The sequence below is a fragment of the Mixophyes fleayi genome, chromosome 7 (genome assembly GCF_038048845.1).
Source record: "Mixophyes fleayi isolate aMixFle1 chromosome 7, aMixFle1.hap1, whole genome shotgun sequence".
Lineage (NCBI taxonomy): Eukaryota > Metazoa > Chordata > Amphibia > Anura > Limnodynastidae > Mixophyes > Mixophyes fleayi.
This window is the reverse complement of record NC_134408.1, coordinates 41,404,552-41,530,894: the sequence shown is the minus strand read 5'-3', so window position 1 is coordinate 41,530,894 and position 126,343 is coordinate 41,404,552. Positions and strand designations below refer to the sequence as shown.

General features: G+C 40.8%; 1 protein-coding gene across 2 annotated transcripts; it reads right to left on the bottom strand.

The window, feature by feature from the left end:
- Positions 1 to 22,024: 22,024 nt before the first annotated feature.
- SYT17 (synaptotagmin 17) lies at positions 22,025 to 123,191 on the bottom strand. Of its 2 annotated transcripts, none has more exons than XM_075179745.1 (8): positions 122,821 to 123,191; positions 106,877 to 106,894; positions 101,008 to 101,156; positions 99,290 to 99,438; positions 97,252 to 97,871; positions 57,496 to 57,616; positions 55,246 to 55,401; positions 22,025 to 23,189 (listed from the first exon to the last, which is right to left on the bottom strand). In XM_075179745.1, the coding sequence occupies exons 1-8, from the start codon at positions 122,833 to 122,835 to the stop codon at positions 22,993 to 22,995; spliced, it is 1,425 nt and encodes a 474-aa protein (XP_075035846.1). In that variant the 5' UTR covers positions 122,836 to 123,191; the 3' UTR covers positions 22,025 to 22,992. The 2 variants fall into 2 exon arrangements, with proteins under 2 accessions (XP_075035846.1, XP_075035848.1); XM_075179747.1 differs by lacking the exon at positions 122,821 to 123,191 and adding an exon at positions 117,835 to 117,907.
- Positions 123,192 to 126,343: the final 3,152 nt, after the last annotated feature.

Sequence of the window (126,343 nt, the reverse complement as noted above, 5' to 3'; positions counted from 1 at the left end):
TGTGACTCCTACTATTCTGTTTGCCGCTTGCAACTATTTTGGATTGTACCTGGCCACTCTGCATTTTGTATTCAGTCACCTTTTATAATCTTATATTCGCTCTGAGTTGATTTAGGGTTCTAGTCTTCAGTATAGCCTGTGAATGCATCAGTTTATAAATATAAACCTGGGGCAACTGAGTACCCGTGTACATATCTAACTAAAAACAAAAAACAAATTGTAATATTGGGCCAGCAAAAGGTACATATTTGTTGGGTAAATAAAGAGATCAACAGTTTCTTAAATACATTCAGTTCAGCAGTGTTCATGAAGGAAGAACATTTCTGGGAAATATGTTGTGTACTATGCATAACCTTAGATATTACTCATTTAGCTTAGGAGGAAGTGACAATAGGTCTAAACAAGATTAAGATAAATAAATTACTTTGTCCAGGTGGTACATCTCCAAGAGTTCTAAAACAATTCAGTTTGGTAATAAATATTATTTAATGTATTTGTGGATTCCTTCATATTGAGGTCAGTACCACATGACTGGCATAAAGCAGATGTGCTAACAGCAAAAAAAGGGGTCAAAATCAGAGCCAAGGAATTATACACCAGTCAACATGACGTTGGTTGTGGGCAATATATTTGAAGGAAGTCTAAGGGATGCAGAAATAATTAGTAGATGATAGACACAGAATAATGTAAATAGGGAATAATAAAGAATATTTCATAACAAACCAATCAGTTTTTATGAGGAGGTAAGTTGCAAACTGGATATAGGTAGTGCAGGTGATTGATATAATGACATAGACAAATGGGGTAGTGGGGTAATGGGATGAACTATGGGGTCTTAATTTGGCTCTGATAGGCAAGATACTGGTATACCCAGGCGTGTCAAATTTTAGCCCAGGGGCAAGACTCGACTCAGCAGCTATTAGGAACATTTTAAAAACAAAATGCAGGTGGCCCAGTGACCCAACCCAAGGTAGCCCACTTTGGAGCCTAGCTTGTCCCTGGGTATACCCCTTCCCCCAACCCTGTTATCTTTCCATCATGTAACTATAATTATAGTACTTACCATATACATGCCCCCAACACAAACTTTTAATTTCCCACTTTGAAAAACATTATGACACATACATACATATAGCTTGAAAAAAAAGAAAGAAAAAGGGAACACAGGATTATGTTGCAATTTTATTATATAATCACTTGCTCACGTCAGGTAGTTAATAATATTCCCTGGCTGGATCCAACCCTCATTCTGGTTTAGCCAAATGAGTATGCAACGTCCCAAGTCACCCCCTACGCGTTTATCACTCAATAACTTCATTAAGGGACTTGCATCCATTCGGTCCGTGTGCCCATTTTATAAGAGCCCGGACCAAAAAAAGCTATACAGAGCACACTCTTATGCAAGAAGCATATACAATGCATATAACTTATAAAAGTCCATATGTCAGAATATGTTTCTAAACAAAATCAACATAATAAGAACAATAATTAGATAATTTAAACATATATAAAACTGATTTTTCTTATGCTTGATCTTGTAGTGGTCGTCCTAGTTTCCAAACATACTAAATTAATTTAAACCACAAAGCTTTCTTGATACTATTCTGTAATCCAAACAGTGCAAGGACCCAATTCTCAGTTTGTTTAAACTATTACCCCTTATTTACATATAGAGTCCTCTCTAATTACCCATAATCAAAATAAAAGTTACTAACTCAGAGATATAACTAATTCCCATAAATTATAAACTGGGTAGTATAAACTTCAACCTATTTACCAAATAATCCCTTGAATGCATTGTGAGGCAGTAAAGGACAAAATGTTATATTTTAAATATATGAGTTAGTTAAAAAGTCGATGCTAAAGTTCGCAAGAGAAACTGGGGAAGATATCACTCATGGAAAAAAGTGGTTTATAAGAAACATTTAAATAATAGAGAAAAGGGTGTTAAAGTTCCTCAGACTCAAGAGATCTATTCCTCCAAACGTATTAAGACCCTTTTTTCACCAACTACCAGTGAGATATCAAAAAGCTTTTTAGGGAGATATCTCACTCAGGTACAGTCCAAAAGGGGACCAATAGTAGTAGAAACAGTGATAAAAAGGCATCACTGTTAGGTCACCAAATGGTGGTAAACTGAAGAACCAAGAGGAAAAAGAGATGCAAGAAAATCAGATTGTTATGTACTTGCCCTTAGTTTTGCCGTGATTCACGGCCCTCAAGATGACCGTGATTGCATCATGAAGTTTCCATCTTGGATCTCTGTTATGAACTTGCCCTTACAATAGCCCTTATCCAAGATGGCCGGGACTGTCTCGTGAAGATTCCATCTTGGATCCCATTTAATGTTTGGGCCTAAAAAAAGGCACTTCCTGTTATGAAGCCTTTGCACGAGTATTGTGTTTGTATCTGAACCAGATGCTTCCGCAGAACCTTGCCTCCTTGTGATTTGGACTACAAGTACTTGATACTTCCACCAGACCTTTATACTCTTGTTACTTTGGACTTTATTTGTTGGACACTGGAGATTTATTTGTATACCAAAATAAATCCTTTTGAATTCAGAAATACCTGGCTATTGGGTTCGTTTGTGATACCAGAAGTGTGACAGGATACTCGTGCCCAATATGACGGAGCCCGCCGGGTCAGAACCATCTGCTTTACAGCGACTTTCGGATCTGAGTTTCCACATGCATTCTGCTTCAAGACAACTACAGGAATTTCATGCAAAATTTCAAGAACTGGAGACCCAGTGTACAAATAATTTTCAACAGCAAAATCAACACGTAACGGAGTTGCAAATAAATGTTCATGAACTCAAAGATCAAATAGCGCTACAAAATGGAGTTATTACAGAACTACAGGTGCGGCTTCAAGAAGTTAATGCTGTAGCACCTTCAGCTGCAGTACATCAGCCCACACTCCCACTACCTCCGGCCCAATTCTCAGGTGATCGTAAAAAATACAGAGGTTTTATTAATCAATGTAATATGCATTTTGATTTACATCCTACTTATTTTTTGACTGATGTACAGAAAGTACGTTGTATTCTTTTATTGTTGAAAGATGATGCCTTGGCATGGGATTCTCCTTTGATAGAAGCAAAAAGTCCCATATTACAAAATCTTTCTAATTTTATGGATGCAATGAACCAGATATTTGATGATCCAAATCGAAGTGCTACTGCTGAGTCAGTTTTATTAAAAATGCGTCAGGGAAGACGTTCAGTGGCTGAATACACCTCTGATTTCCGAAGATGGGTTTTGGACACTGATTGGAATTCGGCAGCCAAGCTGTCTGTTTATCGAAAGGGGTTATCTGAGTTCATTAAAGATGAATTATCTAGAGCTGATGCACCCACTGAATTTGAAGCCTTTGTTAAACATTGTATTCGTATTGATGCTCGTCAAATGGAGAGGAAACAAGATAGATGGGGTTCCATGTGGACTCGTCCTAATTATCCAGAACCAGCAATATCAAATTACTCTGGAACTCCTGCAACACAACAAATTGAGGAGTCTGAGCCAATGCAAATAGATACCATTCGCAAACAGATTTCTATTGAAAGAAGAGATCAACGACGACAAGAAAATCTCTGTTTGTATTGTGGTAAATCTGGACATTATGTTTCTAATTGTTCTCAACGACCTCGCAAGACAGTTGCTACATTAATGGAACCTAAAGACTCTGACCAGGAATCTATTATTTCATGCTGCTCACATCAACTGAATGCTATTATTCCTCAAATCTCTTCACTGTCTACATTGGAGAGAGAGAACAGAAGAATAAAGAATCATTTTTCAATACCAATACAACTTGAGATAAACTCTCAACTTATTTCAACCATGGCAATGCTGGATTCAGGAGCCAATGGTAATTTCATGGATATAGATTTTGCTAAACAAAACCATATAGTATTTCAAGAAAGAAAGACCCCTGTATTGATGGAGACAGTTGATGGGTCCCCTCTGAATTCTGGTCCCATTACACATGAGACAGAACTTATGTCCTTGATGATAGAACCCAATCATAAGGAGGAACTCACTTTTTTTCTCATCTCTTCTCCAAATTTTCCCATAATTTTGGGTCTCCCTTGGTTCACTAACAATAACCCAGCCATTAACTGGGAGTCTCAAACCCTAACGTTTCAAGATCCTATCGGTATGGTCCCGCTTGCACAGGAGGAGAGTCAGATCTCAGTGTCCCCTTCTTCTGTGGAGGAACAATTGCCTGTTCAATATCAGGATTTTGCAGATATCTGTAACAAACAAAATGCTGACAAATTACCACCCCATCGACCATATGATTGTCCCATTGATCTATTACCTGGGGCTGCTATTCCTTTTGGTCGGATTTATTCATTAGCTGATCCTGAATTAAAGACACTAAAGACTTACCTGGAGGAAAATGAAACTAAAGGTTTTATACGTCCTTCAAAATCTCCAGCAGGGGCTCCTATTTTTTTTGTAAAAAATAAAGATGGATCTTTGCGGCCATGCATTGATTATAGAGAATTAAATAAAGTTACTATAAAGAACAGACATCCACTTCCTCTCATCCCAGAATTATTGGAAAGACTGCAGACAGCAAGTATTTTCACAAAGCTCGATTTAAGAGGAGCGTACAACCTAATACGCATTCGACCAGGTGATGAATGGAAAACGGCTTTTCGAACAAAGTATGGACATTATGAGTACCTCGTGATGCCGTTCGGGTTATGTAATGCCCCTGCTACTTTCCAACATTTTATAAATGATGTCTTTCGAGATTTGCTTGATCTGTTCATTATTGTATATCTTGATGATATCCTTATCTTTTCTAATTCTTTACCAGAACATCAAGAACATGTTGGAATTATTTTACAACGGCTACGTATAAACCAATTATACATCAAGTTGGAGAAATGCGAATTCCATCGTACTCAAATAAAGTTTTTGGGTTACATTATATCCCCTCAAGGATTGTGTATGGATCCCTGTAAAGTGCATGCTGTGGTAGATTGGCCCATACCTAAAAACATCAAAGATGTGCAACGATTTATGGGCTTTGCTAATTTCTATCGACGTTTTATAAAGGACTTTTCTGGAATTGCTGCCCCCATTACTCAGCTCACAAAAAAGGTTTCCTCCTTTCAGTGGTCACCAGCAGCTGATAAAGCTTTTTCCATTTTGAAAACTAAGTTCACGTCAGCTCCTATATTAATTCATCCTGATCCTACACTCCCATTTGTTTTGGAAACTGATGCATCAGATTCAGCTATAGGAGCAGTAATTTCACAAAGAGTAGGAGCAAAAATGTTACTTCACCCCTGTGCTTTTTATTCAAGGCAAATGACTGCTCCTGAAAGAAACTATGATGTGGGAAATAAAGAACTTCTTGCCATTATAGCTGCTTTTTCAGAATGGAGACATCTTTTAGAAGGTGCAAAGCATCAAGTGATAGTCCTCACCGATCACTGGAATTTGGAATTCCTTAAATCAGTAAAAAAATTATCTCCCCGACAAGCTCGATGGGCTCTCTTTTTAAGCCGTTTTGATTACCTAATTTCCTATAGACCTGGATCGAAGAATGGAAAAGCTGATGCCCTCTCAAGAGTTTATGCGGAGAATCCTCAACAGGTAAAGCCTGTTCAAACAATAATTCCTGATTCAAATTTTTTGGGGGTTATTTGTACAACGGAGTTATTAACAGAGATCAAGAATGGATATGATATGGATTCTACCCTCATGAATCCTCCAAAAAATGTTAAATTATCTTATGACAACAGAGTCTGGCATATGGCACATCAACTATACGTTCCAGAAAAAGCACGGTTAAAGTTCATGCAACTATTCCATGACTCTAAATTAGCAGGCCATAAAGGACTTCAGAAAACTCAAGAACTGTTAAGCCGTTCATTCTGGTGGCCCAACTATAAGGAAGATATAGCAAAATATGTATCCTCTTGTACAACGTGTGCCAGATTTAAGACTCCTCGTGCTTCTCCTTTTGGACTACTACAACCTTTGCCAATACCTACACGTCCATGGGATTCCATTTCCATGGATTTTATTGTAGAACTTCCGAGATCTAAGAATATGACCACTATCTTTGTGGTAATTGACAGACTGACAAAGATGGCTCACTTTATACCCTGCCAGGGTACTCCTACATCAAAAGAAACAGCCGACTTACTTATAAAAGAAGTTTTTCGTTTGCATGGCGTTCCTAATGATGTGGTGTCAGACCAAGGCGTTCAATTCACATCACGATTTTGGAAACAGTTTTGCAAATCCCTTGGCATTGTGGTGAACTTGTCCACTGCATTTCATCCACAGTCAAATGGACAAACGGAGCGAACAAACCAAACACTTGAGCAATATCTCAGATGTTATATTTGTCACCTACAGGATGATTGGGTTGATATCCTCCCCATGGCTGAGTTTGCATACAATAATTCTCAACATTCATCTACAAGATTTAGCCCTTTCTATGCTAATCTAGGATATCATCCAAATATTTGTCCCAATCTACCTTGTGACTCTCCAATTCCTGCTGTGGAAGATAGACTGATTATTATGCAAAATAATCTTGAATTACTAAAAGAGACTTTGAAAACTGCTCAAGAAAAATATAAACGTGATGCTGACAGATCACGAAGGGCTGCTCCAACTTTTAGTATTGGTGATGAAGTATGGTTGTCAACTAGACATTTAAGAATGAAGGTACCATCTGCTAAGTTGGGAAGTAAGTTTATTGGTCCATATAAGATCATTGCACAGATTAGTTCAGTGGCTTTTAGATTGGATCTTCCTGATTCCATGAAGGTACATCCTGTTTTTCATGTATCATTACTAAAACCTTCAGTTAAGAATCCATTTCCTGGTCGCTCTTTGCCTCCTCCTGAGCCAATTCAAGTTGATGAGCATGAGGAATTTATTGTCGAAAAGATCCTGGACTCTCGTATGTTTCTAAACCAATTACAGTATCTGCTACGTTGGCAGGGATATGGGCCAGAAGATGACTCTTGGCAATCTGCAAAGGATGTTCATGCCCCACTTTTGGTAAAAGCATTTCATCGACAGCATCCTGGGAAGCCTGGTCCTAAGTCATCCAGAGGACGTCGTTGAGAAGGGGGCATCCTGTTATGTACTTGCCCTTAGTTTTGCCCTCATTCAAGATGGCCGTGATTGCATCATGAAGTTTCCATCTTGGATCTCTGTTATGAACTTGCCCTTACAATAGCCCTTATCCAAGATGGCCGGGACTGTCTCATGAAGATTCCATCTTGGATCCCATTTCCTGTTTGGGCCTAGAAAAGGCACTTCCTGTTATGAAGCCTTTGCACGAGTATTGTGTTTGTATCTGAACCAGATGCTTCCACAGAACCTTGCCTCCTTGTGATTTGGACTACAAGTACTTGATACTTCCACCAGACCTTTATACTCTTGTTACTTTGGACTTTATTTGTTGGACACTGGAGATTTATTTGTATACCAAAATAAATCCCTTTAAATTTAGAAATACCTGGCTATTGGGTTCATTTGTGATACCAGAAGTGTGACACAGATATTAAGAGAAGGATGGTGCTACAAAATTAGATTTAACATTATTTTTAATTATTGAATTTTTTTTTAACTAATGTTTAAATTAGTCTAAAAAGGAAGTGATTTTTATTTCCCCATAATAAAATGGTTTGAGTTGTTTTTGGATACTAATAGATTCAGCAGGAATTTAACATTAAAATACATTGAAAAGAACATAAAATAAGTAAAACAATTATTCAGAATTATGAGAGTATAAATTAAAAGTCTATAAATTGAGGCTTAATTTAAGAATTTAACTAGATACTAGGCCTGTACTGTTATACCATGTACTTTTGTTGTCCCTCTGTACAGCGTTGAAGACCACAGGTGCCGCCATATAAAGGTTATTACTAATAATAATAATAATAATAATAATAATAGGTGAATAGGATAGTGAAGGCAGGAAAACAAGGGGAAGAGAGCTTATATACTAGAGGGGAGGGCCAGACACAAAGGGGTGACACAGAGGGTGTGAGTAGGTGAGAGGGGGGGGGGGCAGTACGGGATGGTTGGTGGCTGGTAGGCTCTGAAGAAGAGATGATTTTTTTAGGGCACATTTGAAGACTAGTGGATAGCTTGATTGGGTTTTGCAGTGAGTTCTAAAGAGATGGATCAGCTCAGGAGAAGTCATGGAGGTGAGATAGCCAGGCATAGGCCAGTGCTGGTTAATGCTTTTGTGGGGTTACCCCACACTATTTGTCTTCCTGCATTAACAGTAATCAGCCTAGATCATAAATATTGGTGCTGGTTATTCTTTGGTGGGGGAGCAGCAATTATCATCAAGATGATAATGATGATTGGTGTATCATCAATGCACCCTTACATGTAAAGGGGTACTGATGTACTAATGATTTGTGGAAAAGCCACGGAGGCCACATATGCTACCCCTTTTAGATTGTCTTACCCCAATTTTTCTCATATTTTCTTAAATTGGAATAATAAAACTTTTTGTCATGGGGTTATAGAGCGATAGTAGCCTGTGGGAGAACAAAGATTTAAATACAAGCCCGATACGAATGGCCTCTCGCACTAAGCCAGGCAGGTCAAATATCCCCAGGCTCCCATCAAAGAAGGAACCAACATTCACAGTGATGAAGCTGAAGATATCTATGAAGAGGTTCGGAAAGGTAACATCCTCTACTATGGCCATTCTTGTTGAAGAAATTCCAACTTACTGTATAGAAAATAATCCTTGAGCTCAGGTCAGAAATTGATGAGGAATCATAGAGAATGGAGTTGTTTATATAGACATGTAATGCGAAATGTGCAATAAAAGTAAAAGCAGCAGATTGCTAATAAATTGAATGACACAACAAGAATGTGTTTATAGGAATCCAATTAGTGTTATAGTGTTCTCATGATAATAATAAGCACACAAACACTGCTAAAAGCATCCTTGTTGATCACTTAACTACTTGTGTGAATTGCATGTACTAGTGAATGATATTTCACTTTGTATCATAGAAATGTGTACATATATTTTGTTTCATTAAAAGTTCTATAAACCTATAAAAGAAGTGGAGCCAATATGAATCAAGTATTTGTACATGTGGACATTAAATATCTCAACAGTGATTCATTTATAGTAGTTGTTTGCTGCCATAAGCTCACTTAACAAAAAATCTGTCTACTTACAGGTAATTTTTGACTAGTATTCTTCAGTATTCTTAGTTTTAGCTTACCCTCTACCATGCGAGTCTTCATTATATTATTATTAATATTTATTTATAAGGCTCTACAAATTATTCAAAGCACCGTACAATGGGGGAGAACAAACAACATCAAGTAATACAAAGAACAAACAGCATGCATAGTACATGCATAGTACAAACCATATGACACGTATATAGTAGAGCTAAACAGATGACAGTAAATTTAGTTCCATTGTACAGGTGGTGGTAGTAGTACAGAGGAGGGAAGGGAAGGGGGCAGACAGGGAGCTTTCTAATGTGATGCAGGCCAGTGCCCAAGAGGAAGGGCAGGGAAGGCAGTGCTGGAGACACTGAAGAAGGTGACTAGGTGACCAGGCATATGGTGCTAAGCATGGGGCAGAAACAAAGGGGTGGTAGAAAGGGGGTGAGTCAGCGAGAGGGGGGCAGTAGGGGATGAGTTAGGCGGAGGGCTGGTTGGCTTTGATGAAGGGATGTTTTCATGGGGCAATTGAAGCCTTGGAAACTGGTGGACAGCCTGATTGAGAGTGGGAGTGAGTTACCAAGGTGATTTGCTGTGTGGCATGAGTGGTCGTATACAAACAATAGTGATAGTATCCACCGAAGCCATTACATCCCTATTATGGTAAAACGATCCTCACAGGTACCCATTGCATCAAATAGAACCAGATTAACTATTAGAACGTGGGATGTAATTATCCTCACTTGACAAAACCTGGTCATCTTCATGGGCAAAGCATTAACAACTGAGAACCAGATGGGGTAGTGGTTTGATCAGGTAAGTAGGTTTATCGTTAGGCCAGATACTTCTAACACAATCTGGAAAACAATATCAATAATGTGACCACTTTTATGTGAAGCAGAGAGAATAACTTGAGTTTATCAATGACCACACGTTGAAATCCTCCGGTAAAAGCCATCCTTGATGCTCCAGGTCTATACCAGCAACACTGTCTGTAGTTTCCTGCAGAAATATCTAGATAGATGGTAAATGAAAAGGATTATGAAACCCAAACCTGTAGCTCTCAGGGCAATAATACCTTAAATGAATTATTCCCACTGAGTGGACCCTGAGTTTAATGGAATTTTTAAAACATCTCCCCTGTCTTAAGCAGTGGATCACAGAGTATTTTGCTTTGACTGTAACCTCCAAAATAGGTGCTGCATTTTAGTAGAGCCAGATCTCCGCAATATATTTTAGATCTGATGACTCAATAAGGTCAGCAATTGCAGCACAAGTCTTGTTTCATTTAGAACTGACATTACAGTCCTTATGTCATGATTTGGCTCCGGCTGCAGTACAGCATCTTCTCGGTGGATGCTGCTTTGCCTTTTCCAGATCCTGCCTGGAAGGAGTTAACTTCTCATCATTGGGCTTGGATCATGATCACCTGTGTCTGGCCTTTATAAGACTGCTTGTCCAACAAACTGGGTCAGTTCATCAATTATCTCTGCTGCAGGTCCCTCCACATAACTTCTGTGATCTGGTCTTGATTCATTTCCTGGTATCTGACTCCTGTTTGTCTCATCGCATTGCACCTTTTCTGTGACACTGGCTTCAGCTTTATTTAACTTTGCTCCTGTTTATCACCTGGTACTGTTGTGGACTTCCCATTTTCTGACCGTGGCTTGCTTGACCTTCCTCCAGTCTGATTCTTCTCTGGATCATACAGTGTGTCTCCTGCTACCATAGTTAAACCTGGTTATCCCAATATACTGTACCTGCAGCTATCCTATTGTGCCTGGTCTCCAGTAACTCCTGCTTCTCAACTAACCCTGGTAATCCTGGTATCCTGTATCTGCAGTTCTCCATTTGTGCCTATTATCCAGTGTCTACTGCGTCTTCAGCTAAACCTGGTAATCCTGGTATACTGTATATGCAGTTCTCCATTGTGCCTTTTATCCAATGTCTACTGCTTCCTCAGCTAAACCTGGTATCCTGTACTTGCAGTTTTCCATTTGTTCCTGTTATTTCTAAGGACTTGTGCAAGCTGTTTTTCCATTGATTGCATATAGTTTATACCTGTGTAACTTGTGTGTAAAATAAAGACACTCTGTTTCATTTATACTACTCTCCATGGTCTTCATACTGGGAATCCTGACACCTTAAAGGGCATACCAGGGGGACCCAAGTTTTATGTATATCCAGTGAGGGATCTCTGGGGACGGGGGTCACATTGTGAGAACCAAGAGATCTGTTCATCTAAAACACTAGACTGTCTGTTGACCACCACTTTTATCTTTTTACTTCTCAGAAATGGGGGCAAGCAGGAGGGCAATGGACTTAGGGGGTACAAGGGATAGGAGGTTTTGGCCTGTTTGTCATTCATGCCAGCCCTGTTTTTTCCAAAATGCCAAAGGATTTAAGTATGGAAGCATGCATGTTTTAAAAAGAACTAATATAGTAGAAAACCTTTGCACCAAGTTATCACTAACCCGAAGATATTATTGTAGTATTAATTAATTTAATAGCTCGTAAAAAGATACTGAACATTTAAACAAATTTTGGGTGATGCACCCACACATCATGGACATGAAACATTGCTAAGCACAAGGAAGAAAGAAATATGTGTTGCTATTGTTGCACTGTGCGATTTCGTTTATGTCTTTATTTGTCAGTCTTAAATACTCTTAAGCCTTACTTGTGGGAGAGGTGTGCAGGGTTGAATTGGCAGGGAAAGAAGAAAAGAGAAGAAAGAAGCCGATAGGAAAGGCAAGTGAAAGAACGGAAGTAAGGGGGAGCAAAGGCAGCATGGTAGAGTGTGAAGGGAGAGCAAAGACAGCATGGCAGAGTGTAAAGGGGGGTCAAAGCAGCATGGCAGGGTGTGAAGGGGGGCCAAAGCAGCATGGCAGAGTGTGAAGGGGGCCAAAGCAGCATGGCACAGGGTGATGAAGGGGGGGCCAAAGCAGCATGACAGAGTGTAAAGGGGAGCCAAAGCAGCATGGCACAGGGTGATGAAGGGGGGGCCAGGAGAAGGGGGAAGCAAAAGCAGCATGGCACAGGGTGATGAAGGGGGGCCAAAGCAGCATGGCACAGGGTGATGAAGGGGGGGCCAAAGCAGCATGACAGAGTGTAAAGGGGGGCCAAAGCAGCATGGCACAGGGTGATGAAGGGGGGGCCAGGAGAAGGGGGAAGCAAAAGCAACATGGCACAGGGTGATGAAGGGGGGCCAGAAGAAGGGGGAAGCCAAAGCAGCATGGCACAGGGTGATGAAGGGGGGGCCAGGAGAAGGGGGAAGAAAAAGCAGCATGGCACAGGGTGATGAAGGGGGGCCAAAGCAGCATGTCACAGGGTGATGAATGGCAGTGACGGTTGAGGGAAACAGGTATATTTATTATACTAATTTATTGCTGGGGTTGTTTGGAGGGAGGTTTATTTATTAAGTGGGAATACTATTATTTTAATGTTGGGCTGGAGAAATGCCCAAGCATTAATTGTGGATCCTATTGATTTAACGCCGGGGAGGGTTGGAATTTTCTAAATGTACCCATTTTGTTTTCCAAATAGGGCCCCTAACATTCCAGAATCCAGACAAGCCGCAACCAAAGAAACCAGCAGCCACAGGTGGTGAAAGTGACAAGAACAGGAAGGAGAGAGCAGGACAGTCTGTCAAATGTTCTGATTCTAGTGGGACAATCCTCATTTTTGATGACTATTCTGCCCAATCTAAGGGGTAGGTCAAGACTGTGTACTCTTTATATACACACTGCATTCTTTATATACTACACTATGGTGCTAGTTGTCCTTCGTGGGCTGACCACTCCCCTTCTAGTGTCTGGTCCTCTATTATGGCTGGCCACACCCCCTCTTGTGGGCCCCTATCATTGAAGTCCACCAGTGGGCCCTTCATGCCCCAGTCCAACACTGGAGGTGTGTGAACATTTCTTAGGAGGCAGAGTGTAGTTAGCAATCCTAGTGGGAATCTGCTGGGGTTCTATGTTTTTAAAAATGCGCTGTACATTACTTTCTTAATGCAAGAAAGAAGAGATTATTTGCTGGACACAGAGCAGAGCTGAATGGTGTCTTTAGGGATGTGTTGGATGGAACCAGAGATCGTTTGTTTTCCACAGTACCTTGTGGTATTCAGTGAACAGGACATGCAGATCTGGAGGATCTTGCAATGTAAACAGAGGTAGAATTTAATCCAGTGTAAAGTGGAGGGCAAATTGTTAATTTTGGAAATATGTGGGCATGAGGCAGTTAGCGTTAAAGGAAAATCCTTGGGTATTTGGGGTGATTTTATATTAAATCGTTTTATAGAAAGGTATAGGAGCATGTAGATAGTAAAGCAGTCATCTTGAGTTGGTGATAATCCCTCTATGACCAGTTTTAAATACCATAACATGCTTTGTCTCTAACATTAGTGTAGGGCAACATGTGACATAGCCCATGAATCCAAAAGATGGGAAAGCCAGCACTCTGAAGTAATAAATATAATCAAAAACTTTTATTTAGACTATAGTAGACTATTATCTCTTTACTATAACTACTGTATGAGGGATATCACTTGTCTTTAAAGGGAAAAATGTACCTTATGTACCTGGACAACATGCCTGCAGTCAACCAAGACAAGGAAAAACTCAACAAAGTAGAGTAATTCTTTACAAATGTGATCAACACCCAATGCTCTTGATTGGGATGGAGAGATTTCACCATTTCTAACATAACAAGAGAGTTGGTTGGGCAGATATACAATCTTTTCTACAACTTCATATACAAATTTATTTTTTTAAAATGCAAAACAGAATGGCTGTTTACAAGACCCATAACTGTAAGCCTATAAGCAAAGTTGGATTTAAGCTCCAAATAGTAATTTCAACATCAGAGCAAAATATCTCCAATGACTATAAAACAAGCTGTCCTAATCAATATTTTGAATTCTTGGTTGTCTATGATCTTCAAGTGATTTTATGTAATCTTAAATGGTCTTACTGAAATGACCACTTTCATTTATGTGGAACTAAATATAGTAAAGTAAAGGGTCCTTACTGATGAATTGTCCAGTCATTACCTAATTAATTTAACAGAACATCCTCCTATCACATCTCAACCTCCGCATCCACCAGTGGATCCTTTTGAAAATGAATTAAGCAATATATACAAATAACACTCTTTTCATGGGACCCACTGGGTCTCATTTATGAAGCATCAAATGGGCGAGACAAAGCCAAAGTTCCTGGGTTCAAAGAGCAAGATGGTTGTGTTTGCTGAGGAGCAAAAGTTTCCCCATCGGTCTTGGAGAGAAAATGAGCAATGGCATTCCTTGCTAAGAATAGAGTAGGCACACCAATGAGCCTAGTTTTGAGGGGGGGGGGGATTAAGTCTAAAAGTAACATTTTATTTTGTGATGTATTTTGTGACCCATGCAGAGTGGTGCATGGTTAGTAATGAAGGCTTTGGAGGGGGTGAGAGGAGAGAATGGGCAGCTTAGTGCATCAAAAGTTTTAGAGTGAAACCCCCCATTGTGATGTGCCCATGCCCCCTTCGTGCCATTGGCATACACCCTATCCAAGGCCACCTACACAAATGTTGGGAGGTATGCAAAGATGCTTGTCTGATCTCTGAGATCAATTACCTTTATTAATTATCACCAAATAAAATTTTTAAAAACTTTAAAAACGTTTAATTTATACATAGGTGTACATGATATAAGGATGTGTTATTATTAAAAATAGCTTGTTCTGGCACAGCCTGGTCATAAATGGAGTTGCACGCGTTGTTGCTATTTCCCTGGCGTCACTTTTATCCTGCTGCAGTGTGCCTTCTATTCCAGATCCGCTGCGGTGTTGGCTAGCTTCCTTACCTGACAGTGGTAGCCTCGGTTTATCTCCAGGACCTTGCGCTGACATCCCTGCAATGATTTTTGACTGTGGTTGAAGTCATGGCCTGTCATCCTGTTGAGGCACAGATACTAATACCTCCTGTTCTTCCTCTGACGGCAACCGTGTTAACCTGTCCTGTGCACTGCTGGGGGACCACAACCCTGAAATGGAGGAGGCTTGCTACGTTGATCTGCTGGGTGCTCCATTTAGCCGCCAATGACCTGCAAGATATCCTCCCTGCATCACTTTGTTTAAGTGAGTCCTGTATAATAATATGCTATCACTGTAGCTGGAATCAGCCTGCTGTATACTGTTTTTAGCTACTTGCACATATCTGAGACATTCCTTTACCTTCTGGGATACAACTCTCTTCCTGCCTGCACTCACCCCTGCCATTCCCTTCCCATTGCTGACTTTACTTACTGGAGAGGCTAACTGCAACTCATCATGGGCCATCTTTACTTATTGCTTGCCAGCATTTACTCCTGGTTATACATTACATGAGGACATCTCCAAGGGATGGAGTGACTAAACACATACACCAATCATGGCAAAAACTCCACTGCTGCTACCTCTGGCAGACTTGATCGGATTGCCCATTCAACTTCATAATCATCCACTGCTGGATAGTTACATCACTCTGCCTCTCAGACCCCTTAGCCTGCAAGTAAACCACTATCTTCTAGTGTACGGATTATTACCTTGCAAAGGGTATTACATGCTATTATCTTCTCTGAGAAGCAAGTAACAGAAGATTAGGGAGGTGCAGGTGGACTTATTCCTGCTATGCCAAGACATGAGAAAATTAGGTAAAGATTTGGTGAAGTGGAGAACCTTATCTCCTCTCTTGATGATAATACTGCAGCCATGAAGCATCAGATGTCAAGCTTGGAGTCACAAATGGCATCCTGCAAACAAAATTTGTCAGACTTTGAGGGCCACCTCCGGTGCAATAGCACCATGTTTGTAGGCCTTCCTGAAAAGGCAGAGGGTGACAACCCGGAATCATTTCTGGAGAATTGGCTGATACAATTATACAATTATATGGTATAGCTTAATTCACTGATCGATTTGCAATTGATGTGGGGTTGCTGAGACACCCCAACACTAAACAATTTTCTTGCTTCTCGACCTCTCACAATGCGTTCTCCAGAATAGATTTAGCACTTATCGCTAGCTTGTTGGTACCTGCTGTGCATGCAATGGAGTATAAACCCCAGGGTTTTCTGACTATTCCCCCCTCCTGTTGCATGTTGACTCTAACATCACCAAGCTTTCTGGAAATTCAACCCATTTTGATTGTCTCTAATGGGGGCAGGTTGTGAGCTGGTTGCACAATGGGAAGGGTTCTTCGCCACAAATGCCCACACTGTGATACCCCCAGTTGCCTTGGACTCTTTCAAAGCCTACCTCCAGTGTACCTTGATTAACAGGGTAGCAGCACTCAAGAATTCTCTAGAACCAAAGAAAATAAATTAGAGTAAAACTGCACGGTTCTGGAGTCTGTCTATCTTATGACTCATTCCAATACTTCACTACTCAATTGGCTTATTTCTCAAAAGGAATGGGCTGACTACCTGCTAGACAAATCCAAGTGTAAATTACTCTTTAGAAAGCATGTTCACTTTGCGGAGGTGGACAGGAATGGCTACCAGTCCAGAAAGCTACTTTCTGGCATACATGGCACATGCCTATGATTGTTGATGACATATGTATTTGGCACTGCTTGATGCCTGACATAACAGAGATTTTTTTACAACTACTATTGTGAGGTGTACATGTCCCAGGTACATTATAGTAAGGGGGACTTCTCCGAATATTTAATTAGAATCTGTCTCTCCAGGCTGTCAGCTAATAGTAGATTGTATTTACAATAGATGAGGTAGATGATGCAATAATGTCCTTCAAGGACCCCCTGTATCCTGATTCGTATAGGCCTATATCTCTCGTCAATGGATCCGAAAATTCTGGCTAAAATATGTCCCTCTGCGTTAACAAAGCAATTATGGAATTGATCCATCCAGTTCAAACAGGATTCATGCCGGGAAAGTCCACCTGAATCTGAGATGCTTATTTACTTCCGTTCAGGTGAATAGTCCAAGTGCCAATGAAGCAGTGATATAGTTTCCTTTCATGCTGCTAAGGCTTTCGATTTGGATGAGTGGTCCTTTTTATGGAAGGTAAACATAAATAGGACCACTCCTGTTAAGTGGCTAGGCTCCTAAACTCATTATTATATTCAATGGGTATGTGTCCCATTCTTTCAAACTAAGTAAGGGCACTAGGCAGGGGTGCCCACTCTCCCCATGTTATTTGCATTGTCCATTGAGCCCCTTGTCTGTGTTAACCACCATACTTCGAGCCCATTGTCTGTGTTAACCACCATACTTCGACAATAAGGAGGCTTAGAACTACTCATAGATAGGATAAGGTAAACTTCTATGCCGATAATATGTTGCTTTTTCTGTCGGATGCAAGAAGCTCCCTGGAAAACTTTCTTCTGGTAGTGAATTAATTTGTTCTCTATTCAGGCTTGAAAATTAACTGGGACAAATGCAGTATCTTTCCACTAGGAATTAACTGCCAAGGAACTCTCCCATAGTCAGCTCCACTACAATGGACCCCTTGTTTTAACTATTTAGGTATATGGATTTCTAATAATGTATTTGAATATATGCCTGAATATTCAACCCCAAACTGATTTTCTAACATCTAAAGTTCATACTTGGCAGATGCTGCCCTTATTGGTATCAAGAAGGATTAACCTTATTAAAATGATCATACAGCCCAAGTTTATTTATGTTTTACAACAGACGCTGGTTTTCCTTCCATTCTCTCTGTGCCGCAGAATTGATCAGTTCCTTACTTCATTACTATGGGGCTGGTAGTGGGAAAAAATGAAATTGAGTGACTTGTATAAATCTAGGAATTCAGGAGGCTTTGCTCTACCAAACCTTCAGCTATACTATTATACCTCCCAATTGTCTCATTTAAAATTTTGGGTTTCAGACCCTATTATCATGATCTCCACTGGGAGCTGCTGAGGCACGCAGGCAGCTATCATGCTCCTCTCCAGTCTTTGTTGTCTGGTATCTGACCCAGTCGTTCAGCCCCTCTGCTTACTCAAGCTGTAAGAATCTGGAATGCTGCTCATGCTATGCTGCATGGTGGAAGGGCATTCTCTCTGGTTGTGGCATGGGATTCAATAATACACACACCCAGACAGACACACAGACTAATGTCAATTTTGAAAGCAGCCAATTAATCTACTAGTATGTTTTTGGAATGTGGGAGGAAACCGGAACACCCGAAGGAAACCAACGCAAACACAGGGAGAACATACAAACTCCACACATATAAGGCCTTATTTGGGAATTGTACAGAGTGAATTTGGCATTAATTACCCTCTTACAGTTGAGAGGAAAGTGGGAGGTGGATTTCGACTCCCTTCAAGATGAGGAATGGGGAGCTGTTCTCAGCAACTCGCATTGATCCTCTGCCTCTTTAAAATTTCAACAAATATATATTCTCCATAGGATATACCTAACCCCCAGTAGATTAGCAAAATCTAGGTATGAACAAACAACCAATTGTACAAAATGCGATTACCAATGTGGAACCTTTAGGCACCTCCTTTGACAATGTCCTAGAGTCAAGCACTTTTAGACTGGATTTATTAAGTGTATAAAAAAAACAGGTGTAACAATACCCATATATTCATTCACATGCCTCTTTGGCTGCATATAGAGGATATGTTAAACAGGGTGATGCAACAATATATAAATAAATATATTTATGTTGGCCAAGGTTTGTATGGCCAGGGTATGGATAGCTACTGCTAGTCCTTATTTGTGTAATTGGATCAAATTAAACAATGAAATGGTGGGACATAAGCAATTTGTTTATACCAGTAGAAAATGTTCTTTAAAGTTTGAATATATTTGGGGTCCATAGCTAGATTTCCCTTACACCCTACCTTCGATGAGAACCCAACCTACTGGATTAGACCCATGGACACCCTTATTCTCCTTACTTTTGTTCTTGCTTGATGTTTGATGTTTCTGAAAGCTGTATAATTTATATTGCTATCTTGTTAATGCTTGATGATGGTGCTCAACAGAATGGTTTAATATCTTTACGTTCGAGTTTTATTTGTTGTCTTTGATGCTTGTTTGTTAGCAGACATTATTTTGACTGCTTGTTTGTTTTATTATTTATTACTGTGTGAAAAACTCAATAAAAACACTTGATTCAAAAAAAATGCTTGTTCTTTATATAAAACATATTTTATATACTAGTGAGGTCGCTGTCTATATTCTTTTTCATTTTAAAGACAGACATAATATGTGAAAAGTTACTAAAAATTATTCATTGATCTTGCTTGGCAAAAACTGTGTGTTTAACAATGAGCAATGAATGAACAATTTAAATTGGCCAGATTTTCACTCAACACGTCACAATTTGTTTGAAGGCAGCCAATTATTCATGAAAATTATAATATTTTGGATTTTAGCATAACAACTACTTAACTGAACATTTATAAAATTTTGGTGTATATTTATGATCATAATACGTATTGTAGTTACTTTTCATTTCACTTGGCAGCAATAAAAAAAAAACACACTGTTTGCTGCTGTTACCATTATTAACTTTTTTCATTTTTCTGTTTTATTTAACATTAAAAAGGGTGTTGTTAGGAAACTGGAGCATTCATCTGCACAACCCGTGCTTATCAAACTGGCCCTGGCCTAAGGGGTACAGAACTTGCCATTGCTCTGCACATTCGGGTGGTTGGTCCTTATCCCATGTACCAACCTCACTGTATACAAAATCTGAGAGTAGAGAAACAGATCTGTGGGTAAATGTATCAAGCTGAGAGTTTTCCGGCGGGTTTGAAAAACCAATCAGATTCTAGCTATCATTTATTTAGTACATTCTACAAAATGATAGCTAGAATCTGATTGGTTGCTATAGGCAACATCACCACTTTTCAAACCCGCCGGAAAACTCTCAACTTGATACATTTACCCCCCCATCCTCTACTGTTCACCCCTACTCTCCTTCTGTTTCCTCCACTAGTCCATTCCAATCACCCCTCCCTCTCCTTTGCACATCGAGGACAGTGCAGAGACCACACAAGATACAAATTAGTCCAAAATTGAAGAATTCCTTGGCTCAGTTGGAAAATCAAGGTCTCTAGAGATTGATTATAGCCTTGAGATTGTCCATGCTTGGCTGCAATCTTCTGCCTGACCTCCTCAGATAATTCTCTGGTTTTATTTATTTTCTCCATGCTCACTGCAGTACACACAGTGACACAAAACAGGAGAATTAGTCATTTTGTCTATTGAAGCTCATGTAATGAGTGATGCTTATATTGCAGGCACCTGCCACTGACTGCAGGTGAGTTCAGTTCCAAAGTGAAGGAGATTCACCTGCTTAAAATCTAATTATTTCTAACTACTCCTATAAGGTACCTATAATTAACTAAGACTAAGCTATGACATTTTTAATCTTTTTGTGTTTTAGCCTACTGTAAACCAAAGAGATATGTATGTGGATACCAAAATATTGAAAAAAGGTGGTAAGCAGAACATGAGTGGGACTGTGCAGTTTGATGCTGAATGCATGTGCGACAGAAATGGGGGATCAGTAGTTTGCTAAGTACAGTGGTCACCTGCGATTATACTTACCTGGGGAGCAGGTAATCTGCCATTTCAAAGAGTGCCAAAGGATGACTGGACTTCTAGTGTATCACATTTTCAAAAAATGTTTATAAATAAGTAATGCACATTGTATTTTGAGCCTTGCCATTTCAATAATACTGTTGACACTTCTTCCCAATCCAGCTGCTCCAAGTGGATGTTAGGATCATAGGCTTCACCAAGGTAAATGTAAGGGATAATTAAAGAGACAGTAACAAGAAAGGATTGCCCATGCTACTAACTATCACTGATTTATTTATGGTCAGCCAGGAGATGGCAGTTTCTAAAGTCCTTAAGACCTGACAAACTCAAAGAATGATTGCTGAAACAGTAGTCAAAATACACCATTGTTTCTATTGGTAAGGAGTCCACATCATACCTCCCAACAATCCAGAATGCGGGCATGATGGTGCTTATGGGCATCCTTTGGACAGATTGGGGTGTGGCCTAAAATGCTGCAGTTTTCCAATAAGGGGGTAAATGTATGAACCTTCGGATTCTTCAACTCCGGCGAGTTCGGCGTCTTCAGCGCTTAAATTTAAAGCGGCGCTGCCTTGTAAAGGGAAGTCTCCCTTTACAAGGCAGCGCCGCTTTAAATTTAAGCCTTTCATTTTCAGATGTTGTGCCCCTGCTCTGGAGCTATCTGCACATTGGTGAAAGTGAGCAGAGGAAGACCCTGCTATATGTAAGTGCCGGGACCGAGGAAAGCAACACAAACTAAATGAATATAGTGAGACGATAGAGCCCATTTCTTCTGGACAAATGGCACATTCTAGTTCCTGTCACCATTGTGCATTGATCACGCCATTGACCCCTTACCTTGCTGTACTTTAATAGTGTTTTTAAGAAGATGGTGGGGAGAGTACCACAAGAGCTGCCCAGGATGCACTCAATTGTGCAGTTTTTTCAGAAGAAACATGTTCCATGTATCTAAAACACTAGACTCCAGTCCTGACTCTTGTTGGCACTGCTTTCAATGTACCCTTGAAGGCAAAACAATGGGGCTGTTATAAAGGTTAGACCGCTATAATCGTGAAGTTCACACCATGGAGCCTAACAAATAAATGAGCCAGCCCGAGGCGTTGAGACCTGAAACCTAGGCTTAACCGTCCCGAATTGCTGGTCAAATAAGCATTTAACTAATGCAGACAAATAAAAGATACTACTTAGCATCTATTCCATTAAATGTAACCTTTTTTATCCAGTACAGATACATTTCACAAAAATGTCAAGGACAGAACACATAACAAAATATTGATGGCACAAATATATATTTATTTTTTAATAAATATACATTATTAGACTACACTTCTTATGAAATATACAATACAGTACTTTGCAGTTGTTAGAGGCTGCTAGTCAAATGTTTATTGTAGAACGAACAGCCTCTTCCCTCATTTGCAGAGAAACGCATGAGAACTTCTAACTCCTTCCTGGCTGCCATGTAGATACATCTTTTTGCATCCTATGTGCAACATCATTCACTATATCTTTGAAATGTATTAGAGTATTCTGCCAGAACTTTTAATTACATATACTCTTTTTTTAATATATTTATTTAACACATATGTAATATAGGTACCTGGGTACATTGTTATATATTTAAGTCAATATCTATAAATATGGATCTGTAATTTGTACTGTATAAACAAATGTATAAATATAGATATGTGTTTATACACAGACATACTCACACATTAACAAGTATACAATTTAACATGTATAAGGACAAAACTGTATTTCATATAGGTGCAACATTATTTTAGGTTTTTCATTTATTTATTTTTATTTTTTTGTTTTTTTATTAGGTGTTTTAGCACATTCACAAATTAGACCACAGATACCGACACCTCCCTCAACATGGAATATGATAGCTTGCATGAACAGCAGTGTCCCATAAACGTACTGCAAACTCACCCTAGCACTAATCTCTAATATTAAATAAGATTTCAGACATCTGAATCTTCTCTATGTCTGTGTTTTTTATGATGGATGGAATCAAAACTCTAATGGACGTGCAATGTCATGACAATTATAAGAATAATCAGCATACTGTGAGCCATTGTCACGGAGCTGATTAGTCCAACATTTAACAAATGATTTGCATCATGATTTTTTACTGAGGCACATAGGCTAAATGCTGCCATTTAATCAGAAGCTGCTTAAATAGTTGCTCCCAATCCTGTGGTTTCTTGCAAGTAAGCGCTGTGACATCACTGCCTTTGGGCCTCACGTCACCTCCAATGAAGCTGGGGAGACTCTGTCACACTCGGCCCGGGACCTCAGGCTATGCCACTGCTCCGTCGCTGTTCTATGGGAATTCAACATGCGACGCCAATGGTTGGATTCGGGAGAGCCCGATGAATACTGACCAATCACTATCCTTCCAATAAAGTCATTGCTGCTTTTCATGTTGTGTCCATAAACTGCAAGAGAAAATATATCATATCATATTTTATTTTCCAAGACATTTGCAAAACAACCAACCAACCAACCTTTTTTTTAATATTGAATATGTCATTGCAATGATATCTGCACTCTACACTGCATTTTATTTTAGGTAAAGAGTATAGTTTAATTTAACTATCCATCAACTGTTGTCCTAAAGAAACATTATAGATGCAACTGAAAATGCCACACATGTAAATTTAGTGTATATTTTAGACACAGATTTGTGTTTTATGGCAAGCATACTTATTGTCCTGATAAGTAACGCAGAGGTACAATAGCTATCACATTTTTGTAAGCAAATATGAATACAAACTGCACAACTCATTTCACATATTTACTGCTTTAACAGTGAATAATTCTCTCGAGAAAGAAACTGGAATTCCTCAGGATGCAAGGGGTGTAGGAGGCTTTTTCTTTCTACTGATCTACTGTGTATAATGTATATATATATATATATATATATATATATATATATATATATATATATATATATAGATAGATAGATAGATGCCCTGTTCGGAATAGAACCCAGTGGCAGCATGGGCAGGGGTACATATGTCCCCTGTGCTGGTCCCATCTATAATATAAATGTCTAGTGGCGTGTGTTAGTCTGTCTGTGTGTGGAAAAAATAAAACCAAGCTGCAGCGCCACCTGCTGGGCGGAGTTATACACTGACCTACTAAATTCTAAGTGTGTGTGGGAAAAAAAATTCAGAAAGGGCTGAAATTTGGTATACTAAGATGTTTTTAATTTGTTCATTTAATTTGTTAATTGTTAAAAGTGTTTATAAAGATTTAAAATATATATATATATATTTCTTGAAGGAGAAGTGACAGTTGGGAGTGGTTGGTGGTTGCCGGGGGTGACAGTGGGGAGTGGTTGGTGGTTGAGGCCTGGCCTATGGCCCAAATGCATGACAAGAACCTTTTTAACACCTTAAGTAGCTTGATTTGACTAGAATGCATGAGTATCATGCACGGGTTAACTTGTATTAAATATATTTGGCAGGTGACGGCATTTGTGTAGGCCCAAAGAAAGCGTTAGCTTATTATTTTAAGAAACAAAGAAAATCTGCCTTAATCCCTCTTCCTTCTAGTGCTGGAGATGCTATTGGCGATGTTGCCTACATCTATCCATCGAAATCCAAGTATTTTTTTTATTAGGTCATAAAATTAACTCCCAATGTTTTCCTTACCACCGTAAACTGGCAACTCATTTCCTTATGACAGCAAAATCTACAATGGCAGCTCACTGAAAGTAATATGCCTGGACTGGAGGACTGGAGGACCTAGCCAGCAGGGTAAAGACAATGGAAAAAGATTAGGTTTCATGTTTTAAGCAGGGAATACCAGCTTGATTCAGAGCGGCTCCCCATGATGCAATATCATACCCATTGGATTACATGTTTTCAATAGAACCCCCAAATCCCCCAACAATATCTGCTATACTTTTTATTTTTCCAGTTACAGCAACCTGGTATAGCTGTAGTGGCTGCATGCCTGGAGAAGGCTTCTCCTTTGTTAATATGGGAGACCTACAGAAATGGCACAAAAGTGCAGAAAATATATACATAAACCAGAGAATCTGTAGTCTGCAAAAATATAATGAACATGAAATTAGCCTTTAAAAACAATCTACATGTTCTGGTTTATCAATTCCTGGACATTAACACTGGGGCTGCAAAATCCAAACCAAACAGTTTTTCCCAGATTAAAAGGTTTTAGCAATGCCTTGGGTTAACACACTATTATCTGTATACTGTGATAACAACTGCCAAAGGAAGATGCCAAATATGCTTTCTTCTGTACATCTACAACTGCCCCTTCTCTGGCACCAAAAATGATTAGTTAAGGAACATGTTAACTGAGTCTTCATCAAACCCACCCTAGTACAATTAGCTTTAGAAGCATTCCTCAGCAATCACAATGTCAGAAAAAGGAACTATTATCAAATTAATATAAACCTATTACACATTGTGCTACTCCAGACCTCAGTTCTCAGATGTTAAGTAGGAAGATTTCCCAAATGCCACAAAAATGGCATTCTATAAATGCTCGTGGGTTTATGTACATCTCAAAATAAAACCCATCTCCTTATGTCAAATGAGTAATTGTGTCATTTGGGACTAGATCTAAATCTAGCGATTTGTTTTGATAACATTTAAAGTGCATGTATAATCCACAAAGTATGTTTGTAATTGTTATTGGAACCAATGACGTACTGTCACTGTTCCAGTGCTCTATGGGTTAACTCTTGAAATGATTTAAGTTCTCAGTCAGACCGTTTTATCTGTCTGCTAGAACAAGCTACGATATTCTAGAACATCAAAGACTGTTGCGCCACCTTAAGGATAGTTGTCTGGATTCTGTGGCGCTGTTGGTAGTAAAGTGTTTTTCCCCCTTTATTTTCATTTAGGGTTTAAAATTTATAAACTTAAATAGGTTTAATTAGAGATTATGGTGGATTATTTTGATTATTATACATCAAAGAGGGCTCTTGGATGTGATGTTTCCACTTGTGTCAAATGGGGGAGAGGCAAGACATAAAGAACAGCCTATTTACTTTATTATGAATAACCTTTTTGGTGTGTATATATTTTTATATTGTATTTTTCTATGAGGAGACAGATATATCCTTTCTACTGAAGCATGCTCTGCTGTTATATAGGAATATATAGAACCCAGCGGCTGCATCTGTCAAATAAGCCATGACCTTTCCTGGGACACTTCATGTGTTTTACAAAGTTGTTTGAGTGCGTAATATTGTGGGCATTATGCTGACAACGTTGAATGATGGTTCTAGAAGGGATTTTTGCTTCTCCATTTAGCAACCTATACACCATAAGCAACATTAGTGTGTTTGCCTATAGGCCAATCACAGGAGATGTACACTGATTCTTCTTATAGTGGCTGAAGTGTTCTAATTCTTGAGACAGCAGAGTGACGTAAGTAACCTAGCTTAAATAGATATATTGAACCAGAGTCACATAAACAACATCATCATCATCATCATCATTTATTTATATAGCGCCAACATATTCCGTAGCGCTTTACAATGGGGACAAACATAATAAACTAATAAACAAACTGGGTAAAACAGATAAAGAGGTGAGAAGGCCCTGCCCGCAAGCTTACAATCAACATGTTAAAGGTGATGTGCAATGTGCATATTTATTTTCATATTGTGCTTGTATTTCACTATATAATGTATACATTTTACATGCAAAATTATATATTTCAAATTGTATTCACAAAAGACGAGTTCTAACAGAAGTAATGTAATCCCTGTGTGCCCCTAACAAGCCGAAACAGTGGGTCCCTTTAAAAGAGATGCAGGGTCAAGAATAAGAGTTCATCAGTCTGACATATGCCTAGTGGCTAGGAAGCATAGCATTTTGATTTATTGAATGCTAGTTAGCTTGCACCAAAGGTGTAGCTTTGAGCCTCAATTACTTGTTTTACACGATGCTCCAGAAGGAAATAAAGAGAAAACCCAACAATATGACCCAAACAATTACAATTGTATTCTTTTGCCTGTATACCAACTGATGAAAAAATGGTTATTACTAGTTGATGCAAAATGGATATTACTAGTTAAAAAGAGGAGACGGAAGAGGCATTGAATGTTAAGTCCATCTTTGCTGGCTTTTATCAGAAACATTACCAATATAGAAACAAAGGGTCCATCTTTCTCTATGCTTACTGCATCTATTGCATAGATCATCATCATCATCACCATTTATTTATATAGCGCCACTGATTCCACAGCGCTGTACAGAGAACTCACTCACATCAGTCCCTGCCCCATTAAAACTTACAGTCTAAATTCCCTAACATACACACACAGACAGAGAGAGAGACTAGGGTCAATTTTGATAGCAGCCAATTAACCTACCAATATGTTTTTGGAGTGTGGGAGGAAACCGGAGCACCCTGAGAACATACAAACTCCACAGAGATAAGGACATGGGGCCTGATTCATTAAGGATTTTAACTGAAGAAACTTCTTATTTCGGTCTCCTGAACAAAACCATGTTACAATGCAAGGGGTGCAAATTAGCATTCTGTTTTGCACATAAGTTAAATACTGACTGTTTTTTCATGTAGCACACAAAGGGGCATATTCAATTGTCGACGGGATTGCCGAAGATCCCGCGGTCCGCGCACGATTACCATTATTACGGTAATCGTGCGTAGAAAAAGTGTTAATACGGTAAAATACTCAATGGATTTCAACTCGCAGCTCCCTGAGCCGCGAGCTGAAATCCAGCTAGATTTACCTTATTACTTGTAAAAACAACAATTGAATATGTCCCAAATACTTGATAGCTTATTTGAACACTGAAATTTAAAGTTGATATTTGAGTGCGACATGAAAAAACAGTCAGTATTTAACTTATGTGCCAAACAGAATGCTAATTTACACCCCTTGCACTGTAACATGGCTTTGTTCAGGAGACTGAAATAAGAAGTTTCTTCAGTTAAGATCCTTAATGAATCAGGCCCATGGTCGGGAATTGAACTCATGACCCCAGCGCTGTGAGGCAGAAGTGCTAACCACTTAGCCACCCTGCTGCATTAATCAAGAGGTTGCATCTACCGCTAACTTTTATTGACTTGCAGCCATTGGGACAAGGTCCACCATTAGATTTTCTTTAAATAAAGACTGGTTGTTAGGGGACAAAAAGAAACTGCTATCTCAGCCCACTATCCTAGGCAGACCGCTTGTTTGAAAGAGGAAGTTGCTTGAATACAAGTGATTCTTGGATGTCATTGTTCAAATTACAAAATGTAAAAATGTAAATAAAAACATTTCTCTCTCACTCCATGAACACTGCAGCCATAGGCATGTGTCTAGTTCATCTGTATAAAAACACAAACCCTGTCCATATATATTATTGTACCTGGTATGTTATTAAACTTTCAATCCTGTAAGTTATCGATGTCAAAAACAAAATGTGTACATCTTGGGATTTTTAAATAGTTTTGAAACAAAACTGTCAGTGATACCTGTTAACACTGTTGCCTGTGCAAGCTAAAACGGCTACATATTATAACATTTGTAAAAGTTTTTCATCCTTTATTTGTAAGGCAGCACAAAATCCTGCAGATTGACGAAGAAGGTGCAGACGTGAGTCCAAAAAGTTGGCAAGTATACCAGAGTGTCTGTATTTGGTGACATTTTGCCAATTTCTTTCTGGACATGTAAAATGTGTTCTGCTTAGAGTCTGTTTAAAGTCTAATCCTAAACTGGCACCAATATTTGTTTATTTAAAGGAGGGCACCATTTAAATGAACCTGTTTGCAAAGACTTTCATAATGGAAGCTATGAGTAGTCTAATATGAACCGGTTTATTTGCTTATTACCAACAAGTGTCTCCAAAAATCAACACTGCTACAACCTAGTGAGACATCTAGGGACTTAGGAGTCTATTCATAAAGATGTGATGAGGCAAAATTTTGGAGAACAAACAGCTGTTTGCACTCTGGAGAACGGCTATCGCTGCTCTTCCCTCTATACATCAAAGGGTTAAAGTGCTCTGATTTCTCCTGCCTTAACCTATTTTACACTGACTACACATATCTCTATGGGGACTGTGATCTAACCCAATATGACAAGCCTTAAAGAAGAACGTTATCTCAAAATGGCATTAGCTTGCCTTTTTAGTGCAGTCTATTGCCATCCATGACCACTAGAGAAACTGCTCTAGATCCATTGCGGTTCCCATCACTATGCGCATGCGCAACCATAGCTGTGTACACGCAAAACTTACAGAGAGACGCTTCCTCCATTCGCCAGCAGGGTTAGGCTGCTGTGGGACCGGGGGGATTCTTCCTGACTTGGTAAAGACCAGCCGTACTACATATTGCGATACAAGATGCTGCTGCAAACCAACTACCAATGGTAAATAAACCGCTAAATCACAAATATTTACCATATAACTCTGATGTCAACACTTGTTTTTGTCATAGGTCAGGCTATTAACATTATATTCCTGGAACCCAACTACAGTTTTAGTTTCATAAGGATCGGGGACTATACCTCTATATTTAAAACGCTATACTTAAAGTCCACCTGTCAAATATAACCTTTATTAATTGCTCATTAAAATAAAAGAATAGCATCATAATGCCACATTAAAAACAGCAAAACGCTACCATCCATTGCTGAACATCAGGACTGCAGTTTGTGTGGGCAGCATTAACTTCAAATTTCTTCATGTTAACGTTACTTTTCCTACCTACCACAAATTAAAGCAGCAATCCCATATAGGTTTATTTTATTTTGTTCCTAAAATAGCAAGCATTCAACTACATTTTTTCTTAGCTGTTCTTCTATAAATCATTATGTCCTTTTCAAAATCTCTCTGGAGGTTACAAAACACGCCTGCAAGTTACACAGGCACAGGCACGCAGCTCTCAGTATGTGAGGAGCCAAAGTACATAATGACTCACAGAATAGAAGTGAAATTGGACAGATTTGAGAGAGAAATAACCACAGACTATGGCTGCATAAAAAGTGCGAAGGAGACCCCAAGTTCAGAGAGCCACAAGAAGGGGGTGGAGTCACCATAAAAATACTGAAGAGACCATGAGAGAAAAAACAGGGGAACCCCAACAAGGGAGGGATTTCGCTGCCAAAGCAGTGTGGAGCCAATTAGTAGGGGTGGCATTGAGGATCTACCATATAGAGTCCTCATGTCTAGAGAGGGGAATGCATGTAAGAGACCCTATGGAAGAGTTGCTGCTAGATGCAGTGTACCTACATTTAATGTAAGCCAGTGGAGGCAGAGAGGACACCGGAGAGGGTGTTATAGCCCAAGGGGTGAGTGATGATGCTGCAAGAGGACACTAGTGTGTATGTCATATCTACCAAGCAAGGTTGAGAGTGCACCGGATGGAGAGGGTGTCAGAGCCTGCACATATCCACTAAGAGAGAGAATCCCAGGAGGGGCAGAGAGAGCACAGTGGTATTGTGTTATAACCCAAGGGATAAAGCCCCAGCAGAGGCGGAGTGATTAACTGTGATCCAGAGAAAAAGTGAGATGGCCTATGTTAGAAGCAAGAGAACACAGGGGCCTGATTCATTAAGGCAAAAAAATTTGTACATTTACTCCTGGACAAAACCATGTTACAATGCAATGGATGCAAATTAGTTTATTATTTTGCACATAAGTTAAATACAGGCTGTTTTTTCATCTAGCACACAAATACTTGATAGTTTAATTTTTACACTGAAATTTAAAGATGATCTAAGACATGCTCTACCCCAACTATAAATATGTCCCCACATTTTAAATTTACCTCCCCCTCCAATGCAACATGGTTTTGCCATGGATACTCTTTTTTTTTTTGCTTTACTTTCCTTAATGAATCAGGCCCAGAGTGTGTACCAGAAGCTGTCCCCTGATGGAGAAATGTGACTGATGCAATCATATTCTTGCTAATCTATTCAGAACTGTGCAGGTGTGAGAAAGTGAGAAAGGATATGTACATATTTATTTTAGTGTTGTTTGCAACTCAAATATTGTGCTGGAGTGAAGAGGAGTACAAATAAAATGTTTATTTTTAAAGAGATGGTCTGGCACCCAAATCATTGAGACATCTGTTTGCACTGCACCAGAGGAGGAACTAGCAAGCTATGGGCCCTTATGCAGGGAAGCGGGAAGGAGGAAACCGGGGCCCACAGCTCTCTAGTTCCCCGTGCAGCAGTTTCTATTATCTCCATGTGCCCCAGTGCATGTACCTGCTGCACCAATGGTATTTCTGCCACTGCACTGCACCCTAAGTTACCACACCTGTGTCTGAATACCTTAAAGAGTGATTAGTGAAAACCTGCATGTGCAAAGACTAGAGATGTTCAATGACCCCCGTGTTCTGGTTTTGGTATTAGTTTTGGATCTGGATTAACTTCGTGTTTTGGTTTTGATCTTGGCATAACCGCCCTTGCGTGTTTTGGTTTTGGGTCCCTATTTTTTTTCTAAAATCACATAATTTTGCTTTTTTTCATTATTATTATTATCCTCAATAACACTAATTTCAAATTATTTGCAGTCAATTTTGACCATCTCACAGGTCACAATATTATATTCATTCACTTTCAAACAAAAACTGCAGCGACCTGGCTGGATGCTAAGCGACAGAGCAATGACACAAACACACGGCAGTTCATAGCACATCTAGGAAACATTGCCACACAGCAGTGGCAAGAAAGAAAAGTGGTGCAAGATGGAATTGTCCTTGGACCCTCCCACCCACCCTTATGTAAGATATTAAAAAAGACATGTACAGTTTAACAAAGACAGCACTCCAGCGACAAGCAGTGCCACTTTTGTGACTGAAGTGCTTGATTTGTTTGGCCCCCCACAAAACAAGCTAACAATGGGCTTAAGGCACCTAAGCAAACAGTGTTGTTAGTGAACTCTACTGTGGCAAGTCATGCACCAGTGGAAGCAGTTCTTGCCAGTGATAAGAAGAAGGCCATTGTCATGCCTGGGCATAAGACCAAAAAATCCACCTCTTATGTATGGAATTATTTTTATACAAATCCTGACAACAGTCAGCCATTTGTAGCATTGCAAAGCCACAGTCAGTAGAGGTAGGGACCTTAACCATCTAGGAACCTCATCCATGTTATGCCATTTGAAGCGAGTTCATGGAAAGCTTTTCCGAAAATCAGATCGGAGTTAGTCTTGCATCCAAGTTGCTAAGACAAGATGACTCCTCCCCTATCCAGGACTCCTCAGAAGAATCCTTCATCAATAGGCCCGCTATTGCTGCTGCTGCTGGTAATGGATCTTCAACCCAGAAGCAGACCAAGAAGACTACCAGTACTTTACAGCAATTGACTGTTAATGCTTTGCAAGAGGAAGCAAGTATGAAAGCTGTCATCCAGTCACAAAGCGGATCACAGACGCCATGGGGACTATGCTAGTATTAGATTTGCGTCCAATATTCACTACTAATGCAGCTGGTTTTAGACAGGATGTAATTCTCAGTACAATTTCTGTGTCTGTATGTATTGACAACTTCATGGTGTTTGCATGGGTTTCCTCTGGGTGCTCTGGTTTCCTCCCACATTCCAAAAGCATACTGGTAGGTTAATTGACTGCTATCAAATTGACTCTAGTCTGTCTGTGTGTGTTAGGGAATTTAGACTGTAAGCTCCAATGGGGCAGAGACTGATGTGAGTGAGTTCTCTGTACAGCGTTGCAGAATTAGTGGCGTTATATAAATAAATAAATGACAATGTTGTTAGTACATATTATTCAAATCATGGTGCATACCTATACACAGCAGGAAAAGTCAACTATTTCTACCTGGTACAGATCCAACTTATGATCTTAACTTCAGCTACGAAATCAAGTTGTGTATTAAGTTAAAAATTATGCTGTTTTTAATCTTCTGAATAAAACTCTTTGGAGGGAGTTTCACTGAACACACAACCTGTGGGCATTCCGTGAATTTGTTGTGAAGTTGTCCACGTTGTATGTACTATTAAGATGCATTAAATATCAGTCTTTGAAACACTACAGAATATACCTGAAAAAGTGCTTAAAAACTTCACATGAAAGTTTAACCTTACATGCCCAAATCATCATATAGCAGCCAGTCTGACAAGTACAAACTGACAGAATAGGATGGGCACAAAAGTTGCTTCTTGTCTTTGCCAAAACACTCCTAAAATACTTCAAACTTTAAATTACATTACAAATATTTATATTTTAATTTTGTAATTTTTATTGCAATAGATTTAGTGTGTGCCTTTCCCAGTGTCATTCTTTTCTATCTACTTCATAACTCTAAGCTATTCTGGTGTGGACTTTGCCAATTTAATAGGTGGGTACACTGTAATAGTTATTTTCATATTATTACAAATTAGAATTCCTTGTAAGTTCTGGCTCAAAGGTCTACACATAAATATGTTTTAGCATCCTTATGTAGTGAAAGCGTAGGAAAATCAGAAACAAACAAGAACTTTGCTGCCCTCACCAGGATTAATGATTAACGTTCAATACATGGACAAGATCCAAATGTTTTCCTGCAAGTTGTATTCGTACAGCGCCAGTTTCAACTTGTGTCACTTTCAAAAGATAGAACACTTTCATCTAAAGAAAATGTTTCTGTGGCAAACAAGGTCACCTAATCCTGTAAAGCATCAAAAATGTTTACGGAAAACAGACTGAACATAAAACACGACAGAACATACGAGGTAGGTGAGAAGGAGAGTACATAAGTTAGGCAGGGGCCTGCTCATAAGAACTTTTTAAATTGGACAAGACCGAAGTTCCCATAGTGGATATGGGGACTGTGGTACTAAAGAGCAGGGTCAGGCCGCTGTTAGGGCCGGGGGGTAGGCCGGCCGCCCCCCGGCTGCAAAATACAATGCTTTCCCCCCCGCGGCCGCATCTGATGACATCAGATGCGCCGCGTCAGCGCACAGGCGGCCGCATCACATGACAGGGGATGCGGCCGCGTCATCAATGACGCGGCCGCATCCCTTTTCATGTGATGCGGACGCCTGTGTGCCCCACCCCGGCCACGCCTCTCCCAGCCCGCGCCTGCTAAAGAGATAATTTAGTGAACGCTGGAGATATCTGTGATATCTCTGGCGTTACACTGTTGGTAAATACCCCACATACTAAAATAGCTTTAAGTCGGTGTAAGCAGTGGTCAGCATGGAAATTAAGAAGTGGTGGCATGAAAAAATGTAATGGGAATGTAAGTGATTGAAGGCAGTATAAGTTACCACCGTAGACACCACTACTTCCGCCGCTGTAAGTATAACACTATGCCCACTGCACATATTTAAAATGGATCAGTCATCTTTATAACATATAACCTCATTGTTGTGTAATACATTAATTATGGATGTCTGTTACCCCCTTTTCTATCCTCTTTCATAGCACATCCATGGGGAACGTGGTTCTTTTAAAACTACTACTCCTCCATCTTATATATATAAGAATATTACTGGCAATTTAAAAGGAAATGACAGGGGATGTTTGTATTATATGTTATCAAAACATTTTAATTTCATAGTCACGTACATTTAAATTGTGCTCTTACATTTTAATGAACATGTAAAACGAAATATGGTATGGTGTATAAGATAAGAAATGGTATATATACTGTATATAATGGTAATGGTATTATATTACCAGGACACACCCAGATGCTGCAGGTTGCTCCACCTGTCTCATTATCAGGGAAATTGTAGCTCCGTCACACTCAGAATCACAAGTACAAGCACAGTAGCAGACACAGTGTATCTGCATGGCTGGCCCATCTGCCACTTTGCATTACAAGCTCTTAAGAGCCTGTGTAATTGAATTATAAAGCACCTCAGGAGCTGAGTAATCTTGGGGGATACACGAGCTAAGATGATATTTTACCCCATCTGTAAATTACAAACATGAAGCAATTATGTTTGTAAAGCTTCTGAATTTCCATGCCAGGCACATGTCCTTGGTTTGTTAAACCAGTGAATATTCCAATGAAATACAATAGAACAAAAAAATAAATATATTTTCCTAATTTAGTGGAGTGTGTCCAATTACAGCCCTCATGGGCATCTGGCTGTCCAGGATTTGGAGGAAGAATTGCAGCCAACATTCAAATGACTCTTACCGCATATTGTTGCTTGTAACATTCAACAAAATATAAACGAAGGGCAGGCATGGATAACCTTAGCCTTTTGCTCAGCTATCTGCATGATAGGAGATGTAATTCAGAAACAGCTTGAATACTGAAGATTGCCCGTTCCTGGTCTCATGTATAACTGGCCCTTCTCTCATTTTCCCACTGTGCTTGGGTTTTCAATTTGCAGTATATTTCATCTGATGTGGCAGACATACTAATGCTCCGTTATTTTCCTTAGAAAAGTATGCAGGGTCATTTACTGAGTACAGGACAAACATATTGAAAAATGTTACCCGATTTTCTGTTGGATGACCTGTCCATTTGTTACTATTGCACTCAAGATTGTCATGGACACCCACACAAAGGCTCTATGACTGGTATTCCAAGAAATCCCCTATATGTGTCTTTGCTTTAACAAGGTAGACTTGACTTTCTATTGTTTACAATCATAGGGGTATATTTACTAAACTGCGGGTTTGAAAAAGTGGAGATGTTACCAATGGCAACTAATCAGATTCTAGCTGTCATTTTGTAGAAATAAATGAAAGCTAGAATCTGATTGGTTGCTAAAGGCAACATCTCCACTTTTCAAATCCTCAGTTTAGTAAATCTAACCCATAGGGGCGTATTCAATTGTTAGCGGTAACGCTGGTAAACGAGCGCTCAAAAAATCTTACCGCAGCCCCCTGAGCGGCGAGCTGAAATTTCGCGAGTAAACTACCGTATTAACGCTTTTCGTGCGCAATATTACCGTATAAACGGTAATATTTTTTGAGCGCTCGTTTATCAGCATTACCGCTAACAATTGAATACGCCCCATAGAGCTTAACAGAAAGGTAATTGTTTCCATTACCTGCTCATTAGGTGGTGATGAGCAAAGTTTCATTATAGGAAAGGAATTGCAATCAATGCACTTTTCAGCGCCAGTAAAGGCATTTAAAGAATGCACAGACACACAGATCTTATAGCAGTTGACTACCAAGAACTATTGGATAGTTGCCAACTTTTTCTGTTCCCCTCAGGGACATCCCGGAAAGTAGGAGAAATGCGACTTAGGAGGGAGTCATGACGCAATGAAAATGGTTGCCTCCCCTGAGTGACATGGGGAGGCCTGAATTAGTGGGAAGGTTACACAGAATCACCCCTTGTGACAGGATGCCGCATTGTGCATCATGTAATCCCATTTCACCAGCCTAAAAATATCAAAATATTTTATTTTCCAAATTACTGTTATTCACATGTGTAGGGAATGTGGGTGATGTCAGGTAGCTCAGCATCGCTAAAGGTTGTAATTGAGCAGGATACATAGCATATGAGGCCAAGGTGCAAACATTTGATGGAGTCATGGGATCCCCTGGCAAATTTGGGAGCTGACCCTTGGCCTACTGCCACAAGGGGCCAAAGTACATAATCACTGAGAGAATATGTGTGACATGGAACAGATGTGAGGGAGAAATTACCTCAGAGCATGGCTGCATATAGACATGGAATGGAGACCCCAAGTCTAGAGAGCCAAAAGAAGGAGGAATTCCCATAATAATATAGAAGAGCCCATGAGAGAAAAAGCTGCCAAAGCAGTATGGAGCCAATTAATAGTGGAAGCATTGAGGATCTGCCATATAGAGTTCCCATGTCTAGAGAGGGGAGAGCATATAAGAGACCCTATGGAGAGAGTTGCTGCTAGATGCAGTGTACCTGCATTTAATGTAACCCAGTGGGGCAGAGAGGACACCAGAGAGGGTGTTATAGCCCAAGGGGTGAGTAATGAGGCTGCTAGAGGACACTAGTGTGTATGTCAGATCTACCAAGCAAGGCTGAGAGTGCACTGGATGGAGAGGGTGTCAGAGCCTGCACATATCCACTGAGAGAGAGAATCCCAGGAGGGGCAGAGAGAGCACAGCTACATTATGTTATAGCCCAAGGGATAAAGCTCCCATAGAGGAGGTGTCATTAACTGTGATCCAGACAGAAAAAAAAGAAGCAAGAGAACACAGTGTGTGTGCCAGAAAGTGTCCTCAAATTCCTGCTAATCAATTAAGAACTGTGCTGGAGAGAGAAAGGAGACATACATATTTTTTTAGTGTTGTTTGCAACTCAAGTATCGTGCTGGAGTGGAAAGGAATGTAAATAAAGAGTTTATTTTTATAGAGACGGTCTGGGACACAAATCATTAAGACATTTGTTTGCACTGCACCCCAAGTTACCACACCTGTGTCCCAACACCTTAAAGAGACATGGCTGAAAACTTGCATGTCGCAGGACCCATCCGGTCATTTATACTAGAGATGAGCGGGCTCGGATTACGCTAATCCAAGCCCACCCGAACAGTGCGGATCCGAACGGGATCCGAGCACTGTTCGGAAATTTCCGGCGGGCAAAAAACGAGGCTCTGTCGTCCAAGTCTCGCGTCGAATCTCGCGAGGGGTGGGAGGGAGGGCCCAGAACAATTCCATCTTGTACCTCTTTTTTTGGCATTATGTGCTCAAGCTACCTCGGTGCAAACTTTTGGCCTAAAAACAATATTGTGAGGTGTTCAGAATAGACTGGAATTTAGTGGAAATGATTGTTATTGAATGTTATTGAGGTTAATAATAGCGTAGGAGTGAAAAAAGAAACACAAAACTGGTTTTTAGCACTTTTTATGCTTTTTTAAAAATAAATCAGAACCAAAACCTTTCGTCAGATGTTTTGGCAAAACAAATCAGAACCCAAAACCTCAAGCTAATCAGAATCCAAAATCCAAAACCCAAAACACTAAAAGTGGCCGATGCACACCCTTCATTTATACCCAGCCCAGAAAGCTACACAGGGCAGAGGAAAGTGCAAGTGAGGAAGTGCATTACCCACTTCTGTACCTCAGGACCACACACACAGGGAATTACAAATAAAAGATACTAAATCTAAAACTATATTTCCACAGAATGACTGTTGCTCTAAATCTCTGAAAAACAGCTTTTGCAGCCTAGCACCTGATCTACTTGTACCAGAGACACTTCCAGCTATCATGATAGTAAAGTGGTGAGGTATTTCAGGAAAACAGATTAAATAGTAGCCTAGATACTAAATCATTGCAGTAACAAGCAGGTCAGTGTGTACCGTGAAACTGGGTATCCTGGCATTGTGCTCCTTGCTATGTGATATGATACATACACAATACTATAAATAGCAGTGTGCACTGTGTGTTTTATCACTCAGTTCCACTTATGTCTCTTCTCATATTAACAATGTGACCAGTGATAGTCAGACACCATCGGTAATTGCTGGCAGGCCTTCCCTGAGGAGAGATGAGTTGGCGTCTGATATTAAGATGGCTTAAAACAAATATGTAAGAGACCTACATTTATAAATATAAAAGTAATACAGTATGTGGGACAAGTACACGGCTTTGCTTTTCAACTCCTCCGGCCAGTCTATAATTGTAATTATTCTGATTCTGAAACATAACTGTGACATATGCTTCAATGGCCAGAATTCATCAAACACAATATATATAATTAGAGCTTCCCACCTTTATATCTCTTGCATAAGCAATTTAAAAAAGCATATGTAACCCCTTTAGCTTAGTGCAGTGTTTCCCAAACCCAGTCCTCAGGGCTCCCTAACAGTGCAGGTTTTCCATATCTCCTTGCTGGAGCACAGGTGTATTCATTACTGACTGACACATTGTAACAGATCCACAGGTGGTCCTAATTATGTCACATGTGATCCGGAAAACCTGCACTGGGAGCCCTGAGGACTGGGTTTGGGAAACCTTGGCCTAGTGCAGGCCTGTCCAACCTGCGGCCCTCCAGATGTTGTGAAACTACAAGTCCCAGCATGCCCTTCCAGCTATCAACAGGTTGTCTACTGGCAAAGCATGCTGGGGCTTGTAGTTTCACAACACCTGGAGGGCCGCAGGTTGGACAGGCCTGGCCTAGTGGGTGGTGATGGTATATTTCTCCATTACACCTAGCTTTGTTTGTAACACTCTTACTTCCCAGGTTCTACAGGTGAATAGTAAACAGGTGTCTTCTTTAGGTTATATCTTCTTTATCTACATGTGTTAGCCAGTACAGTTACTTGACACAAGAACTTGCATAGTAAGACTGACACTCTGGCTCCTACTTCTCTACCGCTGCACAGTTGCAATCACACCGGCTTACTCAATTACATTGTGTATTGACTTGCCTCCTTACATCCTCAGCTATACCAGGGACAATAGCAAGTCTCATTCCTCACAGAGCCTTTCAGAGTGTACACTCACACTCACACCACTTGACTCATGCTAGGACAGGCTAACAGCCTTCTGCCCTTGTGATACTCTTGAGCTTGCATTTACGACTGTATTCAGCATCACAGTCTTCTCTGTTTTGCTTCTTTACCACTCTGAACTCAGACACACTTGAGCAATGACCCATATACACCCCAATGCTCATATCAGTAGTTGCATTTAAAAACTATCACTCCAACAAGTGGGAAATGAGACTTGAGGTTGACCCTCACATCAAGCTCTAGGCTCTAAACTTCTCTCCTGTGACCCTGAGTCACACATTTAAAACAACCAGGATTCCGCAAACACTCACAACATGCCCCGTAAGGTGTCACAAACGATTACATGTTAGAAAAGGCATAATACTCATGCCACTGGGAGCAATTGCAATAATGCAGGACCATCAGACAGCCCAACATTTCTGTGCCACTTAACTTCCCTTTAATCCTCCATTTATTTAAGACCAGCTCCCTTCACACCTCAAGGGTTGTATCCCATTCCTTCTGCTCCTTACCTTAAAAGGGAGGGAGGGGAGGCATCATCTCATCCTCAGATTAGGAGTGTGGCACTTGGCTGTACTTGGCAAAATATTTAAGCACCACACTCCCAGCGTAACATTGAGATTGAAGAGCAGCAGAAGGTAAGAAGCTACCGGCTGCCTCGCCTTCATGTCAGTAGCCAACACTACATGTGGGGGTCCAGATGCTATCTCACCTAGAACAAAATAGGATTTTTGTGCATCACTTCACAGAATTATTGCTAGAATCCCAGCTCAATGTTCTTCCAGCCATTTTTCTTGCATGGCTGTCTACTCGAAATTTAACAAGTATGCCTCTACGCCACAAGTTGGTGTCATATTTTGGAAACAGAGAATGGCCAAGAATTGACAAAACATCTCAAGTATGTGGTCCACTGCCATTTATAAGGATCAAGCACATATGATTATGTTTTACCTTCTGTTTCCTGTCATTGCATGTTATTTATTTGTGTTATGATCTGCTCAATTTACAGTGCTGCATAATATAGCAGCACTTGATCAATAAGCCATAATAAAAAATGTTCATTCTGCTTAGCCTGTGTATCAGTTTGTTCATTTCTTCTTGAGTTTTAATAGTCTGCACCTGAAGTTTTATCCCATCTTCCATGTTTGCTGAATAAAACAAGCTAGCTGAATTATCCCACTTCTAACACCACATGCTCCAGTAACTGTCAATGCCTTCTTTGAATCAAAATTGTGAGATTATTTAACACCACTAAAAATACAATAATGTTGGAGATCCCTTAACCTAACTACACATGATCCTGCTCTACATGTTGGTCAGTTAGTTCAGCATTATTTTTCCTGTTCACCACAACTAAGCCTCTTTTTAAAAAAATATTACTTTTGACCTCAAACCGTGTCAACTGTGATTTTGTCTTGTACTCAGAAGCCTAGAGTTGTCTTTACAATAAAGAAAGCACTATGCAAGAGGTTTGTAATATGTTATCATTCACAGACTTTGAAAGATTGCCATCTGAAATGGTACAAGGGAAGCACAGGTGAAACTGAATGCCATGCACTGTTATGTATATAGTATACCATGTAAGTTATACATGAAAGTGGATAAATCGATCGGGCCAGATGGAATACATCCAAGGATACTAAAAGAGCTTTTAAGGGTGCTGGTAACACCATAAACAGAATTATTCAACCAGTCACTAGCTACAGGAATAATTCCAGAGGATTGGAAAAGAACGAATGTAGTCCCACTGCACAAAAGTAAAAGCAAGGAAGAGGGAAGCACTTACTGACCATTGAGCCTTATATCAGTGGTGGGGATATTGATGGAAGCACTCTTAAAATAAAGAGTTGTAGAATCCAGTAACTTACAGGGTCTCAAACAGTATGGATTTACTGGAGGAGATCATGTCAAGCAAATCTTATTGAGTCTTTTGACTGGGTTACTAAAGCAATAGATCATGAGGGGGGGGGCGTACATGTAGCTTATCTAGATTTTTAGTAAGGCTTTTGACACTGTCCCACATCGCAGACTTGGCGAGTGGATGCTTGGGAGTGGATTCTAAGATGGTTGAATAAATAAGATCTTGGTTGCAGGATAGAAAACAGAGTAATTGAAAATGGAGTGCATTCACTGGAGGGAAAGGTTAATAGTGGCGTTCCTCAAGGATCTGAACTTGGACCAGTGCTTTTTAATTTCTTATTGGTGACATAGGAAATGGTATTGAAGGGAAAGTATGACTTTTTGCAGATGACATAAAAAATATGCAGGAGGGTAGACACACCAGGAGGGGTAAAACAAATGATTAATGATCTAGGTAGACTACATGAATGGTCAAGATATTGGCAACTACAGTATAATGCAAAAAATGCAAAATCATGCACTTGGGTCTCAAAAATCCAAAGGCTAAATAAAGTATTAATGGTACTTTAATGGAAACTACTGAGGAGAAAAGGAATCTTGGAGTCACTATTTCAGGTGAGTTAAAGGCAGGTAACCAATGAGACAGGAAAGTCAGATGTTTGGTTTCATAGGGAAAGGAATCAGTAGCAGAAAGAAAGAAGTAATAATGCCACTGTATAAGTCATTGGTACTGTTTCATCTAGAATACTGTGTTCAATTCTGGAGAATATCTCCAGAAGGATATAAATACATTAGAGACTGTACAAATAAGGGCAACTAAAATTTTGCCTGGCCTACAGGAAAAAACTTACCCAGAAAGACTAAAAGATATTAATATGTATAAATTGGAGCAGAGAAGGGAAAGGTGGGGCATGATAGAAACTTTCAAATATATCAAGGGTTTTAACAAGGTACGTGATTGAAACATTCTTCAAAGGAAGAGAAGTATTAGAACACGAGGACATGCACTGACACTGGAGGGAAGTTGGCTCAGAGGAAATTAGAGGAAAAACTACTTCACAGAAAGGGTAGTGGATAAGTGGAAAACCTCCCATCAGAGGTGGTAAAGCTAATACAGTAAAGTAATATAAACATGCCTGGAATAGACATAAGGATGTCCTTACAAAGAATAAAGTATCAAATAGGGTTTGAGGTTACCATAGGTTAAAAATTGGGCAGACTGGATGGGCAAAGCAGTTTTTATCTGCTGTCAAATTTTATGTTTCTACGAAGTATCCTTGATGAGAGCTGACGTCTTGCAAGTGTCAGAACACAGACCTGCGGCTCTAAGATCCAATTTGTGCAAGGCTAGCTTGCCAGTCTATTAAGACTATCTGATTAATGTTCAGCATACCTGTTACTGTTCCTTTGTTCATCTGATCTGGCTTTGGTTAGACCATTGCTTATTTCTGCCTGCTATACTGACCCAGCTGCCCAATCAGATCACCACTTGTCTACCAGTGATATGTCGGTTTCCAATTCTGACCATGGGTTCCTGTGCATTATTGATGCTGCTTGTAAAGTGTCCAGGAACTTGTGGGTGATATTGTTACCAATTAGACTCTTACCTCTGACTCGGTTTGCTGAAGCAGTTTTCATTTACTTGACGCTGGCTGTTCACCTTCTGCACTGCTTTGACTCCAACACTGTACCTGGCTAAACATTTGGCATTAGTAAATATGTGTATCTGGAATTATCATTGCTGCCCAATATTTTGTGAGTCTGATGCTATGACTATTTTTCTTGACTCTCTTCAATGCTTTCCACCGGCTGTCACTGCTTGCACTGCAAATTAATCCGACGATGTTCTTCTGCTGGTAATGTGCTATTTAGTAATCGGTGCTGCTTCAGTTTTAGTGACTTGCTATATGTATACTAGAGATGCTCACTGACCCCCGTGTTTTCATTTTGATTTTGGATCTGAAATTACCGTCGTGTTTTGGTTTTGGTTTTGCAAAACCGCCATTGCGTGTTTTGGTTTTGGTTTTGTTTTGTTTTGCTATTTTGTTGGAAAATCAATATTTTTGTGCATAAAATAACCACATTTAGTGCTCCACCTGTTTCTTGGACAAGTAATGTAATTGTAAAGTTAATAAATTAGCAAAAAAACTTTTTAATTCCTGGTAGGTAGGCCTTCATTAATTCTACACACAAACCAGATTGTCTTCCTCTCCATCTATGCATATTGGCAATGCAGCTATCGTCTTTGGGTGTATATTACACCCTACACTTATGGTTAAATATGTAAAGATGGACAAAGGCAGTTTGGTTTCTGTCTCTCTAGGCCCCCCTCCACTTGTATAAAATACAAAAAAAATTCAGCCGTTATAGACTGTACAATATTAAGAGAAATGGACAAAGCCAGTTTGGGGTCACTCTGTCTATGACACCCTACCCTTAGGGAGAAATTGCCCAAACAGCAGCCTTTCAAGACGGTACGTGATATGGAAATGCCACAAGTCCCTTTCCTCTTTGGGGGTAGATTTCACCCTACACTTACATAGAAAGTTTTAAAAAGATGTTATCGTCATCATCTTCAGCTTCATCCTCACCTTCATCAGTGTGTACGTCATCATCACAGACTATCAATTCATCGCCGCTTGAATCCGCCATTAGAGAACAGTCAGTGCTTGGATGTCTTTTATGGTGAAGGCCTTCCTCGTGGAACATGTAGTTCATTTTTATAAACATCATTTTCTCCACATTTTTGGAAAGTAACCTTCTACGGCGATAACTAAGTTCCCTGCTGTGCTGAACACAGGTTCAGAGTACACACTGGAGGGTGGGCAGCTTAAGTATTGCAAAGCAAGTTTGTACATGGGTTTCCAAATGGCCTGCTTTTCTTCCCAGTAAGGACTGTCTGACATTTTCATATCAATTACCTCTTGAAAGTAATCCTCCACCATCCTTTGCATGTTTATACTTATATTGGATGGAGTTATGGGCAAGGTCACACATTTTTTAGAAAAATCCTTCAAACCAGCCCAGATGTTAAATTGTTCTGGTCTGCCCTCTGCATCCTCCCTGCTTTTTTTGGGAAAATTCTATTTTTTACGAGCAGCAGCTGCTTGAGAAACTGAAGGAGGACACGTAGTCAAGCCGAGGCCCAGTTCAGTGGACAACTTGCTGAGCAATAGCTCCTTGCAAAAGTTCACATCTCATTCATTTTGAAGCAAACACTCAATGTAGGTATTAAACCTTGGATCAATCACAGTCGCCAAAACGTACTGATCCGAGCTCAAGATCTTAATAACTCGAGGATCATTGTGAAGCGAATTAAGTACTTGATCGACAAGGCCAACATACTTTGCGGAATTGCTTGCTTTCATCTCCTCCCTCAGTTTCTCAAGCTGCTTTTCCAATAGTCTAATTAAAGGAATGACTTGGCTCAAACTAGCAGAATCTGCACTCACTTCACACGTCACAACTTCAAATGGTTTCAGCACCTTGCACAGCACTGAAAGGATTCCCCACTGTGCAAGAGTGAAATACATGCCCCCTCCTTTCCCAATGTCATGGCTTGTGCAATACGCTTGGATGGCTTTGCGCTGTTCCTCCATCCTCTGCAGCATGTACAGGGTGGAAATCCACCTAGTTACCACCTCCTGCTTAAGTTGGTGGCAGGGCAAGTTAAACTGCTCTTGGAGCTGCTGTAATCTCCTACATGATGTGGCCGAATGCCTGAAATGGCCTTAAATCTTACGGGCCACCGAAAGCATCTCCTGCACCTCACGGTTACTTTGTAGGAAGCTCTGCAACACCAAGTTTATGGTGTGAGCAAAACAGGAAATGTGCTGGAAATCACCCAGCTGTAATGCTCGCACTATATTGTTGGCGTTATCAGAAATGATATATCCTGGGGAGAGTCAAGTGGTATAAGCCATGTATCAATCACATCTCTCAGTTTGCGTAACAAATTGTCAGCTGTATGCCTGTTAGTGAAACCGGTGATACAAAGAGTGGCCTGCCTGTGACAAATGTTACGTAGTGGTGTACATGCTGCTGCTGTTCCTGTTGGTGAAGGTGAATGACCAACCCAGTCGGCTGTCACAGTCATATAGTCTTTGGTTTGACCACTTCCACTTGTCCACATATCTGTGGTTAAGTGGACAGTGGGCAGAATGGCATTTTTCTGCGCAATCTCTACATTTGTACACACTTTTTGGTATAGTTGTGGAATAGCTTTACGGGAAAAATTGTGTTGCGATGGAATTCTGTAACGCGGACACAAAACCTCAATTAACTGTGAAAAACCAGCTGCATTTATTGTGGAGATTGGACGCAGATCTAACACTAACATGGCAGCCATGGCGTCTGTGATTCGCTTGGCGACTGGGTGACTGCTGTCATATTTGCTTCCCCTAGCAAATGATTGTTTCACAGTTAATTGTTGAAATGTAGGACTGCTCTTTTTCTTGGCCTTCCTCTGGGCTGACGATTCACCCCCAGCAGCAGCAACAGCAGCAGCAGTGGGACTATCGCTTTCTTCAGAGGAATCAATAATAGTGCAGGAGTCATCCAGCCTTAATAATTGGTATGCAGGGCTAACGCCGAACGCTACTGAGGATATTGATGAGGATGGTGTGGTGGGTGTATTTTGTAGCCGTTGGGATGTCGGTGAGCGGAGGGTCCTAGCTGATGATGGAGTGCTTGTAATTTTTTTGGAAGAACCTTCAGCTTTTCCCAACACTTTGCCATGAACTCTCGTCAAATGGCGTAACATAGACGAGGTTCCAAGATGGTTAAGGTCCCTCCCTCGACTGACTGTGGCTTGACATACACTACAAAGGGCTATACAGTTGTTGTCTGGATTGGTGTAGAAATAATTCCACACATAAGAAGTGGATTTTTTTGTTTTATGGCCTGGCATGACAATGGCCTTTTTCTTGTCACGTGCCAGAACTGCTGCCACTGGTGCAGGACTGAGACAAACAACCTCATCCTCATTAACATCCTCATTAGCGCCCTCGTCACCTCCATAAATCTCCCCTCATCCTCTTCTATTTCCAAAGTGGCATCCTCAATTTGTGTATCACCGGCTACACTCGGGCTGTTCAGGCACACATCATCAGAACTGCTGAAAGGGCCCCTCTTTATGGGTACACTAACAGAATGCTCACGATTAGACATCCCACTGTTGGATGGACTCTCCACAGGGATTGGTGTCATTTCTGATTCAGAGCAAACATTATCCTCCAATGCCTTACTGTTATCTTGCAGCTCGGCTTTGACGCGTAACAGTAGTTGTGCATCACTTGTAGGCTCTGTAACATTTTTGGATCTGCCAATAATAGAGAAAGGCGAAGGCCTCATTCTCTTTTTGCCACTGCGTGTGTAGAATGGCATGTTGGCAATTTTTTTTTATCGGCAGTTAACTTTTCCTCAGTTAGACTTTGTTTTCTCTTCAACACCGTAACATTTTTTTTGGTGTATGTTTTTTTGGATGATTTCAAAAGACGGTGTAGTTTGACATCGCCTTTCCCAGATGACGTACTGGGAACACTACCATCAGGACTGGTGACAGAACCTGGTTGCTCATTCTGCTCATATGTGGACTGCTTTGAATCAATTCTGAGCCCAAAGCACTTGTAGTGCTACAAATTGTTTTAGATACTGCTGACAAATATGACTTTTGACAGCCAGAAATATTTATGCACAATTATGGGGGACACCCCAAAAGCACTTGGGAGTGCTGAAAATTATTTGGTAGATACTGCTGACAAATATGACTTTTGATAGAAATATTTATGCACAATTATGGGGGACACCCCAAAAGCACTTGGGAGTGCTAATAATTATTTGGTAGATACTGCTGACAAATATGACTTTTGACAGCCAGAAAAATGTATGCACAATTATGGGGGACACCCAAAAAGCACTTTGAGTACCAAATATTGAAAAAGAAAAAAAAAATCCTCTATCCTCCTCTCTTCTCTAGCGATTTTTGTTAGCACAATTGGAATCAGAATATTGTATTCTCTGTCCCTGCTCTAATCAGCCTGTGACTACACCCTGCTCTCTCCCTCTGTCAAATGGCGATGGACTGCTGTGGAGGCGTGTATTTATAATCTTCAAGTATCGTGTGAACCGAGCCCCGAGATCCGATGACGTCACAATGACGTTCGGCCTTGATTTGGATTCCGAGCGGGCGGGAGAGTACCGAGCCGACCCAGCTCTGAACTCGGATACCCAAAGTTCGGGTGGGTTCGGTTCCCGGGGAACCAAGCCCACCCATCTCTAATGTATACACTACCCCTCAGAACTTCGAGGTATATACAGTATATATACAGTGGTGGAAGTGGCCGGTATACTGTGGTATGCCATACAGCCACTTATCCTTGATTGTTATTTTAGTCTGCATATTGGACATTAATTGAAGCTTCTCTGGAGACCTGGAGGTGCTGTAGTCATCCTATATTTTCAGTTTGCAGTTACTAGGTACATTTGATCCGCTAATGCACATTATAATGACATAATTTCCTAATTTGTAATAAAAACAGTCAGTCTTGATGTCCCCTCATACTCATGATTTCTATAAAAACACTTGAAGCCCTAACTACTATTTCCATTTATTTCAATGTTTCCTATTTTAGATGCTTCACACCATGCACATTTCAATCTCGACCATCAATCCCCCAAAAGGTTATACATAATGGGCCTGATTCATTCAGGAAAGTAAACCAAAACAAATGAGTAACTTTGCACTTTGACAAAACCATGTTGCATTGGAGTGGGAGGTAAATTTAAAATGTGATGGCACATTTATAACTGGGGTAGGACATGTCCTACATCACCTTTAAGTTTCAGTGTACAAATAAACTATCAAGTATATGTGTGCTACAAGAAAAAAACAGCCAGTATTTAACATATATGCAAAATAATAAAGTAATTTGCACCCTTTGCATTGTAACATGGTTTTGTCCAGAAGAAAACTTACTAATTTTTTTGCCTTACTTTCCTTAATGAATCAGTCCCAATATTTTTATGGATGGTTTAACCCTATATATGCTGTAGGCACAAAAAAGCGCATTCATTCAAAATGAAATACTCTGCACGTCCACATATTCAACATTTAGTAAATTAACCATATATTATGTTATTTTAATGACAAGTGAGGCTTTTTAGGTCGAACACACTTAAAGGACGACAGGGTTTGTAACAGAACGAACACTTACATTTAAGGGTTAATCTCAAGGCGGGCCTGACCAATGGTAGCTCTTGTGGGAGGGTCCCGGGTTTGATATAGGTGACTGAATTTCCTGGTTTTCTTCACTTTTCAGCATGAGATCCCACCCACTCCTTAGTCACGGTAGTTTATGTTAAACATTTAGCGGTAGGAAGGCACTACGTTCAGCGGCTGATTAGTGGGCGCTAATGTTTGTTGGCCGCAGGTCACTGTCCCCTTAGAGGCACCAGTAACTCCTTGGTCCTTCGGTGAGGAGGGTTCCCTGTCCGGCTCGGTGAGGGAGGGCAGTATGAGTTTAGAAGGGGTACAGTCACTCTGACGCCAATTCAGCGCATAATAGTTTTGGAATGAGATCCCCCTGTTAGTGGATGTATGGCGGTTTCACCAGTTCCCACGTTATCTGGTTATATCAGCTTGGGAGCTGTCCCGCAGTGCCCTTTCTCCGCCACCATAGGTTAGTTACTTTAGAAGTAGCATAATTAATAAAATATGTCCTCCATTTTTTCGCAAACTTATACATGACTCTGTGTGTTTATTTTATATAAGTGGTTAAGTTGTAAGGTGATGTGAAGGTGAGGGGGGCCTACACGGTGAGCCCTTTAAGTGACTGATAATGAATACACATCCAACTTCATATAAAAATTGAGTGATGCAGGTTGGCTACAGCTTGCAACACTGAAATAATGAATTCAGATAAGCCTCAGGTTGCTGTTAAATATTTAATAAGAATTTATAAAGGCTAACAGCAGGAAATACATGATGCATTTCCTATTCTGAAAAGAGAACTACATTAAGGGAAAGAAAACAGAACACAAGACTTTAATCACTGTGGGTTATACACAATAAAACCCTTAACATGAAGAACTGAATTTTTATTTCCGGCGCCCCATGCTGGCTACCAATGCACTGAGCACTTTACTAAGCCTCTTTCATTCCAGGAACCTTTTGTAAGGTCCTAGTTGGTGAGCCACTTTCACATGGCGGATTTTGCAATATTAACGAACACACGGCCCTGCGCCAACAAAGATCAGTACTTTTCTTGAAATTTCTGATTTAACAAAATATATATGGAAAAGTCGTTTTAGCAGAAAAAGAATGAAAATAATGATCAGGACCAAAGGCAAAGAGCCAGAATATAAAGAAAAAGAAAAAACAGCTGCAATATTGTTCAGACGTCCTCTTTCATGTTCTTCTCCAGGAGAAAATACGTTTAATGCTGTTTTCCTAGAACACAAGCTCATTTAATAAAGAAAAATGCTTTATTATTTCTGACAATACTGTTGGCATTAGAGATGGTCGCTGACCCCCGTGTTTTGGTTTTGTATTCGGTTTTGGATCTGGATTACCTTCGTGTTTTGGTTTTGGTTTTGCAAAACCACCATTGCGTGTTTTGGTTTTGGTTTTGTTTGGTTTTGTTTTGCTATTTTGTTGGAAAATCAATGTTTTTGGGCATAAAATAACCAAATTTAGTGCTCCACCTGTTTCTTGGATAAGTAATGTAATTGTAAAGCTAATAAATTAGCCAAAAAACAGTTTAATTCCTGGTAGGTAGGTCTTCATTGATTCTACACACAAACCAGATTCTCTTCCTCTCCATCTATGCATATTGGCAATGCAGCCATCGTCTTTGGGTGTATATTACACCCTACACTTATAGTTAAATATCTAAAGAAATGGACAAAGGCAGTTTGGTTTCTGTCTCTATATTTGTTAGATACTGCTGACAGATAGTAATTTTCACAGCCAGAAATATTTATGCACAATTATGGGGGAAACCCCAAAAGCACTGGGGAGTGCTAAAAATTATTTGGTAGATACTGCTGACAGATAGTAATTTATTTGGACAGCCAGAAATATTTATACACAATTATGCGGGACACCCCAAAAGCACTGGGGAGTACTAAAAATTATTTGGTAGATACTGCTGACAGATAGTAATTTTTTTTAACAGCCATAAATATTTATGCACAATTATGGGGGACACCCCAAAAGCACTGGGGAGTACTAAAAATTATTTGGTAGATACTGCTGACAGATAGTAATTTATTTGGACAGCCAGAAATATTTATGCACAATTATGGGGGACACCCCAAAAGCACTGGGGAGTACTAAAAATTATTTGGTATATACTGCTGACAGATAGTAATTTTGACAGCCAGAAATATTTATGCACAATTATGGGGGACACCCCTAAAGCACTGGGGAGTACTAAAAATTATTTGGTAGATACTGCTGACAGATAGTAATTTATTTGGACAGCCAGAAATATTTATGCACAATTATGGGGGACACCCCAAAAGCACTGGGGAGTACTAAAAATTATTTGGTAGATACTGCTGACAGATAGTAATTTTGACAGCCAGAAATATTTATGCACAATTAGGGGGGACACCCCAAAAGCACTGTGAAGTGCTAAAAATTATTTGGTAGATACTGCTGACAGATAGTAATTTTGACAGCCAGAAATATTTATGCACAATTATGGGGGACACCCCTAAAGCACTGGGAAGTGCTACAAATTATTTGGTAGATACTGCTGACAGATAGTAATCCTCTATCCTCCTTTCTTCTCTAGCGATTTTTGATAGCTCAATTGGAATAAGATTATTGTATTCTCTGTCCCTGCTCTAATCAGCCTGTGACTACACCCTGCTCTCTTCCTCTGTCAAATGGCGATGGATTGCTGTGGAGGCGTGTATTTATAATCTTCAAGTATCGCGAGAACCGAGCCATGAGATCCGACGACGTCACAATGACGTTCGGCCTCGATTTGGATTCCTACTCGGCTCGGTACTCGGATACCCAAAGTTCGGGTAGGTTCGGTTCTCGGGGAACCGGACCCGCCCATCTCTAGTTGGCATACCAAAAAATAGAAAGTGAGGAAATCTACTTGTAACAGTATTTAAAGCTGTGCTACCATCTAGAGCATTATCGCTCTGCCTCCTCCTAGGGTCCGCTCCATGCAGACGTTAGACACAGCTTAAAACTAAGGCTGTGATGCTTTGGAGGGGGTGTGTGCAGAAGAACCAATGAAAAGTCAAAATCATTGACATTGAGGCTTCGGATTGGTCTTCCTGCTCACGCCCTCTTTCTGCAGCCATTTTCAAGTGGTCAACGGAAATATTCACCAGTTAAGCTGGTGGTGCAGCTATAAGAATCTACCTTGTACATTGTAGAAGTTTTATTTTTCTAGATAACAATTCTTTACTGCAATCTAAATAGCAAGTTAAGACACCATTTGGCATTAATAGATATATCAAGGTCTGTGTAAGAACAAGTAAAATAATATACATAAAACTGGAGTATTTATATTTAATTAAATATGGCCTCCAAGCTCCTTTTCACTGCTCTGCAGTAGGTTGCTTGGATTAAGGTGACAAATAAAGAATGCAAGGAAAAGGATGACTCTTTATAATAAAGTATTTATTAAGGTGTGTGTGTGGTAAGTCCTAGCTACCAGGGCATGTTGGCACTTACTGTTCTGTAAGCACCAGCAACAAATATGACAGGCACGACTTGCTGGGCTAGTAGTGCTATATAGTAAACTACACTTTCAATTATTACTTCAACTCCAAACAGACAGGAAGGTTGGGATCAGCACGGGGCTGGTTTTTCCTAGGGAAGGGACCTCACATTTGCTTTTGCAGGACAAACTACCCTAGGGAATTCAGCGGTATGCGGACCAGGCTGAGGCTGGTTCCCACAATGACAGGTGGGCTTCACGGTGCCAGTCTCCCAGTTACAGTGTGACAATCTCAGTCTGGCATATCCTGCAGCTATAAGGGGGGGGGGGCACTCTGCTTGTCCCCGCATTAGTTATAAGCACTTGTGCTGATTTCAATTTACTTCATGGAGGGGAACGTGTTATTACAGAGATGATGGAGAGGAATGTGTTACTACAGAGATGATGGAGGGGAATGTGTTACTACAGAGATGATGGAGGGGAATGTGTTACTACAGAGATGATGGAGGGGAATGTGTTACTACAGAGATGATGGAGGGGAATGTGTTACTACAGAGATGATGGAGGGGAATGTGTTACTACAGAGATGATGGAGGGGAATGTGTTATTACAGAGATAATGGAGGGGAACATGTTATTTCAGAGATGATGGAGGGGAACATGTTATTTCAGAGATGATGGAGGGGAACATGTTATTGCAGAGATGATGGAGGGGAATGAATTACTGTACAGAGGTGATGGGGAAATGTGCTACTACAGATATAAGAATGACATAGACTCAATTTACACCTACTGCATGGGAGTGTAAGATGCAATGAGCCAAAACAAATGGCAGCGATCCCGACCAAATATCTGCTGGTTGTGGCAGAAGATTCTTGTTGTGACCCCCACACCAGTCCAACATAAACGATTACCAATGTGAGGACACATTGACTTTACCTAAGTCACCACAGGTCGGAGTTCAATAAAAGGATTTTACACTAAGAGATCAAATAATTGAAGTTACGACCAGTGGTGTAGTCACACAAATCTATATGGTGGGAATATTAACAAGCTCTTAATACTTCTGATATTGTACTACAGCTATCTCAGAGCATAAGAGGCATCCCTGAAATTACTGCTCAGCTACACTTTAATGTTGCAAGTCATGAAAATGCTGAATACAGACTTCTCCGCAGCCCCTGTGGCATCTGCAGGACAACGAGTAGAAAGGATTTGCAGTGTATTCTTCTGGCTGTTGCATTAAATGGATCATTAGCTATATATGAATCACCTTGTTTAACCTAAGACTCATTAAACCTCATGACACATCTCTGTCTGCAAGCTGCATTACAGTGATAACATTTATTACTTGCTCAGTCACCAAAATTGTACTTGTCAGAATGAAATCTAAGTGTGAGGATCATCGTTGTAAGCAGAAAATCATGCCCCAGAGACAGTGGACACTTTACGCAGTGCCCCCCCTCCCACTGTCTGGAAGCACCCCCCTTTCCCCCTCTGAAGAGGCACTCCTGTTGCTTCCCATATTTTGCAAGCGCTACACTCCCAGTGTAACACTGACATGGAGGGAGTAGCAGCAGCCAGAGCTTCACATGTAAAAACCAGCTGGCTGTTTCTTCTTCATGTCAGCGACTAGCACTCTGTGTGTCACTCATTCAGTGCTTAAGGTGCCCCATAACCATTGGCGACCTAGGCACCATTTAGGTTTGACTGATGGTAGAGCCAGCACTGCCTATAGCGTTTAAGCACTAAATCCAGTGAATAGAATTGAGCTATGACATTGCTGTGTGTTTATAGGCTTCCTGCTTCCATATTGTAATCTCTGTAGATGAGTCAACAGTAACATAGTCTTTATACAGTATATATCATGTATCAGCATTTAACTTCTTCTTCCATTCACTAAATTGGTCTGGGATTTTCCCATGTTTTTTACTGTTAACAATCTACTTGCTGTCATAATGTAATTAAGCCATTCAATTTGCACTAAAAGGCTAATTTTTAATTGCTGCTTATTACAGTGATAAAAAAAATCACTTATTGCAGCAATTAATCAAGAAAATATCACCTGCAATACTGGCCCAAAGCCGTAAGGGTTAACTTACTGCTTCACTCAGCCAGACTTTGTAAATAGGCGCATGTGTTAACAGGCAAGTTGGCCCACACATGTGCTGTGGAATTGAAATACCAGATTTGGCCTTTGAGTTCCACTAATAAAAATGTTTTTAAAAATGGTAAATGGGACACCAATATCCCTGAGTGTTAAGTATAGTGCACCAGTTACTACTGTAATAGTAACTCCACACAACAGTGAAAATTCAGTTGTGGCTGGAGTTCAATAAATTAAAACGTAATGCTGAATATTACTTACCTGGTGTCCGTGGTTCTTCCTGATGTCAGTGAGGTTCCAGTGAATCTATTCTCACCTGTGCTGAGGCAGGCCTTTGTTCATAAATAGATAGCGTGTTGTAAAACGCCTCCTCCATGGATTTCCCATTGAAGAGGAAGTTCACGGAGGTGGGAACATTGACAACTCCGCCGTTAATGCCCCCAAGTGGCAGAAGCAGCGAGGAGAGTGTCACTGGAAGGCTAAAAGCACCCGCCAGATCAGGAGGAATGCCATACCCCATTGGATATTCACAAATATTAATTAACTTAAAACTGTATTTTCAGTTTTGAATAGAATTATATTTTAACTGATTTATAGCACTTTGTTAAATTAGCCAAAAATTGAATTGTTGCTCAACTCTAAAACTAGTGTAAATACAATACAATACTTTTGTTAGTGTTCCTTGTACATGTAGGGTGGGAGTCAGGGCTGTATCTATAGCAGCTAATGCAACTTCTATGGGACCCAACAGCACATGGTGGCCAGACCCAGAGGAAAAAATGTCCCTTAAAGTATAAACTTAATATCATGTCATAATAAATGTATCCAGACAGATATAGGATTTGGATAATAATGAGCATAAAATAACTGTATATATCATTTAGACTAATATGCCAGAAGCCACTACAAGTTCTGTCAGTTTGGTTGTGGGTAGTGACATCCTTAGTTCCTAGTGAATTGATGCGCTCACTAATTGTTCAGATGACTGCTTCCACTGCATTTACAGAAAGACAGCACCTTAAACAGCACATTGTGCTGCAACAATATTGTACATCTTTATATAAGCTGATCAGAACACTGCTGCCTTTTACTAGTAGCAGGTTCTATAGCTGTTTAGTTCTATTGGGCTGAAGTTTGTGCAAAGGCCCTCTGGAATACACTGCTGTATGTGTTGCGCCTCATATGATGATCAGCAATGAAATATGACAGCGAGTGACCAGAGAGCTCTAGAACAGCTGCAGGCTTTCCTGAACTGTCTTCTGTGATTGACAAGTAACAGCATAACTCATTAAAGTCTTCCAAGTCCTGAGGCAATTGCCCTCTGCTGTCTGGGACAGTTTGACCCCTTCAATACTATATGTGGCTGTTGGATTCCAGAGATAATTATCCAAAAATGATATTACTTCTTGTTCCTGGAGTTAGTCTAAGGGGATCATGAAATAATGAAACTTTCTTCATTTTTATAGGAATAACGTTCACTTACCCGTAAACACCAAGCTGGCGTATTCCAGCTCTTCTTGTGGCACCTTGAAGCTGAAGGACTCATTGTAAAAAGGGTCAATGGTGCCTCTCATGCAAGATGTCTTTTTGGTTTTTGCTAACTTTAACCCATGGACCAGTTGAATTTTCACAAAGGGATCTGAAAGAAATAATGTAGGTTCAAAACCCTGCTGACTTAGGGCCTGATTCATGTTCAGACATAAGTCCATTTGCATGGAATATCTTGCATGAAATAGCTTCTCCTATGCTCAGAAACAGACCTTACACCAATGAACACAACTGCGTGCAATTCATGTCCAAACGCGAATGACACTTACAACTGCCTATCGTATGTACAGTATGCATTGCAAGTATCTTTATTTATGTATTGAATGTAAAACAAATATATAAATAAAATGATTTTGTAAAAAATATTTCTATGAATGATTATACTGATGTTCTTTTATTTTATATTACAGTTTTTTTTTATAGGTTTTGATGTGACTCTTTATTGTACATATGTTTGTGCCTATACTGCACTCTGTTGTATATGGCAAGTACTGTTTAGGCAGAGTGTACTTACACCTAGATTTAAACAGAAACGTTTTGTGAGATACACTTGGATTTGAATACGGTGGGAACTCCGCTCAAGTTCCGAACTCTATTTAAAGATGCAAATTGCGTCCGAACATGAATCAGTCCCGTTATGTACAACTGTGATTTCACAGCAAGAATGCACAAAGGGAACTCTGTACCTGTGTTTACATGTGGAGTGCTGTCGTCTCACAGCCTCACATTCAGCTTGATTTATCTCCGGTGACCAATTTTGTCTAAAACCAGCCCTGATAATAGGTTACTTTCACTATCACCAGTATATATGCCACACAGGCAATTTTCCACATTTACTCAAAAGGACTGTGGTGCACTAAGACTAAATGATGAAATTATAAATGTAAATACAGTAAAGCAGGTAAAACTTGGGCAGATACAGTTCCAACCAGTTGCTGATGGGATAAGTGTACTTTTTGTGAACTTTTGTAGTTAAACTAAGTAAACCCAAAGGATCATTTATCAGAAACCCCTAACTAGCATCTATAGATTGTCTATAGTTTACTAAATGCAAATGTTGGCAACAATTGAATGCACAATATAGTTTTATATATCTCCACTTTAATAAATGGACACATAAGTATCCACTTGATGGCCAGCGGCGCACGGAGGATTGTCGGGGGGGGGTTTCCCCCCGCCGACCCCAAAAAAAAAAAAAAACACGAGAGAGAGCTGCTGCGCTGTCCTATACAGCAGCCGCGGCGCTGTCTAAGAAGCGTCTGCGGACGCTTCTTTGACAGTGCCACGGCTGCTGTATAGGACAGTGGCCACTTAGTTAGCGCAGGGGGGGGTTTCTAGAGACTCAGAAACCCCCCCTGCGTGCGCCACTGATGGCCATAGCTGATCCAGCCCAGGTACCATCTGGTGACCTTCCTTTGCCCCCCACCCCTCCCTGCCCTGAAAATGGGCACAATTAATACCTTTGTATATGGTAAAAAGTTCTATCTTGGCTAGGATGCATCCATCCTGAGATGCCGGAGGTACTGTAGGTGGGGACAGGTCAGTGAATGACCAGATTGCTCCTTATCTTCTGTGCATCTCTGTATGATGATCAAGTCAGTGAGGGCGGAAATAAAAGTACTGGAAAGGGATTCATTCTTCAGTAAACCTTCCCCTGTAGTGTATTTCCATCCTCAAAGGTCTGATCATCATCCATTGCAGGATTCTATGAGTAGTGATCCAGCCATTTATTGATCTGGTACTACGCACCTCCTGCACCTTATGGAGCTTTCCACATTTTACAGTAGCGGGCAGCGATAGTGTAAGGTAACCCAGCCAAATTATTAACCTTTTTATTTGCTTTTAATAAATACAAATCTAAATTGCCCCTACAGGATGCCATCTGAAGTGAGGTGAGTACCTCAACTCGTCTCTCTTCGTTCTCAAGCAGGTTGCTACTTTAAAGGTGCCAACATGCATACATGGTTGTGATAACACAAAATGTTCTGATAATCTCACTAACACTAACGTCTGCAATATTACTATCAGTACCATAAACGTTTCTCAAAATACCATCAGCTTCATAGATGTTTAATATGTTGCCTTATAAAATAATGTAGATATGTTTATTTATTCTTTTCTGCCAAATAATCCTCTTATAAAATAAATCCTTTTGACATAACAAATCGGGAAACACAAGACTTACCAGATCCTTGGCTCATATCAGTCTGAAGAAGCTGCTTGGCTCTGATAATATCCACATTCAATCTCCCAGCACTTGGCAGGTAATTAAGAGACAGAAGCAGCTCTCCTAGCTCAACTTCATTCTAAAACAAGAAGACACATGAGCACAACACCTTGTGTGTATATACCATGAATTCTATATGCTTGCTATATCTATTTATCCACATTATAGCACAGATGTATAAAAAGCAGTGCTTAATGACATAATACATTCAGTATTTGTTAGGGGTACATGTATATTATAGAAGACAACATAAACGGCTGGAAATTATAACGATATATGTCATGTTGAAGCTATGTGTATGACCAATGTTTCTTCAAGCAGTAACAGAAATTACTTCTAGCATTCTTATGCTGTCATTTACATAGGTAGATACATTGTTCTATAAACAAATAAGAAAGGCAACAAGGGTCAATTACAGAAGTGCAAAACATGCACCTACTGCATTGTAAATGCTGTTTATACATGTTTTTGAACAAACTGCATAATTTTATTAAGCAATGCACCTAGATTTTGCTTGTGAAAATGGCAGCATCTGCAAAAGCTTCTAACATTGGTGCTAGAACCCGTCGCAAAAAAGGCATTTGGCAGGATTGGATGGCCCTACTTGCACCAAACATTGGCAGCCATGGGCATGAGGAGCCCCTTTCTTAGAGGCATAGCCTCTTTATACCTCAACCCCAATCAGTTCTTACCAGTGTCTTTAAATCTTCTCCTTTTCAGATACACCATGGCACTAGACAGGGCTGTCCCCTTTCCCCCTTAATGTTTTCTTTGATTATAGAGCTGTAAAATCTAGCCAAAATCCAGACATATTTGGTATCAGAGATCTCTCTGCATGCAGACGATATTTTCATGTCTATTACCAATCCACATATTTCTCTCCCTAAACTCTTGCATGACTTATACCTCTCCGGCAAATGCTCTAATTATAAAATCAGTTCAAATAAATCTGAACTTTTTGAGCTACACATTTAAACCAATGTGTCTTATTACACTCTCATACAAGAGTTTGGGTAGATATAGAGGCTAATGCCTTTAACATATTTTTTACCTTGTTGGAATAATCCCCAGAGTTGGCTCCATCATGACATCAGATTCCTATCTGATCTAAATCTGCTACGATACTTTCATAAAATTGAGTTATGATATCTCCAGCTCTTGTTTTTATCAATATCTTCAGCTCAGGTATTTCTATAACTCTATACAGTAACCTTCTCTACGTGTATACTACCCATCTCTTCTAGCATCATTCTACTCACAAACACTCCTTGTACCAACTTTTTAAAGCCTGATACCAAGACATAATCAACCTCCAAAGAACACACACAAGCTGAGATAGGAGGAGGAAATGGGGGAAAGCCTCGATCTTTGAAGAGATTAGACTTAATGGGGCATATTTACTAAACTGCGGGTTTGAAAAAGTGGAGATGTTGCCTATAGCAACCGATCAGGTTCCAGCTTTAATTTATTTAGTGCATTCTACAAATAACAGCTAGAATCTGATTGGTTGCTATAGGCAACATCTCTACTTCTTCAAACCCGCAGTTTAGTATATATGCCCCAATGTCTCTCAAGTGTCTATCTGTGATAAAATCAGTGAGAATGCCCATAAGATGCCCATAAGATGTCTTACTATTGGTACCTTATACCTAAAAGTCTAGATTCTATTTTTGCAAATACTTCTCCTCGTTGCTGCTGTTGTTGTGGCTATGAACGCACCTTATACCATTTATGGTTTTTCTGCCCAAAAACAGCTCTACTACATAATGAAGTATTATTTCATAACATTCTGATATCTCTAAATGTTACAAAATAATACTTACCGGTATATCTCTAATAACGCACATAATAAGTGCTACACAATGCCAGATTGCTCTGTACTGGGAGCATCCTGAACCACCTTATCTACTATCAATTATTAACAGAACCTAGCAGGTCTATTGTATGTAATACATCTCTAGTTTCTTTCACAATTTGCCCAACAAATTCACATGGAATCCTTGGACTGAATACTATAGGGTCACCCCTCCACTACATGATTACATGTTTCTTTTTTTTAGATGCAAACTCAGTTTTTCGAATAGCGACTCCTACATTTTCTATCCCCTCCCCATTTACATCCTCTTCTGTTATTTTAAGCAATAAGTGATACATATTTTATATATATGTATATATATATATATATATATATATATATATATATATATATATATATATATTATATATATATATATATATATATATATATATATATATATATACACTTTATTTTCTCTCTAGGTTATCATAAACTTTAGTGATTTTATTTTTGAATTACAATACTGTGAGCTTAATTGTGCTAAATGTGTATTTCACTTGTTTATTTGTGAATCCCCCTCCCACCTACCTCTTTCCTTTTCTTCTGTTCTGTTTCACTCTTTTATAATGTTTAAAATTAATTTGAAAAAAAGTATTGGACAGGATAGAGAGTGAAGTTACATAAAGTACTATTGTTACGAAAAACAACTTTGTTTTCATTTATTTGTATTTATTTGTTACCACAGGGATGTACAGAGAACATTTGTCACCCACATCAGTTTCTGTTGCATTGGAGCTTACAGTCTAAATTCCCTAAGACACAGACGGGTTTATTTTGTCAGCAGCCAATCAACCAGCCAGTATGTTTTGGGAGTGTGGGGGGAAACTGGAGCATCCGAAGGAAACCCACGAAAACAGGGGGAGAACATACAATCTCCACACAGATAAGGCCCTGGTCAGGAATCGAACGCATAAAGTGCTAACCATTGCTACCTAATGATGCCTTTATACTCCTTCTCATCTACAAAAAAATAAAGCGAATAGTAAACAATTATTTAATACTTGAATATGAACCAGAGAGGCATGTCCTTTACCACCCTTCATTTTTATGGAGACTGTGGCTAGAGCAGGATGCTGGGCAGAGTTAAAAATGAAGGCATCCTCTCTAGTCAGTACTGATGTATTAAATATGTGGTATGACTATCACATCTGTGATATGAAGTATTGTACTGTTCTGTTCTTAAATGTCACCAGGTGGGTTCAAATTCCCTATCATGTCACCTAAAAAAGCTGCCATCTGTACCCAGCCAACCAGAGGGATCCCGAAAGTTGTACCGGCTGCTGGCTAAACACTTTGCGGGATTCTGCCATATGTGCCGGCCATCTCAGGGACGATTTTCCCCAGAAAAGACTGCTAATGGTTAACCTGGATCCGACTACAGAAAAGACTGCTAATGGTTAACCTGGATCCGACTACCTCAGGGGGAGCAGCGTCTTGAGCATGTCATAGTGAAGGAGGTGAGATGACAGCCGTCCAATAAGCAAGCACCCAATCCGGCAGAAAATCCATATCTAAGGTCTGCCCTGCTGAAGCCACACCACTGTGGGGAAAACTTACTGCAGTTAAAAGCAGGTGTTCTTCTTCAGGACAGCACTAGGAGTCTTGTTGGGCTGGTCTATCATAGTGCCAGTGATCGGATCTTTGAAACCTCTACAGACTTTGGGATATATTTACTAAACTGCGGGTTTGAAAAAGTGGACATGTTGCCTATAGCAACCAATCAGATTCTAGCTATCATTTTGCAGAATGTAGTAAACAAATGATAGCTAGAATCTGATTGGTTGCTATAGGCAACATCCCCACTTTTTCAAACCTGCAGTTTAGTAAATATACCCCTTCGTCCCTCTAAGCACCCACTGAAAGTGAGAAGACAATGGGTTTGTTCCCTATTCCACTGGTAGAGGAGAAGATTGAGACTCAGCAGCTCAAAGGCATTCTGTGACTATTGCCCTATTTGAGTAGGGTTGTTTAGCTGCCTCTTTGTGCTGTGAACTCCCTTCGCATGTGTTATTGATAGTAGAGTGTTATCCTGTGTGTTTTCTTATATAAAATAAGGTACAGTTGTACAATCTGGTGATTTTCCTAAGCCATTCCGACAGCGCCGGTGCTAGGGTCCTTGGCACCCTAGGCACAGTGTGAAAATCGGCGCCCCCCCCTTTAAAAATCGGCGCCCCCCCCCCCTTTAAAAATCGGCGCCCCCCTGTCAAAATTGGCGCTGCGCTTCCCTCCCCTCAGCTCCCCATGTCTTTCTTTAACTTACCTGCATGAAGCTGCTCCTCCCTGCTCTGTCTTCTCCCCTCCACTCACAGACACTGTCGGGCCGTGATGATGACATCATCATGGCCTGTCACTGTCAGTGAGCGGAGGGGAGAAGACAGAGCAGAGAGGAGCAGCTTCATGCAGGTAAGATTCATAGCCCCTTCCCTCCTCTCCTCCCCGTGAATTTCCGTTTTAAATGACCATAGTCATTTTTTTTTTATTTCGAGGCGCCCTGCAGAGCCCGGCACCCTAGGCAATTGCCTAACCTTGCCTAATGGGAGCGCCGGGGCCTGCATTCCGAACCTCTGGATGTACCAGGTGTCTTCAGCTGGCATATAGCATACAGGTGGACCAGCTAGGTTCGAGCGGCAAAAGAGATAAACATTAACCTGGTACTGTCACAGAGACCTCTACTCAATGTATTTGAGAACTGAAATATATGGTTATAGTAATAGTAAACTCTATGGATATAACTTTACTACTTTTATGAGCAAAACTACAATCTATTGTATGAAAACAGTCCACTCAAACTATTTCCTTGTTTGGTAAATTCAGTATGTTGAAAATGATGTACATTATCCAAATATTATATAGATTACAGACTCTTCCTATCAATCTCACTAAAGCTTTATTTAAGGAATGTAAACCCATGTATCATCAAATACCTGGTCTGTCAACATCATTTCTAGGTAACTGGGTTTTAGGCCAGGATTAGGTAAAGTTTATTGTAAAACTTAGGAAACCATATCCTTATTATCCATAAGGCAAATAACAAGCTGTAGACACTAGAAGTGAAGCTAAGTATGGAAAATGTCATACAGGGTTTTCCAGCAAATCTGGCACTATCCTTTAGATGTTGACTAAGATGTAAAAAGCATTATTAGGTGAATTCTCTGTTACACATAGTCTATTTCAGTTTTACAGATACTATCACAAACAAATCATGTCCATCCGTCTATGAATGCCACATGGGGCAAAGAATTACCGGTAGGTGTCAATCTTGACAAGTTTCATTGGCATAAAACTTACAAAGATATTCACTCATGTTCAGTTAACACCACAACCAAAGACACCTGTTATAAAAATATCTCAAGATGGTACCATGCTCCTATAAGCCTGAATAAATGATATGGTGCTGTGAGAGATACAAGCTGGAGATGGGATCAGAAAATATTACTTAGCCCAATTTAACAACAACATTTTGGCAGGGGAGCTGACACTGGCTGGAAGTGGGAAGAGGACTCTTACTGTTTTCCCAGCCAGTACCGGGTCCCTCTGCATATCCATCACCCGGCAATGCCTTCCAGTTTCACTTTCGCCAAAACTAAAATAATAAAGTTTAAACAAAAATTAAACATAGAAAAATAAATAACAATTAGTTTTACTGATAAACTATATATATTGTAGCACTTCTGACACCTTCTGACATTACTTGCAGTACTTCTGGCCCGGACACCCTGTAGACATCAGACACAGACAGCTTCAAACTAAACAGTACTTCATTGTTTGCGTCACAATAAAGAGCAATACTTCATCAGGGTGGCACCAGTAACTAATGTCACGTTGTTTACACCTCCTGGTGACCCTAATGCTAAGCTAAACACAGTCTGGCTCTACTGACTGGCCAGCTCTTCCAGCATCAGTCTCAAACACAATTGTCCAACTCAGGTTTTACATATACAAGTCTCCTCCCCTTGATCTAATGACCCCATTAGACCACCTGTGTGTGGAGGCTAGGAGTGTGTCTGTGTACGGAATTAAATCTATACGTTGCCTAACCCTGCAGATTTCCAAGGACCTCACCTGTCCCTATGCATGAGAGGTGTGGCAAATAGGCCTCTTTGCTAAAATATTTATTCAAAAAATAACAATAAAAAACAAATTCCGGTGTGCTATTTTTATCCTGGGGTTGAAATAGACCCCAAAGGTTCAAATTCTCATATTTGGTAGAGTTCTTGTCTAATTTTAGATCTCTGGACTGAAAATAACATCGCCATTAATGCATTGCTGCTGCTTTTGGGCTTCCTATCCTGGAGGGGAGGTTCAAGGGGCAAGGACAGGTGGCAAGATTTGTATCCTGCCATTCCCACTTGACAAGGAGGGAAGTGTGGCCTTTAGACAAAATGGAATTAAAAATGATGCGGGTTAGTGACTTGAGTAATCCCCAGTCATATGAGGCTTACACAGAGTAACAGCCAATAGGGGCTGGAGGGGGTGTTGATAAATCCTCATATATATATATATATAAGACAGCTCGAGCAGCACATGTGTGTTCCTGCTTCCGGATTCCTCCCTCCCACCCTTCAAGTTGGATTTGGTAAGGGCTTTAGGTACGGTTGCAGGGTATTATTAGTTAGGGTAGGAAAGCAGTGCAGTCGCTAAGTGTGCATATGGTGCTCGGTTCATCTTGTCATAGGTCACTACCACCTTTGTTAGTGGTGTCATCGTATGGTTGGACCTCCTATGAGAAAGACCCTCGGCCAGTATTTTCAGGTTTATACTGGCAGTAATAGGGGGGTGTAGTCTTGCCGTTGGACAGATTTTAGCTCCGGCCAGTAGATAAGGTATGATCCTGGGTTGGTGTTACTATGGTCTGACCTTTCCACCGTTATTGGTTTTGCTGTTGCTGACTGCCCTGCGCTCGTCCGCCTTACAGTCCTCTTTAGGTTAAATTGATAATTCAATTTAATAAATCCAATTATTCATTCCAACGTTAATTTGGTGTCCATGTCTTTATTGGGGATTGAAGAAGATGTTATGCAAATGGTATGGTGTAAATCAAAGGGAACTTCCACGCTATGCATTTTAAGAGAAATAGGATCCAGGAGTCTCCCAAACATTGCAGAAGGATAGACAAGTATGCATTAACAACATTTATTGCAGTTGTTGTTTAATTTCCATATTGGCAGAGAGCAGAGGCGGAACTAGCAAGCTGTGGGCCCTGGTGCAGGGAAGTAGGGAGGAGCAAATCACTAGTTCCCCGTGCAGCGGGCCCCATTATCTCCACCTGCTGCACCAATGGTAATTCCGCCACAGGCAGAGAGCACTGCATTCCTCAATGTGAACGACCACTGTGTGTGATCATAATAGATTTCTATTTCACTTATTTCCGCTTAATAAATCTGGGGCAAGTCTCGTTTTTGCTTTGCACCCTGATGAAATCCAAAAATGTAGGAAACATGTATAATAATCTTTCACACAGCAAAGTGTGTGGAATTGTAAAGGAAACACACTTATTTTGTTTGGCATTACACTCTTGAAAAAAACGTAATACACTTATTTTTGTGAAAGTGTTGTAAATTGCCATTCCTACTTGTTGCTTTGCACCAGTCTATGGGGTCCACTAATGTCTAGACATGTTTATTTATTTTTTTTGAATCAGGTATTATTTTATTGAATTTTAGTACATAAAACAGAAAACAACAAAACATACATTACTTAACATATGTCAGCCAGTTAGCAGAGTCCCAAGATCACCCATATGAGATCAGCGCGGGTATAGATATAAAAGTTGAAAATATAAATAATACCAAATAATATATAGAGAGATTGGAGCAGGTTCGGATTTAACAGAACAGTTACATACACACGTATTTGAATATACAACTTTCATGTGTATAGCCTCATCAGAGATATCGCGTAAAGTAGCAATTTGTCAGCACCACAATAATAAGATTAAATTAATATATTTTATTTAATTTGGCACAGGCCAGACCTAGCAGAGATCTCACATTTAGTTATCAAACATCCTGGACCTTCCTTCTTTTTCTGTGCTTGGACTCGTACCAAGAGGACCAGACTTCATGATATTTACGCTCGGCCCTTCGCAAGGTATATGTGTATCTCTCATGATCCATGGTCTCGTTTACCAAGGCCCTCCAGTTACGGAAGTCTGGTTTTGCATTTGCAAGCCAGTTACGCGCTATAACAACTTTAGCCAAAGTTAATGCTATAAGGACAAATTTATAAAGAGGCGTGCTTAGTTTATCCTCTAGTGATAACCCAAAAATACATACTTTAGGTTCCAAAGGAGGGATACCGGGTACCAGCTCATTTATACAATTCCATATTTTTTCCCAGAAAGCGTGGACTAACTGGCAATCCCAGAGCAAGTGGCAAAAATCACATCTTGGCCGAGAGCATTTAGGACAATCAGCGTTCCGCGCCCCATCAATGGTTGCCAAAGACAATGGAGTGCGATATATTCTATGTAATATATAAAAGTGAATTTGTAGAAAACGAACCGAAGATGTAGCAAGTTTAATACTTTTGAGGATGTCGCACCATTCCTCCTCATCAATTGTACCAATATCAATATTAGATTACCATTTTACCTTGAGAGGTAATAGACTGTTACATGTCTGATGATGGTTAAGCTCCGCATAGACTGAAGAGATAACTCTGCGACCCTTCATACTCTCGAGCAGGGATCTAGCAGGGGCGGTAGCCAATATAGGCAGTGTGTTCCCAAACTGTGACTGAGTAGCATGTCTAATTTGCAAATATCGAAAGAAAGCCCTCTGAGGAACCTGGAAATCTCTTTTAAATTGTTCAAATGATTTGAACAAATTTGTGTCATAGAGCTGACCCACCGTAGACACGCCCAAACGCCTCCAGGAACAGTCCTCACTCAGTTTACGTAATTCAGGTAGAGCGTCATTATACCAGATCGGAGTATCTGCATCCACTCCTTTCCCCCCAAGGATTTTATGTGCTGTATTCCAGATCCTAATGGCTTGTGTAATGATAGGAGCGTCTGTTTTACGAGTCTGTCCCATCAACAGCACCTGTAGAGGAGTGAACTGGGGCCCTGCCCGCTCACCAATAAAGCCCAACAAGGAGCCGACATGACGTCCAACGGCAGCCATATAATATAATCTGAGGTTGGGTAGCGCCAAACCACCCTCAAACTTGGACTTACATAAAGTACTAAGTTTTATTCTGGCCCTTTTGTCGCCCCAAATAAATGAAGAAAATATTGAATTTATGATTTGAAAATTTTTGTTAGAAATATATATGGGAGAATGTTGCAACACATAGAGGTATTTAGGTTGCATTATCATTTTAAAGAGATTAACCCTTCCAGTCACGGTCAATGGCAAGCGCCTCCAGGTATGGGACCTAAGTTTAAAGTAATTAGTAATAGTATCAACATTTAACTTAACATAGTCAGCAGGTTTAGAGGAGACCCATATGCCAAGGTATTTAAAACATAGAGTCCACTTAAGAGGGTGGCCTTGTGTAGCCTGGGCTGGAAGAATACCATGTACTGGACAGATAATAGACTTATCCCAGTTAATTGTAACTCCTGAGTAATGGCCAAAATTATCGACAGTCTCCAATAGGTTATTAAGAGAGCAATTCGCCTCAGACAGAAACAATAGCATGTCATCCGCATATAAAGCAAAAGTGTCTGTAACCTCCCCAGCAGGGAGACCCATTATACCCGGATGAGCGCGAATCAAACATGCCAGTGGTTCAATAGCTATAGCAAATAAGGCCGGAGATAAAGGACACCCTTGACGCGTGCCCCTAGCCAACTCAAACGAAACAGATGTATATCCATTCACACACACCCGCGCAACAGGAGTGCTATACAACAGCTGAAGCCAACGGATGAATGTAGGTCCGTAGCCGAACCTTTTCAGCACCTCCCACAGATAAATCCACTTCACCGAGTTGGAGGCCTTGGCAGCATCAAGAGATACCACCGCAGCCCCCGGCTCAGCAATGTGAGCCATCTGCAGATGTGTGAACAAACGTCTCAAATTGACCGTAGTAGATCTGCCCGGCATGAATCCCGTCTGATCAGGATGAATAATCTCAGTGATTACTGAATTAAGTCTAGTAGCCAAGATTTTAGCAAGGATTTTAACGTCAGAACCCAATAGTGAAATTGGTCGATATGAATCTGTGTACAAAGGATTTTTCCCAGGTTTGGGCAGTACAACAATTAAGGCTTCTGACATTGTGGAAGGCATTACCTCTGACTCCAGTATTTTAGCATAGTGCGCATGTAGTTGTGGGACAAAAAACTCCTCAAATTTTTTATACAGTTCCACAGGAATACCATCTGACCCTGGGGACTTCCCGTTAGGAAAGGATTTAATAGCCAATTCAACTTCTTCAACTGTAAGAGGGGTGTCCAAGAAGGCAACAGATTCACTAGTCAGACTAGGGAGTTGGATAGGGTCTAAATATGAATGAAGCTCTAAGTTCGAAAAAGAAGCTTTAGAAGCATATATTTCTTTGTAATATTGCAAAAAGGAATTGGCAATATCCACCCCAGCGTATTGTTTCACTCCATTTTGATCGTATATAGCTGTAATTACTCTGCTATCCCTTTCTTCCCTAGACAAACAGGCCAGATAACTGCCACCCATATCAGCCACTGAATATTGTGCATGTCTAGCAAATAGCAACCTCCTTTTTGATTTATCCAGCAGAAAATCTGACCATTTTTGCTGCGCATCCAGCCACAGGATTCCTTCATCCGTTGATCGCGACATTAAATATGTGGACTCTAAGTTTCTACAGGACTGTTCCAATTCAACCTCCTTTGAGCGATTACATTTTTTAGTATCTGCCACCTTCTTTATAAGTGTTCCCCTCATAAAGGCTTTAAAAGTATCCCATAACAAGGCAGGATCAGCATTGGAATTATCCCCAAAATAACCCTCCCATAATGCTATGAGATCAGCACCGCCCGCCATTGGCTGCAACCATGCTGGGTGCCATTTCCAAAAACGAGTTCCCTTGCCTACCATGGTGTCCACCTGCGCCATAACAGGAGAATGATCTGATATACCTCTTGGCAGGTATTCGATCTTGGAAACAAGTGGGGAAAAGATGGGAGACAAAAGGATAAGATCTATCCTAGAAAGTGTATTGTGTGAAGTAGAGTGACAGGAGAATTGTTGCGCCTCTGGATTACGAACTCGCCACACATCTACAAGCCCCATTTCCCGAAGAAGTTTAGAGAATGCAGTTGTACGTGGAGGACCCAAGGGTCTAGTGTCAAGAGTCTCTCTCCATCTATCTAGGATAGGGTCAGGGACATTATTAAAGTCTCCCATATAGATGACGGGAGTATCTGGTAATTGGGATATAAAAGTTGCCGCCTTCCCAAACACTTCCGTACCATATGGAGGGGGAATATATATTGCCAGAATTATATTGGAGAAAAGTCAATTATTGCCCTTATAAAAACATATCTACCATAGGGGTCTAACTGTAAACTTTCCAGAGAGAAACGCAAATTTTTCTTTATCAGCAGTGACACTCCTCTAGAACTAGGCGTGTGAACCGAGTGGTACGCCCATCCCACCCATTGTTTTTTAAGTGCCATTACTTTCCCCCCATGTAGGTGTGTTTCCACCAAGCACACAACAGCCGATGCGTATTTTTTAAGCTGAGAAAGTACCAAGTTACGCTTGACCTTATCATTCAAACCTCTTACATTCCAGGTGAGCAGACGGAGCCCCCCCCCCCACCACCCTGTTAATCCCCACCATGATATATCAGGTAGTGTATATATGGGGATGGCAGGGCAACACTGGCACAATCCCAATATAGATGAAGCATAACATTAACACAGCAAATGTACATCATCACATTATGCATTGCGATACAATCCGAACCTGCCCCGCACCAATCTCACAAAGCTTCAGTATGAAAGTGTAACATAGAACTCCAATGTTGACTTTAAAGGGACATAATGAGAACAGCTTATAGTAGAACAATATACAAGTGTAAAACAAAATACACATTTCAAACCCTTCCTTCCCACCCCGCATACTCTGCACAACACTAACCGTTAGAGTATACTTGGATCCCTAAACTAGAAGAAATTACCCCAAGACATGTTTATTTTTAATATTAATAGCTATGTTTACATGGAAAAGGACCTGGCAGTAGACATGGTGGACCTGAGACATGGTGGACCTGAGACATGGTGGACCTGAGTCATTAAGGAAATTAAGGCAAAAAAAAGATTAAGTTTACTCCTGGACAAACCATGTTACAATGCAAGTGGTGCAAATTAGTTTATTATTTTGCACATAAGTTAAATACTGGCTGTTTCTTCATGTAGCACACAAATAATTGATCTATCCCACCTATAAATCTGTTGCCACGTTTTAAATTTACCTCCCCCTCCAATGCAACATGGCTTTGCCCAGGTGCATAGTTACTCCTTTTTTTTTGCTTTGCTCTCCTTAGTGACTCAGGCCCAGTGACACTGCAATCATTTACTGTACTCATGGCGGCACTGAGCTTGTCCAACTTTCAATAGAACACTGTAGAGTCCTAGAGTTTCTCTTTGCTAATGTGTAACACTTATCTTTTATTTTCTTAGAATTCAGACAATTAATGCACTTAGATTAAGGTAATTGGTGGTAATAGCTTCCTGTACCTCTTTTACAGTGTCAAGCACCCAAAATTAGGCATTTATGGGCTGAGCAAACGTCTGTTCACTGCAGCACCTGGCTGGGCGCAGTTAAGGGTGACATAGTCAATCATTTGGGTGCATTAAATGTACAGGAATGAATATACGGACATTTGTTAAATGACTATATATTATTATACATGATTCATCTTGTTTGCTATATCCATGTCAGTCAGTGATTTTATTGCTTGACAATACTGCGTTCCAGCATTTTTCATGATACTTTGGCCTCATTAGAAATGTTTTAATGTTTATAGATTGATACTTTACAGAATATCAATTCAGCAGAAAAAGCCTTTAGCAGATCTGGCTAATGTGAATTCACCTAAATACACAGTAGATAAGGTTCTTTGTACAGAATAACTTAACCAAACACATTTCACTAAACTAATAAATTCCAGTTGTAAACAGTAGAGATGAGCGGTTCCGATTCGGGGAAATCTGAGAGATCCGAGATTTGGGGCTCTGAGTAGATACAAAAAATGACTTCATTCTTCACTCCACAATCGGATCTGAAAACGATGCAAAATGTAATTTCCAGGAAAATATGGAACCAAAGCTCTTGTTATACAGGAAGTGCGTTATTGCACTTCCAGTTAATGTGTTCCAAGCTGGAGTGTGCATTTGATAGTGGAGGTGCATTATTGTGTTAGGTACTCATGGGGAATACACACCTGCTAGGCAGGTGTCCCAGTGACTCACCCAGGAATTAGGGATGTGCACCGGCGACTTTTGAGGTCTCGTGTTTTGTGTTTTGGATCCGGATTTTCGTTATTTTTGAGGTTCGGATTTGTCTCGCAAAACACTTGACGAAAGGTCTCGGTTCGGATTTAAGGTATTGGATTCGGATTTTTTTTGAAAAAAACATAAAAAGTTTAAAAATCAAGTTTTTGGGCTTATTTTCACTCCTAGGCTATTATTAACCTCAATAACATTCAATAACAAGCATTTCCACTAATTTACAGTGTATTGTGAACACCTCACAATATAGTTATTAGTCCAAAACGTTGCAACAAGGTATCTTTCTGGACTGCGTAGAGGAGTGGGTCACCACAATATATATTAAAAACCCTGAACTTTTATGATTCGCACCAATAATTGTACCTGGACTGCGTAGAGGAGTGGGTCACCACAATATCTTAAAAACCCTGAACTTTTATGATTCGCACCAATAATTGTACCTGGACTGCGTAGAGGAGTGGGTCACCACAATATCTATTAAAAACCCTGAACTTTTATGATTCGCACCAATAAATGTACCTGGACTGCGTAGAGGAGTGGGTCACCACAATATATATTAAAAACCCTGAACTTTTATGAATCGCACCAATAAATGTACCTGGACTGCGTAGAGGAGTGGGTCACCACATTATATATTAAAAACCCTGAACTTTTATGATTCGCACCAATAAATGTACCTGGACTGCGTAGAGGAGTGGGTCACCACAATATCTATTAAAAACCCTGAACTTTTATGATTCGCACCAATAAATGTACCTGGACTGCGTAGAGGAGTGGGTCACCACAATATATATTAAAAACCCTGAACTTTTATGAATCGCACCAATAAATGTACCTGGACTGCGTAGAGGAGTGGGTCACCACAATATATATTAAAAACCCTGAACTTTTATGATTCGCACCAATAAATGTACCTGGACTGCGTAGAGGAGTGGGTCACCACAATATCTATTAAAAACCCTGAACTTTTATGATTCGCACCAATAAATGTACCTGGACTGCGTAGAGGAGTGGGTCACCACAATATATATTAAAAACCCTGAACTTTTATGATTCGCACCAATAAATGTACCTGGACTGCGTAGAGGAGTGGGTCACCACAATATATATTAAAAACCCTGAACTTTTATGATTCGCACCAATAAATGTACCTGGACTGCGTAGAGGAGTGGGTCACCACAATATATATTAAAAACCCTGAACTTTTATGAATCGCACCAATAAATGTACCTGGACTGCGTAGAGGAGTGGGTCACCACAATATATATTAAAAACCCTGAACTTTTATGATTCGCACCAATAAATGTACCTGGACTGCGTAGAGGAGTGGGTCACCACAATATCTATTAAAAACCCTGAACTTTTATGATTCGCACCAATAAATGTACCTGGACTGCGTAGAGGAGTGGGTCACCACAATATATATTAAAAACCCTGAACTTTTATGATTCGCACCAATAAATGTACCTGGACTGCGTAGAGGAGTGGGTCACCACAATATATATTAAAAACCCTGAACTTTTATGATTCGCACCAATAAATGTATCTGGACTGCGTAGAGGAGTGGGCACTGGGCACCACAATAAAATATATAAAAAACCTTCAACAGATCTGCATTACACTACACATACGGCTGCTCCTCCATCCTCTCCATCATATACATGTTGGAGTTTTAGCGTGTGACAACCTCTTGTTTTTGATAATGTCAGTGCATTTGGAATATTTTTCAATTTGCCCCACACCACTGAATGTACTTTATCTATGATACGCAATACGCATCTATCTATCTTGACTGCGTAGTGTGGTGGCCCCGGTACACAATTTGGTACCGAGGCCACAATATAATTTAAAAACCCTCCACGTGTCGGAATTCCACCAAACAAGTATCTGGACTGCATAGTGGGGTGGCCCCGGTACCCAATTTGATACCGGGGCCACAATACCTCCTCCAAACATGCTCCAGACAATTCGTCATTGACAGACCCCAGACAGACAGGGTCGTAGTGTTATTGTTTGACTTTGTAAACCCAAAAAAATGTCCCTGTTGCACATAGTCGTGCAATGAAGACTGACTTTTTCATTTAAAGGCACGATCTTTAAAGTGTAGTGTTTGTAAGTCTAAGTCATATTATACTTTTGGTAAAATTGGTTTTTTTTGTTCCTCTTTATGGTAATTAATTAGTAATAGAATTAAAGTAGGAAATAGAATTAAATAGAATTAAAGTAGGAAATAGAGTGGTATAGAGTTGTAGTGTGGTATAGATAGAGTGGTCCACACAATATAATAATAAAACCCTCAACTGGTCTGAATTCCACCAAACAAGTATCTTGACTGCGTAGTGTGGTGGCCCCGGTACACAATTTGGTACCGAGGCCACAATATAATTTAAAAACCCTCCACGTGTCGGAATTCCACCAAACAAGTATCTGGACTGCATAGTGGGGTGGCCCCGGTACCCAATTTGATACCGGGGCCACAATACCTCCTCCAAACATGCTCCAGACAATTCGTCATTGACAGACCCCAGACAGACAGGGTCGTAGTGTTATTGTTTGACTTTGTAAACCCAAAAAAATGTCCCTGTTGCACTTGCACATAGTCGTGCAATGAAGACTGACTTTTTCATTTAAAGGCACGATCTTTAAAGTGTCAGAAAGAGAGAGAAGACACAGGAGAGGAGAGTTGTAGCTGGGGACCTGGGGTGGAAGCTCCCAGGCTCCCCCAGCATTGCCTGGAAGTCTGAGCGTGGTGACTGAGCCAGGGCAAGGAATGTGTGCCCTGGATGAGGGGGAGAACTCCATGCCACTATAGTGAACCCAAGAGAGAGGGGGACACTGCACATGGAAGAGGCCCTGGAGTGAGGGCTGCTACAAGAGGCATGGTAGCTGTAGTGTCAGATCCTGAGGCTGAGAGTACACAGAGTGACGTGTCAGAGCACAGGAGACATTATCCCCGCAGAGGAGGGATGAGCTGCAGTTGAGAGGTCTGTTGTTGAAATAGGACATGCACACTTTAACAAACCAATCATTTCAGCGACAGGGCCTACCAAACAACTTTGACTGAAATGATTGGTTTGTTTGGGCCCCCACACCAAAAAAGCTATTCATCTCTCCCTGTACAGACTAAACAGGCTCTACTGAGGCAAGATGTCGTCCTCATCCTCAACCTCTGATTCCTCTCCCCCTACAGTGTGTACTTCCTCCTCATCACACATTATCAATTCGTCCCCGCTGGACTCCACAACCACAGGTCCCTCTGTAGTATCTGGAGGGCAGTGCTGTACTTCATTGAGGAATTGATTATTCATTTTTATAAACATCATTTTTTCAATGTTGTGAGGAAGCAACCTCCTTCGCCGCTCACTGACCAGGTTCCCCGCTGCACTAAAAACTCTTTCCGAGTACACACTGGAGGGGGGACAACTCAGGTAAAATAGAGCCAGTTTGTACAGGGGCTTCCAAACTGCCTTTTTTTCCTGCCAGTAACAATATGGACTGTCTGACATGTCTACTTGGATGGTGTCAGCAAAGTAATCATCCACAATTTTTTCTATTGTCACAGCATCCAATGCAGCGAGAGTAGACATGTCTGCAATGGTTGGCAGGTCCTTCAGTCCGGACCAGATGTTATCAGCATCCCCGCCAGTGCCTCTTTTGGGAAAACTGAGCTTTTTCCTCGCAGCCATAGATGTGGAAGAAAATGAGGGTGGAGCTGTTGGCATGTCACGGTCCTCTTCAGAGGACAATCTCCTGACCAGCAGGTCTTTGCACCGCTGTAGATTTGTGTCCGCCGGAAACAGAGACACAACATACGCTTTAAACCGAGGATCGAGCACGGTGGCCAGAATGTATTCCTCTGACTTTAAAAGAGTGACCACCCTCGGATCCTGGCAAAGCGTACGAAGGGCTACATCCACAAGAGCTACATGCTTGCTGTAATCGCAATGGCTTACCAGCTCCTCCCTCACTTTCTCCAGCTGCTTCTGCAACAGCCTGATCAGGGGAATGACCTGACTCAAGCTGGCAGTGTCGGAACTGACTTCTCGTGTGGCAAGTTCAAATGGCTGCAGAACCTTGCACAACACGGAAATCAGTCTCCACTGCGCTTGACTCAGGCGCATCCCCACTCCTTTGCCTATGTCGTAGGTGGCTGTGTAGGCCTGAATGGCCTTTTGCTGCTCCTCCATCCTCTGCAGCATATAGAGGGTGGAGTTCCAGCGCGTCACAACCTCTTGTTTGAGGTGATGGCAGGGCAGGTTCAAGCTTTTTTGATGTGCCTCTAGTCTGCGGTAGGCACTGGCTGAATGCCGAAAGTGTCCAGCAATTTTGCGGGCCACCGCAAGCATCTCCTGCACACCCCTGTCACTCTTGAGGTAATGCTGCACCACCAAATTAATGGTGTGGGCAAAACATGGGACGTGCTGGAAATTGCCCATATTTAATGCCCGCACAATGTTACTGGCATTGTCTGACACCACAAATCCCCATGAGAGTCTAAGTGGGGTAAGCCACTGGGAGATAATTTCCCTCATTTTCTCTAATATGTTGTCAGCGTTGTGCCTCTTATTAAAGCCTGTAATGCACAATGTTGCCTGCCTTTGCATGAGCAGCCATTTTGTAGATGCTGCTACTGATGCAGCTGTTGCTGTTGCTGCGGAAGGGAATGCATCTACCCAGTGGGCTGTCACAGTCATATAGTCCTTCGTTTGCCCAGAACCACTTGTCCACATGTCCGTGGTTAAGTGGACAGTGGGTACAACCGCATTTTTAAGAGCACTGAGGACACTTGATCGTACTTCTCTGTACATTTTTGGTATCGCCTGCCTAGTGAAGTGGAATCTCGAGGGGATTTGGTACCGGGGACACAATACCTCCATCAACCCTCTAAATCCCACTCCACTGATGGCGGACACCGGGCGCACGTCTAACACCAACATTGCAGTTACAGCCGCAGTTATACGCTTTGCAATAGGGTGACTACTATCGTATTTGGTGGTCATGGCAAACGACTGTTGGACGGTCAATTGTTTGGTGAAAGACTTAGCGGTCTTACGACTTCCCCTCTGGGAAGATGACCGACTAACAGCAGCAACAGCAGCAGTGGCAGTAGTAGGCGTACCGCTGCAGGATTCCTCGGATGAATCCCGTATTGAGGAGGACTCAGTCTGGCTGCTGACTTGGGCTGCAGGACTGAATCTGATGGAGATTGTGGAGGAAGTTGACGAGGAGGGTGTTGCTGGTGTGTATCCAACTGGACCACGGGATTTAGGTGTCCCTGTACCGATGAGGGTCCTAGCCCCAGTTCCTGAACTAACCACTGAACTATGAAGGTTATTCAGGTGACGTATAAGGGAGGATGTTCCTAGGTGGGCAAGATCCTTACCCCTGCTTATTTGAGCTTTACATAAGCTACATATTGCCATACATTGGTTGTCTGGATTTGGATAAAAATAACTCCAGACCGAAGAGGTGCATTTTTTGGTCTTCTGACCAGGCATGACGATGGGCTTTTTCATCCCATGGACATCAGCTGTTTCCCCCCCTGGTGCCTCATTTAGAATAACCACATCACCATCCTCATCATCAAGTTCCTCCACAGCGCCAGCTACATCATCAATAGCCTCCTCCCGAGCCACCTCTTCCCGTACAGTGATGGGAAGGTCAGGCTTGACAACCACCAACACCCTTGGACTCGCCTTGGGGATTTGTGATAATTTCTCTTTAGAAGGCAGAGTTGTTTGCTGTTTTGTTGCTGACAGCATAACTCTCTTCAATTTTTTGTAGGGGGGGGGAGGAGGAGGAGGGCTAAGATCCGTGGGTGAAGCTGAACCACTAGTCATGAACACGGGCCAGGGCCTAAGCCGTTCCTTGCCACTCCGTGTCGTAAATGGCATATTGGCAACTTTACGTTTCTCCTCAGATGATTTTAAGTTTCTCTTTTTGCTACTTTTTCTTAACTTGGGCTTTTTGGATTTTACATGCCCGGTACTACGAGATTGGGCATCGGGCTTGGAAGACGACGTTGATGGCATTTCATCGTCTATGTCATGACTAGTGGCAGCAGCTTCAGCATTAGGAGGAAGTGGGTCTTGATCTTTCCCTACTTTATCCTCCAAATTTTTGGTCTCCATTATATGTAGCACAAGATACTGCAGAATGTGTGAACTTGGTAATATTGCAGTACCAATGGACTTATACTGCTGGATTGGTTTTGCAAATTTGGTTATAATTATTATATATTTTTTTTTTTTTTAATTTTTTATTTTTTTTTACTTTTTTTTTATTTTTAAAAAACTTGGGAATAGTGGGGAAATAACTATGCCCTTAGAAGCACAGAGCACAGGACACAGCACCACTGGACTGAACAGGACACGGCACAGGACCCAGCAGCACTACGGAACTCAGCAGGACAGAGCACAGGACACAGCACCACTGGACTGATACTGCAGAATGTGTGAACTTGGTAATATTGCAGTACCAATGGACTTATAATGCTGGATTGGTTTTGCAAATTTGGTTATAATTATTATATTTATTTATTTTTTTTAATTTTTAATTTTTTTTTACTTTTTTTTTATTTTTAAAAAACTTGGGAATAGTGGGGAAATAACTATGCCCTTAGAAGCACAGAGCACAGGACACAGCACCACTGGACTGAACAGGACACGGCACAGGACCCAGCAGCACTACGGAACTCAGCAGGACAGAGCACAGGACACAGCACCACTGGACTGATACTGCAGAATGTGTGAACTTGGTAATATTGCAGTACCAATGGACTTATAATGCTGGATTGGTTTTGCAAATTTGGTTGTAATTATTATATATATTTTTTTTTTTTAATTTTTTATTATTTTTTACTTTTTTTTTATTTTTTAAAAACTTGGGAATAATGGGGAAATAACTATGCCCTTAGAAGCACAGAGCACAGGACACAGCACCACTGGACTGAACAGGACACGGCACAGGACCCAGCAGCACTACGGAACTCAGCAGGACAGAGCACAGGACACAGCACCACTGGACTGATACTGCAGAATGTGTAAACTTTGTAATATTGCAGTACCACTGGACTTTTACTGCTGAATGTGTGAACTTGGTAATATTGCAGTACCAATGGGCTTATACTGCAGGATTGGTTGTGAAAATTTTGTGGTAATTAAAAAATATTAAAGTAGTTTTTGGTATTTTTTAAAAAAACTTTTTTTTATTTTTTTAAACACAGGGGAATATTGGGGAAATAACTATGCCCTTAGAAGCACAGAGCACAGGACACAGCACCACTGGACTGAACAGGACACAGCACAGGACCCAGCAGCACCACTGACCTCAGAAGGACAGAGCACAGCACACAGCACCACTGGACTGATACTGCAGAACACAGCACAGCACAGCACAGCACTAAACAGCACAGCACAGCACAGCACTAAACAGCACAGAACTAAACAGCACAGAACTAAACAGCACAGAACTAAACAGCACAGAGGACCACCTAACACACCCTCCCTCTACCCTGATCAATGCCCGAGTGAAGATGGCGGCGACTAGCGGGGAATTTATAGGATCCGAGTATCGCGAGATCCGACAACGGGATTATGAGTCAGAGCCTCAGTTTCACTTTTGAATTTGGCGCCAATACCCGGATCTGTCTCGGATCCGACTCGGATCCGCAACGTTCGGGTGGGCTCGGATTTCAGAAATCCGAGTGCGCTCATCCCTACCAGGAATCACTCTGTTTGGCTGTTATAATGAAAACAAATAATATAACTTATTCCGGCACTGAAAATGACCGCTCAGACACGGTACCAGCGCTGGGGATCTGCACCCCAAAAAATGTAAACATAACAACCAAAATATGCGATGGTATAACCGGGTCTGCCACAAAAACGCTCATGCACACAGTATACAATTATAAAGGTATTTATTAAAACATATTAAAAACCAAAAAATGGTAAATACAATAGAAACACATATGTGCTAATATCAGTGCCAAATTCAACTTATAGCGGAGTAGGTGCACCTACACGCTATGCGAATTGTATATATACCAGTCCAGCAACTGTACATAACCACTCCTCTGCTTTGATATGCATAGAATATTATATAGAACTCAGGGGAATTTGGCACTGATAGTAGCACACATGTGTTTCTATTGTATTTACCATTTTTTGGTTTTTAATATGTTTTAATAAATACTTTTATAATTGTATACTGTGTGCATGAGTGTTTTTGTGGCAGACCCGGTTATACCATCGCATATTTTGGTTGTTATAATGAAAAAACCCATTTGTTAACTTCTGGCTTTGGCGCTACCAGGTTTGGCACTTCCGGTTTATGCATTCCATGGTGGAATGCCATTGCCTCATATATTATGCATTGATATACAGACTATCACCTTTTGATGAATCATGAACTGCAACTGAAGAGAATCTGGGATTGCATAAGAAGTTAGGCAACTACATGTTTTATTTATTATCTGTCATTTCTGTTGTTCTATGTGGTTGTCTTGACAAAGGTCCAAATGTTGGACCGAAACGTTGACTTATAATATGAGATATGGAATTGAATCAAAAGAAAATAACAGCAGCAATGGAGATTGGCAGTGAACTGACATGTATTTTTGCAGCTACTCTTGTCACTAATTTTAGCCACCCAGCTCGCTGAAGACTTTGGCCAAAATTTTATTAACTCCAGATCCAAAACCAAAACCTTTCAGGATCTTTTGGGCAAATTCTGCAACAAAACCAAAACACAAAGATGTTTAAGAACCAAAACCACATCCAAAACTAAAACATTGGGTCAGCGCGCATCTCTAATAAACAGTCAGAAGCCCATACATCATGGACAATCGGCTCACATAGAATACACATGGCCGGTTACTAACACAAAATGAAATGTAGTTTGAGGGAAATTGCTAAAAAATATTCCAATAACAGAAAAATGCCGAGAACGTGACTGCACGAGTGTAAAATAAATCAAAAACAAATTATACACACAATCTTTATGCTCAAAATATATTTATCTAAACTGAAAGCGCCTTGGCAAAAAAAAAATCAATTTTCTGCAAGGAATATGAGGGATGATGATTATGCAAACAGCCTTTACCCCCTGACTTACGTGCAATATAATAAAAATGTGACAGGTTGATGGAGATACTCAGAATATTTCATCCAGAAATAACACCCGGCTTGTAATGACTGAGCCACAGCAACGATGAACAGCACCTAGACATCAAACTAATCTAGATGCATCGTCTAGTAGAACATCCACAGGCAATACCAACGCAGAAAGCTGAGAGCCAAGTAAGTTATGACAATATTTAATATGAGACAACAGCTTATTTTCTAATATGCAAATAAATGTGACACATTTTCCACACTGTAACTGTCAAATTACTCTGTCTATATATTGTGATGGCTTTCCTTTGTAAGTACAATTCAGAACAAAGCAGACTCTTACTTAAGGCTTGCCAAGTGTGAGGAGGTCTGGGGCTAGCAGCATTATAAAAAGGCACTGCTACTCACATATTAAAACAGTAAGCTTTTGGAGGTATCTACTATGCAGTGTTAAAGATAATCGCTGACAAGTGTCTTTTTGTTTTGTATACATACAGATACATACAGGGCATTTATTTAACCATACAGCTGGTACCATATATAATTAATATGGGATGAACTGAGTGCTTCTCTGGTTTTGTATCAAAATATTGCCTTATGTTGTCTTAGCAGCTCTCCATCAAGCCTATTTAAGGCTTTCTTGGGTGTGGCTCACAAGCCATCGCTTACTAGATGTAAGCCCCTATACCTGGGAGGTGAATGCATCTGATTGGAGGCACATAGGTCAGTGTAGGACCTGCATACAATAAGCTATACTTGACTCTGGGATGCAGGCTTAAATGCTTTGACCAAAATATGAACCAGTCCCTCATGTTTTAATTTTACTGGATACACACAGATATACAGTGTTAAGGATAAGCACTGGCAACAATTGTCTTTTTACTATGGGATTTTGTTGCCACCAATGTCATTATGCTGCTGTACACACTGACCAATATGGCCTTAGCACAAATATCTATTTTCCGCTGTCCAACTTGGCCTAACTCTGTTGCTATACATACATTATACACAAATATTATACTTTAAATTATTGGACTTCTATAATCTATCATAGTGCCCCCATAGATATGCTGTCTCTCAAAGCGTTCTTCAGTATAGAACACAATACAGTGCTTTAATGGAGCATATGGCAGTCAATTACACAGTTCTGGAACACTGCAGTGAATTTGTGCTAGTTACCAACTGGCTCTTCTCCAAGGCCTCTGAAAGTATATAAGAAAAAAGTTTCAAAGGCAGTGCATGAAAATTGTTAGAAAATCATCCCCTTAGCAATATATTCATTAGCAAAGCAAAGAAGGGACACAAATATTTTGGGGCCAGTCCCTTTCCTCAGCTGTTTAATGATGTGGACAGAAAGGGGATTTTTCCTGTTTTTCCATAGACAATCTGGAATTTGGATTTTCCATTACACCTGCACCTTTTTTGTCTTCATAAGATGCATATAATATACATATAAGTAAGGCATACATGAATCCTGTCCTAATATAGTCTGCAAACTATAACGTGCAATAAATACACAATTTGAATCAAAGGGAGCTGTATCAGATATACATTTTCTTTTTTTTAAGTTTACCCTTCTTAGCAACTTTTAAATAATTAGACAACATTTCTTATCTTCTGGTATTTCCAGGCACCTGTAATGCCATCTCCCTCTCTGAACACAGCAGTGTACCTAAGCCGCTATTTGGTTGTACCTGATGCTATATAACATAACGCACTCAGCAGTGCTCCCCATGTTCTTCTTTCTCCCTGCAATGTCAGGTACACTATATGGACAAAAGTATTCGGACGCTTGACCGTTACACCAACAGGCACTGTAATGACATTGTATTCAAATGCATACACTTTAAAATGTACTTGGTCTTGGAAGGCTTTCCACAAGAAGTTGGAGTGGTTTTGTGGGAATTTGTACCCATTCATTCTGTAAAGCATTTATGAGGTCAGGCACTGATGTTGGACGAGAAGGCCAGGCTCGCAATCTCCGTTCCAGTTCATCCCAAAGGTGTTCTGTGGGGTTGAGGTCAGGGCTCTATGCAGGCCGGTCAAGTTCTGTCACACTAAACTCATCAAACCATGTCTTTGTAGTCCTTGCTTTGTGCACTGGGACACAGTCATGTTGGAATAGAAATCTGCCTTCCCCAAGCTGTTGCCACAAAGTTGGAAGCATAGTATTGGCCAAAATGACTTGGTATGCTGCAGCATTAAGATTGCCCTTCACCAGAGAATAGGAGCCTAGCCCAAACCCTGAAAAACAGCTCCATACCATTATCCCTCCTCCACCAAACTTCCCAGTTGGCATAATGCAGTCAGGCAGGTAACGTTCTCCCGGCATCCGTCAAACCCAGACTCACCCATCTGACTGCCAAACAGAGAAGCGTGATTTGTCACTCCACAGAACACGTTTCCACTGCTCCATGGTCCAGTGTCGGTGTGCTTTACACCACTCCATCTGATGCCTGGCATTGGTCTTGGTGATGTAAGGCTTGCATGCACAGTTTTTGAGCTTACATTAATGCCAGTGGAAGTTCGAAACTCTTCAGCTATGGAATCAGCAGTGCGTTGGCGACTTTTATGCCCTATGCGCCTCATCATTTGTTGACCTTGCTCTTTGATTTTGTGCGGTCTTCCACTTTGTGGCTGAGTTGCTGTTGTTCTTAAACGCTTACACATTCTAAAGCTGACTGTGGAATATCCAGAAGGGATGAAATTTCCCGAATCGTCTTATTACAAAGGTGGCATCCTATCACAGTACCACTCTTGAAGTCAGTGAGCCCTTCAGATAGACCCATTTTGTATCACAGATGTTTGCAAGTGGAGACTGCATGGCTAGGTGCTTGATTTTATACACTTCTGGCAATGAGTCCGATTGAAACAAGTCAATTCAATAATTAACATGTGTGGCCAAATACTTTTCTCCATACAGTGTATGCTGTTTTTCACATGCAAGTGTGCACTCTGCTGCTTCCATCTTATTGTGCTTAATGACATCACCAGGCACCAGGTTTAATCATGTGTGCAGTGCCTGATAAACAGGTTTGCTAATTGATCTATATTCTGAATTGTTTGTCTGATCTACTATTTCTGACTAGTGGGGTTTATTTATTGATATTGGGCAATATGAAAGATGTTCTAATGCTGCTTATTGCAGTGACAAAAAAATCTTCTACTGTCAAATTTAACAAGAAAATGTCAGTGTGGTAGCTGAGAGGTGCTCAGCTCTATGTCAATACTGACTAGCAGCGGTAAGAGGAGTCTTAGTGCTCGGCTGGCCAGTCTGTGGACAATCTGCATATGGGAAAATGGCTTCCTCCTGCCTCGTGAAGGTTACAGCCTACAATAGTCCTCACCTGCCTTTGTTAAATAAGGAAAAGCCCTATATCTGGTGAAAACAAGGACTTTTCACTTCTTAATAAATAGACCCCTAGGTTTGTTTCCTGACTAATCCTGCCTGTGACCCTGACTTTCACTTGTTTTTGGACCGTTGATCCTATGCTACCCATTTGACGGCCTTAGACTTGTATCTTGCCCTTTGTTTCCTGGCCCTTCCTGTGTTAGCTACTATCTATAAGTGCAAACCTGTAGGTGTCTCACCTAAAAGTCCATCACCTCCTTGAGGGGGTCAATGCTGAAGAGTGGACAGTCATTAGACTCCATGCCTCAGCAATCCAGTACAAACTGCTAGCAGCACAGATGGTCTAAACATAGCTTGTGATTGCACTCTTTGCTTGTGACATCTCCCACACTCCATAAATAAAGTTTACTCGGGCCATGGACATCGCTGATGTTCCTTCACTATTTTTGGGTGTTATGAACGCTTTATGAACCTGTCCGAGCAGGTAGAGAAGCAGGAAACAAAACAGGACTACAAGGCAGAGTTTCTGCAAGGTCTATCTCCCTGCATGAACAAGCTATGGATGTCACAATTTCAAGTGCCAGCTCTTTTACAGTACCTGCCGTGCCAATGCCTGCACAGCCAATCTCTACCCTGCATATTCTTTCACCATCTTGTTACAATAGGGATCCTCAGGCCTGCGGGGATTTTTTTAACCAGTTCAAATTACAGCCTGGGAACTTTATCTCTGAGTGAACCAAGTAATTTCTTTATTTTCTGGTAAAGAGCTTGTCTAGGCCTAAACAATACATCTGCTTCCATGTTAGCTTAAAAGTTTTTCATGAGCTTGGTCGAGACCTCTTCACTTCTACTAGACTGTTATGACTGTGACCATGTATGTTGGCCACCTGATTTCACACACTTTGGAGCTGAGGTGGAAAAACAAAATGCTGGTAGCCAACTGAAGGCAGGGCCTCTTGAAAAGGATCAAAGATCATGACATCCCAGCATCCCCAGAAGAACTAATTTCTCTGTGAGATAAAGTGGACATCGGCATCAGGTAGAGTTTCTGAAAATTTCACGTCTCTCCCTTTGGCCAAATTTTTAAAAACTTCTTCCTGTCCTCTAAGGAACTCATGGAAGTAGATTGATTTCATCTTCCTGAATATCAATATATCTTTAGACAATTCATAGAGTTTTGTTTGTTTTATTGAGCCACTTTGTCAGCCAGTGTTCTCTGAAACTATGACACTCCTAAGCCTACAGGTTATGGGGAGGCTATCATGGGCAATGCTAACAGCTCTATAAATTGTCATCCTAACTTACCCCTTCTGTTTCGATTCCCACTTCAAAGTGTACTTTCATTCTGTTGCCTTCCTATATTCTGAGCATGATTGAGTTGGTTCAAAAATCAGGGACACCTGTTGTTCCTTTTGAGAAATCCCTTTATTATTGTTGGAATTGTAATCCCAGGGTAGTCAGTCAATTTCAAAACTGTTCCTTTTAACCTTCAGATTCGGGTCCTAAATAAGGTATCAATATCTTTATATTCCATTTTTTTGAATCTGCAGTGCTCCTTTCCTTCCCTGTATTCACATTTTGCTCATGCTTTCAGTAAACACAAGTTTGACCACCATACTGGCACCCTTTTGATTGTGTCATCAAATTAATACATGATATACTCCTCAGATCTAGTCTGACACCACTCTCATATCCAGTATGTTCTGCTATGCTTACACTGTTTATGTTAAATCAGAATATTGTGTTTTTAAGCAATCATAAGTAACATTCATAGGATATATTATTTCTGAATCTGATCTACAAATTAAAGTATCTACAGTCCTAAACTGCAGATACTTGTAGATACTACAGGGTTTTCAGCTAATTATCGGGCCAATCACATAATAAATGACCATTCGACCCGATATCATGTGTACAGTCCAACGATGAGCGATTATCATTCCAAAGCACATCATATCATTTCATTTGATTTTTAAACCAGACTAAAAATCTTGTTCAATGATAAAACTATGTTGTGCTGATTCTGCAGTGTGTATGCACTCAGGACCGGCAGTGTCCATAGATCTCTAGGGAGTGTGCAGAGCCATGATCTTTTCAACCGATGGTTATGACAGATGAAGAGCAAAGATCTGAAGGTAAATTGTATAAAATGTGTTTAGTGTGTACATGTGTTTAGTGTGTACATAGGAATCGGCATGCTGATCGGGACTGATCGCATGGGGACATATTCTGTATAGTGTATACCCAGCCTAACCCAGCACCAACTGCTGTGCACATACATACACTTGCACTGGGTACACACTAAACGGTCCACATTCACAGCTTGTGACGTATCCTACAGTCATCAACAACTATCTCACAGTAATCTCCAACATAAGAGCAAATATCAAAAATACATGGCCAAAACATATATTCCAGTTGTATAATAATAAATCAGAATATCTGAAAAGCTAAAAAACTTTGTTGTCAATTTATGAATCAGATCCCGTTTGCAGCAAAAAGGGCAATATTGTTTTTGCCGCTGACTACAGTGGAAATATATATACTTTCACTGCTATTTAACACACTTACCTCTCCCTAGGACAAAGCCAATGAAAAATGACTGTAGCAGTTTTCCTCCAGCAGCAAAAGTTGTACTGTCGCTATTTAAGAATACCTACCTACTGGGCAATCCTCTGTGAAAAACATCCGAAGAACAACAGTTTTGTTATGAAACGAATAGGTTCTCATAGGCAAACCGAGAGGGGGTTTAGTAGTGCCTGAAAACCCCCCTCCAAGCCTGGGGCACTGTATAATTGATCTGGCTGGACCCTGCCTCCGCTTCACATGGCTCTGCTTGAAAAGGGAGAGCTACGTGCACCTAACAGTAGTGCACGCAGCATTGCCCATGTATATTATGGGGAGAGGAAGAGTTGGAGAGCAGCCAAGCACTGTCTAATATTATAGCCACACCCATACTTACCTACTTTCTTCAGCTCTCTTCCGGGAGCCAGCCAGTGGAGGTGGGCGTGAGGGGGGCGGGGCGACCCAAATAGCGCCATTTTGGCCCCGCGCCCCTGTGACGTCATGACGCAAATTGCGTAATTTGACAGCGGGGGGCGGGGCCAATTGCCGCGATTCACCGGGAATCGCGGCGTTTGGGATCTAATTCTGCACACTTCACTAGGAAGTGGGGCACTTCCTAGTGAAGTGGGCAGAATTCGGGAGATTGCCACACTCGCAAAATGCGGGAGTCTCCCGGACATTCCGGGAGAGTTGGCAAGTATGGCCACACCCCCATAAATGCTGGTCACGCCCATTGGTGGCGTGGTGTGGAAACCCCCCCTCTACAAATCCTGCGTTTGCCCCTGGCTCTGTTAAAGTGACAGAGTTGACTTACTGCGCAAGCAACAATATTTCATTGCACTTGCATAGTAAAGCCAACTCTGGCCCAAGGAGTGGAGGACCTTGCAGCCAGCGGAGAGGATCCTCTCCAGCAGGACTACACTGCACTGGAAAAGGTAAGTAACGCCTTCCTGAGATGCTGTTTAGTTTTTAGTGCTGGCAGTGAAAAGCAAAGCTAAGATTTTCACCATTTGATAAATACATTCAGTTCACCATTCCCATAGAGGTCTATGGGAACGGTGCTAAACAGCTAAAGGCTGCTTACGGCTGGAGAAATCACAGACTTTTCTGGTGTTAAGGCTTTGCTAGATGGAACGAATCGGTGAAAGAGCTTTTTTCATCCACTCTTTCTGGAATTATATAATGAAAAATAACATTTTAGGACTTTGGGGCCTATTCAACTGTCCGGATTCCCCGCCGCGTTAAAACTACTACCGTTATTACGGTAATAGTTAGCTGGATTTTAGCTTAGGGCTCAGGGACCTGCGAGCTGAAATCCAGTGAGAAAACTAACGTAATAACGTTTTTTCTGCGCGCTATTACCGTAGTAGCGGTAATAGTGCGCGGAGCGCGAGATTTTCGCCGTTTCCGCTGACAATTGAATATGCCCTTTTTAATCTATCCCTATAATTGTCATAAAAATCCTTTTTTAAACAAACAAAATATATTAAGCATATATTTACTTGTGGAATTTTAATAATGTATCTCTGGCAATATAAATGATTTTAGCCACAAAATGACAATCACATAATAAATACAAGTAACATACACTTCAGCTGACACCGCTAAGTATTTGACTAATCAAGTCTTAACTGGGTTTCTCCGACACTTATATTCTTGTTAAATTGTCACTTTTCACGTAACCTTTTTAGCTTCTTAACAACAGAATATTACACTTGAATATTTTAACCACATTTCTACAGCCTCCACGGTTTTGATTGCAGAGCCAGTTGATGCCAAGTCTTTATCTGTATGCTGCATTCTGCTTTTGAAAACAAATTTAATTTGTATTTCTCCATTCATGACCCTGGAGATGGCGCTGTTGCAATTTCTGCCTACAGATAGACTTGTGGGATCATTTATAAATGCAAACAGGGATAAATGGCAGTGTCAGTCCTCAAATAAAATACCATGAATAGTGGTGGTAGTTAGTAGTCTGACAAATGAATTTGTTCTTAAACTCATCATTGAATCTGTATTACCCCCTAGTTGATATATTTTAGCAACTTGGTGATTCCCCTGCTCCAGTCACCCTGTTTCCTATGGCTCCGAGGTTCTTCACAAAGCCCCCTCTGAAAACCATGGGAGACTCTATTTATCAAGTATTGCAGCTGTACCTATATATTTTTTTTATCTCTTTGATCTAACAGTGAAACTGGAAACTCAAACCAAGCTCCCAGTTCATCGTATGCTCAGTAGAGCAGAATGGGAGCCACCAGCATGACAAGTCACCATTATCACTCTGGATATTATACGCTATGGCAGATGATTATCTCATAGCTTCCTCGGTGATATATGAATGATAAATTGATGCAAAGCTTAGAAACAAGAGGAGCGGCTCAGAGTGGAGATTGGGACAGTTGTGAGGGTGCATTAGTGTGAATAGTGTTATCGAGGATAAGGTCACCTCTAAAAAACAGATGTGTTTTCAAAGAGCATCTAAAGATTTGAAGGCTGTAGGAAAGTCTGATTAAACATGGTAGGGAATTCCATAAGTGGGGAGCAGCACGGGAGACGTCTTGTAGGCGGGAGTGAGAAGTCGTTACCAGAGATGAGACTAGGTGTGAGGAAACGGGGTACTACTGGACTGAGAACTATGTAATCATCACCCGTTTCTCACGGTTTATTGTACTTTTTAATCCTTGGCCCAGTCTAAGTATATACACCAGAGCATTGGTGTATTATGTGTATTATTATTTCATGTTATTGGATACATTTTGCCCATACTATTACCTGTGATATTGTATGTAGTATAAATAGAAACAATATTGCCATACTGTGTGAAAATATCAGAACAACAGCAGTCATTTTGCTTGTGGTAGCTAATGTAATTACCATTTGTCTCAAATGTGTATTGTATGGGGTGCAGCTGAGATGAGGTTTGTTATCAGAACAATGTCTGAGTTAACTAGCTGGCAGCCCATGTTAATTAGCTAGGTCAACAGATAACCTGAGAGGTAATGAGGTTAGAACTTCTACTCATATGCAATGTGCCTCCACAGTAATATATTGGTTGAAATAGCATGGGGAAATGTATCAATATGTGTCAATATAAATGTAATTGTATCAAAAGGTATCACAGACTTTTATTGTGTAACCCTGCTGATATCATGTGTCAAAAGTCTTATTGTTCCATGTAAGCGTGCAGTGTCATTCCTTGATGTACTATTGTAACCCCATGTGTAGTGTATCCAGCCAAAACAGCTAATTGAGTCAAGCCATTCTATTGTCTAATCAAGGTAACAGGGACAGTATGTCTAGCAGCTAAATTGTTGACTGGGAGGCCCCTTCTGTAAAGGGGAGGTTGGAGACATTTGACCCTATTTCCTGGGTACAGAGAAAATAATATAGGGCGAGGAGAATGCCAGGGGGGGATGCTAGTTTGGAGGATCCTGGTGTAGAAGACATCAGTGAAAAGGACTCTGGGCCAGGAACTGTGGTGCCGCTGGAGGGAACCCTACCAGGACAGGGTTGGTGTGAGCTAGTAACCCAGGCTAGGAGACACCATAACTGTTTTGCTAAACGGTAGTGGTAATATTGCGGGAGGATAAGACCCTGAAAGGGACAGAGATTATGACTTTGGAGTGCTGACTGCAGGAGGCTGCTGGAGGATACGTGCTACCATTTACCCTGTAACTTGTGAACGTCTTGTGGTGTTGTGCTGTCGTAATAAAGTCTTATTTTGCATATATCTTGGTCTACCCGAGTGAGTTGAATCCCACAGAGGGTAACTTCCATCCCAGCTAAGGGTGGTATCCTCACATTTGGTGGCAAGCAGTGGGATCACTCGGCCCGGTGTTGCAAGAACCGGGAAGGCTGCAAGGGACGCAAGCGGTTGCAGTCCAAGGGCCTTGTAGGTACAGCACAGCACGGGCTACACAGCACCCAAAGGAAGCCTATCAGAGGAGTTGCAAGAAACGTGAGACATGATCAAGTATAACTCCCTAAAACTGGATGAACTCCGGGGATTATGCCAGACAAGGGAAATTGCTACTACCCAGGATGACTTCAGGCCACAACTAGTGGAAAAACTATGCAAATGGGACCTGTGCCTACTCGATAATGCGGGCAGGATGAAAATAGCAGAGGTCCCAGCAGTGGAAGGCACCCAAGTTGGGACTTATGTTGCAGAAATCCTGAAAGCCAAGGAGTTGTATGAGGACCAGGAGCAGCCAGTAAGGATTCAGGAGATTGCAGCTACAATACAAACATCCCCCACCCCAGGCCAGTCAGCAGTGCACAGTGGAAGCTATGACTATGGTCAGCTTCGTCAAGAGCTGCAGCACGTCCTCAGTCAGTGGATCCGGAGAAAAGGACTTGAGCTGGTAAAAGCAGGGCTGACTGAGATATTTCCCAGCCTTCAGGATTGGGTGGCAAAGTGTAACCCACAGTCCTGGGATAAAGCAGAAAAGGGGCAGAGTGAAGGCCAAAGGCGACCCAGCAGTCAAGGACAAGCAATACCACACTTGGGACAAGTCGGGAAGTGGTGCCTTCGATGTGAATACTGGAGACATCTTCAACAGCAGTGTCCCAGGAAAGGAGGTCAATTAGACCAATTCCCTCCCACGGGGGTTGTTGGCAGGAGCCACCCCCGGAAAAACAAACACTACCACCCTGATGCGCCAGAGGCGAGGGGGGTAAAGGCCACTTGCAATGCTGTGGCTGACATGAGGCAAACAACAGGAGGACGCCTTTACAGGCACTTGAAACCTGTATGGGTGGATGGCAGAAAAGCCCAAGGATTTAGAGACTGTGGGGCAGCCATCACCCTGGTACGCCCCGAGTTGGTGGATTCCAGAAGAATTATCCCCAACAAGTACTTTAAAATTAGGATGGAGGATGGACGATGGGCAGAGATTCCAACAGCCCAAGTCCAGTTGCATTGGGGCCATTGTAACAACCTGGTAGAAGTTGGAGTTATGGCAGGAATGTCCAATGAGGTGATTTTGGGCAATGATTTGGGGCAAGACCTCAGGAATTATTTTGTTGAAAAAGCCCATAGAAAGGTGAGCCCCAGGCAGAGGAAGAACAACCACTTCTACACGCCAGTAACTAACGGGTATCAGCAACCTTTCTTTACCATCTCCGGGCCTCTGAGGGTGAGTAGCCAAGACCATCCTGAGGGGGGGTTAGTCCTGGGGGAGGAGGATAAATCTAGACTGCAAGAAGCCCAGCTACTAGATCCAGATCTAGAAGGGATGCGGGCACTAGCAGATATGTCGTATAAGACTGGGGTGGTAGAGGATTGTGCTTGGTTGGATGGGTTACTGTATACGGTGTCCAGCCCAAATCATAAGTACAGGTTGGTAGTCCCACCCGAATATCGGGATCGGTTTATAGCTCAGGCCCATGGGGAAGGGGGTACCGATCACAGAGGAAAAAGGAGAACACGAGCCAGGCTCAGACAGCAGTTCATGTGGTTAGGTTTAGCGAGGGATGTAGACCGCTACATAGCCAACTGTGCAGACTGCAAGAATATGTTAGGGCATGGCTGCAACAGTGACATTCGGACACAGGAGGGGAGAAGGCAGCATAAAAAGCAGGACATTGATGACTGCGTGATGTTACTCTCAGTAGTCCCTGCAGGAGATAGTGTGCAGCAGGATTCCTGCAAGAACCCTGTGCATAAGCGGGTGCAGACTGGGGAAATGAGTAATCCCAGTGCAGAAGGGAACTGGGGAAGGGGGAGGCGTAGCCAGACAGGACCCCAGACAACCAGGGAAAGGCAGTCGGTAAGGCTCTTAGACAGCAGGGCTCAGAGTAGCTACTGGAGCAGGAGACCGAGACTTCCCGCAGAGGTTCTGGGAATTGATAGGTGCTGGCGGCTACAAGAATATAACAAGGTGCAGCAAGTGAACGCTGGAGGCTGCGCACAGCCCAGCAGGAAATTGGTTCATCTCGTGGGAAACCACATAAAACCTGCAGTAGTGTCTGCAGAAGAGACTGGGGCTCAAGTTTAAAAAGTAGGGGAGGAATGTGAGGAAACGGGGTACTACTGGACTGAGAACTATGTAATCATCACCCGTTTCTCACGGTTTATTGTACTTTTTAATCCTTGGCCCAGTCTAAGTATATACACCAGAGCATTGGTGTATTATGTGTATTATTATTTCATGTTATTAGACACATTTTGCCCATACTATTACCTGTGATATTGTATGTAGTATAAATAGAAACAATATTGCCATACTGTGTGAAAATATCAGAACAACAGCAGTCATTTTGCTTGTGGTAGCTAATGTAATTACCATTTGTCTCAAATGTGTATTGTATGGGGTGCAGCTGAGATGAGGTTTGTTATCAGAACAATGTCTGAGTTAACTAGCTGGCAGCCCATGTTAATTAGCTAGGTCAACAGATAACCTGAGAGGTAATGAGGTTAGAACTTCTACTCATATGCAATGTGCCTCCACAGTAATATATTGGTTGAAATAGCATGGGGAAATGTATCAATATGTGTCAATATAAATGTAATTGTATCAAAAGGTATCACAGACTTATATTGTGTAACCCTGCTGATATCATGTGTCAAAAGTCTTATTGTTCCATGTAAGCGTGCAGTGTCATTCCTTGATGTACTATTGTAACCCCATGTGTAGTGTATCCAGCCAAAACAGCTAATTGAGTCAAGCCATTCTATTGTCTAATCAAGGTAACAGGGACAGTATGTCTAGCAGCTAAATTGTTGACTGGGAGGCCCCTTCTGTAAAGGGGAGGTTGGAGACATTTGACCCTATTTCCTGGGTACAGAGAAAATAATATAGGGCGAGGAGAATGCCAGGGGGGGATGCTAGTTTGGAGGATCCTGGTGTAGAAGACATCAGTGAAAAGGACTCTGGGCCAGGAACTGTGGTGCCGCTGGAGGGAACCCTACCAGGACAGGGTTGGTGTGAGCTAGTAACCCAGGCTAGGAGACACCATAACTGTTTTGCTAAACGGTAGTGGTAATATTGCGGGAGGATAAGACCCTGAAAGGGACAGAGATTATGACTTTGGAGTGCTGACTGCAGGAGGCTGCTGGAGGATACGTGCTACCATTTACCCTGTAACTTGTGAACGTCTTGTGGTGTGCTGTCGTAATAAAGTCTTATTTTGCATATATCTTGGTCTACCCGAGTGAGTTGAATCCCACAGAGGGTAACTTCCATCCCAGCTAAGGGTGGTATCCTCACACTAGGCGAAGCTCAGAGGAAGATCTAAGAGGGCGGGAGGGAGAGTATTTTGATATGAGATTTAAGATGTATGCAGGGCTAATGGTGTTGAGGGCTTTGGAGGTAAGGGTGAGTAATTATCTCCCTGGAGGACACAGGGAGATAGTGTTGGGATTTGCAAAGTAGTGCAGAAGATGTGGAGAGGTAAGAGAGGAAAATCAGTCTTGTTGTAGCATTTATGGTGGATTGAAGTGTGGATATATGGGTGTCAGGAATGCCAAATAGCAGGAGGCTGCAATAATCAAGATGGGAAATGATGACAGAATGTATAAGATTTTTGGCATGTTGAGTAAGAAAAGGGTGTATTCTGGCAATGTTTTTAAGGTGAAGTCGACAGGACATGGGGAGAGTCTGGATGTGAGGAATAAAGCAGAGGGCATACCTCTCTGAATCAGCCCCTTTGAGGACAATATATCAGATTCTAGTAGTATTTAAAACAAAATACTGTATATCTATACCAGTGACTATTCACTGCAATTTGAGGCTGATCATAATAAGACAGTAGTATTTAATTTACTTTAAACTGTACAGACAGGCCCAACAATGAGGACAATGAGGGAGGGGGCAGGTCCCATTATCTCTGCAGGACATATATGTCCATCACTTTAAAAGAATGAAGAACAATGGATGCAAAGTAGAAAATAAATACATATATGAATAAAGCATCATAAATAAAGGGCTTGTATACATGGACATTTGTGCATCCTATTCTGTTTGCTATGCAGCAAATTAGACACTGCCGGCTTTAAAATCAGTATCATTAATTCCCATGACAGTTAGGGAGAGTTTATTCACAAGCATTAATGAAAGAGCCCAGGGTGTATTGATGTAGAGAGGGCACCATTTCTGTACACCTGTGCTTCTCTAATTGTACATGCAAATACACCCTTCAGCAAGGCCAATGATGTTTCAGTTAATGATCTGTCTGAACTCTGTTCACCATGCACCTCAAATGTACACTGCAACACCTGTGTGTACAATGTGCTATACTCCTATACTGCTGAGTTGGTACTTACACCAAACACCTCACTGTCATGAAGAAACTATATTATTGCTTTTTATTGCTTTTTTTTATATATATTAATGTTTTTAAATATAGGGCCCTGTGCATCTCCTATCTCAATGTCAGTACAAGAGAAAACAGGTCTCAGTTTATGCTATCTCTTGCTCAGGCTACCTAGGCTGTATGCAGCATCAAGAGTTGAAGGGGTAGTTTAGATATCCCCTTCCTAATGAATCTTGGTCTCCCCTCTGGAAACCTCCATTATCTGTATCTGAGACCTAGCTCTCACAATGGCTTTTGGTGCTGAATGACTTGACCGATCAATAGTGCATTTATCGAGCTCTACTGAATTGTTATGAGCAGCCTGCAGTGTAGCAGAGGATGAGAGCTGACCTCCGCCACCTCAGAGGTAACAGAAGATTTCCATGCAGGGAGTAGGGGAGGGAACAGCACAACAAGCTGCATGGTAATCTTATTACCATGGGTGCATGCCCCCGATCCGCCTCCTGCGGCCATGCTCACCGCAAATATGGTAGAAGGAGTGGACATGCCAGGGAGCTGCTGAATCGCGGAGAAAGTAGGTTAATTGGGTATTCATTTGATAGGGGAGGGGCAGATAGAAGAGGGGGCGGGCATTTACTGTGATTGCAGGGAGGAGAGAGGGGGACATTAACTGTGACTGGGCCGGGGTGAGAGGGGCAAATTTACTGCGATTGTGGGGAGGAGAGGGGAACATTCACTTTGGGGGGAGGGGAGAGGGGAACATTTGCTGTGATTGCCGAGAGGGGAGAAGGGGATATTCTCTTAGAGGGGGCGGGGAGAGGGAGACATTTGCTGTGATTGCGGGGAGGGGAAAGGGGGACATTTACTTTGTGGGGAGGGGAACATTTACTTTTGAGGAAGGGAGAGGGGAACATTTGCTGTGATTGCGGGGAGGAGAGAGAGGAACATTTACTTTGGGGAGAGGGGAACATTTACTTTTGGGGGAGGGGAGAGGGAAACATTTACTTTTGGGGGAGGAGAGAGGGGAACATTTGCTGTGATTGCGGGGAGGAGAGAGGGGAACATTTACTTTGGGGAGAGGGGAATATTTACTTTGGGGGGAGGGGAGAGGGGGACATTTACTGTTATGAGGGAGTGGGGGGAGGCATGTACTGTGATGAGGGATAGGGGGAATATACTGTGATGAGGGATAGGGGTGCATGTATTGGGAGGGGGGGGGGGTCTGCCAGATTAATTAGTACTGGGCCCCACATTTTCTCATGGCAGCCCTGTATGCCCAAATTAATATACATACACACATATTATCCTAAGACTCGGAAGAAACATTGGCGTGTTTGACTGGATTAATAACTGAACATAATTGAACAGAAACAGCTGGTTGTAAAGCAAACTTTAATCGTACATTAGTTGCCCTGGATACCGCTCTGGTCAGACCAACACCAGGAGTTCCTATATCAGACACAACTCCTCATCATAGCATTGGTTGGAACATGTTCTGTTAGGAAGCAGTGCAAAGAGCAAAACAGAATTGTTGCAGAACACAATGTTCAGGATCACTGGCTCGGAATGAGTCAAGCACTTGGAATCCCAGTTTATTCTGCAAAAAAGCCTCAACTGTGCCTCATACTGTGGGCAGGTTTAGTTTGATGTGCTTTTCAATAATCCCAGTGTCAACCACATAAATTGATTAATAAGTCATGTTGCTTAGATTAGATATTCCATAAAATGTGGATATTAAGTATAGTTTTTCCAAAGGCCAGAATCTCTATTTGTTTTTTCATATGTACAAAATGAGCCCATCCTTGTGTCACTGCTAAATTGGGAATGTGTTTTTAAATCAGGGGAGGGCTGGCAAATATTATCCCGGGGGGCAAAACTCGATTCAGCAGACTATTAGGCACATTTTAAAGGAAAAAATGCAGGTGGCCCAGTGACACAGCCCAAGGTAGCCCACTATGGGACCAGCCCTTGCCTCCTAGCCCAACCCGCCCCTGTCCTAAATGAAGCATATATCAGTGTGGTGGAAAGCACAAAATACCTAGATAGGATGAAAAGCTTGTATTTATGTCCTGTTAAAATTGCACAGTTGCATTTGCTATGAATTTTCAAAACTACTACAGTAATCTGTTATGGCCTTAGTGACATTTAAAGGATAACTTAGAATTACTAGAGATAATTGATCTGGGAAATTTTGATAACTTCACTTTACATACTTTACTTTAAATCTCCACTTAAGACAACATTTGTAAAGCTATCTCACAAAAAAAAAATGGATATTTAGTTTTCATTAGAAACTGAAGATTCATGAAAATTGCCATAAATATTTTGAGACAACGGATCACAGAAGTTTGAAATAATCACAAAATGTTCAGACTAAAACAATCTAGTAACAAATGGAAACCTGTTTGAGTCTCCAACATAAATAATATTCCACTAGGTTCTAGTTCTCCATACATGAGTCATACTGTACCATGGACTAAAAGAAAATTGTCATTTTTTTTATTAATATTTAATGCCTTAAGGCTCAGCTGCTATCTTCCTCATATTTGAACAGGAAGGTCATATATTTTCAGCACAACATGTACTTGTGGTAGCACTAACATGATACAAGATTTCTCAATAATCCCTAAAACTGAGAAAGTATTACATTATTTGCTCAATAATATGAACAAAACTTTAGATATTTATCTAGCCAAATATTAACAATTTACATCAAGGACATTTTATGTACAATTTTTACCCAATGAAGCCAAAGAAGTGCTCGTCCAATACATCTGTTATTGTTATACTAAAAAAAAAACCCTGGCCACCTGTGTCGTAATACTGATTTATTTTATTTTTATGATTAATTCTAATGTATAAAAGCTTAAAAAGATGCCTAATATAAAACAACGCTCTTGAGGTATATGGTTTATGTTTTAGCATTTCATTCAACTATATTTAAAGTGAGAACATTTTAAAATTGAAACAGTTATCTGCACTGCAGGTTTTTATATACACTTTTTTCAAAACATTTTATACTTCTTTTATACTTTGGTTAGATAAAAAAATATCCTTGAACAAAATTTGGGAATTAATGTTTTATTCAATATCTACAAGACATATATACACTTCACCTTACCTGAGAGCTTGGTATAATAGCCTTCCACCAGTGTCCTCCTTTAACGAGGTCAACCTCATTCAATGGCATGGAGACCTTCCCAATAACACAATGCCGCGAGAACTTGTCAAAATCCACCATGGTTAAGAGCAATGTTCTTCTTTGGGCTTCTAAAAATGGGATTTCAAAAGTATATCTCTCCTCAAATACTGGATTCTGGGTCTTACGCTTGACACCGGTTTGCTTAGAGTTCTTCTGGTCTGGTAATAGGCATATCTTCACATATGGGTTAGAATGAGCCATGTCTTGCCTAGAACCATCATACGATATGGGAGGTGGCAAGTCTCTGGCCTCTATTACCCTGACAATCAGGTAGTTGTGTAGTAGATCATACTGAGTACTAAAATGCAGCATACCTAATTGATACTTGGTTAGAATTTCATCATCCGTTAATGAATCTACATCATCATTACTGGAATCAACTGGATATAGATGTGGTTCAAATTTCCTAAAATAGTCCTCAGGGGTATACGTTTTCCTCAGTACTGTTGGTTGTACAATTTCTTTTTTGGCTCCTAAGGCACCAAACTCAATCGGTTTAATATCAATTAATGGAGAACTGGGTCTTCTAGATTCTAAACCTAGGAGATAACGATATATGACAATTACTGTAATGAAGATACAATTGTAATGACACCACAGCAATTTATTAAACAAAACAAATAACATAGTCAATGAATTTTCAGGTCCTATAGTAGACAAAATGTGCAACTTGTGAATCATACTTCTGAATACACACAGGGACATTCAATGTCTCAGGCCACAAGCAATGACATGGGGCCTGATTCATTAAGGAAAGTTAAGTAAAATAAATGGAGTAAGTAGTCTTCTGGACAAAACCATGTTACAATGCAAGGGGTGCAAATTAGTTTTCTATTTTACACATGTTTTGTCAAGTAGCACATACATGTCCACTTTAAATTTCAGTGTACAAATAAGCTATCAAGTATTTGTGTGTTACATGAAAAAACAGACAGTATTTAACTTATGTGCAAAATAGAAAACTAATTTGCACCCCTTGCATTGTAACATGGTTTTTCCCAGGAGACTACTTACTCAATTTTTTACTTAACTTTCCTTAGTCGATCAGGCTCCATAGTGTGCACAACTGATACATTACAAAAGGGTGAGGGTCTAGTTTGATACTAATTGAGCCCCCAAAATTATAAATATTCAAAAGCAATTGTAGCCTATGAAGACCTAGAAACCTAATGATAAACATATTTTTTCTTTTATTACAATCTAGCTTAATGTTATAAAAATATCAATAAATATTACAGAATTACTTGTGTTCTTCACCAATCCCAAATAAAGTTTTTTTGTCAATAAACCTCTCGGCCATACAACCATTGAGGCTTATGCCTCAGACCTCTGCCCTTAAGGAGATATTCATCCATGCTGTCACCTGTACTAGATGCTTCTCGTGGACTAAAAAATAGTAGTTTCAATGTAAACAGTGAGGAGTGGAGAGTTGTCACTGTGACTAATTGGATGTTTGTTGCAGCATGTGAAATCAGCAACTATCTCCAGCTCATAATTTACATTCATCATAACACATCACATTCAGCAACCAATTCTGCAGCGCTGTACAGAGAATATTTTGTCATTCACATTCAAACTTCTCCCTGCTGTGAGTGAAGAAGACACATTGGGTGCCAGTGGCGCACGCAGGGGGGGTTTCTGGGTCTCCAGAAACCCTCCCCTCCGCTAAAAAGTGCCCTACATATCGGCACTGTAGTATACAGCAGCCGCGGCGCTGTCTAAGAAGCGTCCGCGGCGGTGCTGTATTGTATACAGGTCTCTAGGAATTTTTTTTTTTTGGGGGGCGGAGGAAACCCCCCGCGAAAAATCCTCTGTGCGCCCCTGGGTGCAGGCATTGGCAGGGATGAGTATCTCTAGTTAAGCAAAACAAGCTCATCAACAAAACAAGATCTATGGCTGGAGTTCTCCATCATTAATACATCTATAAGTATGACAGGATAGTGTACAACAGTCTTACTTGAAATGCGCCTTGTGAGGCTATATGTGGACCTAGAAGTATCTGAAGACGACCGTCTTCTGTCTGGTGACGTCTCCTGTGGAGTTGGTGGAGGCTCACTTGTTGTATTATCTGAATCTCCTTCCTTGTCATCACTGCGATTATTTATCCTGCAAACAAAGTATTTTAAACACAATGTCTGTACTTTTCGAAAGTAGAAAGATTGCCATTATTTTCAATTTATTACTGTAGACATGACTGAATACGGTGTATTCAGACTAGGATTTCTTATTCATTTTTAGGGGGCACAAGCACTCAAAAGTCTATTTTATTAGAGAGTAATTATTATAAAACTTAAATTGTCAGCATAGTCATCTTTTTATATGGTTTTTTTTTTTATTGAAGAAATGTCACATGACCTGGGCTCTTTTCTAAAACAAAGGTGGATAACTATAAGCGTTCTCTAGAAATATATCAGAGGCTCTGAACCCTGTGCATTGTCTAAGAAGTCTGAAAGGTTTGGTGATACCTCAGATATATATCTATACACACACTAGAACCTGCATTACCAACACGTGAAGCATGCGGAAATTTGTTTTGTGTGTTACATGAAGTAGGCATGTACTTGTCCTTTAACATCCACATATTAGCTGTGAATCCTTAAGCCTCTGGACACTATCACTTTTATCAGTTTGCAGCTCTGGCTGCATAGAAAATAGGTAATAATAATAATAAATAATAATAATAATAATAATAGTAAAAGCCCAATTTTACTTGTTATAAATTGGAACTGGTATTTACAGAAAAAAAGAACATTGAAAGAATCTATAGCTCAAATAAACATTAAGAAATTGTGTCCATGATATTCAATGTATACATTAATCAATCACAAAGACAGTTCTTATGACCAGTGTTGTGACTTGCATCAATCAGTGTGTATGGATGTGGGAAGCACAGCGAGTAGGACAGCACATTCGGGGGACAAGGGCAGCACTTTTGGCAGTTGAATAGCAACTCCTGTCCACCGCAGGTCAGTTTCAAATAAAAGAAATGACTTTAAACATATAAAAATACAACAAAATCACAACACACAGCAGGTCGTAAAAAGCAAAATGAAAATGTAAAACCCAATTTCACTTGTTATAAGCAGAATTGGCAACAATGGTTACAAGAGCTGTTTGTCTGGATGATTATAGGGACAGAGAGAGTCTGGCTAGGATCTATAGTGATGACAGTAGCAGAGGAAGACTTGACCAATCCTATCTTCCTACTCCAGGACCTGTGGAATATTCAGCCAATCGATAGGTTTTTACTGAATAACCTTTTGAATCTATAGCTACACAGTAACATCGAGGTACTTTGTTGTTCACACATAATTTTTGTTCTTTTATTGCTTAATAAAAACTGAAACCCTTTTAGGACATCCGGAAGTGACACTAATAAAATTAATTTCACCAATAGAATCAGACAAACTATATCTAATAGTAGCTGGATGCTATATTATTAGATATAGCTTACACTGGATCTATAATCGCTGGCACTAGGGAATCTTACTAGTATTTCTGAAGCCCGCACAAGGTCTCCCCTTCCTTTTAAAAGTAAAATAAATCTGTAATAAACAATATTATAACACAAAAGCATTATATTTTTATTTACAGTTTGTTGATTCCATTTTTCCCCCTACGACTTAAAACACTAAACTGTAGTGACAAGTGACACATTGTCTCTGCTATACTAACAGCCAGGGTGGTGTTTGTGCGGGGAAGGGCCCCAGGATCTCCACTTCATCTTCACTTGACTGGCAGCAGCTGCACTCGTAACACTTCTGACAGCAATTCCTGCATGTCCACCGGCACAGCAGCAGATCTGAAATTTTGGACAGGAACCCCTGCGTCAAAAGACAGCAACAAGCAGCAGTTTGTTAAAAGGCCTGCTGAGAATATAGCTTACACTGGAAATTATTTTGGCATGATTCACAAAATGTCCCAGTGGTGTCTTATTTTGCTTTCATAACACATATTTTTACACAAATACCAAAAACACACTGAGGTAAATTTTCAAAACATGGCCATACAGAATACACACAATGGGCTAGATTTACTAAGCTGCGGGTTTGAAAAAGTGGGGATGTTGCCTATAGCAACCAATCAGAATCTAGCTTTCATTTATTTAGTACATTCTACAAAATGACAGCTAGAATCTGATTGGTTGCTATAGGCAACATCTCCACTTTTTCAAACCCGCAGCTTAGTAAATCTAGCCCAATGTCTTCATTGTAAATACAATCAATTTCCCAAAAACTCCCAGCATGCCCTGAGTTTTGAGATTTATGACATATTGGGGTCTATTTAACAAACTCCTAATCCTCCAAATACAACCACCACAGTTTGAAGTATCCCCTGTATTTATAACTAATGGATCCCAGCAGGTATCTCTGATATCTGCTGGGATTCCACTGTTTTCGAACTGTTTTCCCAACTGTTTTGGGGACTGCTATTTTGCATGATTTAACAATTTCAAAGATTGTCGGAACCTGTTGCCGAAGGCTAACGCCATCTTCGCATTGAGCCCTATTGAATTTGCTGGCGCTATATATAAATAAATGTTGATGATGATGACTGAAGTCTATGGGGAGAGCATTGTGGTTACTATCACAAAGGTGACTGTTTATCATGACTGCTGTTCCAGCAGAACACATTTACTAAATGCACACGATTACAGGTAAATTGTTAACCCATTTATGTCCGAGGAAGGACTATATAGTGGCAAAATAACATTTGCTTCTTTTACCTCTATAGAAACAGAAATACCAAATGTCTTCAATGACTTCAGTGCACTATAGTGATGGAGTATGTCAGTACATTCTATTGGATTAGTCAGAGGAAGTCACTTTCTAGCACGCATAGTAAGGGACAATAGTTATGTAAGCTTGTCAGTGCTATGCCACCCAAATCTCTACAGTCACTGTGACCGAGAGAGACCAGTAAAGTGTTGATTAGCATGGTAACAGTAAAAGCCTTTTTGCCATGTGTTCTTGGTGCAACAATAACATCATTAAAAATCATATAATCTACAAGCAGTGTTAATCATTGTTCTGCTCCCTATTATTTGAAAACAAGATTTAAAATATTTGTCTTCTGCAGCACAAAAGGTGGTGACAGACAAGAACTTTGCGTGCTATTGTTATTTCAGCTAAAAAACAGTAGCATTCACGTCGCTCCTTGCAGACGCACTAAAATGAATGGTGAAAGGGGAACGGATGGATTCTGCTCAGAAAACATTGCATACAGCCAGGAGCTGGGCTGGGAGGCAGGGGGCATCTTCCCCCCCAAACAAAGATTGGTCCCATAGTGCATACTTACCAACCTTTGGTAAGTTAATTCTGGGAGATCCCAGGCAGGGGGGCGTGGTTGGAGGGCGGGAGGGGCGGGGTGCAGAAATTCGCGTCATTATGGCTCCGCCCCTGCGACAAAAACGACAATTGTCGAGGGGCTGGGCCAAAATGATTGATTCATTGCAAATCGCGTCATTTTGAGGACCAAGATGCCATATCCGTGATATTTGCCTGCTCTCCCGGGAGCCCAGGAGACCTACCCGAATTTCTGGAGTCTCCCGGTCATTCCGGGAGAGTTGGCAAGTATGCCATAGTGGAATACCTTGGGCTTTGTCACTGGGCAACCTGCATTTTCCTAATAGGCTACTGAGCTGTGTCTCACCCCCTGGGTTAAGATTTGGCAGGCAGCCCCTGCATGCAGCACCTTAATAGCTTAATTGCTCCCGTATGGCAGTGGAAGAGCATCCTTCATTCGCTTCAATATGTGAGCAGGATGACCACTATGAACACCAGCAATAGAAAAGTAATAGCAACCAAAGCGCTTGTCTGATATTACCCTAATGGGTTACTGTTTTACAGACAGCTCCAACTTATCAACACTAACAGTACCATTGGCTGCTTGGTAAGTTTACTGTAGGGATTAGGGAAGTGGTGTGACTACTATCTTTTAAAACTTAATTTATATGTCATACTCACATCACTGTGTGCAGCTACTATGAGGAGTGTGACTATTATTGAACTTCTTCTGTCACTCACCAACTTCCATACCGACCCCTATTTATCAATTTACACCAATAACACAGGATTTATAGACACTTATGACAGCGATAGAAAATCTTGTATTGCCACAATTTACCAATAAAATATCACCAGAACAGCTGAACGATACCCAGGTGTCCGGCAATACTGCCTGGCAGCAGTAAGAGTTCTCGGCGGTAACCGTTGATAGGTTGGGAGAAACTTTACTCCCTTTCATAAATAGGCCTTATAGTGATTGCAGAGAGATGCGGATGGGGATTGTTCTATGTGTAACAACGTGTTTCCTTATGCTGGTACTGTATGACTATGTGACCACAAGTTGATGGGCTCTGAAGTTGTAGAGGAGTGAAATTTCACCTCATTACTCCTTTGGGCACATGAAATTCACATGTTTCTCTTGTGCAATTTGGTCCTAAGGCAACATACCCATTGGTGATTGCAATTAATTTTTATTACATAGTAAGACACAAGTAAAAACGCATATAAACTGCGATAGGAAACCAAAAGAGAGCGCACTAAGCTTAAAACCAGTTATTAACGCTTTATTTAAATAATCAATTGATACATAAAAAATATCCTTGATAAAGACAAATGTGTATTGGTGGAATCTATTAAATCAAATCATTGGTGCTCCTCACATTCGAGAACCAGGTGACTTGGATTATTTAATGAAAACCCTCAGGATAAAGTCAACAACATCCATGGGCAAAAGTTCCTATGATTAATGTGGGATATCGGATTCAAAATACTCCTAGGATGTACCACCCTTTTATCATAGCTGCGTGTTTATCAGATCTTCATTAGAGGAAAAAAACACACAGGGTGTATACAAAAAATAATTTCCAAAAACACAGTTGTTGTCATTTTTATGACTCCATTAGACGTACAGTGACTGACATCCACCAGACTTCCCCTCTAGTGTCCTTCTGCTCTCTCTGCTCTTCCTCTAGAGGCCTAATTTCCACCTTCTATCGTTTCATTTTACAACATAAATGCCCCCCAAGGAGCCACATGAACTCAAATGGGAGGAGGACATGGGGGACATGCTCAAAATTTGCCTGAATATAGCTAAACCTCGATTTGTGTCAAAATTAGAAAAAATTATCAGAAAATCTATTATTGTTGGCACCTAGTCCCTCACAGGCTCCATATTATTTACCCAAGTGAATTAATTTTCACTGTCACTCAAGTCTCGCTTCCTACCTCTCTCTCCTTCCTCACCCTTGCCCGATGTTCCTAAACACACCCAAAAGCTTATCACACATATACTCAGTGCAGTAAAATATTAGCTTGCTCTATTTTGGAAAAACACTGAACCTCCTCCTCTCAAAACTTCTATTATCAATAGTATCTGGCAAGTTTACCATATCAAACACATCATCACAAGCATCCTACGTCATACCCCTGTCCCCTTCACTCGGGTCTGCACTCCCTGGACAAGCGTGTATGATCTCTAACAGTGGCGCATGCAGGGGGGTTTCCGAGTCTTCAGAAACCCCCCCCCGCGCTAACTAAGTGGCCGCTATAGCTGCACTGTCCTATACAGCAGCCGCGGCGCTGTCAAAGAAGCGTCCGCGGCGGTACTGTAGTGTATACAGCACCGCCGCGGACGCTTCTTAGACAGCGCCGCGGCTGCTGTATAGGACAGCGCTGAAGAAACGGAGCTGCTGCGCATGTGCAGCAGCTCTCGCGGGGGGTGTTTTTTTTGGGGGGTCGGGGGGAAACCCCCCCCACAATCCTCCGTTCGCCCCTGTCTAACTCACGCTGTTTGAATTGGAACGTCATGTATGTTTGGCACAACTGACCATATTGTACCAAGCTATGCTGTTACCACATCTGAAAAATCTGATAAAAAAATGTTTATTCAAAAATGAAAGAAGGGAACGTACCGCTAAGAATGTAGCTTGAATGGAACACACAAGAGGGAACAGATTAGATTTGTCGAAACAAATAACAATTTAAGAACATATGTCAAAAATTTACGTGGTTTCAAGTGTGATTTCTGTTTTCATATTTATTGTGGGATACACGAGTCAAATAAAAATAGTATAACTGAGGAATTATATCTGTCAGTAAAGAGCAGGTGGAGAATACCCTCATGGACTTTTTGCAATAGTGGTAAACTGATATACAATGCACACTGTTTTTACAGATTTCTTGCCAATCTTTTTCACCTGCCCTCTTGGAGATCCCGGAGGGGAGGTGAAGTGTGAGCATGGAGGGGGTTGGAGAGCGGAAAATGGCGCCATGGAGGCCCCCATACTGCCCACTTCATTAGGAAGTGGGCATGAAGCGGGAGGATGGCCTGCTCTCTGAATTCAGGAGTCTCCTGGATATTCCAGGAGAGTGGGCAACGTATGTCTAGCAATATTTTCATTGCAATAAAGGTTGTTTTTACGAAGTGCAGAAGTACATGCCTAGCACAGCAAATTGCACAAACCATTTGTTCCTATTTGTGCACGGATGAGCAAGATTTACATGTTTTAAATTTGTAGATTATATGACAGCATCCACAGGGTTGCAAGAATGTTCTGATGGGAGGAAGTGTGCCCAGAGGAACGGGCACTCATAGCTAAATTGTGGCTCATTTCATGTCAAATGCAAAATGAGATTTAATTTTGCTGGACAATTTCAGTAATGTCACTGTGATTTAAGGGGTGGCAATTCTCGAGTGTGTGGAAGGCTACAGGGACTTTTTCCCCATAAAAGGACTTTATTTTACACGTTTTCAGAGGTGGTAGAATCCAGGCTCATACTACACTTTCTTGGGGCTCCTTTTGCCATTGCACATTTCTATCATACTTGCCAACTTTAGAAAGTTGGCCTCTGAAGGATCCGGAGGGAGGAGGGCTTGTGCGGGCGGGGCTCGGAGAATGGCATCATTTGGCCCCACCGCTAAACAGACATCACTATTTGTAGCCTATTACAGCAGGGGGCGTGGCCATAACGCTCAAATTGCGTCCTATGCCCTGCCTTCACCATTTACCTAATGAGGTGGCCCGGAACCGGGAGGTTAATTTGCTTTCCATGGAGTCTGGGAGGACTCCCAGAAATCCGGGTGTCTCCCGGACATTCCGGGAGAGTAGGTCACTATGATTTCTATGTAATACAAACATTAAACTAGACAATAGTGACACATATAATACAGTCCCACAATGTTCCCTCATGATTTAATCAAGGCATAAATGAAGCTTAACCAATCAATACTGTAGGAGAAAAATGAAACAGTTTAAATCAATTAAGGGAGTGACCATAAAGTAACAGTAAGTGAGGTGAAGTGTATCTTTATCTTTCCACCTGTGCTTTTTCAGCTAGAAATAGAAGCCTGCAAAAGGCAGCACAGAATGTTTGTCCAGGGGCAGTGCCAACAACAGAATGTGGGTGTGATCCATGCTATGCATGAGGAGGATTTGTGTCATCTAGGTTTGAGCTTATTGCAGGTTCTACATATTGATGACTGTCAGTATTTAACATTAAGATTTGGAATCACATGATAACATTTCAAATACACTCACCTCATTTATTGGCTCCAACTGTCCTTTTTGATATCCACAATGAAGCAAATGGGAAAACATGAAAAGGAACAACAAAACCAATTTAGTGATTTTTTTACATAAGAAAATGTAGATGCAAGTTAATATAATAATTATTATTATTATTATATTAAGAAAATTATTATAACACATCAGTCACCAGTATGAATTTGACATTTAACTTTGTATCATTGCATCTTTTTCCTATGACATATACCATGTCTGTTTACTGTACAGGCATTCTGGTATTTTGCAGTAAAATAATTTTCTGTTCTCATGGAATGATTAGGGCTCATTGAGAGGAGTAGAGTTCCAGACGGAACACACAGCTCCGAATAAGGGAAGGCATCATGATCATTGAAGCCACAAGTCAGTCCAAATGCTTGTATATCGTGCATGTTCCATATCCAGCCGTTAGGGACTGACCCATAGATTCCAATGCTGGTTGTATGTAGCGTATAGATACTGGGATCAAAGTTCCTGATGTCTGCACTGTATTCAGAGTAGTTTTCTGTTGTGTTCCTTGTGGATGCTGCCTTGACAAATTCTTACTAAAGATTCATTATCCACTTGTCTGATCGAGCCCTTAAATCACACTTGAATCACTGGTTATTATTGGTTAGTTAACACAAAGCCATACAGTGGTACTACACTTTAACACTCATTAATTTGGCTGTTATCTAATGTGCCTAGTGTTTTAGTAATCAGAGCTTAATGACCAATGTGTCTGGCTAATTTCCAATTATATTTCTTCATATGCCTTTAACTAATGAGCATCAGAGACCAATCTCCTCAGAATGCAGGTTTCCATGTTCTCAAAGCTTCTGATTTGTCAACAGACAGGTAGATATTGACATACGGAAGGTGGATTAGGGTGGAAAATAAAAGTGGCCTGTTTATACACTAATATATATATATATATATATATATTATGAAAAAATTTAGAGCTTCATCCTATTTAACATTACCCGGGCCAGCATATGGTGCCATCTCAGGATAAAATCAGCTCCTACTGAACACCGGATAGGTACTTATACCAGGACTGATAAATCGTCTTCACCTTTAGCAAGCAGCCTTTCCTATAGAGATTAATATTCTCACAGGTACTCATATGCTCCCAGGACTTGAGCTCAAAGTGGTAAGAATTTATTGTAGGCGTGTAGAGACTGATGGCAGGGCCATCTTTTCCATTGGGGACGATGGGCAGGTGCCTGGGGGCCCCACGGGCAAGGGGGCCCCATAGGCAGGGCTCTTAATTAGAATAAATAATCCTGCAAAAGAAAAAACCTGCAAAAAAAAACCTTCAAGGGTCACTGAGCAAGTACATCTATCTCTATCTATCTATATCTATATCTGTATCTCTCTCTCTCTCTCTCTCTATATATATATATATATATATATATATATATATATATATATATATATATATATATATACACACACACAAGTTAACCCGTGCATGATATTTATGCATTTTAGTCAAATCAAGCTAGTTAAGGTGTTAAAAAGGTTCTTGTCATGCATTTGGGCCTAGCCTAGGCCTTCTCAGGGGAAGAGCATTACTTCCCGATGCAAGCGCCCTTTTTTAATGTGGTTTTGTCCACATGTCACCACCTCATCATTTTTCTCCATCACCTCATCCTTCATCTTCATCGCCACATCCTTCATCAAGCTACTTAAGGTGTTAAAAACTCCCCACTGTCACCCCCGGCAACCACCAACCACTCCCAACTGTCACTTCTCCTTCAAGAAATATATAGGTCAGTGTATAACTCTGCCCAGCAGGTGGCGCTGCAGCTTGGTTGTTTTTTTTTCACACACGCCACTAGGCATTTATATATATATATATATATATATATATATATATATATATATATATATATATATGTAGGGGCCCCGGTGCACTGCTTTGCCCAGGGGCCAATAATGTTGTTAAGATGGCCCTGACTGATGGTACTGGCAGACTGGATACCAGAATGCCAGGTGGTAGTTGAAGGAGTATTCGGAGAGAATGCAAAATGGTCGAGGCATGCAGCAACAGGGATACCAAGGACAAGCTAGAAATTCAGGGCAGGCAGCGAGCAAGGAAGATCCAATAACAAAGCCTAGGGGTCGAGATGGACAGCAGAAAAGAAAGCTCCAGGAACAAGCAGGGTCAGACAACAGATGTCAGGGTCAATCAGCAAGTATAAATATACAGCAACACAGCAGGCTTCACAAAATGCAGGGCAAGAACCCTATAAACGGCAGAGAGGCTAAGTCCTCCCTGCCATTTAAAAGACTAGGAGCCGATTGGAATGCCTCATTGGGAGCGAGCCCCCCCCCCCCCACAGTGATTGCAGTCATGTGACTGCAATCATAGAACAGAGTAATCAGGACGGCAGGTGCAACACCCGGGACACAGAAATAGTGTGAGTCGGAACGAGTAGTGCAGCGGCTCAGAGAACAAATGGAAATTAGAGCCTATGGGGTATATTTCCTAGACTGTGGGTTTAAAAAAGTGGAGATGTTGCCTATAGCAACCAATCAGATTCTATCTTTCATTTATTTAGTGCATTTACAAAATGACAGGTAGAATCTGATTGGTTGCTATAGGCAACAGCTCCACTTTTTCAAACCCGTAGTTTAGTAAATGTGTGCCCAGAGTGAGTGTACATTGTGTGGTGGGTGTCCCAGGGGTGTTTCCATTGACTGTGTGTTCTCAGGGTGCATATGCATTGTGTGGTTTATGCCAAGGTTGGTGTAAAATGCAGTTTAGTTCACCAGACAAAACCCCTTTAATATATTTTTACAATATTTATTACAACATACCCACTGCACCAGGGGTGTGGAAGAGCTGCTGTGCTTTCAGCACAGGGCTGGTTTGCGTAGGGGGACCCAGGACACTTTTTGGCCCTTAGGGAATTCAGCCCCATAATGAATGGACTAGGGTTGATCGTCATTATGGAAGGCGGACCCCATGATGTGTATTTCCCCGTCATAGCGGCACAAGCCCTGTCTGTCATAGCCTAGAGCCAGTATCAACTTTGTAAGGGGGACTCCACACAGTATTGCTATAAGCAATACTGTTGAATGGTCATTTGATGGGGTTGTAGCCAATGGTGAAATGATTCTGGGTTAATAATTTTTGTAATTGCATATGTGTTCAGGACTAAATGTAACTGAATGTAGGTGGTGTTTGATACTCTTGGTTAATAACTAAACTCTATCTCCCAATTGGAATGTAGGACTTCTGAGGCGATGCTTACCCACAAAGTATTTTTACCTGGAAAGTTCATATTGCAAAGAAAATAATACTTCTTCCCAAATATGTTGTAGATGGAATCTTGTAGATTCTGCCTCTGGAACATCTAAGTATTGACAGAATATGAAGGAAATTGATCTAGCGCATTTACCATAAATACAGAAAAAAGGATAGATTTCAATGTAGGAGCGTGGACAGTTGTTATGAGCAAATTCTGCCCAGGGCAAGAAATCAAACCAGTCAAATTGATGAACTGACAAACATCTTAAATACTGTTCCAAAGAGTGGCTGATGACTTCCATCTGACTGTTACTTTGAGGATGAAATGCAGAAGAAAAAGATCAACTACTAGTCTATCACCTACCAGATCACAGTGTGAGCGTTAGAAGGCAGTAACTCAACAATGAAATTCATGAAGAGATGAGTGTAAGGTTTTGTGGAAAACGATTGGCAAACTAACTGCCTAGTGGGGATTGGAGTTTTATGACAGGAACAGTCCTCAAAATAATTATTTTAGTCTTTTTTAAGAGACCTACCAAACAGACCTGGATATAAAGTGGATATAATTTGGGGGGGATTCTGTGATGATCTGCTAAATTACAATCATAAACTTCAGATAAGACAGCTTGTCAGAGACTGGTCCCTGTTTTGTTGAATCTGAACAGATAAATCTTGACTTCCGCAATGATCTGTGACTTGGGTATAATAGAAAGAATCTCTCAGGGTTCATAATGTTCATGGAGAAGACTTCTAGATAAGGCTTTCAGGTTCTTGGCAACATCTCCACTTTTCAAACCCCCCAGAAACTCACAGCTTGATACATATACCCACTGGTTCCCTACATCAAAACTGGCTTCAAAGGAAGAGAAATAGGAAAATTGGCACAAAGATGCAAGTACTGAGTAGTACAGTTCCGGCTCCAACTTTGGAAGCATCAACTTTAACAACGTAAAGGAGATGTTTATTTGTATTTTGGAGAAATGGGGCTGTGACAAAAGCTGATAGGGAGTTTCTGGAGACCATAGTGAAGAATGCACTAATTGTTTGATCAAGGCAGTAATAGTAACAATTATAGTGGATAATCCCTTGATATATAGCAATAACCATTATGATGATAGTAATATGCATTATAATGTCAACCTTTAAAACACTTTTGTGGTGCTTTTGCTAGATATGCTCTCAGTGTCATTTGTTGCCCCTGGGATATTAGTGCTTATTACTCAGGTATGAGAAAAGACAAAAGAGGAGTAGGTAAATTCAAACAAACCAAGGTCAGGAACCTGAACATTAATGGTATACATAATCAGCAGATAAAAGCAACCTCAACTGAAGCATAAGGGAAACAATCAAAATCAATTGTTCTGGTGCTTAGTATGTGTCCGTTTGTGACTTATTTAAAGTACCAAATGCGAAACAGTCAGTTACTTCCTTGTACTCTGCCTGAACTACTTGCCAAAATGTGTTATATATACATAAAGAGTAGCTTAAACAATGTGACTGAATCACTTATGAATAACTTATGGTATAAATTTATTTAAAGGAAATAGCATAGGGCGCTTATTTTATATAATTGCAAATGTACTTATTTTTGATATTGTGTGTATTTTGGTAAAGGAAAGATCTTTATTTCTGAGACCAGGAGAGGAAATGTGTTTTGTTTTAACTTTGCTAGAGGAAATGCATTATTTCTGAGGTATATATCTGATACAATAAGCATTTGTTGAGGAAGTCTTTTGTGTATTTTGGTGAAGATAAATGACTTGTTTGGGGTTTTGTAACTATTCTTGGGGAATTCTGAAGTGGAGGAAATGTGTATTCTGCAACTGTCTGAAGAAAGGACTCATGTTAATCTCATGGTAATTAGACCTTTTGATGTGTGAGGGTCCAACACTTGAAGGCACAAGAAGGTTTAATTAGACTTGATGTTAGATTTTCTCTGTGTCTAAAACAAGATGCAGGAAATCACAGCAAGTTTTAGGATATTAAAGATAAGTGTAAATATTGTTAGCTTTGCATTGCATGTAAATCCATGTTTGGGTAAACATATTGCATCCCAATACTAAATATAGCTCGGACCTCAGGGGGCTGGCTTACCCTGTGAGGGTGTGTGTCCAAAACCGTATAAAAAATCACTGGTTTGTATTGAAAATTGTTCTCCTTGTCTCATCTGACCTGCTCACCGGTACCTTCAACCAGTGTGAGCAAATAAACATCACTTGCTTCAAAGACCTTCTTGGAAACTTCTCTATCCATGTGACCTACAGATTAGACCCAACTCTAATCTGTTCCCGGCTGTTCTGAGGTTTGGACACAGCTTTCCGGTACCACCGCTCTGCCTGGTACCCAGCAGCTCTGGCCAGTGTGATAGGCCAGGGGGGATCCATCCACAGCAACTCTGATCCATAGGAAGAGGTCAGCGGTACCAGCCCAAGTAAATCCAGTAACGGGGTATACTAGCAGCGTCAGTTACCCAGAAGAAACCCGGTACTGGATGCCGGTAAGGAGTCCATTGGTGGCAGAATTTATAAGCTCCTCCTATTGCCATTAGAGGGCGCATTTGGGATAACGTAAGGGAACGGTGGCAAAATGAGCCCAGCCAATTCCCAGCAACAACAGACAGGGTGGCATAGGCAGTCCATCCTGTCACAAACAACCTACTAAAATATAATTTTCTTCCAAATTTGGCACTCATAGTCAAACTTTGGATTATATATAAATTTCAAAGTCTTACAATAATTGACATTAAAGCATATCTCAGTAAAAGCATCCTCCTTTCAAAAATGCGACAGTAGAGTGTATATTTTCTCATGTGTATTATGATTTACTTACATTACAACAATATATCTATATATATGTGTGTATATGAAATTAGTAATGAAAAAAAGAGTGAAAGCCCAAATGAAAAGCTGAGAACCGCCAGAATAGACTATGACATGATTTATACATCATTGTCACCGATTGTTGCAAAGGTCCTGTCTTTTTGTGACAGCTTGATATAATCAGTGAAGGAAAGTTTTCATGAAGCAGAAAGAAAAATGATGTTGTCTTTTAATCTACTTAACTGCTCATGAGCAGGCAAAAGGTGACATGAGCTAATCAGATGAAAAGAGGTGGGAGGTTCAATAAAGATTTTGGGCTAGATTTACTAAGCTGCGGGTTTGAAAAAGTGGGGATGTTGCCTATAGCAACCAACCAGATTCGAGCTTTCATTTATTTAGTATCTTCTACAAAAAGATAGCTAGAATCTGATTGGTTGCTATAGGCAACATCCCCACTTTTTCAAACCCGCAGCTTAGTAAATCTAGTCCTTTGTGTCCCTATTGAGGCCCAGTGTTAGGACTTAGCCTGTGACCACACTATCCAGTAGTGAGGGGAGGGGATTGGTGATCCTTGCATTGTTTCTTCCATCAGAGGACAGATCTTCACTTAGAAATTAGCTGAGGCTGTAACCATAGAAACATCTGCAAAGGATGGCACGGCTTCAGACCCTCTCACCTCTCCTGGGAGGCAGGGAATCAGACGCCACAGATGAATACTCTTGTATGCCTTTAGCGTTTGCAACAAGTGAAAAAAAAAAACACAGACACTCCTCTTGATATACACTGTTTTATCACATAAATCCCCACTAGTGCTTCTGGGTATTCATCTAATCACTGTATATACAAACCTCTCACTGAGCCAGTGATAAAGGGAGGCTCGTCTTGTTTTATTGGCAAGGTTATTTAAAAGTTCAATGACATCAGATATTTGTGAGACAAGCTACAGCCGTCCAGCTTTTGTGGCAGGGTTCTCCAGAGACACAGGTCGCCCAGGTCTGCTATACACTGAAATGCTTGGTTTCAAATAAGTATAGATTAGTACTGCAAGTAATAAAATTGAGGACGAACCAGAGCTTGTGGGAATTACTGGATCCAAAAAAAGACAATGCAATATCTTTCAGCTGAACCATTTCTCAGTAATGAAAGTATAGTTGTTTTAATACACCTATAGCATTTATCCATCCATAACAAGTCACAAATTGCCATTACATATAGCACATGCCAGCCACCACCTGAAAATAATTAATGTCACTATATTTCTACCATACAGAGCAACTAAGGAATAGTTTCTTATTTGGGTAAATATAAATAACAGAAACGTTATTATACACAATTTACAGCACATAGATAAAAGTGAGGCACTGAGACGGACATTTACTCATACTTCCCTACACTCCAGTAAATTTGTGAGCCTCCCGGACTCCGGGAAGTGTCTGGGAGTAGGCAACTTCCGGGTCACTTGTGGAGGTGGGGCTTAATGATGCAATTGCATAATAAATCTCGGCCCCTGTCATTCAATGCCGCAAATTTTGGGGGTTGTTATAATGGGTGCAGGGCTATGGTGAAGCGATGGCGTCACCACTCACCCCTACACTTGTCACATGACCTGTCCTCCGGGAATCTGCCAGAGGACAGGTCTTAAAAGTTGGCAAGTATGCATTTACTAAAGTGGAGTTTAATTAAACCACAGGTTTCCATTCCCTTTGATGTGCAGTTTGTAAAATGTATGATTTACTAAAGAGAAAACTGCACACCAAAGCACATGAGTTAAAACTGCCCGATCTGAAACTGCAATCACAATTTTTACAACTGGAAAGCATGCAGATTGAGCAATGTATTAAGTGACGGTTTGCCAAACCGCATGGCAAATCCCTGCTCATTAGTCAAAGAAGTAATCTTGCCTATAAGAACTGAGGAACAATAAAAACCCTACTCCCGCCTTACATTCTGTAAGATCGGGAGCTTTATTCATTTTGCGTAGAGTACTCCTCTGAAGCGACCCATCCGTTCAACCGGATGTCTCACAATGCGCTTTGACCAAAACAGCGGTTTGAGTTTTCACCATACAAACCACAGGACAGTAAATCCTGTGGTATCAATGTGCAGAGCGCATCTAATGCGTGGTGGATTGCAAACCGCAAAAAGAAAAAAGAAAAGAAAAAAAAAATACTGCTTAGTAAATCTCCCCTTGAATGTTTTGATAGACTAATTAGTGCTAACAAGGTTCCAGTCTTATAAAAACAAATGGATGTGGCCAAATTCAACTGAAATGTATAATATGCCAGCCTATGTACAGTAAATTACCAACATTTACACTCAGGAAAACAGCAACAATGCCTAGTAAAAAGGTAATTAGAAGTAATAATACTTACGTAATAAGCATGAAGATAACACTCCTAAATTATTACAACAACATGGGCAGTGTGGAAGAGTGATCTATACCTGCCAGAGTTTCCACTCTGTCCATGGGGTTGAAATAATTTAGGATTCCATGAGCTTCATTATTACCATCACTTTTCTATTATCTGTTGGATTCTAATTGTTTGAATAAACTTTGGCCCTGAAGTGTTCAATTACAATCTATAACAGGGGTCGGCAGCCCGGCACGCGTGCACGTGGCACGCGGACCACTTCTGTCTGGCACGTCGATGCTGCAGCTGCTTCAGTAAAGCAGCCGATGAAGGCCACAATGGCTGCTTTACTGAAGCAGCTTCCAGGTTTCTGGAAAGAAGACGTGTTCCAAAGGTAGGTAAGAGCAGGACTAAAAATGGAATGCCACATCTAATTGGTATACTATGAATAGGGGGGATAACTATATGACATACTATGAATTGGGGGGGCAACTATATGGCATACTATGAATTGGGGGAACAACTATATCGCATACTATGAATTGGGGGGATAATTATGTGGCATACTATGAATTGGGGGAACAACTATATCGCATACTATGAATTGGTGGGATAACTGTGGCATACTATGAATAGGGGGTACAACTATCCGGCATAATATGAATTGGGGGACAACTATGTGGCATACGATGAATAGGAGGACAACTATGTACATGAATTGGGGGACAACTGTGGCATACTATGAATTGGGGGCACATCTATGTGTCATGATATGATTTGCGGGCACAACTATGTGGCATACTAGGAATTGGGGGCACAACTGTGGCATACTATGAATTGGGGGGACAACTGTGGCATACTATGAATTGGGGGAACAACTATGTGGCATTCTATGAATTGGGGGGGCAACTATGTGGCATACTATGAATTGGGGGAACAACTATGTGACATACTATGCATCAGGGAGACAGCTATGTGGCATTCTATGAATTGGGTGGACAACTGTGGCATACTATGAATTAGGGGGACAACTGTGGCATACTATGAATTGGGGGGACAACTGTGGCATACTATGAATTGGGGGAACAACTATGTGGCATTCTATGAATTGGGGGGGCAACTATGTGGCATACTATGAATTGGGGGAACAACTATGTGACATACTATGCATCAGGGAGACAGCTATGTGGCATTCTATGAATTGGGTGGACAACTGTGGCATACTATGAATTAGGGGGACAACTGTGGCATACTATGAATTGGGGGGGCAACTATGTGGCATACTATGAATTGGGTGAACAACTATATCGCATACTATGAATTGGGGGGATAATTATGTGGCATACTATGAATTGGGGGAACAACTATGTGGACTTCTATGAATTGGGGGGGCAACTATGTGGCATACTATGAATTGGGGGAACAACTATATCGCATACTATGAATTGGGGGGATAATTATGTGGCATACTATGAATTGGTGGGATAACTGTGGCATACTATGAATTGGGGGTACAACTATCCGGCATAATATGAATTGGGGGACAACTATGTACATGAATTGGGGGACAACTGTGGCATTCTATGAATTGGGGGCACATCTATGTGTCATGATATGATTTGCGGGCACAACTATGTGTCATGATATGAATTGGGGGCACAACTATGTGTCATGATATGAATTGGGGGCACAACTATGTGGCATACTAGGAATTGGGGGCACAACTGTGGCATACTATGAATTGGGGTACAACTCTGTGGCATGATATGAATTTGGGGCTCAACTATGTGGCATAATACAAAGTGGGGGTACTACTGTGTGGCATAACATGAACGTTTACTTGCTGGTCCCATTACTATTAATATGATATTAGCATCATAAAATAAGACATAATTAAATGTACATATACACACACACACGCCCAATTGGCACACCTGGGCTTGACTAGATTTTAGCACACTGATAGAAAAACGTTGCCAACCCCTGATCTATAAGGTAAATTCAATAATGATGTAGAAGAAAGCTGTAACTCACAAGGCTCCTCCTCTTAGCTGTGACCTGTAGGAAAACATCCCATTTTCAGCAGGACAGAAAGCACAAATTCAAATCCAAATTCTGTTTTATCGCACCTCACCTCACCCTTGTAAATATAAATGTAATCAATGAACAGCTAACCACCAGCTGCAATGACAGCAAGCAAAGCTGGAAGCAGTCAATTGTCAGTCATCCACACCCTTTTTATCAGCTTACAAAGGCAATAAACAGACAGCTTTTTAATGGCATGCAATAGTAATAAGATAACCGTATATGATTAACAGACTAGAAATAATGCCATCCACCAGCTTATCAGAGCAACTAGTGTTCACCCACATTCTCTAATATATAAATAAACAATCCATGTATAAATTATCAGCTATGCAAAGCATCAATTTTCAGTGTTATCACAAAAAAAAGACTCATAACAAATATATTACACATGCTAATATACAATATTTGTATATGTTTATATGCTATAGGAATACTTACAATCATTGTCTTTGGTAATCAATGCAAGGCGGACTGTGTGTTTGCAGCACTGATATTCCAGACCCACTGATATATTAGATTACATTTGATTACAGTGAGATAGTTGCGTAGCAATGGCTATGTGCTTGCTAGATTGTACCACAAAATCCTTCATATATATGCAGAATAATGGGTAGGGATAAAAGAGAAGATGAGGGTGGGAGGGGGAAAGAAAACAAAATAGATAGTGAAGGTCAAGGTGGAGTACAGAACTGATTGTAAAAGACGGAAGTGGTGGGTACAGAAAGTAAGTAAGACAGAGGACAGTAGAGGTGGGGTACAGAAAGTAAGGTAGAAGATATAAGAGGTGGGGTACAGAAAGTAAGGTAGAAGATATAAGAGGTGGGGTACAGAAAGAAAAGAAGAAGACAGAAGAGGTGGGATACAGAAAGTAAGGTAGAAGATATAAGAGCTGGGATACAGAAAGTAAGGTAGAAGACATACGAAGTGGGGTACAGAGAGTAAGGTAGAAGACATAAGAGCTGGGGTACAGAAAGTAAGGTAGAAGACATACGAAGTGGGGTACAGAGAGTAAGGTAGAAGACATAAGAGCTGGGATACAGAAAGTAAGGTAGAAGACATAAGAGGTGGGATACAGAAAGTAAGGTAGAAGACATAAGAGCTGGGGTACAGAAAGTAAGGTAGAAGACATAAGAGCTGGGGTACAGAAAGTAAGATAGAAGACAGAAGAGATGGGGTACAGAAAGTTAGGTAGAAAGTAGAAGAGGCGGGTAAATAAAGTATGGCAAGAACTGTAGTTACCAAAACTATAATGAATGATTCAAAAGGTAGGTTATAGAATTTATTGCAAAAGACAGAAAAGTTGGGCTCCTGAAAATGCATTTTAAAACTGAAGAGGTACCGAAAGTATAACAAGGGACTGAAGAGTTGGGATACAGACAGTATTGCAAATGACTGAATAAGTGGGGTACTGAAATGCTGTTAAAAGACTGAATATTAGGTTGCAACAATTATGGTGAAGGACTGCAGAGTTGGGATGTACAATTTATAGCAAAGGGATGTGAACCGGCAGGAAAGTATGACTACAGACCTATGGGGAGGAGTACATCAACTCTGTCACCAAGAACTGAAGAAGCGGGGTGTGTAGGACTAAAGACGTGGGCTTTGCAGCACTAAAAAGGTGGGGTGCAGAATAATTAATTAAAAACAAAGAGGGACAGAAAGTATGGCAATGGATTGAAGAGGGGATACAGAAAGTCGGTGAATGATGAAATAAGTGGGGTATTGAAAGGCTGTAGAAAGTCTTAAGAGGTGTAGAGAAGATAATAAAGGACAGTGGAGGTGGAGTGCAGGAGAAATGTGCAACACACAGGTGTGGTAGAGAGTGGATGGAGCGGGAGGGGGAGACAGGAGATTTGGGGCACAGAAAGGATGGCAAAGGACAGAAGAGATGAGTACAGAATGGATGGTGGAAGTCTGAAAAAGTGGGGTGCAGAAAAAGTGATGAATAGCAGACCCTGTGTGGTGTAGAAAAGATGGCAAAAGACAATGAAGATTAATTCCGTGAACAAAGTAAAGGACGGAAGAGGAGTAGTACAGAAAGAATAGCAAAGGACAGAAAAGGTAGAGCCACGAATAAATCAAAGGACTAGAGATGTATTTAAAAATGGTGCACAAGAGAAATGTGGTACAGAAAGAAGGAAGGACAGGAGAGGTGAGGATAGGAGATGATGGTAGCACATTGGTGGTATAGTCCAGGAGGAATAGTGTAGAAGAAGTGAAGTCCAGGAAGGATGGAAGGAAAGAAAGAAGAACTGGAGAATGGGGACATGATCTAAGTAAACAAAAGAATGTTGACTGAAAAGTTGGGATATAAAATAATGGCAAAGAGGGGTGCAGAAAGGTTGGATAGGACATGAAAGTTGAAAAACAGAAAGAATGGCAGTAGATAGAATGGCAAAGATTGGAAGAGGTTGTGTACAAAACGTTTGGTGATAGGTGACAGATGAAAGAGGAAGGAGATGGTACAGGATGCAGGTAAGCATTAGCCATAATGTTTGCAGTAAAAAGACCTAATCATTTGCTATACAATTTTGCACATACCACATAATAATTTCCATCTTCTTGGGACCATCACAACTTATTGTTATACATTTCTAATACTAAGCAAAATGAATACGTAAACTTGTGTTATTGTGGAGAGATGGGGAGGAAGGCAAAGGACTGGAGATAGGATGGTGGATGACTGAATGATGGGATGTAAAAGCAATGGAAAAGCACAGATATACAGAAAAGATGGTGATGGAGACTCAGTACAAAAAGGATGGCATATAATTTGCAAATGGTATCATAGAGATCAGAATAGGTGGGTGTGGTACAGAATGTATGGCCAAGAACACTGGAAACAGGGGTGATATTCTAGGGCAGGCTTGGCTAACCTGTGACACTCCAGGTGTTGTGAAACTACAAGCCCCAGCATGCTTTGCCAATATATAGAAGCTTATTGCTGGAAGGGTATGCTGGGACTTGTAGTTTCACAACACCTGGAGTGCCACAGGTTAGCCAAGCCTGTTCCAGGGGGTTTATGAAATGTAGACAACCTGACACCAGTTTATAAAAATTCTCAAAAACACTGAAATTCTGTTTTTTAAGTGTTTTTTTTTTACGAGACCTGACATGGATGGAACAGCGCATCACCACACCCAATAGCAAAACCTAGGTAGAGGCTTGGAGATGCTATTGTAGCCTCCTGGGCCGACTGCAGAGATAGGGTCCCTTCTGAGCATCCGTGTGCCACTGAGAAGAGGATACCACTCTGCTCTTTTCAGAACAGAGTCAGAGCCTCAGGACGTGCTGCAGGACCCGGGTTGTGGGGACCTTAGAGGGCAATGCCTGGCCCCATCACCTCTGGTCCCCGTAGTACTTGCACCACCTGCACCCACGATAGTTCCACCACTTAGACCTTGCTATATTCCACAACATAAATTGGAATTATAGTCCAGGAGGACAACTGAAGACAAAAGAAGTGTGGTACAGAGATGCCACTGGAGGACAGAAGACATGGAGTCCAGGTAGGATGAAAACGGACTAGACAATGACATGGATATAAAGCAAGAATGGTAAATGACTGAAGAGCTGTGGTACAAAAACAAGGGCAAAAAACTGTGGGATACAAAAAAAATGTGAATAGAAAGGCTAGAGAAGACCAAATGAGGTGAGGTTGAAAAAGTGTGATGACAAACTGAACACATAGGGCTAGATTTACTAAGCTGTGGGTTTGAAAAAGTGGTGATGTTGCCTATAGCAACCAATCAGATTCAAGCTGTCATTTTGTAGAAGGTACTAAATTAATGAAAGCTAGAATCTGATTGGTTGCTATAGGCAACATCCCCACTTTTTCAAACCCGCAGCTTAGTAAATCTAGCCCATAGGGTGAAGAAAGAAAGGTGACATATGGAAGGGTTGTTAATGGCTGGCAATAAGCTGTTTTTTTCATAGTGTTTACAATGGAGAGGCCTAAATTTCTGTTTATGGCACTCCATACAACAGACAGTAATTTCCATCATCTCCTGAACCACTCACGTCTTTTTATGTACATTTCTAGCACTGCCTAATATATTTATTGCTATTACTATTATTATTATGTTAGTTATATAGCTTTAATATATTCCATTTCATTACATTATGACCATTAGGACATTTACATTTATGACAATAAAAAACGCAAATATAAAGATACATTACGAAGGAAATTATTAACTTCCAAGAGCTTACAATCTACAAGGTCATAATTCACATTACGATGCTTGTACAATAAATACACAAATACTAAATGATATGTGTGCATATATTTGTAAATAGACTGCAGGTGTTTTTGTGGAAAGCCAATTTTGCTACACACATTTATATAAAAAATATTTAGACAATATTTATATACAGTCTGGCACTTATCATCTCAGATATAATATGTATCAGACAGGCACTGTGCAGAGAACATGCATTTATCACATATACAATGTGTGTCATATATATATTTATATATATTATATAATGTATTAGACACATAACAAACACATTACTGATGTAGTTATTGATAATATGTCACAGTGTAATCCTCATTATTTCACAATGATAATCCCCATGTGTCAGATAGCAGGGATTTGGATAAAGCATGTTTTATTGTACAGCAGCAGACTGTAAGGAAACAGTGGGTTATTAGTTACAGCTAGTCTGAGGTAACTTGACACTCAAAGTGCAGGCAATTTGTAGCAAGTGAACAACATCTGCTCTTACCATAAACAACTGTTGCTTTGCAAATAATGTCTGCTGTCTGTGCATCAAAACATCACCCAATCAAACTCTCAGCTCCACCCAACACCCATCAAAAGTCACTTCAAGTCAGACACACACCATAGGCAAGCTGCTGGGTGACAATTTGTGTACATGTCACATCCCAATTAACCTCATGATGAACAATACACCAACCTGGGCTGCACGAGAGGACACAACACCAGGAGCTTTTGTCATTACTCTTCTCATCTGTATCCATTTTGTATCCTTTCAGCATGTTTGTTGTCAGATAAATTATTATATTACTATGTCTATGGCAAACCTAGCACATATAGATGATATATATTGCATATATTATTATTTTTAAAGAAAATAAAACATCCCCTGTACCTATATTTAATATTACAATTGTACACTTTTGTATGTTTGGACTGTAAAACTTCTGCTAACAATCCCTATATACATTTGTGTTGTACAGTACTCCTGCCATGTGTGAGACATACATCCTAACAGCTACATCTGACATCTTTACTTGGATTATTTGCCAGTTTAATGCACTCCTGTATTGACTCCGTGCAGCCACAACCCATCCTTTTCAGCTTGTCCCAGTTACACCCATTCATTGGCTGACACTTTTACAAGTTCTAAGGAGAGACTTCATTTTCAACAATCTGTAAGAGTGTGAATGACACCTACCTGTATGTACGCCATCTTCACTCAAAGTGCCATCAGTTCCTAATTTTGCCTGTACATGACGTTCCTCTCTCTCTCTCCTCTTTGCCCTCAATAAAACACACACACACAAGGGGAAAAAAAAGACGTGACTTGTTTAGTTGATCAGCTGAGAGCTGGATGGTTCTTCTTCATGGTGACCCTTCTTTGGAATAGACATCCTACTCTTACTTGTGGCTTGGATGTCACATCAGTTGTACCCTGGTTTATTTGGGGGGGTCTGTGTCACTGGCTGAGCCTGTTTCTGGGAATGGCTCCCTCCTCCCTGTCACTTGCAGACTCTGGTGCTTTGATTAGAAGTGTCTTATTTGCTTGCTTGCCCTGTTTTGTTTTGAATGGTGCCTATCTCTCCAGCACAGACTCACTGTCGCCACTTAGTGGTCATCAATATTATTTTTTTTCTATTTTACTTTCTAAAAACCGTAAGGCAAAACACAGATGTGTATTATATAATGTAATGTCCCCCTCAAATACATCACAGTCAATCTGTTAAAATGTTGTTTGCCTTAAAAAGACTTCAGAATGTGCCCCTTTTTACAATAATTCCATTTATACTTAACACATTCTTTGGACTACCACATATGTTTCACATTTTATTCTGATTGATGCATTGAACACATGAAACAATACAAATTGGCTAATTTAACTCACATGTAATTGAAACTACAATATTTTTTAAATGGAATCATAGCTAAATATTACCTAAATACATTTTCCTAGATATAACTATGTGTTATGGTAATTAACAGTAAAACTGGCATATAGTATGTAGTTTGTGCTAATTTGCAATGCTAAATAATTGAATTAAAACTTTTTCATCACAAAGATCTATCACTAATGCAAAAAAACCTAATGAAACGATAAAGATTTGCTGTAACAGAGGAAGGTGTTTTGTACCAGTGTAGAGGGAATAGATTGGCTTTACAATGCCACCTTGTGGACAATGTCTAATGCAATACAAGTACATATTTGTTCTGCAAAGGTACCAGATACATCATCTGACTAATCAGTGAGGTATTTCTCTGCTCTCAAACTTGACACTATTTTATTGAGGTAACCGGGTCTCAGTAATTAATTGAGGTAAAACAAGCCTTCTGCATTTATCAATTAATAATGCCTAGGTTTATTCAGGGAAAGAGCCAGTGTTAAGTTCAGGAGCAGACATATATCACCAGGATGCACTGGGGCAGCTTGACGTCTAGATGTACCTTTGCAGTAAATAAAATAATATTCAATATTTCTCATCCTAACTATTAATAGAAATAACAATACTAAGGGGCCTATTTATTAAACCTTCAATTGGCATCTATTCCCTGAAAACAGCAATTTTCGGGGAATAAATGCCAATTGAAGTATTTGCCTCATCTATCAACAGTTCATCGCAGCAGATATCATATATTTGCTTTCATAATATTTAGCAGTCCCCATAGATGTCTATGGGGACTGCTATGTATCGCAATTTAACAATGAATAGAAATGGTTTCACACATACGTTAATGTAAGCCAGCTCAGGCTGCTGTACATTACCGTTTCTGCTATTTTTCAGCACTGTTCAGCTCTGATCCGAGCAGAGCTTTACAGCGCATGTGTGGAGGGATCACATAAGTCATCTTTTTTGGGGGGAGAAATGGGGGGGGGGGTCAAGAGAGGCTAGGGCAGGGCTGTCTTTCCGACTGGGCACGATGGGCAGGTGTCAAGGGGACCCGAGGCAGGACTCCTATAATAAAGTAAAAGCAAAACAAAAAACTTACCTTTTGCAGTCACCTGACCGTTCAGGTGACGATCCGGCTCACTCCCTGGTCCACTCTTCCGTGATGGACTCGCAGTGAATGTCGTGCGTGATGACGTCATCACGCCCGACATTCACTGCGAGCACAGCACGGAGAAGCGCAGAACAGTGACGAAGAACAGAAGAGGATTTGACTCGAAGAACAGGGCGATTGAAAGGTAAGTTAAGGGGGATATTTGAAAAAAAAAGTGATATATATATATATATACACCCGGGGGGCCATAATGTTGTTAAGATGGCCCTGGGCAAGGGAGTGGGGGGTCAAGTGATACTGGTCAGCATGTGTTGAAATTCTAGAGAAGGAGAGCTCAGTGTGTAGCTGACCGTGATTAATGTGCGTGTGCACCAGTACACCTACCTCTGTATTATACCTACATGTGCGAGTGCTTCTGTTGCGTACTTTAACCAAATTACCCTGGGACTGGAGAGACTGAGATACAGCTGGGTGAGGAGGATATGAAAACTGCAAAGTTACCCCTAGCCATAGTAACACCTGTTCAACAAAAAAGTGCCTTGGATAGGACACATGTATTTGTTTTGTGACTGTATACCTTTCTCCCCGAGAGTAGGGGGAGCAAAGAGAAGAATCACTCTGAAGGAGCCTCGTTGGAATGGACCCAATGACCTGACATAACCAAGATCGAGTCTACTTTCCGAGATCAGGGAGTCAGTGGCAATCTGCAGGTAGAAGAAGGGCAGCACTGTGTATGTTCTTGACATATTTATGCATTCAACTCATTCAATGCAACCAAAGTTCAGCTTACCACGTCCGACTGACAAGCTGCTGTCTGTAAGTATTTTTTAAACAATACCTGGCACAACGAGTAGGGTTGTCCACACAATATCACAAGAAAGCATGTCACAAATGGTATACAATTTGCTCAACTAGTTCTAGAAACAGGAATCTTTTAAAAACAATGGGCAAGATGAAATGAACTACTGCATCTGGTATTTGCAGGTCCTGGTGCAGAAAAATAAAGTAAAAATGCAGTATACATGTTTATATGGATAGGGTAACAAGGGCAAGATTAGAGAAGAACAATATTTTCAAAATTGTCCTGCGGAATATTGGCCGCAATCCGCATCAGGGGGAGGAATTTCATAGATTTCTCTGGCAGAATTTGACCTCAAGTTTTCCGTATACAATTCCTCCTATAATTTGTGCTCCGCTCAGAGTCCATACCACACCACTGAGAAGAATGAGTGGATGTTGTCTTGAGTTTTTGCTTTGTTATTTGGTTGAATTCATGCATTGCATTGATAAATTTTGTATTCTACATTTTGCAGTAGTTATAGTCTATAAATAGAGGTGGAAGAAGAGTGTACCTCTCTATACACTGCCAACATTAGATGATATCTCATACAAACTGGCAAGAGCAAAGTTCTTTGATTTTCACGATGCCCAATCTGGATACCGGCAACAAGTTCTGGTTAAAGAGAACAGAAAGTAGTCAGTGCATGGTATTCGTACGCAGAAGTGTTGGCAGCGCCTAGCACCCGTTAAGCTTAGGCATGCCCTTCAGGGATGTGGCATGCTCCCATATGGTGTGACCATGCCCCCAAAGACACATGTTTTATAAATAACACCCAATAAGTTAATTATTACTCTTTAACATGTAATCTCATGCATTACATAGTACATGTGGTTTTCATGCATTCGTCTTCAAATGATTTAATTGTATCATTAACCAACTTATT

Bases quoted from the DNA above. Each gene is read 5' to 3' on its own strand.
- SYT17 (XM_075179745.1), bottom strand. The intron at 97,872-99,289 runs GTAAGACTGTTG...GTTATCTCCTAG, and splicing joins CCTCACAAGGCGCATTTCAA to GTTTAGAATCTAGAAGACCC. The intron at 23,190-55,245 runs GTAAGTGAACGT...TTTCTCTTGCAG, and splicing joins CGCCAGCTTGGTGTTTACGG to TTTATGGACACAACATGAAA.